Source organism: Daphnia pulicaria, chromosome 3 (genome assembly GCF_021234035.1).
Source record: "Daphnia pulicaria isolate SC F1-1A chromosome 3, SC_F0-13Bv2, whole genome shotgun sequence".
Taxonomy (NCBI): domain Eukaryota; kingdom Metazoa; phylum Arthropoda; class Branchiopoda; order Diplostraca; family Daphniidae; genus Daphnia; species Daphnia pulicaria.
The window spans coordinates 6,564,441-6,697,089 of record NC_060915.1 but is presented as its reverse complement, the minus strand read 5'-3'; the positions used below and the strand labels follow the sequence as shown (position 1 = coordinate 6,697,089).

Sequence of the window (132,649 nt, the reverse complement as noted above, 5' to 3'; positions counted from 1 at the left end):
ACATTGCTAAAATTTGTACGGAGGCAACCAAAACCTTCAATACTATCAAAAGATGCTTCCGGCTATCCTGGGGCCTCTCACGCTCCAAACTTCTCCTCCTCTACAATGCGGTAATCATTCCAAAAATCTCGTATTGCTGTCCGTGTTGGGTTTCCGCAACCAAATTCTCCTGGTGCAGGAAGAAGTTGCGCAGTTTTCAGCGACCAATTGCTACGAGCATCTGTCGAGCCTTCAAAAGCACGTCTGGTCAGGCGGGCTTCGTTCTGGCTTCGACAACTCCATTAGACCTTAAACTTATTGAAATCACTTGTAATAGGTTCTTGGCGGGTGCTCCAATTCCAGTCTCTTCATCGTCGGTGATCGCAATCCTAGTGGAAAAAGCGAGATCGGCAATGGTCATCGCTAGTCGTCCAGATCCTCCCTCCCTTTCAACAATAAAAGCCACCACAAGAAGATTAATCTTAAATCAATGGAACGAAGAATGGTCCATCTGTACTTCCGGCTGTCTCACTAGAGAATTCTTCCCATCTATCCAATCCGCTCTTACATTGAACAAACTCAACCCCTCTTTTGAAGTTATGCAAGTGCTATCTGGACACTCCTTTCTTTATAAATTTCTACACCAGATCAAAGTTCAATCTTCTCCACTCTGCTCTTGTAACCAGGACGATGAAACAACTCAACATTTCCTTTTCTCATGCATTAAATTCTCACAGCAGCGCGCTGCTCTGATCAAGGCCGTCAACATAACTTCCTTACACTGGCCACCCAATCTAAAGGAATTTGTATGCAACACCATACTTTGGAAGGCCTTCGTGACCTTTATCACCCAAACTAAAAGATTGGTCAAGCCATCCAGATAAAAAACTCAGTTCTTTTATCCCATTTGCAAATTCTTTTCGGCCGTGTCTACTCGTCACAATCTCTGGTACCTCGACCGGGGCTTGCTACTTTGCAGTACCCAGCCTCAGGACGAGAGGTACCAGTAAGATGTTACAGTTCTTAGTCGTTTGAGGCCTTTATTTTTTTTCCACTTTTTGCTAATTCTTTTTCTTTTTTTCGGCCGTGTCTACTCCACATAATCTCTGGTGCCTCGACCGGGGCTAGACGTACGTTACAGTACTCAGCCTCAGGACGAGAGGTACCAGTCAGATGTTTTTTAGTCGCTCGAGGCCTTTCTACATCTTTATACCCCCTTTCATAGCATTCTATCTTCTCTCTCTTCCTTTATCTTCATAAATCGCCATACATTACCACCCGTCAATTTCGTGCGTTTATTTCATATTCCCTTTCCCATATCTAGTCCAGTGTTGTATTCGTTATTTTTATATTTTTGACTGTAATATACGGGTAACACTCGCCTTAAGACGAGTAACACACCCTCTAATAATAATAATACCTCTCCAGGTCTGAAAAAAATGTAAAGAATCTATGCTTAGTGTGTTAGTCCGATCAAAAGATGCCTATCTGTTTTCAAGATAAAGCAGATTGTTCTTTGGCCTATACGCAATGGTTGCCGCAAATAGTAAAAAAAGATTTAAAATGATGTGTCCTACCTTCGAAGATGCTTTACTGAACTAACTACCGGTTGTTTTCAGTACTCAGAAACTAGGAGAACGGAATCTCGATTCAACACGAAAACACATCCCTTATTATTGGATGAAGAGGTAAGCACCATATATACAGTCATTTCTTATCTATTTGAGAAAACATATTTACTCACTTTTGGTATTGTATAGCCATGAAGCTTTGTTTCTTTGACGGCGGAAACAAACGGTGCAATAATGCTGTACCTTTCAGCTTCCATAAAAACAGCTTCAGCATAGGTAGGCTTAAGCTAAACTGACAGATGTCAAGTGTTGGCACATTTTCTCCACAAACGTGATGCAAATCGGTCGATTCACCCCTTCACCGCAGAAATCTGCGAACGTCACAACGAGTTGGTTGACTGCAACAATTTGATTAAATTAAGGGTTGTAAGTATTAGGCTTACGAGTAAAGGTCGTGTGAGATCTTTTTGCTTTTCATCTCGTTGGAGTAAAAGTCAATAAAAGCACTAGCTGCATCCACGGAATCGCACGGGAATCGTACCAAATTAAACCAAAATGATCAATCGATGCTTGCGTATACGGATACTCCATTGAGGCGCCGCTACAGACGGAGGCAGTATGGATTGTTGCTCCGTGGTTGCGAATTCAGGGTCGCTTGCTTTATAACCTGTCCTACCATCAGTTGAATCAATTCCGCCTCCTCTGCGGACGTCGCTGGAACCAAAAAGCGGAAGAAGCGCCTGATCCACCATAAAACGCTGCCGATCGCGAACTTTATGCGATACAAGTGGTATCGTCCGATCGCCACAATCACACCAACGCGGTCCCACCATTTTTTTTTTCGGGGTCTTGCACTCTTACTGATGCACCGAGGGATAGTGGAGGGGGTGGGGGATACGCTTCTAGGCATCATAACGAAATTGAACCGAAGCGTCAGCTGCCGCCTTGCTCTTCCGCACCGCTATAGCTTCTTTCCACTGACTCGCGTACGATGACCGGTGCGCTGGTATGATGGACTGAAGCTGATGACCGAACACTATCTGGGCCACTTTCACCGGCATATTGCGGAATTCCAATAATCCGGTGAGGAAGGCTACCGATTATAAGTCACCCGAATGTGCTAGCTTCGCCACCAACTCTTTTACCGCTTTCACCGCCTATTCCGCATGCCCGTTGATTTGGGGGTAATGCGGTGTCGAATTGCCCCATTCGACCCCCTACCGCCACAGCGTGTCCTGGAAAATTCCGGCGTTGAATTGGGGACCATCATCCGATCGGAAGCGCATCGGCACACCTAATTCGAAGAAATTGCTCACGGCGGCTTGTACCACTTCACGTGTAGTCGGTTCGCGCCGCCACTGATGTACCACCGACCAACCGGATAGTCTGTCTGCGTACACCAGCACATGTTGTGGAATACCACGGCCCTCGGCGATGAGGCTACGGATTGCCGGCCACATGTGGCACAGCCACGAGAGGTAACGATTGCCTCGGCATTTGACGGAGTAACTGGGAAATGTCCGGGCGACGGTGATAAAGCTACGAGTCGCCGGCCACATGGGGCACAGCCGCGAGAGACAACGAGTGCCTCGGGTGTGGACGGTGGAGATGCGAATCGTCCGTCAGATGTGGCACCGGCCACGGGAGCAAGACCACGACACGGTCCACCGAAGATGCCGGTGGTAAACGTACCGGCGTCGGCCGACCTCGAAAGGTCTAACCCGATAGAGTGGATAGATGACGAAGATCTAACACCCAAGCAGCTCAGAGCTGAAGTACGAAGACGCGACCGAGCGCAGGCAGCGTGGAAACCGAAGCCCGCTGCTCAGAATGCGACGGGGGTTGATCCGGACCAGCGCGAGGTGCTGGACGGATAAACCAGCTACAAACCCCGCCGAATAATGCATGTAAACACCGACACAAATCGACGGTCCTCGGAAACCGTCGGACGGCAGGTCAGGCCCATGTGCCCGACCTTTCTCTTAAAATGGGCCGTCAAACCAAGACATTATGCGGCGGAACATTAGCTACTTTCCTGTATAGGGAAGGCACCCCTGTTTATAAAAATTCTTAAAGTATGGACTTAGAAATATTTCGACGACTCTATCGAAATACTACCCCGGAGCAAGAGAGCAGACCGGGGTAGCAAATGACTATCAACTCGGTAAGATAGTCGGAGTAGTAAAGAGTCTGGTGTAGTACATCCAGCAAAATTGGATGGCCAGACTAGAGTAAAGTAGCCGGAGAGATAGAGAGCTCTCCGGCGGATGGCATCCGTAACCCCAGGATGGCCGGAAGATTGCAGCGTAGAAGAAGAAGCGCGTGCGGATTTTATCCATTGGGACTTAGAAGAAATTAGAGAGAATGGACTTAGAAGAAAATCCATTACTCGAGAAACCCAGAGGCTACCCACCCCAAATGGGCCAGCCGCGAAGACGATAAAGAGGCAAGACACGTGCCGCCCCGAGGCTACCCATTCTAAGTGGGCCCGCCGCGAAGAAGATAAAGGGCGAGACTCGCGCCTCCTATAGTCCGCATTAATTAAATGTTATAATTTGACAATGTTGTTATTACCATGCCTGTAATTGTAGTTTACTTCACAGCGCCAATGCGGGCTAATAAATCACTCATTCACAAGCACTCAAACAGTAAGCATCTCTTTATTGATCTTCTTACTCGAGTCTTAGAGTCACCCCCTCGGCCTCGAAGCGCCGTTGTATTGAACACTGTTCAGGTTGCCAGCCTCAGTCGAGAGGCCAGCCTTTGTAAAACAAACTTGTAAAGTTGGGACTTAGAATCGCTCTCGATTACGGGCATTCTAAGTGTCGGGACTCGGACACATCCGAAGGACTGACTGGAAGGAGCACACGCCTTGCTGTGCCTTCGAGTAGCACGGCACTCGCTCTCCTTCTCGGGCGCCTAGTACGACCAACCGTCGAACGGCCCCATCCCGGGACTAACCCACCTCTACTCCCGGCCAACTTGCAGTCGACTCTGCGAGCAGTTGGAACCGCTCGTCTATTCTGAGTTAGTGCCGAAGTAACTAACTTAGTCTGATTTGTCTTTGCAGGCCTGTACGAGAACTCACACATTCTTCAGCCGAAGCAAGACTTACTTCTCCCGATCGAGATTAGAAAGTAAGTACCGATTGAGCGATCGATAGCTCTAGGTCCGGCCGAACAAACTGGGAGAAATCCCAGCGAAGTATCGCCGAGCTCACCGATATTTCACACATGTAACGACCCGTGTTGAAATAAATCTGCAAAAACGTCTTGGAAAACGTACGTCAGTAACGGGTCGGACATCGTCGGCTCATGGCAGTGACATGTCAAACGCTCCTGGCATGAAGCGCATCGCTGAATAAGCATGGTCACGTCGTTCGTGATCCCAGGCCAGTAAATCGTCTGCTGAGCACACATTTTCGTCCTTACGATGCCCTGATGATGCCCCACATGCAGCTTTTTCAAAATGTCCTGGCAGAAAGCCATAGGCAGGAAAATTCGTGTGCCATATAGAACGATGCCGTTTTCCACCAAGAGATCATTCCGAATCGACCAGAATTGCCGAACGTGATCTGGGGTGCGTGCGCGGTCAACAGGAAATCCGGACTCGACGGCGGCTACAAGATCAACGAACTGGGGGGTCCACTGATCCACGCAAATTGTCGAGCAAGTTTTCCGTCAAATGGCTCGACGGATCCAACTCGTCGTCCAGGTTGCAGATGTTGCTGATGTTTTGAAGGGTGAGGTGGTGGACAGAAAACGCCAAGTCCATTCCAACGCAGTCATCATCAGTCGCCGGATCATTCACAGGTTCCCGTGATAATGCATCAAGGATGGCGTGGTTTATCCCCTTCGGTCATACGGTTGTGAAGGAGTACGAAGATAGTCGCTCCTTGAGACGCTGGATCTTGGGATTATCGATAGCGTCCATTGTACATCGATCTAAAATGGCCACTAACGCTTGATGGTCGACCATTAGTGTAAAATTGGGCAATCCGGACAAATAATAACGGCACTTCCGGATTTCCCACTCCACAGCCACCAAATCTAGCTCCACTACCGCATATCTCGACTCCGTATCCGAGCACCATCAAGAATTTGCGTCCACCAGCTTCCAAGAATCGCCATGGCGCTTTAAAAACGCATACCCCATACCATGTTTGCGCGATGCATCGACCTGGATGGTCGTCTATTGCATCGGGTCAAAATGCTCCAACACTGGTGGGGGATAAGGGCCAGCTTCACTGCCTCAAAGGCTTGGTTGTGATCCGTGGTCCATACGAAGGGATTGCGCGTGCTGAGAAGTGGGCGATGGGGACACTGGGCCGCTTCCACTTCAGTTGAAAAGCCCGAAAACTGCTCGACTAATTCCATGAAGGATCGAAGCTCCGACACATTGGTTGTCTTAGGGAAATGCGATAACGCTTTAAATGTTTCTTCCTCGATAGGTGATACCGCCGTTCCGGATATCATATCCTGAAATACGGGATTTGGCACGATATTTCGATATTTCTCCTTTCTAAAGGTGATCCCTGCCGTTCGCGCTGCCTGTAATACTGCGCAAACTCCCGCGACGTGAGCTGGAAACGTCCGTTGAAAGCGCAACAAGTCGTCGACTACCCTTTACGGTGTTAGATAGTGCCGCAAACGCAACATCCGCTCACCAATTGTACTCGTCCCTGGAACAACACAATCTCGTGTATGAGTCTCATGCGACTCCAGGAAGTCTTATTATTTACGTAGTCAGATGCTGACTTGAAGGATGGAGGGGTACCTGATAGTACCCGTTAGCCACATCAAAACTAGTAAAATATCGGCATTCACTGTTCACTTCCGCCACCGCGTAACAAGGTGTACGCGTTGGAAGAGTAGGTCATAGCACGAATTTGTTTAGTGGCGTATGATAGACGCAAAAACGGATTTTTCCACTTTCGCACTCTGAATAACGAATTAAGGGGCAGCCCACTCCTACGCTTCGTTGACTAGAACGATCACCTTTTTCTTCACTAAGTCATCCAACACACGTTTCACTACAGCGCGGTCCCCGAAAGCAATAGGTCTCGCATCATTAACATAAAATGGGATGGCGTCGTCGAGTAGCTAGATTATCATTTCCGGTCCTACCATTTGACGTAAACCGTTGTCCTGGCCAAAGACCCCTTAAACTCAGCGATAGTTGCCGCCTCTATGACCAAAATCTGTTCTACACTTCCGTGAAGCTGTGGATGGCCCTGAAGGTATTCTGAGAAACAAGCTGCGGACCATTGACCGTTTTAAGCCATTGGCTTAAAATGTTATAATAAGTTACTAGCTTCCCCTGGAATCCAGCTCTCTCCTTACAGTTCTGTAATGGAGGAAAACGCACGATTGCGACAGCAACTAGAGATGAGTACAGCTAATGAACGGATGGCTTTAGAGGAAAACGCACGATTGCGACAGCAACTAGAGATGAGTACAGATAATGAACGGATGGCTTTAGCTCGGTAGGCGTAATTAGTAATCTTATTGTACTTTTCATTACTAAGATAAGAACGTCCCTGTTTTGTGATAGAATTGAGCGGCTTGAAAGTCTTTTAGAGGAACATCGCGGAAGAGAGTCGGAAGAGTCGGAAGAGTCGGAAGAGACTTCATCTTTGGAGCGATCCAGTGATTCCAGTCACATGAAAGGAGTTGATAGGTACGTAATTTCTATATCTAACCACACGCGAAACCGCGATGTGAATTTTTGATTTGATGTTTTTTTCTATTTTAGTCACCTGGATTCAACCAGGAAAGAAGGCAAGAAAGAAAACTTAATTGCCACCGTAAGATGCTACTGTGGGAGAGGGAGAACATTGAAAAAAGACGTGTGTGGGTACGTAAATTTAAGTTAATTAAAATAATTTTTGATTTTATGTTTTGTCTCTTTTTCTCAGGAGCTGTTATTGTGTACAGAACCAACGTCTGTGTACATCGAAGTGTCAGTGTTCAAGGCCAACCAAAAACCAAAAGTGTTTAAACCGAGGTGTTCACGACGGAGTCGGGATTTGAAGTTTGATCGTCATTTGTTTATTTTTCGTTTACATGTTCTAGGTGGCGCTTTTCTCGCCCCTTCCCCCGCGCCCTTTTCTATTGTTTTTATGTCACCCTACCCCTAATTCGAGGCCCAAGGCAAAGTGGTTCATGTCGTAATCTTCAATTTTTGTCCTCGTTCGCGTCTTCCGTCGTTCGTTTTCTGCTGGAGCGTTTTGGCAAAGCTATCCAGCTTATCATCGTTCATCGACTTTTCGTTTTGCCTTGTTTGCTGTTTATTATTCGTCTCGTCTTTTCGTCGTTGGTTCGCCACCCAAAGATATTCAACTCGCTCAACGATCGTCTAGCTTTTCATTGCGTCTTTTTCTGCTGGATCGCTTCGGCAAAGCGGATCTAGTGCGTAATTTCTCAATTAAAATCGTCGATACCTTGTATGGCACGTCGATTTGAATCGTCATTCGTAATTTTCTTCCGTTTCAGCTTTTGCTTGATCCTTCGGCAAAGCCGTCCAGCATATCTTTTCGTTGGAAGCGAAAGTCGTTGGAGCGAATTGACTTGACAATGGAGCAAGAAACTAATTTGGAGAAACTCACTCCAGTTAATATGGATCTCAAATCCTTTGCTAATTGGGTCGCCTTTAATTTAGAAAAGAATGCCACATCGTGGGTATCGTTTAATCTCGCCACTCTGTATTACCGGATCATCGGAAATGCAGCTCAAGCGCTTGAATGTTGTCGAAGAGCGCTCCAGTTTAGCCCGAGGGAGATGCAAACCATTGCTTTGGTCAATATGGGTAACATTTTGACGCACAGTCATCAACAAGAAGACGGAATTATCGTGCTTCATGCTGCGGTCGATCACACTCCCAGTGATCCAATAGCACACTATACTCTAGCCAATAGTTATGCCCTGATCGGTGATTTAAATAGGTACCTTTTAATCTTAAAATCCTTAAATTCGATTAATTTTTTAAAACAGTTATTTTATTACTTCAACTGTTGTAATCATTCTTGATCTTTATAGGTCCGTTCTTTGCTACGAAAATGTTTTGAAACTGAAACCAGATCTCAAAATGGCTGTCCGAAAAATGCACGGGATTCAATGTTTGTCCAAATTGGAAAAGGCCCTAGAAACTCAACATAGGTTTGGCTCGCATACAATATGAGATGGTCGATATGTCACCGTCACCTGTTTCACTTTTAGTGTTTTACAGCACACATTAACGGAACTGAAGGAACAACAACGCAAGTTTGAAGAGTGGAATCATCCGCAGGAAAAGATAGTCAGTGCCCAGGCCACAGTTGGGCAGCGACTTCGCAGCCAATAAGAATATCAAGAATTTCGTTTCCTCACCACTAAATCCCCTCCACGTATAAAACGTTTTCTAATTTTCTCAATTTTTTAAATTTAATTATTGCTTCGTTTTCTACAGCCGTGCACGATTGCGAGCAATAGAGAAGCCAACATAGCCGTGAAGAGACCAGGAGTCTATAGCTCTGACCTAGTTTCAGCAAAATGGTTTCTGACTTTCTGAACCCATGTCGTGAAGTGAAAGACAGGAGAAACAACGACGTACTAAGAGTTTGATATCATGCTGAAGCCGGCTGGAACTAAACCGCTTGGCGGCGCTGAGCGGTGGTAGGGCAGTTTTACTTTTTGTGTTTACAACATTAGTAGAAGTTAGCTACTGTAGCAAAGTTTTATTGAATTTTCAACATAGCTTCAGTGAATTTATTTTATGAAGAAGTGAATTTATGTTCTCGAAATGCCTATTTGAATCTTTATTTCCCTTCCCAGTTCCCACTGCTTTGCAAAACTGCCCTACCACCGCACAGCGCCGCCAAGCGGTTTAGTTCCAGCCAGCCTTCAGCATGATATCAGATTTTGGTCTGTTAGCCTATTCCGTTGTTTCTCCTGTCATTCTTCTTCATGCCCATCAGCCCATGTTCTGCCGTGTTTCTCTAAGTTTTAAGTCGTCTGCTCAGTCTCGACCAACGGAGAAGTTTTCGTCTTTCTCCGAGTGTGTTTATAGGTACTTAATATATTTTTTGTTTTCCATTTTCATTATCATTCATCACTATGGAAGATTTAGATCTAAGCGACCATAGAGTTACTTCAGAAGTGCATGTATTTAGTGAAGGAGAATCTCTCAAGAATGAAGAAAATATTGGCAAGTTCTCTTTAAGCTTATTTTGATTCTTTAAGCCGACCTAATAAATGTAACATATTAAATTTATTTATAGTTATCTCGAGCTTCAATTTTAGTCTACCTCCAAAACTTGCCTTAAGTGCTACTCATAATGCAAATCAAGAAACAACTGCAGATGATGACGGAGATCTACTGGTTTGCAGAAAGGACTTCACACCTGACTTCACCCTTTCTATAAGTAAATAGTGCACTAAAAAATATTCTGAGTAAATCGTCGCCAATTAATGTCTTCAACAAATGGAAATGATAACTGAATAACATAATGATGGTTGACTAAATTACAGAACATCACATCAACACCTCACTGGACATGGTGGGATTACAAGTCTGGAGAGGCGCTTTTTTGTTAGCTGATTTTTTATTACACTCTGCAACAAATGAAGATAAAAACTTAAAAATTTTTCATGATGATATTGTGATTGAGCTTGGAGCTGGTACTGGTTTGACAAGTATTGTTGCTGGAATGGTTGCTGGCCATGTTGTGAGTACAGGTATTCTACCATCATTTAAATTTTACAGATTGAAAATAATAATAATAAATTTACTGTAATACTTTTATTTTTATTTAAATTTCCAGATATTTCGAAAGGAAATATTCTCTCTTTGATTGAAACAAATATTGAACAAAATTCAAAGTGGATTAGTGGCCAGGTGGAAGCAATAGAGCTGGACTTTTACAATTCAAACTATTCTGACAAGCTAGTTAGTCTTATTGAGAACTCTAACCTCCTAATAGCTGCAGATGGTAAATTAAATTAAACTTTACGAAAATATTAGATTAAGTTGACATCGCTTCTTTTTTTCAAGTTGTGTATCACGATGAATTGACGGATGCGTTTTTATCCACTTTGAAGAGACTGATGGTTACAGGTCGTCCAAAAACTGCCGTAATTGCTCTTGAAAAAAGGTAAAACTAATTCATTGTTTTTAAAAGATTTTTGTTGTTAACTATGGAAGTTTTCCTAGATTTGTGTTTACTTTGGCCGATTTGGATATAGAAGCACCGTGTTACGATTATTTTCATGAAAACCTTTTAAGGGAGTTGAATGCATACGACATTTTGCAGCTCGACACTAGTCAAATACCTCAATACTTTTGCTATGAACGAGTCAAAGAGCTGGTCTTGTTCAAAATTCAAAACAAAAGCTCGTTGCCTTAGTTGTTAAATGCTCAACAAATAGAATTTATTCTCCATCATCGAACTAATCATGTAAATAGATAGGGATGTTTTAAGCGTGTGAATATTAAGTCACTGGTTATGATTTGTTTTCGCTTTGCTTTGTCCGTGAATATTTAGCCTCCGCTTTTACATTTCAAGCAAGTGTTGATGGAGGAGAGGTGGAACGTGAAGGACGAGATGTGTAACAGGTTAACATCGAAAAATACAGACAAGATCATTTTTCCCCTTCAAAGTCGTCATGGATATACAGAATTGTGAGTGCTTTTTTGCCTGTTTTGTATTGACGAGGGCCATTGTGTGCTTGAACTTTCTAGTTGCCTATTCACCGTTTCACAGCGAATCCAAGGCGGCGTTACTCAACTGGGACGCATAGTAATTAACCGACTGAAGAAAGAAAAATTTCAACATGATTAATTTAATGTCTAAAGCGGAATTTGTCTTAACGATAATCTTACCTTGTAAACGAAAGCGTACTGCTCTCCAGTTTGTACACAGCCGGCCCTATCCTGTCTGAGGCGATGGACAGATCGAGGGATATCAATACTTCGGCTAGAATCAAGATGTCGCATACAGACATCAATGGCCAGGACAGCCCCTGTCCGTCCTGTTCCGGGACTGCAGTGCACGACCATAGGAGATTTGTGTTCCTTGGACTGACCTTTGCGAGCTTCCATAAGTAAAGAAACAATAGTTTTGCCGTCCTCTGGGACGCCAGTAGCTGGCCAAGAACTGTACCACAAGTGCGTTATGTCACGCACTAGATTGTCTTCCATTCGCTTCAGCTGGATGTGAGATGTGACGTAGTTATCGCGTAGTTCTCTCGACTTGAGAGTAACCTATTAAAATAGAAACAAGTTAGAAATGCTTCTTTCCTACTAACGAAAATTAACATATAACAGCAGACCTGATAGTCACCATAAAGTCTGTGGCAATCTAATACTTCCGAAGGAGGAAGATACTCGGCACAACGGGCTACTCCATTTTCAGACAGATCTGTCAATTGGATGATTATCTTGCACTGATTCTCCCAAATCATTTGCCAAAAATCTTGAACCGTATCTTCCATGGGTCCCTGGCACGCTATGTAAAAATGAGGCTCCTCTTTTGGACCCTATTCATTCCAAAAAAAAGGTTTAATTCTTTCTCTAGAAAATGGTTGCGAGATGTGCAAAGCCCGTACCTTGATGTAGTTGGCATTGATATATTGTTCAATGGTATCCATTGGCTGATTGTCTTGGACACGGATGTGTACTCGTGTTTCTGGAACGGGCAGGACATTGGCGTAACGATTCTTGGTCTCTACGCCTGCAGGTAGTTCATCGATACGTACAGTCGAAGTGGCTATATTACGAAATTCGGCTTCAATGCTGGTAATAGGTTTCTCCATGTACAAGGCCAACTGAGCCGCTGTTAAGGGGACCGAAAACACCGTCTAGGAAAATTAATAATGAAATTCAGTCAAAACCACCTTTTTGAAGTGTAAATAATAATAATAATTACAGAATCATCGAATGCCTGATTGCAATATGATCGTTTAGAGGCACGAAGACTATTGCGCACTTTGCCCCTTTGCCATGTGTTGGATTGGCTGACATTGTCCAAACTGTAGGCATCCATCCGGGCCGGCTGGCACGTTCCCTGGACTGCTCTTGCACGGCGTCGACGAAGCACCAACAGAAGAAGAATTGCAATGGCCAGACAGAGGATAACGGCAATGCTGACAGAAATGGCCACAATAGTAGTGGTGGAATCCGAATCGTCAGCTTGAGAGCCTTCCGTACTTGGCCATTCATTATCAGGGAAATATTCCGTCGAAGTTGGATGGTAAAAGTTGGGTGCCTCGTGGAATGTTGGATGTGGGTTATGAGTTGTTGTTGGCCACCCAGCTTGTGGGTTGACAAAGTGGGGGATGGAAGGTGGCGCTTGTTGTGGCGTGATTGTCCAACCGGACGACGGGAATACAATACTGGACGTTGTTGTCGTTTTGAGTGTTGTCGATGGAGGCGATGTTGTTGTTGTTCTTGTAGTCGTCGGCGTCGTCGTCGTCGTAATTGGTTGGGTGTTGATTTCTGTCGGTAAGGAGGTAGTACTGGGTGGACGTGTTAACGCGGGAAATAGAGTAGCTAATCCAGAAAGAGCCGAAAGGGTAGTCGAACGACCTGATTCTTCGCGATTTTGTTTCCCGTTACTGGTGTCTATTTCTTGGGCAGTAGTCGATTCGAATGTGTCGGGCTCGGAGGTCACGGTAGTGGTAATCGGAACACTTGTACTCACCGAGACTATGGCTGCCTTCAAGCTAGTCGATGGCACAGGGATTTCCGTTGTCAATAAGACAACATTAGTGACGTTAATAGGGAGAATTGTCGAAGAATTGGATAGGGAAATCTCTTCTTCAATTAAGGAGGAATTGGATAAGGGAATTCCCTCATCAATTCCAGAAGAATTGGAAAGAAAATCCATTGTAGATGAAGTCTCGTTATTGAAACCAAAGCCGGTTGACAGATCTGTCGTCATTGAACTTTGATCTTCAATTGGTGTCGTAAGGATTTCTTCTCCTTGCCCCGCCTCTTCGTCTATCGTCACCAGAACCGTCTCGTTATCAGACGGTTGTGTCACGAAACTACTATTAGCCATGGACTCATCATTTGATAGTGGCATAATATTTTCTTCCTCTGTGGTATTTGCAATGAAACTTGTGTTGACGGGTAATACAACAGTTTCGTTGAGGGTTGTCTCATTAACGGGAATAGAATCCTTGGTAATGTTTGCGATCGATTCTCCTTCTATTTGCACAGATTGGTTATTGGATTCTGTTACTATGCTTACAACAGTAACATTATCATCAGCTCGGACATCTTCCAAAACGGTCGTCGGAAGAGAGCTGTTTTCGGCTAAGGGTGGTTGACCAATGAGTTGTGCCGTTTGATTAGCCGTTTGATTAACGACAAGTGCAGTGGCGGGAACGGGAATGATGATGGAATCATTGGATGCTTGTGGATCGGCTACTATAGTAAAATTGGGGCCTGAGCTGGCATCTTCCAGATCAAAGTGAACAAGGGAAGGTTGAGATGAAATCGGAGGGAGTGAAACGGTTGGCGCTTCCGTGGATGGTCGGATGCTGCTAGAAATCATCCTTTCGGTACTGGGCGTTGCGATTCGTCCAGGAGTTGCCAAAATGGTTGGGAGAGGCCGCAGTAATGGTGTCGGCCGAATAACAAGTGTAGATGGTCCAGGAGCTGGTGGCCGGATGAAAACTGGAGACGGAAGGGGAGTCGCCTGAGGTAGAGTAGTGGACGGCAACCGTGTTGACGCCCATACAATTGGTGTCCAGTCATTATTATTGGTTGATCGCAGACTGTTATCTAATGTTGAGCCAGCAGCCGATGGGACGCCAGGCTGCGAAGCTGCCAACTGGGTGGGATCATCTTCAAATTCCGCGTTGAGAAGAATTCTGGCCCGTAAGTCATTTGGTGGGAGAGCCGTTGTTTCCCTATCCGCTGGGCGAATACTAGTCACATCCAAGGCCGACATCATCGTGACTGGAGCATCTGTTGTGAACCATTCCGTGGTGATCTCATCTGGCTGGATCTCCTGACCAGTAGCGACCGTCACCCAACAGACGAGGCCAAGGATCCCGACAATCAATTCGATCCGCATCATGAGGTCCGTCTTCATGGCAACTGGAAAAGCAAAAGGACATTTATTACCAAAACATTTCAAACCAGGACGAAATCGATAATCTAGTCACGCACGTTCGTATTTCTACCTGCGACCGAATGTTTATCATTTCAACCTCTTTTAATAAACATCCATCCCCTGGACACAATTAAGGACCCATTGACATTGACTTGCTCTAACTACTAATAATAAAGAAATTATACACATTGCCGAAATGTGAAACAGAAAAAATTACACAATGGGCGCTAGTGGTGTTAATAATTTTCAGTGACCAAACCTCGTTATTCTACCGGATCACGTCGCACACGGGCAAAAATCGGTTTTAAATAAGCGGAAAAAGAAAAACACTTGATTGTTTGGGTGGCACGTTTTTATCAAGTTTTTCTTTTTTCTTTTGCCAAATGACGCAATAGGCAACAATGAGTAAGGACAATAGAGCACAGCTCGGGTCGAGCACAGATCTGAAACTGAAACACGCCTACCATTCAAACGGCGTCGTATTGCACGGATTGGGAACGCAGGTTAGAATTTCTTCCTGCCAACCCAACCCCCCTCCTGGTAACCATAACAAAACGTGCAAACACACAACATATTGGGAAATGAAAGAAGAAAAAGAGAGAAAAAAGAGACAAGTTGAGTGTTGTTTATGTACGACCGTAACGGGCCGCCCCCCCCCCTTAACAATTTTTGGTCTATCAATAAAAGGTAAAAGCGGCACCATTGCGCAAATTCCAGTTCCCATAACGAACAAATAGACGGCAGTTGTACCCCATTTTGTAAATAATGGAATCGGAAAAAAAGGTACATAAAGGAAATTGGGGTGGAAATGAGGACCCGTCATGATACACTCCTGCCAAATTTGGACAGTAAAAAAAACAGAAACAGGAACACAAAAACGCGTAATACGTTGAGAAAAGAATGAAAATAATAAAAACAAGCCACTTCCGCTGGAAGCTTTTCTCCCCCCTCTGATGCTATAACCTAGATCAAAAGTTCACCGTCAACGACTTGCTACTCTTTTTTCTCTGCAAACAATTCTAATCTTCTGCTTTTATTCGTATTGTCTCCTTAGAAACACAACTTTTTATTTTTTTTCTGTTTTGGACGCCAGACGTTGACAGAGACGCGGGACCGTTATGGCGCCGTCCACTATAGGAAATGCGTCGTTGAAGGAAGTGAAACTCTTGCGAGTCTTGATTTTAATGGCCAAACTTTAGAGTCATTTCTTTTAGCGTATTCATCGGAAAAACAAGTTTTCTTTTAAAAAAAAAATATGGCAGACATGGAATCAATGGAGATGATATAAAACCCACGGGGGAGAGAACTGAATTCAAGGTTAAAGGAAATTCCTCGAGGCCGTGTCGTACCTGGTTGGATTTTTTAAAAAAGGAAAAAATGGACAAGAAACAAAAGAAGGATGTATATGTATGCTGGTTTTGTCTGACAAGACTCTTTGGGGCCTTCGATGGAAGGGTGTGTTCTGGCCTCCATAGTTCTCGCTCATTTTTGACCCGTTTTCTTTTCTAAAAATATGAATAATTCAAAATAGGCACACGGCTCATTCACAACCAAGTTTTTAATCTTTTGCTATCTAAACTGCTAAGCCCCCCACCTATTCAACACACACAAAAAAATCACCTCAAGGCGATGAAGCAACAAACCTGTGTCTGCTGTGTTTACCGTTTGTTATGTTTTTTCCTGGCGAGTTCACAATCGCCGTGGCATTCTCTACTGCTGATCAAAGCAACTGCGTGACTCACGCGGTTACACTGTCCAAATTCCAACGTAATTCTTCTTCGTTTCGTTAGTGAACCACTGACGAAATGGACGCACCAAAAAACTGCAAGCACTTTTCAAATTGGCACCACTCGATTTGGCTCTGTTTTCACGAGCCCAAATGGATGAAGAGAAACTGTGTGCGGTTATTTCTGTGTGTGGGTTTTCTCCGTTGCAGAGGAAGAAACACAACCTGTCGCTGAGCGATGCAGAACTAAGAATGCATTGGAGAGAGAGAGAGGAAACCATGGACTCATTCGGTTGCCCCAGGCTACCACCTTATCTTTTTTGTGTGCTCATACCTGCGGGTCGACTAGGGCGCCGTACAGCGGCCAACTCTCCAAACTATACCTTTCTTTCTTTCTTTCTTTCTAATAAAGCGGCGCAACATATAGTCTGACCGTTAAGATTTTTCTTCTACACAACTAAAACACTTAACGTTCTTTCGTCGTTAAAAGAAACCGTCGATTCCGTTGGACGGTCGTCATTTCCCATACATTCCGTCTGCAATCTCATCATCATCCGTTTCTTTTTCTCCATCCGAGTTAATTTAGAGACTCTAGAGAGATAACTGTATGCTGACAATACTTTCGCGTTAGCTCTCGGTTCACTGCACTTTGTCCACTTTCTCCGTTTCAAGTCCTCCCACGTCGTGACTCGTCATTCCTTCCCGCACACAAGTCGCCAACGAGCCTCCTGAAAATTTTCTAGAAACTCGATATCTTCTCTCGATTTCATTCACGTGGAAATGATGTGTGCACAAATGATGGTACTGCAAACAATCCGTGGGAATATAATAACAAAAAATAATAGAATTCTAAATTGTCCGGTTATTCTTTTATTTGACGACGAGTTTACTGGGCGCTCGATTTCTTTGGAAACTTTTCTTCTTTACAGGCGTCGGCGATGTTTGCCCGGAGGTACGCATTCTCCTGTTTAACTCTGTAACTGAAGCGAGTAAGCCTGGTAATTCAAAAAGAGAAGAATTTTTCAACTTCCGCAATATTCGGAACAAACTCGCCCATTGACGCCGTGTGGTGGTTCCGCGTGAGAGGGAAGCTCAACGACGCTCGAGTGGTTAGACCGCAAGAATGTCATCGCATGTATTTTTGCGTCGTTCATTATTTGGTTCATTCCAATATCCGTGAGAAAAAAAAATCTCCAAGGTTAGACGTCATACATCATATTTAGAATACATGAAACGTGATGATACTCCATCATTCTTTTTACATTTCAATCTGTTGACTAGGGGCTCACGCGCGCTCTTGTGCACTACTCGAGAGGAAAATCCCGTGCGAATTTCGTTCTTACCTTTCGGTTTTCATGCAGCGATTTCTTTTTCAGAGAAAATAAAAACACCCTCCTTCTCGTCGCGGTTGAGTGAATAAAGTTGTCGTTGTTGTCGAACAATGGAATTTTCCTCTTGAAATCTAAAAGGAAACTCGGGGGACAAACAAAAAATCACCGCTCAACTTTCTTTGCTTCTTCGAGTGTAAACTTGGCCAATGTCTAATAAATAAGCTCGGAGCTGAAGTTGTCGTACAGGTCGAACATTAATTCTGCACGCTTTTCTCTTCTCTGGGTGTGCTCCACAGAAAAACCGTGTTTGGGGAAACCTTACCACAACTATTTTGGTTAGGTTCTCATCTAATTAATTTAAAAAAAAATACCCCGCCATTGACATATCGATTGAGCGGATGCAATCGATCTGAAAAGTTTAGCAGACGAACATAATATCCAATCCAACCTGTCAAGAAATCCAATCGTCTATTTATTTTCACCATGGCCGAATTCGATGTTGAAGCAGTGTTTACCGTCGCATTAAAAGCAGTGAAAGATGCAGGAGAAGTACGATTCTATTCAACATGTAATTCTGATATCATATCTAATTATCTATTGTGTCGTCATCAATTTTAGATTATCAAAGAAGCATTTTACAAGAAGAAAGCTGTGCTCACTAAATCATGTGCTGTCGATCTCGTTACCGAAACTGATCAGGCAGTGGAGAAAATGTTGATTGGTAGAATCAAAGAAAATTTCCCTAACCACATGTAATGACTTCATTGTTTAATTGCTGTGGTGGTGTTTCAACCAGTGATAACATTCAATTCTGTGGTTTCCAGGTTTATAGGAGAGGAATCTGTGGCAGCAGGAGAAAAATGTGACCTAACGGATGAACCCACCTGGATTGTCGACCCAGTTGATGGAACAATGAACTTTGTGCACTCATTTCCTCATTCCTGCATATCACTAGCAGTGCTGTACCATAAAGACATCCACATTGGCATAATCTACAATCCAATTTTAGACCAAATGTTCACTGCCAAACTTGGCCAAGGAGCTTTTCTAAATGATAAACCCATTCGGGCCTCTGAAGAAACAGGTATCACAAGAAAAGGAAACTCTCCTCTACTTTCACATTCGAATTTTCTTTTAGTTTGATGTATTTTTTTTTCTCCCAAAGAGCTGGGGAAATCTCTAGTCATTGCCGAGTTTGGTACGAACCGGGATCTCCAAAAAATGGAAAGTGTACTTAAAAATATAACAGCGCTTATGAACAAAGTTCATGGGTAAATAATTTACGATACCGTATTTTGTTAAATAACTGTGCAAAGATTTTTTGAGGATAAAACTCTTCTTTCTGAGTCGTAAGACATCGAATTCAGCGGAAATCTGATTTAATTGGTAGATTAAGAGCTATGGGAAGTGCTGCATTGAACATGGCCTCGGTCGCTTCGGGTGGAGCAGACTGCTACTTTGAATACGGGATCCACGTGTGGGATATTGGTAAAATTCTCTCCTCATTTTTGAAACAGCAAATTTAAAAATGTGCTTAATTTATTCCAGCCGCTGGAACATTAATTGTAAGAGAAGCTGGAGGTGTTTGCATCGACACGGAAGGTAGGACTTCATAATGTGCTAGTAATTCGCCGTTTCCGTTTACAAATGATTCTATAGCAATTTTTTATTTTTGTTATGTAATAAAGGAGGACCATTGGATCTGATGTCTCGGCGGATGATTTGTGCGTCATCTGAAAAACTGGCCCTTCAAATCATTCCTCTTCTAACGCAATTGAAATTAGAAAGAGACTAACGATGGAACTAATTTCCCGGTTTATTCCGAAATCAAAACCAAAGATATTCTTGGTTAGAGACCGTCTAATTTAAGATTTCTTTATTACCGAAGAATCTTTGAAATTGTATGATGTAGGACTTAATTATTTTCTTAATTGTCCTCTTAATTCCCTGTCGTGTATTTGTTATCACAATACAAAATACAGCTGTTAGTAAATGAATAACGAGTTAATAATATTAAAATTCTACCTTATAGTTATAACTAGCGAACCCTGATGAAACAAGTTTTTTTGTGTTCTATCTGGTAATCGGTTTTATTTTTGTTTTTAAAATGGTAGCCAGAAGTTGTAGCATATTGGTAGCCACTAGTAGCAAATATCGCCCCCATCGGTAGCCAGTGGAAAATCCGAAAAGGTGTCCTATTGGCGATTCCTGTAATTTTGCAAACTCGTTTATAGGAAATCATTTGATTCAGACTTGAGAGTCAAAGCGTGTGAAGGAAAGCTACAATAAGTTGGGCTATCACTGTTGTCAGAAATAGTTGCTTAGTTAATAAGCTTCTGCTAAGATATAACCTGGCTTTCATTAAGAAAAATGGAGCAGTCAGAAACAGTTCTAGACAAAGATGCAAAAGTTGGGTAAGCTTAAAGATAACCTAAATTTGTTGAACTACTAGTGTATGCTAATATCTTACTAATTTTCTAAGGAGATTGCTTGAGGAAAGACGGGAGGAAAGAAAAGAGAAAATGCCGGTGAAAATAAGTCGTATTAAATTTATAAAGCCAAATGACGCTACAACAAGTACAGTAAAACACAAAATACCCAACACAAATAAAAAAATTTCAGCAGGGATAGGCTACACAATATGCACAATATGAAGTGAAAACAAATGGATCAAGACCATACCAACGAATTTTACCTTTTGTGCAAACTAAAACAAGTCTTAAAAGAGCCAACTTGGCTAAAGGAGTACGTGGCTTGGTAAGGAGAAGTGTGGCTTCAAGTAAAATGGCACCAGTTCCAAGTACCCAGGTCAATTCAAACTGTTTCCATCATCGTCACAGAAAGCTCTAGACACTGCAGGCACTATTCCTAAGTTAACTAAGCGTAAGTCTTAATGGATGATACAATTTACTCCAGAGAGAAAAACATCCCCTTCCAATAGTGGTGCGAATGTGTCAATTCAACCTGTTTTATCATCGTCAGAGAAAGACAAGCCCAAGCATGTTGCTAAAAGTAAAATGGCAACAGATCCAAGACTGAATCTCGCTTATTTGGATTTAATCTCGCTTTCCGTTGGAGTGTGGAAGTTGTCCGTCTCCTCTTCGATCGCGGAATTTTCTTTCAAAATCGGCGAAGCAGCGGGCAAATCTTGGTTCTCTTGATCGTCAAATACTTTTAAAACTGATGAATTGCGCGGCGAATGGGCTGGAGGGCTGCTGCTTCTTCTTGGTCGTTTTCGAAATCTGGTTGAGGTGGTGGTGTCAACACGCACTGTTCATCTTCATCTTCTTTTTCAAAATTGGTGTTCATCACCGAAGACTTGCGCTAGTAATTTCAAAATGATCCTTGTATAAGTCAAACCGATTGGTTTCTGAATAGCAATAGTTTTTAAATGTTAATACCTTGAGTAGTGTAGGGGAAGCACACACACTTCCTTCGACGGTTGAGGGGACATCAGATCGGCCGGTCTGGATGCTCTTGACGCTGGCAGATTTTTCCTCTGGCACTTTTAAGTCTTGCATCTGGTGACCTAAACTTCTCCAGTGGCGAAAACTGACAACGCTCCAGCCTCTCTTATCCAACAACTGCTGTACCCTTTCCCTATGTAAAGGAATGAAAGCGTTATAAATAAATTCCTTCTCCAGGGACGAAAAGAAATGGCTTACTTTTTATAAGGTTCCTTTGAGACATCCCAAACTGAACGACTACTGCTGTCGTTTCCTAGAAGGCTGGAAGTGACGCTCCAACGAGGAAGAGTTAAAGATGATGATCGAATCACCGAGAACAGAGCTGACGGAACGATTGATTTGAACCGAACCGTTTGAAGCAGTCTTCGACTCGCTAAACGACTTCTGGTTGAAAGGCTTGACGTTTGGTGTGTGCTGGGCATTTGCAACACTATTGGAAAGGGATGCTTTGCTCGCTGTAGAGTAAGTTGTATCATCCATGACGAAGACTTACGCTTAGTGAGCTCAGGAACAGTGCCTGCGGTGTCTAGAGCTTTCTCTGACGATGATGAAACAGGTTGAATTGACCTGGGTACTTGGACTGGTGCCATTTTACTTTCATCAACATGCTTGGTGCTTGAAGCCACACTTCTCCTTACCAAGCCACGTACTCCTTTAGATAAATTTGCTCTTTTAAGACTCGTTGCAGTTTGACCAAATGGTAAAATTTGTTTGTATGGTCTTGATCCTGATCTTAGGCAGCATTTTCTATTTTAACAGGAACATTTTCATTTGGAACTAAAACCGTCTTTCCTCAAGCAATCTCCTTAGAAAATTAGTAAGATATTAGCATACAATAGTAGTTCAACAAATTTAGGTTATCTTTAAGCTTACCCAACTTTTGCATCTTTGTCTAGAACTGTTTCTGACTGCTCCGTTTTTCTTAATGAAAGCCAGGTTATATCTTAGCAGAAGCTTATTAACTAAGCAACTATTTCTGACAAGAGTGATAGCCCAACTTATTGATGGGGGCGACAGTGGCGACACTTGCTACTAGTTGCAAACTTGCAACTTCTATTCACTATTTGGCAACCCAGACCGAGTCTAAACAATGAAAACTCAGTTCCACTGTCATGTCCTCTAGGTTTGTCAATCGAATTAAATAAAAACGGAATATAAATCTTTTTAAAAAAAGAATGAATATCGGCTGCAGTTCGCCTATTAAAAACGGATTAATTTACGCAGGATTTAATCAGGATCAAGGTATCATGTTGTTATTGTTTTTGTATTGGATACATTTTGAAGTGTTGACATGAATGTTTTTTTGCAGGATGTTTTGCTTGCGGAACAGAAACCGGGTTCCGAATATACAACTGCGATCCTTTAAGGGAGAAAGAGAGACAACATTTTGTTGATGGTGGTTACTTATAATTTTATGGTTTGTGTGATGTATTATTATTTAAGAAACTCCATACACAGGTGGAGTGGCACATGTCGAAATGCTTTTCAGGTGCAACTACTTGGCACTTGTAGGGGGAGGAAATCAACCAAAATATCCCATAAATAAAGGTAACTTTATTTTGGGTTTACATATTAAACTAAGTTATGATTACTGTGTATTTTGTTTTTCTTCAGTATTGATCTGGGATGACCTTCAAAAACGACCAGTGATAGAAATTGAACAGTCCAGTCCAATCAAATCAGTACGATTGAGGAGGGATAGGATTGTTGTTGTGCTGGATACCATGGTGAAGGTGTGTATTAACAGATGTTTTCAAAATAAAGATTGAAATTTTGATTTATTTTCTTATTTCATGCTTATTTCAGGTCTACACATTCACACTTATCCCACAACAGCTACATGTATTCGAAACCTGTGCAAATCCTTGTGGGTTGTGTACCCTCTGTCCCAGCAGCACTAACTCACTATTAGCACTTCCAGGTGATAATTGCTGAATGAAGTATTTGGTCTTGTAACTGACTGATTACATGTGATTGCAGGCCGTAAGCCAGGTCAAGTGCAACTCATAGACTTGGCTCGGACAGAAAAGGCTCCAGTTGAAATAGTAGCCCACCAAGCTGCCCTTTCCTGTTTGGCTCTCAATTCTCAAGGCACTCGGTTAGCAACAGCATCTGAAAAGGTAATCATGTGAATCTGATTAGTTCTAGTGAACTGAAGAACTTAAGTTTCTATTTTCTTTTTACTTAGGGCACACTTATTAGGATATTTGACACATCATCAGGTAATCTGATAAGCGAACTAAGACGAGGTGCTCAACCAGCCACAATCTATTGGTAAGAAAATGTTGGCCGAAAGAACTTAAAATAAATAGATCTGCATTATCTGTTATGTCTGCTAAATCTAGTTTGAATTTCAATTCTGATTCATCGCTGCTTTGTGCGGCAAGCGACCACGGAACAGTCCACATTTTCGCGGTCGAAGATTCCAAAAAGAATCGACACTCTTCGTAAGTACTTTATTCAACACTTATATTTATTAAAAGTAAACCGTTTTTTTTTTTACGTAAATTGCTAATAATATTTTAGTTCTGAAAAATGAGCTCTGCTGGTGTAACGGAAGTACGATAATTTCCAATGTTTTTCTCACAATTGTATTGCAGATTGTCGGTGAGTTTTCTTCCCAAATACTTTTCGTCGCAGTGGTCCTTCACAAAATTCGACATCCCAGGTAGCCATAAGTGTATCTGTGCCTTTGGAGCGGAACCCAACTCAGTGATAGGTAGCTGCAATCGATATTGTTGGTTGATTTTTATTTGTCGTGTAATGTGTGACATTGTTTTGTAGCTATTTGTGCTGATGGATCGTACTACCGCTTCGTATTCAACTCCAAGGGCGAATGCACTCGTGACAAATACGCCCAATTCTTGGAAACGGACGCCAACGATTGAGAAATGCTGGACGGAGAGAAGCGTCCATATTATTCCACCTTTTTTGTACAGTACTACGCGCGCCATGACGTTTATTTAGATGATGCATTCATAACTTGTATAAGAGATGCTAGATGGATACCAAACTATCTACTTTATAGTCTCTAGCCACATTTCAACGTCATACTCATTTCAGAGGTGATCATTTATTAAACAACAACAGCAGACGCAGCATTCAATATGTCAAATTGTACGCCCGAGTCATTCTCTCCCTTTTGATCCCACACTTGTGTCCGGCGAAATTTGTTGGTCACCCAGAAAAACCAAACAAATGATGGTCTTTTTTTTTCGTTTTTGCTATTAAAGAAAAGTGCGGGTATAAAATTTCTTGATAAGAGAACAAACATTTTCCTTTGACGGTTTTTGTTTATTCGATTTGGACGTTTTCCATTTCTTTTGTTGTTGCGCTTGAATCTATTAGTTTTTGCTCCCGTTATCATGTCCCTCTTTTTTTTTTTTTGGTCGATTTGAAACAAAAAATACACGTGAAATATATTTCAATGGATGGAACATTTTGGTTGGGGTTGAATCCAACGGGTGGTACGAGCCACCGGCAGTGGAGATTGGGATCATGCAGCGTTTAGTTGGAACGGGAAATGTGAAATACAAAATGCGGGATCACGTGATCACAGCAGCATTTTCTGGTATCTCTTATTCTGTCGATTCCTTTCTACTGCCTCTATCGTCGATAAAGTTCGTAGTAAAAGTCTGTCCCCGGTTTTACCAGCATCTGTCCGTCTCAGACACTTGTTCCCGTCCTTGGCATCGGCCCCAGCAAATTGCCATTTTCATCGACGGATAAAGGACTAAGTACTATACATTCCAACTGGGAGTGGCTGTAGTGGCACTCAAAACAAATAATCGGCCCCAAGTTGGTGGGCAAGATGTGGTACACAGATCACATGTGCGGATGAAAGGATCATCGTCCCATTGACCTACATGTGAGACGACCGACGACTCATAGGGGAACGTGCGCAAGGATCGATATGATCAATAACCGGCGACAGCATGCGGGCTGGTCGCATCCTATTGCGACCATTTTATTTTTCTTCAGGTGTAATGTGCTGGTAAAAAATGACGCTTTTGGCTTTGACCTCTCCGCAAGGAGGACACCAATGGACGACTTCATTCATGAAATTCTCCAGGCGTTCCGCCGAAGGAAAGTGAGAAAGAAATACATCATCAGCCTTCAACCTTTTCTTTCTTTCCGTAGATATATGTTTGGGCGTGTGTCAAAAGACGTATACAGGGGGCCGTGATTGCAATTCACGTGTAGTGTTTGCGACTTTGACGAGAGTGGCACACATACGAAGCGACGGAAGTGAACGAAATCCAGGGCGTACCACTGCTGTCGCTGGCATCCAGCAGTTCAGCGGCACGTAATTGGACAAGTCTGACGATTTCTACCCGATAACATCACCCAAGGCAAACTGTATTAAACGTGACTAGTAGGTATACTCGAGTTGGTGGTCTGTGTACGTACATTTGCTGGATGCAGCAGCAGCTGAATAGACGTAGAATAACTCAAAAGATGGGCGTATACGTATTTACTGCAAGTCCTATATATAGTAATTACTCGGCATCCAAGTTGGCGATGAATTGATGAGACTTTTCTTCTTCTTCTTCTTCTTCTTCTTCTTCTGCTTTTCCATTCCGACCGATTCCGACAGAGTGAGAAAGTTCCAGTCTGGCAGAGAAGAGCATCTTGATAGCCAGCCAGCCATCTGGATTGAATGATCCTCGCTCCATTGCGAAGGAATCTAAACGCGGATCGAAAAAGGGGGCCCGGGAAACTTGTGCTCTCTCCGACAGTTCCGGCCTCTTTCGGGGGCTATTCATCACTGTTAGTCGCTGACTGACGTCCTCCTCAAGTTCCGAGTAACCGGCCGGTAAATATACTATTTGGGCAGCAATAACTTTACCCGTGATAATGTTAAAGAATTCCAACTTAACCCGACGGCCAATCAGGAAGCATCCGTGCAGTGATGTGGCAATTCCGTTGAATGACTAATCTGATGGCAACTAAATATTTATGGAGCGTATTATCGGAATGGGATTTTCACCACTTGGAGATAATAGCATACAATGCGTAGTATGTGCTGATGCTATGCTATTTTTGGGAGGGGGATTTCCATCTTTGATAATCTTTGTATAGAGCATCTTCGGTCGTGTCGCACTTTCCGTTATTGATAGCCGCGGGGAACTAGATATAGAGGCCTATACTATGCACTAGGTGGGAGTGCGCGGGCGGCGTTCTATGCCATCAGAAAACTATCAGCAACCTGAAATAGATTTCCGTGGAATGAATGAACATAATATGCAGGTACCTTCTCCAGATGCGCGATTTCCTGCTGTCAGAGTGCGTTGTCGATCCTTCGCCGCGGCTTTCATTTTTTCGAGGGTATGTTAACAATACGATCCATCAGCGGTTGAATATTCATATAATATTATTGTCGGTTGAACAAGAAAGTGTTGAACGCACACAGCACACAGCACACAGACCTGAGATTTGAGGAGAGATGGGGTTGCCATGGCGACGCTGTGAGGTTATTTACCCGCCAAAGTCTCCTTCTCTCGCATTCAAAAAGGATTAGATATACAAAAGCGACGGGCTGCTGCTGCCGTTTAAATATTATTATTCTGCCTGTGCCCACTCGCCTGAGTGAATCCATAGTGGGCAAATCTCTCGGGTTATTCAACATACTCCGAAACTTGTGACTATACGTGTACAACACTTTTTTTTCCTTGTTATACCAAACGCCTAGTATAGATTGTATATGTATTGTGGTGGGTAAATGATCCTAAACGCATCTTATATAACACTCGGACTGATTGTGTGATGAACCAAAAAGAGAATGAACAACTATACGCGAAGAAAAAAGAAAAGTGCTGCCATCCATCACGTTGGCAGCAGCTAGCAGACGTACAGTACGTGAACCTTTCTTCGGGGCTTGTATATTTGTCTGGTTTCTCTTTTCTTCATTACACCGCGCTCACTGCTGCTGTGCACATGTCAAGTTGAATAGCCGTGTGGCAAACACTCAACCCGGACATCAAATGCTGATGGTTGCTCCTATGCATATGAAAATCTAATTGATCAAATAAGAAGACGGGAATGTCTTTGGGGAAGGTAGTCATTTGGAAAATTCACTTATAATTGACCGTGTGCTACTGCAATCATCAGTCGACCTTCCTGAGATCTGCTGTCGGCCATCACGCACTTAACTAGGCGAAAATACTTGACATTTTTTTTCTATTTTTCTTAATGTCAAAGATAATAACTGACGCGTGGCGTCCCACTTGTCTTTTTTCCACATTGCCAAATAATTAGATCGAGAGAAGAAGAAGAAGAAGAAGAAGAAGAATAACAATGAGAAGATTACTATAAATAAACTGCGAGCTTTTATGTATATATTTCTCCCGTTTCTGTCTGTCGAGACATTGATTGAAGGAAAAGAAAGAAGATTGGCCAACTGATGCTCGACGAGCCCCACACGGCCCAGTGAGTCGTCATGCAGTTCACGGCGGCTCATCTTTTCTTTCCGCAGTGTATAAATAAAGACTCGTCGGTCGCCGGTGGCTGCTAAAGGCAAAGTTTGGAGCAGCCAAGCCCAAACTTGTGTGCATAATTCAAAGTCCAAACATCAAGCGCAGCAGCAGCTTTTTGATCTATTAATGAAAGGGCCAGCGAAAATATATAGAGTAGAAGGTCCTCAGCCCTTTTTGATATTTATATTTTGATATCCGCCGCGCACCGAGATGATGACACAAAACGGAAGCATTGCTCAGACTATAACAAAAGCCGGCTCACGAAAAATAACTAACTGGTCGACTATAAAAGAGTCTTTTGAAACAAAAAATTAACAAATAGTTAATAGCTATAATAAAAGCCAAGAGAAGCCTTTGATAGTCGGGAGGGCGTGGCTATTACCTTCAACTTTCCAGCTGCGACAATTTCTCGCTCGCACACGGTCGCCCCTTTCTTTTATTTTTGTTTTGCTGGGAACGAAGGAGCTCGAGTTGATTGTTTTCCCTTAATGTTGTTGTTGCTGCTGCTGGGCAATTTCCTTGATCAAGTCAAGTGTATTTCTTGTTTTGGCTGCTGAATCCAATTGCAGACCGCGTCTATAGTATAGCGTGTGTCAACATGTTGACTTCTCAGCCACTCATACGGAAAAGACGAAACTTTTATTGTTGTTTGATATTCACGCCGGCGAATTGATTTTTCGTTCTTCCCCCCCATCTCCCGTTGTAGACATTGGTTCTATACAAAAAAGGCTTCCGGTCACGGGGTTCACTGCCTGCGTAATCCAGTTCCCGTATCTATAATATATCTAAATCTTACATTTGCAATTTCATTGGCCATTTTTCTTTGTTCTCCCTTTTTAGGATTATTTGTCACTTTCGGTCCAATACATGTCACACGTCAATGGCGACAAAAGGGGCCCTGCTGCTGTTGTTTCCTTACATTCACGTGCCGGATGTACAGTATTTTTATTGCTAGATATTTCCATCAGCAATGCCCCGATGTCGTGAAAATAGGGCGTGAAATGATTCACGCCGCCCTTATCACCGGGCTTGCTCTATCTGATCTCTCTGGTCTCCGCCATAAATAGACTTTCGGGTGCTCTGCATACACGTATAAATAGATCTTAAATCTAGTCGTCATTCCATCATACAACACTTTGATTCAGCCTACAGATATAAAACGTCACAGCATTCTTCAAAGTATATCGACCGATTGAAAGAGCCGAATAGAATTCCGCGTCTATAACAGCTAGTGTTGTGCGATGATATCGTGGTGCAGAGCAGCTAGAGAGGTAGATGACGTCTGGTCACGACGTGATGCGCTACGTGCCAAGAGCTTCGACAGATGGACGGATCTGCTGTTTTGTTGAAGAACTCTGCACTGATGCTGCAGCAGTGTAGAGTTCGGTACTATAGTTCTTGATTGGATGCGGGGGTCCCTCTTAATACATTTCATACTAGTACTAGTAGACTAGAAGTAGACTACGGTACGGGAGTAGTTCTTATTCGTTGGCTTCGTCGCGTCAGTTCTTTTTGAATAGCTGCGCCATCATCCAGGAACGGGATCGCGCTGCTGCTGAACTTTGCCCGTGAAGAGCATAGACGAGAGAAGGAGGACAACTTTATTTCTTTCTTTCTCTTTTTTCTTTCCTTGTTGATGATGATGTCGTCCTCTCTACCCCCCTGACGTCGCGACGTCGCCCAAGGATCGTCCTGGAGGTTGTTCGTCATCCAGCTTATAGTATACTGCGCGTTTTGGCTTGGCTTCAGCTGCATGTCACGATGCCAAACGATGATGATGATGATGAGGGCCGTGAATAATATATCGATTGATGACAGCAGCACAGCAGCAGCATCAGCGAGCTCGGCATATATCCACACCGGTGCTAGCTATACACACACATCGGAGCCGCCAGATGAAAGAGCTCCAGGTCGCTCCGTCAATAACTTTTTCCAGCTGAATGTGTAGACGGAGTTTTGCTTTTTACGTCATTAAAATATATATAAACTCGTCGCTGTACTTTTGGTTAACTACTGAACTGGTACACATATCGCATTTTTTCCTTATTCCGCCTTATTCAGTCATTGCTCGTGTTCATTCGCCGTCCAAACTGGTTTCTGTTGGCGAATTATTGACGTCAAAGCTGAATGAATAATATCTTTGATTACATGCCAGCAAAAGATATTTATTATATATGATGTACGTTGTATAGAAAATATTTACTTTTCAAATGAAATTTTGATTCGGTTTGACAGCAGGGGTCACGCCATTGTTGGGACTGGACTGGACTTGATTTTGGCACAAAATAAATATAATACGGCTGGGTGCTGTGCTGGGTGCCATTGCATTGACGTCACAGCCGTCCGAAAAAGAAGTTTGTATAGTTACAGCTATGTTCATTTCAGTACGAATGTCGACTGGTTTATTTTTTGATTTTCTTATATTTCCAATTTTCGGGTGTCGGTAATGTTATAGTAGGCGATAGCGCCGTATAGTTTAGTGCTTAGATAGATATAGTTATATCTATACTCTATCCGTTCAGCGTTTGGCATGGAACCCACGTCATATCGTCCGACGCAATTCCCTGATGGTGTCGTCGTGAGCCCCGGGATTCCGAAAACCTCTTCTCGGCGTGTGCGAGAATTACGGAAAGCGCCTGATTGGAGCCCACGCCTCATTATAATTAGGACGAGAGCGAATAGTCATCAAATTGAAAAGTTAGCCGTCTCAATATTCCATATAGAATCTCCAACAAAGTTACACATAAGTATATCCCGACGTGTTGCTGCTGCTGCTGTCCAGCATCACTGTTATTGGGCGCAATCGCCCGTCGGCCTTGTTTACCGTTTGGCACACATTATAAACTCACTGATGTATATAATCAAATCTATTTATGTCTATGTCTCTATCTATTTATACATTCGTCTGTCTGAGGCCGAACCCAATTTGTTAGATATGCAAAGTGGTGCGTATCATAGCCTATACGGCGGCGACGGGGGGCATATATATAGTTACGTAAAACGTTCCACCTCGTTGAACTTTGATTGCCATCCACTTTTTGCATAAGAGACGCGCGAGTCTACCTCATTCCTTCCTGCATTACTTTCGGCGTCGCATATTATCGTCTGGGAAATGCGATCAAAGGCAATTCTCCCTCATCCCTTGCCAGGTTTTATTATTCAAATAAAGAAGAAGACGTTATAATCTACTGTACATCTGCGCTGAAAGATTGCCGTGAATATATCAAAACGAAATGTGGAGAAGGAGAAGAACTGCGCCATCGATTGTGACGAGATCGATGCCGAGATATGTGTGTGAAATTCTACACTAATAATAAAGGAGACATATCATCTCTTCTTTTTCTTCTTTTTCTTCTTTTCGTCGAAGCTTTTGAGGTCGTCCACACATCACGTCGCGCTATAGACTTTCCAGTTGAAATCAATAGTTACAAAACACATTTCGGGGGACACATCATAAAAGATGCAAAAGATATTTTCTTTCCTTTTTTCGACTTTGGAGTTATATAGAAAGAGAGAAAGAAGAAAGGGATTTTAGGTCCCGATCCGATTGGGACCCACTTCTGAGAGTCTCAATGTATTCCACGTGGAATGATCCGTGATACATCTATCAACGTCTTGTGTATATACATTCACGGGATATATTATGCAATATAGTATCGCCATTCCTAGATTTATCTGTTAGTCGCATCGCAAATAAAACTCCTGTTTAATTTATTATACACATAGCGGGCGATGTTTATAGATGGACGAAATAGATTGATGAGTCCTATCAACCCTTTCCGTTTTGCCTCTTTAATTATTACGAGCCGATTTGATCAGCTCGAAATGTAGACTGTGCTCGAAACGACTGGGTCGTTACTATAAAAAAGCCTTACGTAATGGCTGGGCCGTCATCGACAATGACGTTACATATAGGGAATTTCTGAGTTGAATGTATTTTAGACGAGTATCATTTGTCGTCGTGTTATGTATACATGGTATAAGGCAGGACGACCATATCCTACCGCGCCATGTACCGTGAAAAGTCCCCGATGCCCCCTGCACTTGTTTTTTGGCAGGGGAATCCATAGCAAATAAATGTAACAGTCAACGGGCCAGCAGCAGGAAGGGGATTCCCTTTAATGTCAGCGTCGCCATCATACCAATATACATATTCAGCCATATATATTATAAACTGCGCATCTAAGTATATATACATCTATATAGCGTGTAGCGAGCACAACGGCATGTATAAGCATTTCTATATACGTAGATTGTCCGGTTTCGCTTGTAGGGCTCCTATATAAATCTGTCAGATAATGCCAACAGCAATCCGACATTTGTATATATATTCGATATCGAATATTTTCCCTTGCCAATTCTACGTCTATATATCCTCGAATAGATGCAAGGATTCAACTGACGTCGTTCAGGACGACTTTATCGGTAATTTTATATAGATTACATCACGCGCGCGTGAAAAGGTTATTATTAGATTGTCTGCTGGATATGTATTATATCGATCCCATTTTTTCCGCCGAATTCCGTTTAATTGGGTGGAAAGGATGAGACGGGATTCCGGTGAATCTGGAGAAATACGCCAATCATAGATGATGCTCACGTTTCTCACGCCATCGATAAAGAACGGTCACGTGGTGAAATGATGGAGTCGTGCGCCGCCTACCTGCACGGCGGCACATAAACAGGCGACGATATTTATTGTTTTCCCACGTCATAGCGTGAGTGATGACACGTTTCTCGGACGGCATAATAATACAGCTGCACGCAGGGACTTTTAATCGAACACTATATTCCCGGCCAACATATTTTTCTCTTCTCCCTTATATTCTCTCACCAACTCGCATCACCAACTGGCGAATGCACAAACGACGAACCAGGCGTCCACGCAGCCTGTTCGGCTCCCGTTCACGCAGCACTGAGGGCTGTGCACGGGGGCTGCTGGGGCTGCTGCTGTGTGTGTTTGGCTATATGAGGGCGGAACGGGGGCGAAACGTCGGTCAGTTGTCACGCAGCCAGTGAAGGTGAAACATACGACGACGAGCGGAAACATCATCATCAGCAGCATCTTTCACATGTACAGCAGCATCGCGGCGCATAAATAGAAACATTTGACGGACTGACTATTCTTGAATCGAACAAAACACAAATGAGCATCGGCCAGCAGAGACTCTAATACAAGTGGGTGCAGTCCGTTGAATGTTTTCAACCCGAGACAGGCCACAGCAACACATTTGACGTGAATCTGCTCATCATCGGCACAGCATTCGCCTCATCCGTGCGTGTGTTTACACATTAGTCGGTCCGGTTTCATTTCGGCCCGCTGCTCTCAACTTCCGTCGTCCCTGCTACCCGGATGTGCTAGTCCTACACAAAATTCAATACACCAGCAAACTCCAAATCTCTAGGTGAGTTATGATTACTACTACTACATGTCTCTTTCTCTGCAGCTGGCCGTTGGTTCGTTTTCAATTCACGTAAATATTCTGCTGGACAATGTCGATCGATGCTGGGCCGTGAACTGGATTCTTTTGTTATTTGTTTATCGCTTCATTTTGCCGTGTTTGTTTTAGAATTCAAATGCCCCGCGGATTATTCTCCTCCCTGCAAATGCAGATCTATAAATGTGGAGAGAGAGTCTTTTTAATATTAGTACATGGTTGGACATTGTTGGGTCGTATCAAAAAGGCCAGCACGCTTTGTATAACATATAAGAGAAGAGAGTTGTATTATATATTCTAAAACACTATGTAGCTATAAAGGTGAATGTATTACAAGATGGAGAGCCAAACTGATTGAATTTTTCGTATATCTCGCGCCGTATAGACATTAAGTGGATTGGATGGGATCTATCTAGTTTCCAGGAATAGCCCAGCAGGAGGGCGATCTCTCGTCTCCACATATACGTAGACTTATATACACAAGTGTGCACACATATTGAAAGTGTGTCAAGTCTATGCTGAGATTTCATTTATATTTTATTCTTTTTCCAGTGCGTAGGCCTATAACGTTAACGGACGGGAGTGTCCTCCCCTGGGAACTTTTACCTTTTTTTTTGCCAAATGACAAAATGTCGCCAGCCAATGTCACCCAAAAGCGACACTTTGGGTTTTAAAAAAATAAAAATAAAAGAAGAAAAGGTTACGCTGCCGACATCATTTTCAAGGGATATAATGCGATTCCCCCATATATACCAGCCGTTCTACTATATAGCTACTATACCTATAATACACACGTAGGAGATCACGTTCTTTTTTTGGATAAAAGAAATCTTTTGTTTCGCCGGGGTTAAAGAGATGGCGCAGTTCAGTCAGTGACCCCCTTTTTCTTCTTCTTTTCTTACCTTTTCATTAGAGCGAGGCTCTGAAATGAGCAGCAGCAAAGGCCAGCAGCAGCAGCACGTGCCATTATATTCGCTGCTGGGCTCGTCTCTTGTATTCCACAATTTTTGTCAACATATGAGAAAAAAGGGGCACAGCATCAGCAGAAATAGACGTCGCCTCCAATACAAAATGGAGCGAGAGAGAGAGTCTCTCTTTTGAAATGGCTACACTCTAGTTCTTCTTTATAATAGATGCTAGCTGCTTTATTGTCTCTTTCTCGATCTACTTTTGTTGCAGGAATGACGGCGACGACGATGACAGAGATATTATTGAAACCACAAAGTTTCGACCCCCCTTTTTTTCATATTTTTTCTTGTGTGCATAGCGCAAAATGTTTGCGGTCTTCTCTCCCATCTCCCATCTCTCTCTAGTTGATTGCTTCCCGTATAACATAAAAAGATGAGCGGAGAAAAGCATTTCATCAGTTTCATCGATTTCACATCCGAATCGATGCATCTCTCATCAAATGAAATGCCCTACAGGGAAATGTTGATAATTGCTCTGCAGGCCGCCGCCTGTTTCTTTTTTTATTTCTGCCCGATATTCTTTTGATTATAAACGCGTTCTCGATTTATTTTTTCCCTCACGATTTCAAAGGGAATACGGGGGTACGTATGTTATCCAGCGCAGTTTCACTTCAAAAGGCTTCCCGACCGGAAAGTTGATACGGTTCATTCCTGATGATCAAAACCAATTCGATCGATCGGGAAAATTCAAATGTGTGACAGTTGTTGCCATGGCATGTATCAATAAATATATATAGAGAGTTGGCACTATATACCGGCGCTACATATATTATGTAGTATGATGATGTCATTGTGGTTGGACGTTAGCCAATCGCCGGAACATGCGATCCTCGTGATGGCACGGAGGTCACGGAATAAATGACGAACGCCTTTGAATGTAATCAAACGTTTTAAATTGCTTCGATGCGAGAGTGAAATGCAAGAGGAAACCCGAGAGTCTAGCGCATAGTCATAGTTGCCGAAATCAACGTATCACATTTTTATAATGAACCCGTGAGCTTCCCAATTATTTCGTGCAAGACGCGGGATGCAAGAGAGCGCAGCACACAACATCCACCTGGCCTGGAAAACTTGAAAGAAAGAAAAAGTCAATAACAACGAAACGGGGTCGAGGACGCACATTATTATTATTATTCTCCTATTTCAAAATATAAAAGTGACGCAGGAGCCGGCAGGAGCGGAAGAAAAAAAGTTTGGATTGAAAACTCTGAGGATCTAACCAAAAAGTTGGAGGACCCTGCTGCCATCAAGAAAAAGAATTAAAAAAGGTCGATAGTATATTAGAGATATGCATGCTGTTTTCTTCCAGTGATTAAATTTTCAATTGGCTCTCCCTTGCGCGCGCCATTAAGAAGCTAAGGCATCGCCTATAAAATATTTGGCAGTTTCTTCGTCATTGCTTTAGAGCTGGTCTGCGGGTAACTTTTTGTGTAAACACATAAGAAGCTTTGAGCCGGAATACGGAATATAATGGCGCTGCTTTATTATTCAGCTGATAATAACGAGCAGTGCCTTGTGCAACACGATGGAGCCGAGTCCATTTGCCGGCTATATCACCGTGACTTAACATAATGACATGTGGCAAAATTCATTCCGCTAGAATATAAAAGATATTCGCCAAATGTGTGTATATGTATAATCGATTTGATTTCTTTTCCGTCGGCAGGAACAGCAGCTGAAAAAATCGGTTGCCAAGCAACGCGGGTATTGCTGCTGCCTCTTTTGATTTCACATCTATTCCATAACACACGCCTATATCATCTGTATAACAGTGTTATTGATTCGGAGCCGGCCGCATTGGATTCCCTATACGAAATGAAGGGAGGCCACTCACAAAGGCGTCGATTTTCACTGGTAATAATCAGTTTCCATTTTTCATTTGAAATTCAAAATTATGAGATCAAATTGGAAATGGAATTTTTGTTTTTGCCGGCTTTTGAAATCAGCAAGCGCTGTGCGTGGTGCAGTCGCCAACCAGCGAGGAGGAGCCGCTGGGCAGCAATGGCCAGCAACCCAATTGCCACCACCACCAGCAGCAGCAGCAGTCGGTTGACGGTACGTCGTCGTCGTTGGAAGAAGCGGCCGGTCGATGCGGGACGCCGTCCCATCGGCAAAGCCGACGGCGCCGTCCCCTTTCCACCGAGCCGGCCTTGTCCGGCAGCAGCAGCAGCGCAGCAGTCAAGCCAGCATCCGGCAGGAATCTAGCGCCACCGGCTCCCACAACTCCTGTCAAATCTCATTACAAGGTACTGTACTGTATAGGCTACTATAACCGCAGCACTCACCATAGTTTCACATCAATTGCATTCGCTTCTTTGATATTTGCCCGGCTGCCGCCTTCCGGCAAATGGAAATCATTTTTCCTTCCAGGAAAGACAATCATATTAAGGGAACCCGGTGAAATGCCAACTGGTCACATATCAAGATTGAACCCGAAATGAAAAAATTTGATACCGATACAAATTTGGTAATAAAAAGAGCTGGCCGGGGGGAAAAGTCGACAAAGCATCCAGCAGCGGATGAAATGAGAAGATTCCGTTACTGTTGGTTACCCTCTAGCAGCAGCAGCAGCAGTCGATATACTAGTAGTGTGAAGATATAACCAGCAGCAGCAGCTAGTCTCATCTAATAGCTATATAGTAGACGCCGACGTTTATCTTTGTCGCTGGATCATTTCGATATTGAAAACGTCACTGCCCATCCAAGCGGAATAAAGAGATCCAGATTTACATCCGACAAGGTCGAAATGGAGGGGAACTGGGCCATAGACGACTGTGAGGGATATTGGATCATTCATCTTTGATTGCCGAGTGCGGCGGCGCAGTTTCTTCTTCCAAATCTCATCAAAGTTGTGCCCTGGATCATTTCCCGCGCATATCAACGAGAGTCGATAACCGCCAAACATGATGTGTGTGTGTGTTGATGCATTTGGCAATCAAAACCGTCGACATCCAACCGCATGTTTCAATTCCATTCCCATCAAAGTGGTTGACACAACACTTTGCTATGATTACGTGACATCGTATTTCGCCTGCAGCAGCGTGTAATAGCCAATAAGTGAATTCTGTTGTTGAAGTTTTTCTCAAGAACTACTATACCGGCATTCCCGGAACTCATTAAATCGCGCTGCATTCATTATTATTATTATTACGTGACGTAACGTGGATAAAACAAAAAGATGAGAGGCAAATAATCAGGCCCTGCAACTGTTTGGTCGTTTCCATCATTAATTCCGCATCGTAATAATATACTGGTGTAGTCTGTATATGTGTATAACAACGTTAGACCTGATTATAGTTTGGAGATAATAGAATCAGGGAAACTGATTATATGTAGACGGGCGGCCTATAGTCGCTAGAGACCGCGGGTGAGAAATCAGCAACAACAGCAGGCCCGTCTCCATGGATGTCTACTTTTGTTGTTGTTGTTGTTGTCGGTGTTGTTGTTGGCCCATCATCAGTTCCGTCGATACAATCAGTCCCAAGGTTTTTTTTATTGTGTGCGGCCCAGTGCAGCCCAGCCCACAAACAGCCGGTCAGCAGAGAGAATTGCCAAATTGGCAATTGCGGACCTTGTTGCCCGGGCAATACAACTATTGGCCGTTAAATATATAATAGGCTATAATCGGAAATATATAACTTCCTAGTCATCGTATATGTACACGTCCTGGGTCAAACTTAGCCGGATATATACTTGAGCCCATTTTGTCTGATGAGAATAATAAGGAATCGACTAGTTGTATTGACATTTCTCGACGCCCACGTCAATTATTAAAAAAGAATCCCGGCCGTCTATGGTCGCCTGCGGCTTTCCAAGGTATTAGTGACACGTGCGTGAATCCATTGGCACATGTCCACCTCATGCTGCAGAGCAGCGTCTCCATACATACGCGTATATAGGATATCCAGCTAGATGGACGGATGGATGTGCGGACGTGAGTTGGTTGTTTGATTTATTATTTGCCGCTTCGTTTCAAGTTTGTGGGGGTTGACTCCGTCATGCAGACGACGTCAACTTGTCCATTTGAACGACGACGACGTCGCCGGGTGAGAGTCAACACCTTGCAGTTATATGTACACGGTGAATAAACGCGCACCTTATAGAAAAGTCGACGAAAAGAAAAAGCATAAAAGAAAAAGTCGTTGGAATCAATGAGCTGCTGCTGGAAGCTTTTCCGTGTCGACAAAAAAAGGAGCGGATCCAGGAAAGCGATCCTGATTGGGAGGACGAGATACTACATACTGTACATTTGGATTGTGTGTGCAATAAGGGGAACGACGTGACGTCGTCACGCATCGATTCAAAATAAGTTCACCATCAGCATCACGTGTCTCTCTGGTATAACTCTGTCCGTCAGGAGGCTGGGGCTGATGCCGTGATGCTGATGGCGAAACGAGATGCTTCCGGTTGCCGTGGCAACGGGTTATATTACGTTACCGGCACTCTTCTCTTTGCTGGCCGGCTTCCATCACGTGTCGATAAATTTTATGCTCTGCTCGGCTATACGTCCTGTACTATATCTCGCAGCATCACAACAACATACTGGCTATGGCATATTGGTTTTGGGTTGATTCCATTTGCTCAAAATCCATCATCAAATCTTCTTCTTGTTACGTTATTATATCCAATACCTTCTGTAGATCTACTCCCGTTATGGTCATGGCTTCGTTATGACCAGTGACGTCATAACGACTGATGGGAGAGGGAATCGAAAGTGGACAACCGCAAATATGTTGGAAGTGGTTGGCCCGGCGCCCATATCTCTAAGCACAAGGGGAAAGCAATTAACTAGATCCACATCTTATTGATGGAGGCGGGGAATAAGAAACAGACCCCAATTTGATATGTTGATGATCTGATTTGATCTCGTCGGAAATAGCCGAATAAAACATTATTACAAGTAAAAGGCCAAAAGTAAGGACACACGGAATGACAGAGAGTCGATATAGTACAACAACCAACAACAACAATAGTTTATTTTTGAACGCCACGAGACAATAAATTCAGGCGATGGAAATTGGTGGTGAGAAAATTGGATGAGCGACAACGTACTACACTTTTATTGCGTGTGTCCTCATACATTGTAGTGGGGTGGATTTGACGTGCTATACTTTTATGTCTTTTCTTTTATTTAACCCCTCCCGTTCTGCTGCTGTGTTACATGTAGGTGGTGGTAATGGGTTCGGCGCGGGCGGGCAAAACTTCGTTAGTCGGCCAGTTCCTCTACGCGGCTTACAGCCCTCGCTACCGGCCCACCGTCGAGGACATGCACACCGTCGAGCTCGACTGTCAAGGTATACATATTGCTGGCTGGCCCATTATTTATATCGCTACTTGCTGGACAGCTGCCATTGGCTGCCGACCAATAAATATATAGGCCTCCGCAATATCGTCCACCCTCCCCACACAGCCTATACTATACCCTATACTATACTATGTAGGCTACTATATATTGTATAACCGTAATTTATTCCTAATCGTTTTCCTATATTTTTCTGCCCCCTCTTTTCTTATTTTTTTATTTTTTGTTTGATGTTTGACACCATTGTCCCGGATGCATGCACCACCGTACCACACAGGCCTGGATCTCCGTTTGGACATTCTGGACACGGGCGGCAGTTACGTTTTCCCGGCCATGCGAACGCTGGCCATCAAATCGGCTGATGGTTTCGTCCTGGTCTGCGCTTCCGACGATCCTTCGTCTCTCGAGGTCTCGTTACATTCGCTTCTTTATTCCCTCTTCCTTTTTGACATCCGACCACGCCGGATTAACCGACGATTTCCATAGAAAATATTAAATCGCAAGTTGATCAATCAGGCCAGCAGCTCTGGCTGGATGTACTACTCTATTTAGCTCTCTTTTGTTTTGTTGTTTTATTTTTTGGCATTCATCTCCTCCTCCTCCGCACAGATATCGTTTTTCTTTCGTCTTTTTTTGTTCCCTCCTCCTCCCCCGGACGGTGTTTCTACTCGGCAGACGAGATGAAAATCGATGCCGGGCGAAGCTTCACGCTCCAGTTCACGTTGGACGGCAGCGTCCACGACACATGCAGCAGCCTCGTCTCTCTTTCCTATTGATTCTTCCAGCAGCAGAAAACAAATATATATAAAAGCATCCCGGCTGGTCGTCTCTATCTATAAACACACACAAAGCCCCTCCGACTCATCATCAACCGGCGTGTGTCCCATTTCTACCGTAGGAGGTGGAGGAGGTGGGTGGGTTCCGATCTTCGTTTCCTTCCTCTCATCAACAATTCATCGATGCTCCGGTGGAATAAGCAAAATAGACATCCACATTTTATTAGACTCCACGTCCGTCGCTCAGGGAATTGTATGTGTGCGGGGATTAGATATGCTGGACATTGTGGTAGTAGTATTAGGGCCAGCGCGCGGGTAGTTTGTTTTCTCTATAGTTATATACTTACCGTCCATTCCCGCTGTCCGATACGACCTGCATTTCTAATGATGGCTCTTATTATTCGTCACGTTTATAATCCGCCAACCAGATCCGGATCATATACATTTACATTCCCTTGTCTATGTGAAACACGAAAAAATTATAATTATGGCGGCATTTGAATATGAATTGCAATTCAGGAAGCGGAGCATTGTCGATCGCAAATTTTGGAAGTCAAAGGGCCGTCCTGTCCGGTTGTTGTCGTCCTCAACAAGACGGACCTGATCCGCTCCGGATCCGTTTCATCCGAACCGCAGACCGACGACGACAAGAGCGAAAATCATCAACGGGCCAGCGGCAGCGGCAGCGGTAGTGCACCTGACAGCCGGGCCGCCAGCGACGGAGGCAATTTCCTCTGCCAAGAAATGGTCGAGTCGCTCGTCACCTGCGATTGGGGACACGGATTCGTTCCAGCCTCGGCCAAAAACAACATCAATGTCGTCCAGGTGCGCGCCCATCCATCCGCACTACCCCCTTCGCTTTGACTGGGCGATTAAATAATAATTGTTTCTCGATTGATTCTTGGTATCTTAGGTGTTCCAGGAGTTGTTTGTTCAGGCCAAATCGCGGATCGCACTCAGCCCGGCGGTCCGCAAACGACGTCAGTCGCTGCCGGCCCGGACCCTCATCCCGCCGGGGACCAGCAGCGGCAACCACCCACATCCCCAATTGGGACACCATTTGTCCCTTCACGGATCGAACGTGGCCGCGGCAGCAGCGGCAGCCGCCGCCGCCGTCGCCGCCACTTCCGCCGCTAATAATTCCTCCGTCAGCTCATCACCTACTGGCACCAGCAGCTTTGCCAAGCGCAATTCCTGTACCGTTTCATAAAAACGCTGCAAACGACCCCAATTCCTCATTTTGAAAAACAACAAGCGCCAAAACCCCAAACCCAATGTCGATGCCACACAAAAAAGTCCAACTCTTTTGTGTGTCGCATTTTCATTTCTCTCTCTCCAATTCATTACAGTACGCGCGCACACGCAGACGGTTTTTGATCGACGAGACTCCCGTTATTACCCTCCCCCTCCTCATCCGCACTTGGCAGACGATGGCGACGTCGATTTGGTTTGAATGTTATATATTCTATACAGACTTAATTATTTCCCCTCGGTAATCTCTTCATCATTCCTTCCCCCCCCCACTGGGATATGCCACCGGTATACTATATACTCTCCCCACGTCGTTATCCCCTACTTATATCAACCACCGATATGTACCCCAGCATGTCGTTTTACTCTATTCTAATCCACGAAAAGCCAAACAGCTTTTTTCTTTAAAAAAAAAAAAACAGCAGAATTCAAATTGAAATAGCCAAAGGAAATGCTTTCAAGCTTAGACGGAAGAAAATTGTTTCCATCTTCTTTGTTCTCGATGATTCGCGTATATTAAACAACCAAAGAAAAAAGACAATTACGATTATTGCATGCTGTTGTGTATCATGTGTATATGCAGTAAGGTATTTATATATATTATTATTGATTATTGCGCATATCACTGTATTCCTGTATACACCGCATTTCGTTCCGGCAGCTTCTTTTATAAATTGGTTTCAAACCTAATTTTTATTTCATTTTCAAAATTTTCAATCAAGACAGACACATATTTTAGATTCGTTAACTTAACAATCCGACTCCAACTAATGTTGATTGACGCGAACCACATCATCTCTCAAGGTCCTTTTCCTCTTGACGAGGGTGGCGCCAAAAAAGATATCAAAATTTTCATTGTAGCCAACACAGCAGACGCTTCACTTGACGCTTTATTTTCGATGATGAAAGTCGTTCGCTTCTTATAATGAAGAAATCGTCTTCTCCTTTGATGAAATGGAAAATAAGGACAACTTCAGAGATGCATAGTCTAGCAGTTTGGCGTTCTCTCTCTCTCTCTCAATTATTCGGAAAAGGAAGGAAGAAAACCAATTTTTGAAGAAAATCCTTTTCAAGAAAAAAGACAATACATTTGCAGAGAACAATGAATTTGCAGAGAACCTGATACTGAACTGTGAATCCGTAATCCGAAGGTCACATTATTATAATACGGCTTCACATAGTAAAATTTTTAATAACTTTTGACGTTCTAACCAAATGATAGAGCTAATTAACAAACGAAAAACGAGTGAAACGTCAATGGATCACTTCGCCCTAATTTTAAGGATGAATTGAAAAACCTTTTTAATTCACACATTAAAACCATGTTAAAAACAAACAAAAAAAAAATAAGTGTAGACTGTAGAAAATTAGAAATTCATCCGCACCAGTTTATTACACACATGGCAACAGCGTAACGCAGATAGAGCGGGACTTCTTCTGTTGATTTTTTCCTTGGGCCATTGTTCCTTGTGCGAGCCTTGTTAAACTTTATCGTAGCACTTTTTTTTTTATTGTTTTCTCCATCATGAAATCCTGCCCTTAACTTGTGGCCCAATCGATTTTCCATTTCAGTACGCCATGTCTAATCGTAATTTGATGCACTATTTCAGTCCCAATGTCACAATTAAGCCGCCAGACGAACTGACAAGTTCTCTTGCTGCCGACGACGTCCCGAGAGACGGAGTCGAAACTGCCGTTCAAAGTGTTACTAAACGTCCCCGGACTGCGAAAATTAGCTCCGTTGCTGTCGACGACGACGACGACGACTTTGAGAATGATACCATTTTGCCACCTCAGTATGGCAACTCCATCACAAAGTACTTTTCTCCTGTTGACAGGCAAGCTGTCACAAGAAAGCACAAAAAGCCTTGCGTAATGACAGTGCAAGTCCAAGTTCATGGATCCCCCCAAAAGAAGGGCTGTAAAGCTCCTGCTGCTGTCAAGAAGGTGCAGAGAAAGAAGAAACGAAAGATTGGCATTCCAAGTGCCCTGGCTGACACAATAGAGCTTGTTTCGTCTGAAGAGCTTATGACGGAATCCAGTCCAAGTCCTGAAGTGATGGTTGACGTCAAGGATCCAGATCCAGTACAGCCCCAAACACGAAATTCACAGTGGAAGATGAAAATTTGCCTTTCAGGCAATGTCAAGGTCTCCGATGGTAATGATGATAGTCTAGTTGTCAATGTTTTACATGTAATCAAGATTTGTAGTGATGAGAGTGAAGCACTGAGAGGCCTTCCTAGAGAAGTAGACTGTAATGAAGTTTAATACTTTGATCTCTGAAATGGTGGTAGAACATGCAGCTGAATCGTCTCAAGTTTCTTGTAACTCCATTTAACTTCATCACGAATTTTTGTTTTCAGACGACCAGGAGAGCGACTCCAAAGAAGGACCGAGACGCAGCACAAGAATACGCGTCAAACCGGTTGCTCTGCGAGACGAGCCTGAAGAGGAGCTGGTTGAACCTAAACAAATCTCAAAGAAAAAACGTAAAAAAGGAGAAATGAAGGGAAAAGCCAACAGTGAGGATGAATTGGTGATCCTTTCTGAAGATATCGCTCCGATTTTCCTCAAGAAAAAGTGGGAAGAGGAAGCGCGAGCTGTGAAAAAAGCAAAGCAAGAGTTCCTGTTTAGTGGCGTTCCAGAGGTGCTGAAGCAGCAAACCGCTGCATTGGCAGCCCTTGAGCAGCGCCCAGTTGAGATTTTCCCCAAAATTAGTCACGTAACACAGGCCGGCTCTCAGCCGTGGCGACTTCCCTATCCCGAATCGCTTGTGTTGCGGAAAAGCCTTCCACATTCGAAGAAGATCAATCGACCCACAACTTTTGCATCCAGCTTGAACTCGAATGCTGGTAGTATCAACTCGGCTTGCAATCGATCGATATCCCCCAAACAAGCATCTTATCTCGAGTGGCGTTTTTGTAAAGAGTGGATCACTCGGATGAAAGAAGACCATTCTCTATCCTTTCCTTTCTTCCGAACTCTCCGAACTTTGCTTCCCAGAGCTAACATGGAAAGGGATGGCGACAGAGACTTGCCGTGGACAGATGCCTACGCTCCCAAGCAATCGGCTGACATCTTAGCCAATAACCGCATGTCCTCCCAACAGTTGAAGAATTGGTTAAATCAGTGGAAACTAAGAGCAGGCGAGGAAGTCGCTGCTCCGCCCAAGAAAGTCTCGAAAAAGGTTGGAAAGAGGAAAAGGATAGCGTCGGACTGCACAGACTCGGAGGATGCCGTCGTTGATGAAAAATCGAATTCAAGTTGGAACCCAGAAGAAGAGGAAGTAATCAATTGTTTTTATTTATTGTTTATTGTTTCGCCATTTCTGACGGCTTTCTTTTATTTCCACAGCTCTGTAATTGTGTTCTCTTGGTGGGACCTGCCGGTTGCGGGAAGACGGCCACCGTTTACGCCTTGGCTGAAGAGTTGGGGTACAACGTTTTGGAAGTCAATGCATCCTCGAGGAGAAATGGCAAGACTCTTCTTTCACACCTTCACGAGGCTACCCAGTCACACTCGCTTAACAATAACGGCAATGCCGTCAGTAGCAGTATGGGCAAAATGTTTTTCGGTGGCGCTAAAGCTGCACCCAAACCTGCCCGCACAGAAATTAAAACGGCCTTATCTCTCGTACTTTTCGAAGATGTAATTGCGAAATATTTCTAGGGTTTCATGTTGTTATCTACTCAACTCTTGGTTGTTATTTCAGGTTGATATTGTTTTCGAAATGGAAGATGAATCTTTCTACAACGCTTTGACTACATTGATCCAGACCAGCAAGCGGCCCATTGTCCTGACACTAGGCTCGACCGAGGAACGAGCTTTGACACAAATTCAGGACAAAATTAAAAGCTATTTTGATATTTTCTATTTCTTGAGTCCAGATCAGTCGACTGCCTGTAAGTTTTCTATCTTGAAAAGGTTTAGAAACGGATTTTTATATTTGATTCTCGTTTTCCAAAAATCAATGATAGGTGGTTATTTGTGGAGCGTGTGTCTAGCTGAAGGCTATCCCCTGGAATGGAAAGCACTGGCCGATTGGGTGGGAAGCCGAGGTGAATTAGACCTCGATCTTCGCTCCCTTTTGCTGAATTTACAGTTCCTCTTGCAGTCTCATCCGTTGCGGTTAAAGTTGAACTTTAATCAATTGCAGCTTAAGAATGACGAAGAAGACAGCAATAATGGAAGTAGGATTTGGAAACCATCCAGCAATTCCTCAGACTCCAGCCCAATTCAGCTTATTGAACTTCCTATTTTCGGGAAACTCTGCGAGTGGCCCTACGCTTCTGCCCCGAGGTCTTCGAGGTTCACTTATGATGCGGATTCCGATTCTGTTCTCATTGTCAAGAGGAAGACGAAGAAAAAGTTCTCACGAATTCTCTCGAACGATAGCCTTGTTGATCCCGACAGTGCCGAAGAAACAATACAAGTCGATGAGACATCATCATCAAAGAAGGAAGGAGCGAATGGAGATTTGACGCGCCTCGCTCGATGCCTGGAATTCCGCTCTGGCAAGGAACTGTTCAGTTCTTGTCTCGCCAGGGATGATTTATCTTGGAACGACGAGAGTTTGTTGTATGAAATCCAGCAGTTTATGTCTGATCGATGCAGTCAGCTAATGGAGAAAGATTTGAGTCACATGACACAAACGTCTCCTCAAGACTTCTTAGTGGAATTACAGTATGGATTAACATTTTGGATTTCTTGCTGGCCAACTATAAATGTTTGTTTATTTTGGGATGCAGGTACGACAAAGTGACAAAGAGTGCAAATCAAGTTGTACTTCAGTGCTCAATACCAAGAAGTGTTTTACTAAATCGTCGCAGTCATTCAGCCGACGTCCTGCCTTACCTCCGGTCGTTCGTGCGCTCCGATTTAGAACGTTCCGTAGTTAAACGACGTCGCAAACAGCGTTCACGAATGGAAGCTCCAACAATTCGATTGCCTACACTCGACTTGGTTCTTTCCACCACATCTGCCATTCGTCTGGCCAATAACTTTTTTTAAGCTGACGGTCATGTGTTTTCCTTTGTATAAACTTCAAGCGTAATAGATTTTACTAATAATTTTCTATTTGGTTTCGAGGTTGATTAGAACTTAATTGCAATTTGCACGATAGAAGAAGGTTCGCACTCTAATCTTTTTCGCTGGCACATACTACTGTCGTTTTTTAGAAATCAGCACAAAAAACATAGGTGTTAAATGATCATTCTCTACGCAATAAGTTTATTATTTAAGTCCAAGGTAGGTGATTTACAAACATGACAGTTCCAATAACCACGTATGACAAACAATAGAAACGTACACATTTTCCTGCAGTGGAAAGATTTTTCTGTCGAAGCGGGTTCCATTGTTCCATTAAGTTCCGTTTGCTAGCCAATTTTCCATCCATCATCCAAGTCATCATCCTACGTGGTTAATGATCGTGTAATTGAATTTATTAATCTTTTTAAAATTATTAACTGACCAGTAGACTGCTGGACATGACGACCCAATCAAACGAGTGGAGATCTAAATAAATGTTGAGATAATGAATTATTTGTTTCCAGTTTCTGAAATTCGGAATTTGCTTTTGTTTAAGGTTATACCTGAACATGAGCGAAGAAAAAAGTGAAAAGGCCCAGAAATATGGAATGAGCGGCAAACACACAGGCAGCAGGACGGAAAATGGGATGACTTATTTGTGATCGGCCACTTGTGAATGAATTGTAATGCGACACAATGTGAAAGTTTTGTTTGACATACATCAGTGAATAAAGAAAGACCAGACATAGAATGGGCGCAGCCAGGAGAAAATTTGGTAGTTGTTTCCACTCAAAATAGCGTAAGAATCCTACATTCCAATATTGGGATTGGATAACCGAATATGAAAAAGGAATGCTCTGTTCGCACCACTGTGGGATTCTTTCTCCACGAACAGTAAAATTTCTGTCCACCAAGTAATTGTGAATAACCGTTGGAAGACGATGAGGTTTGTGGAAACAAAAAAGTGTAAAAGCATAGTACTGATAACAGAGAAATGGAAAAACAGTTATTATGACTGAAATTACTATTTTGGCAACTAAAGTTGGCACACCTTTCCATTTGGTACTGAAGGTTTTCTTTACAGCAAAATAAAGCAAAAATCCAATGTTTACAAGACCATTAGATCTAGTGAGACCTGAACCAGCAAAGAAAATGCTAGCTGTAAGAAACTTGTACTCAATGCAGTTGTAAATACCACCAAAAGTAAGGGCACTAAAGAGGGATTCAGAATAGGGCGCCAAGAAAAATATGGTTGCAGGTGAAATGCAAAATAGTTTCCATGTTTGAAGGGCAAAATTTGAGTTATTAAACAACTTATCCGTAATCAAGAATAAAAAATATGCAGCAATTATAAAACAAACAGTATTTATAATAATACTGCCAAGTAATGTGGAATTCCAGTAAGTTAGTGTGTGGCAACTAAGGAATGAAAGACAAACTGATGTGAAACGTAAAAGAAGGGGATAAGCAGGGAAGAATGCAAGGCAATTTTCATGGGTGTAACCTAGAGTTGAAATATGGAGAAAATATTGCCCGTCCCAGCGTGCAAATCCACCCAATGTGTAGTCTACAATTGTATCTAACAATGTAGAGTTGGTAGGAAAAAGCTTGTAAGGGGATTGAAATCCATCTGATTGATGGTCAGGTATGAGATGGTTGAAAATAACCTACAAGAAGAATTAATAATTTATAGAATGCAAATAAAAAAGAGAATACTAAATCACCTGTAGAAACACCAATAGCAAACGAATGTACAGCATAAGTTTAATAAATGGAATATCGTGGAGTACATTTTTGTTTACTTTTGAACCAAGCGCTGACATCTTTATATTGAAGATTGCCAATTTGCGATGTGACATGGAATAAATTAGACATTTTTTTAAATTACTAATTGTACAAAAAGAGAATGCAAATTTTTATTAAAAAATTCTTAATTGTTAAAAATTGTTATAGTTGACGTTTGAAATGTTTTTATAAAAATTAATTGTTTGGAAGGTGTTGCAGTTGGGCCTTGGGTGCGTAGCGCTATGACGGAATCGCATTAGTAAAAAGTTGGTATTGAATATGTTTTGGTGGTGAATATTGTTTTTTAAAAAAGCAAAACCCCAGTCAAATTTTTCACATAAAAAACTGTATTATCATAAGTATTCTGTTCCACAAGTATATTCAATTTGTTTGCAATTTTACACGCTAGATGACTCAAGGTGTATGGTACAATTCGGTACAATTTTCTGAAATTCGGTAGCGTTGCAGCTTAGCGGCAGAATTTAAATTCGTTTCTTCAAATAGGAGTCCTTAATCAAAATAAATTATTTTGATGGATGACTATGTCTCACGAGTTACACAAAATTAGTCACGATCTCTAACAGGCCTGTGATTCAGATCAAAGACCGAGACGACGTCTCTATCTTAGTTAGAGTGTCGAGAACTGCCAGAAAAGAATTAAGGCGGTTTTTCATCTAATCTAGTTTTTCCTTTTTTTCCTTTCTTTCTTTCTTTCTTTCTTTCTTCTGTGGGTGGGTGGGTTGTGACTCGATGCCTTTTATCGATCCTCCCATTTTGGTGACGTAACAATGACGCACGCACGTAGCTGGAACGTCTGGAGCTGGCAGCGGCAGCGGCGGCGGCAGTAATCGTCTCAGCCGACTGACGGAGCAGGAAGAAGTCGACTACGATGACGATTACGTCTACGAGGATGACTACATCGACTCGGAAGAAGAAGAAGATGTCCATCACAACAAACCGGTGCCCATCTGATTGAGCATTTTACTGGTGGTCGGTTACATCTTTGGCGGCCTCTTCAGCGGATGGGAGCAGTGGTCCTTCCTGGACTCGGCTTATTTCTGTTTCATCACTCTGACCACAATCGGTTTTGGCGACTTTGTTCCAGCGCAAAACGTCAAAGAAAACGTCGAGATCAGCATTGCCCTCTGCTCACTTTACCTGCTCTTCGGTATCGCTCTGCTGGCCATGTCCTTTAATCTGGTCCAGGAAGAAGTTACCAATTCGGTTAAATCCGTTGCAAACGATTGGGAATTATCGAAGATGACGATGATGAGGATGACCGATAAGAAAAGCCAGGCTGACCACAATATTAAGAAAACAAAAAAACAAAAAAAAATACAGTCCACACACACACATACAAACTTCTTATATACGATTAGTTTCACTCATTTTTCTCTATATTTCTTTTGTTGGTTACATTTTTCCTTTCCTCTTTTTGCTATCTCGTTTTGGTGAGTGATTAATAATCTGCTGTGCGATGTGCGTAACGTGGTGAAATAGATCATCATGCTAATATTAAAATCGGTTCTATAATTTCGATTGCACATTTAATTTTCTCAGAATTATATTAGGCTTTTTTTCTAAAAGGGGGGCGTAATGATTTTGAACATTTAAATTTCCCTATGTCCACGTCCCGCCATATAGTAACTTCACGAAAGGGGGCGGTTCCAATATCAAATTCACGCGCAAGATAGATCCAGAATAAAAGTCGCAATGCGTTAAATTTTATTGAAAATATCGGAATTGGAAACAATTTTATGAATTAACTAGTCATTTAACGCATATTTATAAGTATCTATTTGTACTTAAATGCACATTTTGAAAATTATTTTTGGAAAAGATGGCGGCGGTGGCAGCTGACTAGCGGATGAATACACAAAATTCTGACTTGCGTTGGCATTTGGCATTTGGGATGAACATGGCGTTTGGGCATTTGGCATGAAGGAATGCAACTTGTGTGACAGCTGTCTATCAGTTCGGTTTCTCAGGAGGGAGGCTATTTGGAAAAAAGTCCCGATCTAGAAGAGTTTGTACCTTAGATTAGACCATCAGACCGTCATAATGGCTCAGATGTTACCCATCAAGTTTCAAGAGCATCTACAGGTATTTTTACCTCAATTTTGATCATTGTTTAAGTAAAAACGTTTATGGGTTTGACAGCCTGAATGTGGCCGGCCAATGACTCACACCGACAATTCATTTTTTTAACGGATTGTACGGTTTTTCCGGTCCTATAAGATGGTTTAAATGACGCACCTGCTTTTTTGGTTTCGTTTCAAGTATGAAACAAGTATATCGTTTAATAACTGTTGCAATGGGTATCAAGTGACATATACTTGCCAAGTCATACTCACACCTTTCCCAATCAATAGTTTTCAGCCATGATAAACGAGAACATGATTTCACAAAAAATTTTCCAATTTATTATGTGTGGCTTGAAGAATGACCACTTGCATTTTAAAGCTGTAATTAAGGTTGTCTGCATATGTAAGGTTTCCATAATTAATACTTGTTATTTGCAAGGAAGTGTTTTGTTTCCCGATCCCACATTTATCAGTGCTTCTTTTTTCTCAATTTACACAGCTCACAAGTATAAGGATCAATGCTGCCAACATCGGATTCAGCACTCTCACCATGGAGTCGGACAAATTCATCTGTGTCCGAGAGAAGGTGGGAGAAACAGCACAGGTGGTCATCATTAACTTGCATGATCCAACAAACCCCATCAGAAGGCCATTCACTGCAGATTCAGCCATCATGAATCCAGCCTGCAAAGTGATTGCTCTAAAGGGTAAGTGTTCTTGATTATGTAATAGCATGATGGGTATGTGATCGTTTTTATATGTTGACTTTTATTAGCTGGAAGAACCCTCCAGATTTTCTGTATTGGAACTGAGTCAATGATGAGGTTTCACACCATGACGGAAGATGTGGTGTTTTGGAAATGGATTTCTGTAAATACCATTGTCTTAGTCACCGAGGGTGCCGTCTACCATTGGTCCATGGAGTGGCTTTCTCTTCCGCTGAAAATGTTTGACCGCCACTCCAGTTTGACAGGCTGTCAAATTATCAACTATAGAACGGACGCCAAGCAAACGTGGCTACTTCTTATTGGCCAATCCACCCACCAAAATCGCGTCGTTGGAGCAATGCAACTTTACTCTGTCGAAAGAAAAGTCAGCGAACCTATCGAAGGTCACGCTGCTGCCTTCTCACAGTTCAAAATGGAGGGAAATCCTGAACTTTCTACCCTGTTTTGCTACGCAGTCAGAAGTGCTCAGGGCGGAAAGGTAAACATTTAACCATTGTCGTCATTTCGATTAGTTTCAATCTTTAAATTTCCTCGCAGTTGCATATCAGTGAAGTAGGAACGCCGCCAACCGGAAATCAGCCTTTTGCGAAGAAAAATGTCGGATGTTTTCTTCCCACCCGAAGCCCAGAACGACTTTCCCGTAGCTATGCAGGTAAACTCTTATTTCCTTTCATTTTAAAAATGAATAATTTTGTGCGCCGCAATAGAAACGTTTGTGAAAAACGATCGAATGTACTTTGACAGTGTGTTTATTGTTAAATGTTGTTGTTTTTAGGTCAGCCCGAAACACGACGTACTGTATTTGATTACAAAGTATGGCTACATTCATTTGTATTACATGGAGACTGGTATATCTACATGAACCGAATTTCGGCAGAAACTGTATTCGTCACCGCCCCACACGAGCCCTCTTCGGGTATCATTTGGGTCAATCGCAAAGGCCAAGTATATTTTGGTTTTCTTAAATGTATTTTCCAGTGTTTTGAAAGTGTTGAAATGTAATGCTAACTTTTTTAAATTAGGTTTTATCTGTCAGCGTTGACGAGGATACCATCATCCAATACATCACGACAGCCATGCAAAATCCGGATCTTGCGTTGCGGATTGCTACGCGCAACAATCTTGCTGGGGCTGAGGAACTTTTTGTCCGAAAATTCAACACACTCTTCCAGGGTGAGCAGTATGCCGAGGCCGCTAAAGTACATCACCTTGCTTAACGTATGCTTTGTTTGGTTTTAATGTTAGATTTATTTGTGCATAGGTTGCCGCCAATGCACCGAAGGCCATTCTGAGAACACCAGCCACAATCCAGCGCTTCCAAGCAGTGGCCGCTCAGCCAGGCCAAACTTTCCCGCTATTGCATTATTTTGAAATCTTGTTGGATCAGGGACAGTTAAACAAATTTGAGTCCTTGGAACTATGTCGTCCCGTTCTGCAGCAAGGTCGCAAGCAGCTGCTAGAAAAGTGGTTGAAAGAGGATAAACTTGAATGCTCTGAAGAGCTCGGTGACTTGTTGGAACAGGCCGGTCCTACTTTCGGTTCTCTGGCCCTATCGGTTTACTTGCGAGCGAACGTGCCTAACAAAGTTATTCAGTGGTTTGCTGAAACTGGACAGTTCTCCAAAATTGTTCTGTATGCAAAGATAGTGGGTTACACGCCCGATTATGTGTTCCTGCTACGTAGTGTCATGCGCATCAGTCCCGATCAAGGAGCAATGTTCGCTCAGATGCTGGTGCAAGACGATGAACCGTTAGCCGACATTGCCCAAATTGTTGACATTTTCCTTGAGGAAAACATGGTCCAACCGTGCACGGCGTTCCTTTTGGATGCATTGAAGAACAACCGTCCAGCCGAAGGGCCATTACAGACCAGATTGCTGGAGATGAATCTCCTTTCTGCTCCTCAGGTCAGTAAAAAATAAAGATAATAATAATAATAATAATAATTTTTAAAAAATTCAAATTTACTAAAAACATTTCAATTTTTCTTCTTAGGTGGCCGACGCTATTTTGGGTGATCAAATGTTTACCCACTATGACAGCTCACGTTGCACAGCTATGCGAAAAGGCCGGTCTTCTTCAAAGAGCTTTAGAGCATTACACCGATTTGTACGATATCAAGCGTGCTGTGGTCCACACTCACCTTCTAAACCCGGAATGGTTGGTGAACTACTTCGGTTCATTGTCTGTCGAGGATTCTTTGGAGTGTCTTCGTGCTATGCTGCAGGCTAACATTCGTCAGAACCTCCAGATTGGCGTTCAGATCGCCACCAAGTACCACGAACAACTTTCAACGAATTCGCTGATCGAGTTGTTTGAATCCTTCAAGGTTCGTGATTAAATATATAATTTTTGTAATCAAAGCGGGTTCTTAATTTGATTACCTGATGTTAGAGCTTTGAGGGACTTTTCTACTTCTTGGGATCTATTGTGAACTTCAGCCAAGATCCAGAAGTACATTTCAAGTACATTCAGGCCGCCTGCAAGACTGGACAGATCAAAGAAGTGGAGCGAATTTGTAGGGAGTCAAATTGCTACAATGCTGAAAGAGTCAAGAACTTCCTTAAGGTGGGTGTAATTGTGCACAATAGCTTGATAAGTGATTAGATCGATATCCTAACGGGCTTCATTTCTTTGTTCATTTTAGGAGGCAAAACTAACTGATCAGTTGCCGTTAATTATCGTGTGCGATCGTTTTGATTTCGTCCATGATTTGGTGCTCTATCTATACCGAAATAGCCTTCAAAAGTACATTGAAATCTATGTGCAGAAGGTGAATCCTTCTCGTTTGCCCGTAGTTATCGGCGGTCTGCTAGACGTTGACTGCTCGGAAGATGTCATCAAGTCCCTAATCTTGGTCGTGCGTGGCCAGTTCTCAACCGATGAGCTTGTAGAAGAGGTAGAGAAGAGGAATCGTCTTAAATTGCTCTTGCCCTGGTTGGGGTCACGAATCCATGGTGGATCGGTCGAACCTGCCACTCACAACGCCTTGGCTAAAATTTATATCGACAGCAATAATAATCCTGAGCGCTTCCTTAAGGAAAATGGATACTACGACAGTCGCGTCGTTGGAAAATACTGTGAGAAGCGTGATCCACACTTGGCTTGCGTTGCCTACGAACGTGGCCAATGTGATCGTGAGCTTATTAAAGTTTGCAATGAGAATTCGCTCTTCAAGTCGGAGGCTTGTTACTTGGTTAGACGTCGCGATCCCGATCTTTGGGTGGAAGTGTTAAACGAAAGCAACCAATTCAGACGTCATCTCATTGACCAAGTGGCCCAGACAGCCTTGTCAGAAACACAGGATCCAGAAGACATTTCCGTCACGGTCAAGGCCTTCATGACGGCTGATTTGCCCAACGAGTTGATTGAGTTATTGGAGAAAATTGTTTTGGACAGCTCTGTGTTCAGCGATCATCGTAACTTGCAGAATCTCCTCATCTTGACAGCTATCAAAGCCGATCATACTCGGGTTATGGAATACATTACCCGTTTGGACAACTACGACGCGCCAGACATCGCAAATATTGCCATCTCCAACCAGCTCTACGAAGAGGCCTTTGCCATCTTCAAGAAATTTGATGTCAATGCTTCCGCTATCCAAGTACGTAGTGATGAAGATAAATGTTTTTTACTATTTTTAAACATTCCTTATTTTGGTCAAATAGGTATTGATAGAAAACGTCAACAATTTGGATCGTGCTTACGAGTTTGCCGAACGCTGTAACGAACCAGCCGTATGGTCACAGTTGGCCAAAGCGCAACTTCAGCAAGGTTTGGTCAAGGAGGCTATTGATTCGTTTATTAAAGCCGATGATCCTTCGGCCTTTTTGGACCTGGTCTCGACTTCGCATCGTACCGGCAGCTGGGAGGATTTAGTTCGCTACCTGCAGATGGCTCGCAAGAAGGCGCGTGAATCGTTCATTGAATCTGAATTGATTTACGCCTATGCCCGCACCAACCGGCTTGCTGACTTGGAAGAGTTTATCGCCGGCCCGAAACATGCCGACATTCAACGAATTGGTGACCGTTGCTATGATGACGGAATGTATGAGCCAGCTAAACTACTGTACAATAATGTTTCGAATTTTGCTCGATTGGCCATTACTTTGGTACACTTGAAAGGTATTTGGCAGATCTTTTGATGGCTATTTATTTGCAATCTTCTGACATATTTTATTCACAGAGTTCCAGGGAGCTGTTGATTCGTCCCGTAAAGCCAACAGCACACGTACATGGAAGGAAGTCTGCTTTGAATGCGTTGATAACAAAGAATTTCGTTTGGCACAGATGTGCGGTCTTCACATTGTTGTTCACGCCGATGAATTAGAAGATTTGATAAACTACTATGAGGATCGTGGATATTTTGAGGAGTTGATCAATTTGCTTGAAGCAGCTCTTGGATTGGAACGCGCTCACATGGGTATGTTCACTGAATTGGGTATCCTCTACTCGAAGTACAAACCGGAGAAAATGCGCGAGCATCTCGAACTCTTCTGGTCAGGTGTCAACATTCCTCAAGTTCTACGCGCTGCTGAACAGGTGAGATACCACGAGTTTTTTCTGTCAAATTAGCTTAATCAAATGTCAATATTGTTCTGCGAAAAAGGAACATTGGTGGGCTGATTTAGTCTTCCTCTACGACAAATACGAAGAATACGATAATGCTGTCTTGACAGTGATGCAACACCCAACTCAAGCAAGACGTTATTACCAAAGTGGCCAATATTGAACTCTACTACAAGTAATTTTTAGTTTTTCCTCTTGTTTTGTTTTTTTCTTTAAATACTTACAGGAGCCACCGACTACCGCGGCAGATGGACGGCGGTAGGTGTAGCTCATGCGGTCGGCTGGACCATCGTACAGGAGAAACATGTCCGGCCATCGGAAAAAAGTGTCATAACTGCGGCGCCAATAACCATTTCTCCCCATGCTGCCCGAAGAAACCGACGCGACGTATGCAAGAAGAAGAAGAGAGCCAGCAAGCTGTAGAAGAGCAAGAAAGGAATACGTGCCGCATCCAGTTGTACTGTCATCATCCAAAACGCGGTCGCGTTGATTTACCTTTCAAACTTCACAAAGAAGTGACTCTACGTCAGGCCGTTTCAATGGCATATGAGCAGATTGGCGATCTATCCGATATTGGTGTGCCACTCAGCCGGCGTTGGCTAGTCAAGTATAACGAGGTTTACGACAGTGTAAAATGTAGCTGGGATCATCGAATGGGTGAAACCGTCAATTATATATTTGACGGTGTCAAATCTTCCTACAAGTTTGACTTGCTCTTGGAAATTATTCCTGAAGGCCAAACTTTCCAAGTTTATTCCAGTCTGAATGCCAAGATTTTTATGGTGGATGTGGATGCAAGAGAGTATCACTCACCTGTGTCCATTCGTATGCCTTTCAGTAGCTCTGTCCAAGATCTGAAGCTCAGCATGAAATGTAAGTTTATACTGTATGACCTTACTTGTTTTTACTGTTTCTTAGCATAACTGGAAACTTTTTTGTTTTCAGCTACGATGAACATTGCCGAAGATCCAGATCATATCCACCTGGTCACCATACGTAACTCTAATGAGCTACATAGATTGACCCAAAAAGAACGTAGTTTAAGGAGCGAAGGCTTCCAAAGGGCAGAAAAAGTCTACGCCACCGTGTTTGCCTCCAGTGATGAAAACAAATTCCTATCGTTGTGCAAACCACGCCTGTATGATCTGATCGACCTGATTGAAAAGTATGCCTTTTTTATATTTTATTAATTTTATTATCTACACAACAATTAATTCTTCTTTCGCGGATTCAGTTTGGATAAAGCTAAGCAAATTGTGAAACAGCGCAAATTACAGAGTAGTTCGCTTTATGCTAAATCGAAAACTGTCGAGGGATCTTTGGTAAGTCGTATAGTTTATTTGTTTTCCTGTTTTTAAGATATGGTCTAACAATGTTTTTGCAATTTTACAGAAAGCAAGATTGCTTAGTCAAAAATGGAAATAATGTTTGGAATTTCACCTTTGCCATGTGCTGTAAAGCAATTTTCCTTTCTTAACCTCTTCCCCTGCTCTTTTTCGCTTCGCTCTCATCAAACAAAAAACTTTCTTCTCAAACAATCAGCCTTACGTGGAAAAGTAATAATAAACCAAATTATTTGTCACGATAAATTTTGTTTACTTTGTTTTCGTTTTATAATCCTGATAAAATCAGGAGTTAATCACTTAACTACTAACGATTAACTCTCTATAACATATCTATTTTTAAGACAAGCTACTTTTGTCGAAATTCCGCATATAATTTTTGTCCTGAACCACTAAACGTAAAAGTCAAAAGTAGAGATTCTTATTTTCCCCTTAATTTTGATTTATTGATTTATTTATGTATCGTCGGGACAAATTTTTAGATGATGCAATCATGTGGATTACATCATTTCTGAACATACAACCAATCGACAAGATCACAAGAATTACCATGGGCTAATGCAGTAATGGGCTCATTAATGGGGAACATAAATGGGGATTTTAAAACAATAGCCACCTAGGAATAGTTTATCGAACTTAAACCACTCCAGCTTCCATTTTCTTGACTGATACCGATCCCGCTAGCTTCAGGTAAAGCGATCAATTGGTAGGTGAAATTCAACTGGGATTGGAGTAAGTTGATAATTTTTAACACTTTTACGGTTTGATCATTGCTCCATAATAATAAGGATCAGTCAGCTGTATTTCAATTAAAGGTTGACAGAATATCGCAACTAATAATTTTCTATTTGTTTTCGAGGTTGATTAGAACTAATTGCGATTGGCACGGTAGAAGAAGGTTCGCATTCTAATCTTTTTCGCTGGCACATACTGTCGTTTTTTAGAAATCAGCACAAAAAACATAGGTGTTAAATGATCATTCTCTACGCAATAAGTTTATTATTTAAGTCCAAGGAAGGTGATTTACAAACATGACAGTTCCAATAACCACGTATGACAAACAATAGAAACGTACACATTTTCCTGCAGTGGAAAGATTTTTCTGTCGAAGCGGGTTCCATTGTTCCATTAAGTTCCGTTTGCTAGCCAATTTTCCATCCATCATCCAAGTCATCATCCTACGTGGTTAATGATCGTGTAATTGAATTTATTAATCTTTTTAAAATTATTAACTGACCAGTAGACTGCTGGACATGACGACCCAATCAAACGAGTGGAGATCTAAATAAATGTTGAGATAATGAATTATTTGTTTCCAGTTTCTGAAATTCGGAATTTGCTTTTGTTTAAGGTTATACCTGAACATGAGCGAAGAAAAAAGTGAAAAGGCCCAGAAATATGGAATGAGCGGCAAACACACCGGCAGCAGGACGGAAAATGGGATGACTTATTTGTGATCGGCCACTTGTGAATGAATTGTAACGCGACACAATGTGAAAGTTTTGTTTGACATACATCAGTGAATAAAGAAAGACCAGACATAGAATGGGCGCAGCCAGGAGAAAATTTGGTAGTTGTTTCCACTCAAAATAGCGTAAGAATCCTACATTCCAATATTGGGATTGGATAACCGAATATGAAAAAGGAATGCTCTGTTCGCACCACTGTGGGATTCTTTCTCCACGAACAGTAAAATTTCTGTCCACCAAGTAATTGTGAATAACCGTTGGAAGACGATGAGGTTTGTGGAAACAAAAAAGTGTAAAAGCATAGTACTGATAACAGAGAAATGGAAAAACAGTTATTATGACTGAAATTACTATTTTGGCAACTAAAGTTGGCACACCTTTCCATTTGGTACTGAAGGTTTTCTTTACAGCAAAATAAAGCAAAAATCCAATGTTTACAAGACCATTAGATCTAGTGAGACCTGAACCAGCAAAGAAAATGCTAGCTGTAAGAAACTTGTACTCAATGCAGTTGTAAATACCACCAAAAGTAAGGGCACTAAAGAGGGATTCAGAATAGGGCGCCAAGAAAAATATGGTTGCAGGTGAAATGCAAAATAGTTTCCATGTTTGAAGGGCAAAATTTGAGTTATTAAACAACTTATCCGTAATCAAGAATAAAAAATATGCAGCAATTATAAAACAAACAGTATTTATAATAATACTGCCAAGTAATGTGGAATTCCAGTAAGTTAGTGTGTGGCAACTAAGGAATGAAAGACAAACTGATGTGAAACGTAAAAGAAGGGGATAAGCAGGGAAGAATGCAAGGCAATTTTCATGGGTGTAACCTAGAGTTGAAATATGGAGAAAATATTGCCCGTCCCAGCGTGCAAATCCACCCAATGTGTAGTCTACAATTGTATCTAACAATGTAGAGTTGGTAGGAAGAAGCTTGTAAGGGGATTGAAATCCATCTGATTGATGGTCAGGTATGAGATGGTTGAAAATAACCTACAAGAAGAATTAATAATTTATAGAATGCAAATAAAAAAGAGAATACTAAATCACCTGTAGAAACACCAATAGCAAACGAATGTACAGCATAAGTTTAATAAATGGAATATCGTGGAGTACATTTTTGTTTACTTTTGAACCAAGCGCTGACATCTTTATATTGAAGATTGCCAATTTGCGATGTGACATGGAATAAATTAGACATTTTTTTAAATTACTAATTGTACAAAAAGAGAATGCAAATTTTTATTAAAAAATTCTTAATTGTTAAAAATTGTTATAGTTGACGTTTGAAATGTTTTTATAAAAATTAATTGTTTGGAAGGTGTTGCAGTTCTTTGACGTCACACGTGGACACCGAACAGACGAAAAGCGATCTGAAGGTCTGAAGTAGAACAGTGAAATTGTTTTCGAAAGTGTAATTTGATACACCATGGTTACATTTATTGTTCAATAAAGTAAGTTTCAAATTTATTTGTCAATATTTTAACTCAGGTGGGCTAAGTAATAATATCAGTTGCATTTGCGTTCTTAAATTTGTTTACTTGAAACTAGATCATTACACTGCCGTCGTTAACTCCTGTCTAGACGTTCTGATTATTGATCAAGGAATATATTTTGCTTTTTGGTATGTATTACTGAATTTGTTATAAGACATGATTGAATAGTGAATTAATTGTGTATGTATTTTTAGGTGGGAAAAGCTCCAATTGGCAGAGAAACCCCTTATATGAAAATAAATTATTTTGTTTTCACAGCTATTCATCAAATTTTAAGCCAGCCAATAAAATACTTCTGCATGTCTGCTAGTTCAGGCAAAAGGAAAGTGAAGAATCTAAGGATTTCTAAAGTATCACTTCCATCCGCTCCATCATTAGCTAGGAAAAGAAAGTTTTCTAACTTAACACAAACCCCAGTTCAAATGGATAAATTGGAAACAGAGAAAAAATTGTGTATCGGCAAAGTTATTTACTTGCCTAACCCTGTGAAATCACAAAATGACAAAAAGGAATATAGGTCAGTATAATGTCATATTTTTTACTACATCAAAATGTGAATTTCCCATGCCTTCAAGAAATAACGCAATATCATTTTCTTAGAGTGCTTCAGCTGACCAATGGAATGAGAGTATTATTGATTTCTGATCCCAACATTAGTGAAACTGAGCCAGATATTGAATCATCAAAGGGAGTTGATAACATGGCTTACAGTTCAGCTGGAGAAGAAGATTCCGAAGACGAGGGTGAAGAAGAAGAGGTTGACGAAGAATGCGAAGAAGAAGAAGGAGGGAGTGAAAGCGAAACAGACGAAGAATCTGAAATGGACCCAGACTCGACAGAATCGAATGGTGTCGATAGTGGTTCAACACGGAAGTCGAAACAAATCAAAGAAGGAGAACGTATGGCAGCTGCTGCATTATGCGTTAACATTGGCAGTTTCTCTGATCCTCCAGATTTACCTGGATTGGCACATTTCCTCGAACACATGGTTTTCATGGGTAGCAGTAAATATCCAGAGGAGAATGCTTTTGATGAATTTCTGAAGGTATTAAAATTTTTATTAATAAATTAAATTAAATGCCATTGGATAACAAAATTCCCGTTTGACATGGTAGACATATGGTGGAGGTTCCAATGCTTCAACGGATTACGAGACTACTACTTTTGAATTCGAAATTCACCAGCGTTATTTCCACCAGGCTTTAGAGATATTTGCTGAATTTTTTGCTTCACCTTTACTGTTACCAAACAGCATGAAACGCGAAAAAGAGGCGATTGACAGCGGTACTTTATTGTGTTTTATTTCACTTGTGCAGTTCTCCCTCATATTTTTATGTTAATAGAGTTTCAGATGGCTTTACCCTCAGACTCATGTCGAAAGCAGCAGCTATTCGCTAGTCTAGCAAAAGACGGACATCCCATGTCCAACTTCACTTGGGGAAACTCATCTACACTTAACTTAGCTGGGGATCCGGATGGCACGGAACTAAATCGTCGTCTTCGCTTGTTCTGGCAAGAACATTATACAGCAAATCGAATGACTTTGGTCTTACAATCAAAACACGAATTAAATCAGTTAGAGGAATGGGCGGTATCCATCTTTCAAGGAATCCCTTCTACAAATAGCCAGCCTGCCTGTCCACCAAACTTTAAGGATTTAGGTTTCCCTTTTGATACTCCACGTTTTAAACGCGTATTGAAGGTAGTCCCAGTGAAAGATGTACATCAGGTTTGTAGCAGTTAATTTATCAATTAAATTTGATTTAAAATAAGTGGCTGTATTCACTTTTCTCAGGTTTGTTTGTCGTGGGCATTACCTTCTCAATTGGAAAATTATCGGATCAAACCACTGGGCTATTTATCGTGGCTTATTGGACATGAAGGTCGAGGCAGCTTGTTGGCATATTTACGACGCAAGTAAGAATTTAAAAAATCACGGTAAAATTAATTAATTAATCCATGCTGAACTGAAATTTGAAATCGACAGGGTTTGGGCCTTAGACCTGGCTAGTGGAAATGATGAAAGCGGTTCTGACCACAACTCGACCTACGCATTGTTTAGCATCAATATTAGTTTGACAGAACGAGGCATGGCAGAAATCGAGCAGGTTATAGCTGCAGTTTTTCAGTATATACACATGTTGAGGAACCAAGGACCTGAAGAACGGATCTGGCGGGAAATTCAAACTATCGAAGATCTTAGTTTCCGTTACGCAGAGGACAGCCCCCCAGTTGAAAATGTGGAAACGTTAAGCGAACACATGCACAAATATGCTCCTATCGATTATATTACTGGAGACGCACTCATATTCGATTACAAAAGTGATGTATGTTAGTATAGAAGTATTTTAGCATAATTTTTAATTCCATTGCGGTGCACATTTTCAATTACGATTAAATTTTATTAGGTAATTTCTGAATGTATGAACGCTCTACGAATGGATAATGTCAATATCATGATATTATCTAAAGATTTCGAAAACGCGGATGTTTGCTGCGACATTGAACCTTGGTTTCAAACCCGCTACGAAGCAAAAGGTAACCAATTTAACTAATTTACATATTCTAATGATGTCTAAGTAATCTAATTTTCACAAAATAATCTATTCTTACAGACATTCCTGATGACTGGAAGCAAATTTGGTCTCGAGCATTGGAGGGCGAGTTGCCGTTCGCTATTCCAGAACCAAATCCATTCTTGGCTTCTGATTTTTCACTTTTTGAACCTTCTTCCATTGCTGCATCAATTTCCGTTCCTACCAAGATTCACTGCACAGAAGAAGGGTTCTCCTTGTGGTACCGCCCAGACAGTAAATTCCGCATACCAAAAGCAGTTTTGAACTTTTATCTCGTGACGCCCTTATCTACTGATTGTGTTCGAAAGTACGAAATGATAAAAACTAACATTTTACTCTATATTAATTTATTACTTCTTAATTTATAGCGCTGTTCTTTTAGAGATATTAGCCAAAATACTCAAGCATCAATTAATGGAAAAAGTGTATGATGCATTAGTAGCTCAGTTGGAACTAGCTATTCATCACTATGACAGAGGTCTAGTCATAAAAGTTTCCGGATTCAATCACAAACTTCATGTGAGAATAATAGCAAGCTATGAAAACACTGTAATTGTTGCTCTTATTAATTCTTCTTTTTTTTTTAGTTGCTGATCAGTGCAATTGTAGAACAGTTTGTTAGATTTGAACAAGACGTTGTAGATGAGGTTTTCGAAGCCTTACGAGAACAGCAAGAAAAGGCATACAAAAATTTTTGTATCAAGCCTTCTAAGCTCATTACGTAAACACTTTGTTCTTTCTTTAGAAAATTACCTACCATTTCTAATTCTTTTTTTTTACAGGGATGCACGCTTAACTTTGCTGCACACCTCTCATTGGTCGGTGTTAGAAAAGTCAGAAGAAGTGAAGGATTTGACTTTAGATGATCTGAAGCTCTTTTCAACTCGGCTTAAAGCGAGTTTCAATTTAGAGTGTCTTGTTCAGGGAAATTATTCGAATGAACAAGCTTTGGAAGTGGCTCTCAGTTTCAAAAGAAATCTACAGGCGAATGGACGATTAAGCGATGGCGCTTTATCACCGATTAGAATATGTCAAGTACCGTTGGGCAATAAATGCTGTCGACTGGCTAGTTTCCATCCCACAGATTCTAATTCCGTGGTTGTTAACTACTATCAAGTAGGACCCACGAATATGCATCAGACCGCGATCATGGAAATCATCGTCGTATGTCACCATATAAGACTATTTTGTTGTAACACATTTTTTATTTGTGTTTATTTATTTGTTGTATGAAACAGAATCTCATGGAGGAGCCAGTGTTTGACATTCTTCGGACCCGCGAACAACTAGGATACAACGTATATGCCACTCTTCGGAATACTTTCGGTGTTTTAGGGTTTTCTGTTACCGTCGATTTTCAGGCTGACAAGTTCAGGTACAGTACTATAAATTTAATGAACTACCGCAGTACCTTTATTTCGTTATATTATCATTTTCTATTTTAACGAGGGATCGTCTCGTGAATTTCGAAATGTCATATTTTATATTCCATTCCCATCGCAAAGAAATTGTATCAAGTTACGTGTCATTATCGTTTGGGAGACGGGACTACGAGGCCAACGCGTTGCGTGCGTGTAGGCCGGTTAGGGGACTAGAGCGACATGCTCGGTGGGAGGTTGAATCAATTCAAGGACATTATTTGGCCGCCAAACTCTCTTGCCAAGGGGTAGCGAGGAGTCGAGCTGATATGGAGGTCAGACCAGCTCCACTTGAAGGCCAGTCGTCGACGGCTAGGTTTGCAGAGAGACTGAGAGTCATTGAACAACGGGGGAAGTTCCGTATGCAGGTCACTACACGGAGAGTCCTACTTACTGGGTCGACAGAAACTAGTCCAACCACCCTAGAATCTAGCACACATAAAATAGTTTGAAGGCTAAGGCCGAGAGAAGCCTCTCTTATCCGCCTTATCGATCCGTCATTGACTATCTGCTCTTGCAAAACGTACTGTTGTTGCATTTAACTGTGATTATATTTTAGGCATACAAATTTATTTGGACGATTCATATTAATAGGAATGTGTATTTGTATAATTATCTCTCTTCACAGTGCCTCACATGTGGATGCCAGGATAGAAGCATTTTTAAACCAATTCAACCTCAACTTGGAAGCTATGACCGAAACCGAATTACAAACCCGTGTGCAATCCCTAATAAAATTAAAGCAGGTTCCAGATGTGTCACTTGACGAGGAGGTTTCACGTAACTGGAACGAAATCCTTAACGAAGAATATCTCTTTGATCGTTTACAGCAAGAGGTTCATTAGTTATAAAGTCAAAATATAACTGTTATACACATTTTTGGTTATTTCACATTAGATTGAACATTTGCCGCTAGTCAGCTTAGATGAAATCCGATCTTTCTTCCAGCTGTGCGGTTTACCGTTGAAAGATTCTCAGCGAAGAAAATTATCGATGCAGGTAAATCCTTAGAAAGCGAATAATTCCTCTTCTTATTTACGACTTATGTGTTTGTATATTGGTTCACAGGTCATTGGTAACGATAAGAAAAATGTCAGTCAGAATCCAAAAGACGAGAAGATTAAATTACGTTTCCTGGCTGAGAATGACTTGAATTGTAGCTTTATTGAAGATTTAAATGAGCTAAGGCAAACTGCGATGATTTTCCCACCATTGAAGACTTTTAATGGTCTACCAACTACCGCCAAGTAAACGCGTGATTCAACAATTTTAAGCCAATAAATGGGTACTAAAACCTTGAATCATGATTTTTGTTGTAAATTTTTTTGATAATTTTACTGTTACATTTATTTGCCTTACATGCTGACGGTTCCCATTAGTTAATAAGATGACCGTTACCTATTGAACTTTACGTATGTTCAATGTTTGCTTGTGTGTTTTGGAACTCCTAGACGATTAGAAATGCTAAGGTGAAATCTGCGGACGATTTGTAAATTTTCGCTAGGATTAGGTCCATAGGAAGATATTTAACTTAAAGAAAATTTTAATGTAAGGGAAGACATACATGATTTTTACGGTGACACTACTCGGACCAAGCAACGCATTCAGGTTAGTAGATTTAAGATTTTTTCATAATCTTCTTATATTATGACGACAGTCATGAGTAAATTAATCAGTTTTAGGTTTTTATTTAACAATAGTAATATCGACTACCAATACTAATATCGACTGGTAAACTCTTATGCAAAAGACAGCGTCAGGACAATCGCGGTTCATCAACTTAATTTGTTTTTATTGATTTGATCATGATCAGCATGTCCATAAGAAGTTTATTTAGTTTTTTTTAAAAACCTCACATCTCTATCTCAGCTCAGGAGAGAATCCGCTGGCGAAAGGGAAAATAGTTCAAGTATAAATGGATAGATGGCTGTCTATTTTAATGTTGGTCAATGACTCCATGTGTTGTGTCCTGTCAAGCTTGGATTTTGTGCAAAACGGAAAACAATCGTAGACAAGCAATTCTATATTTAACAAATAATAATAAAAAATAGCTGGTACATTTCATCCTACCGTATTTCAAATTTTTTATTCCAAACAACATTTTAGATGTCGAAAGGTACATTTGATAGTTTTCAGCGAATCGTCTGTAACTTGTGTTACGAAATTAAAATATTGATATGAACACCAAAGAAAAGGCAGTGGTCTAGTATGGCATTGAAAGAACTGATAAAACAAGCAATATGTATTTGGTCTTGTTATCTGTAGTTAATATCATGAGCTTGAAAGAAACTAGCATTGCACAAGATTAAGTATTTAATTTCTTTTTTTCTTACAGATTCAAATCTTACGACCAAAGATAAGACAGTCAAAGGGAAAGGATGTACTAATGATAACCACCAGAGACTATCTGCTGGAGTAGAAGACAAAGAAATGGATAACTTACGTAAATGGTTCTCTGACAAACTGGCTCTAGGACTTGGAAACAAGGATTTAATGGAAAAACCGAAGGTAAAAAAAAAAAATGAACAAATATTTAAAGTGGAGATTAAACAGGGAAAAAACTGTTTTTTAGGTTCTCCGTACTTTGGACTTAGATGGAATTGTTGACTATATCAAAAGTGGAAATGTAAAAAATATCATTACAATGGCAGGGGCAGGCATTTCAACTTGTAATATAATGGCTATTCATTTTTTAACTTACACTAAAAATTATTTATAATGAAATGTGTTTGCAGCTGCTGGCATTCCTGACTTCCGTAGCCCAACAAGTGGCCTTTACAGCAAGCTGTGTGGATTTGATTTACCCTATCCTGAAGCTATATTTGAAATTGAATATTTCAGAAAACATCCAGAGCCTTTTTTTGCTATGGCAAAAGAACTCTACCCCAAAACATTTGAACCTACTCCATGCCATTATTTTCTTAGATTACTTAACAAAAAAGGTTGTAAAAAGAAATGGTTTGTTTTTCAGATTATATTTTACCATATTAACATTTTAAATTTATTCATTTTTAGGACTCCTATTGAGACATTATACTCAAAATGTGTAAGGACTCTTGTAATTATTTTAATCGCGCATGTTTTGCATTTAAATAATCACAACGCACGTGTATATTTTCAGTGATGCCTTAGAAAGAGTTGCTGGGATTCCTGCAGAAAAATTAGTTGAAGCTCACGGTACGCTCCACACATCACGCTGTATCAATCCTGAATGTCGTAAGGAATACGACCGAAAATGGATGACAGGTAAACAAAATGTCATGTATTTCGAAGGCTTTATTTCCATATAATTTTTCATGAAAACTCACAAATCAATTTTCGTTTTGGTAGAAAAAATTCTTTCTGATGTTGTGCCTCGCTGTGAACAATGTAAAGCTGTTGTAAAGCCAGATGCAGTGTTTTTTGGCGAACCGCTTCCTGAACGCTTTCGATTGGTGGAAGAAGATTTTCCGAATTGTGATCTACTGATTATATTAGGAACTTCACTAGTTGTTCAGCCCTTTGCATCTCTTGTCGATCGGTATAAACAAACGTCGCACGTGTTCTATGGTCAGTATTGATTCTAACTTAATGTTTGAATTATTTTTAGTGTTCCGCCTAGATGCCCGCGTCTTCTGATAAATTTCGAGGAAGCGGGAAATGAAGACCCTGTTATGGTTGTTCTTGGTTTCAGTTGTGGGTTGCAGTTTCATGGTGAGTCAATTGATTGATTGGTTATCATTATCATGCAAGATATTTTATTCTTTATTATGATAAATTTTAGGAGCTGACAATTTCCGTGACGTTGCTTGGCTTGGTGATTGTGACGAAGGATGCTTTCTATTTGCAGAAAAACTTGGTTGGAAGGTATTTAAGTGATAACTTTTTTTTTTACTTTATCCTAAATCAAATTTTTTTTTTCTCGAAGGATGAACTAAATTCATTGATTGAAAATGGATGTGAAAGCGAAGATTCGGTAGAAACAGGTGCTACTGAAAGTACCTAATAATAGACGCGGCATTAATAGTCTCGCAACAAAAGACTTATAAACGTCTCGTGAAAGTATCAAATTTGTTTTGTGTTGAATATGCTTACGACTTACTTGCGAGAATCTCACGCCCTTAAAATGAGTAGTTAAAATTGAAAATTCCAATGCTTTACAGAGTGTTCAATCCTATATATCCGATTAAAGAATAGTTGATCTTAAAGTGTTTTCTGCTATCATTTATAAGTTAAAACTTTTCATTTGCTACATTTCCAGTTTTCCAATCATTCCATTCATATACAAACAAATCGATAGGAAACACTTAAATGATTTTATCAATTATTTTAATCAACAGTGTAAAAATTACATTTTATCGATTGACGATAGAAAGAAATTCGGCGAGAAAAGAAAACCAACGATCTCTTCCAGGACCCAGATCCCAGTGTCTCCCTTTCCCCCCCTGCGCCCTGGCCAGAGCTATAGAATACTATAGCTATGGTATTCTATAGCTATATTCTATATGATATTATATTGATATTATGTTGATATGATATTCTGATATTATTCTATGTTATTCCATTCTTAGCTAGTATTCTATAGCTCTGGCCCTGGCCCCTCAATGGTGGGCTAGGGCCAAAATTAAAACGCAAATATTTTATAAGTTACAAATTTTATTAAAGGGTGCTTAGAAGACTTAAAACATTTGATCAAGTTGGATTGATTAATTTCTTTATAAAACTGTTAAAAAAGGCGCTAAAAATAGCTTGAGCTTGAGTAATGAGTAGTCCATGATAGCGGTAGGCTGGCAGCACTGTAAAGAGCTACAGAGTACAGACGAACAAAACCAAAATAGAGAAACGAAAACACAAGTTTCTACGCTTCCCACATAAGCTTAGCTGTTTACATGTTATATACAGTAGTATTCTTTTATTACGATTTTTAATGGGACACTTGTTTGGGAAAATTGTTTTACGGTATGGGCAAGGAAAAGAATTCGAAGGAAGGTAATCCACCGAAAATCAAGGATAAATCAATCGTTCAGAAGAAGAAAAAGTTGAAAACTACGGCTACGTTATTGAATAATAACGGATCTAATTCGGATGGCCTTAGAAGTCTCATCTCTTCAGAAAGGCCATCACCCTCCAAACAGCAGAAATGTGTAACTTCTTCTCAACACAAATCAAGATCTCCTAAGTTCCACCACAATAGTGAACCACAGAAAACTCCTGAAAATCTAAATGAGAAGCCTTCTACTTCCAGCACCGGCGAAGATGTAATGGATTGGGAACCTATAACAGAGAAAGAAGTAATTGATACTCTCCATGAAATTCGAAGGGATTTTACTACTAGAACCACTTTTCATCCTATTGCCAGCCCATCTGAAAAATTCTCGTCAATTACTAGTGCTAGTGCTGCTCTTCATGTTGTTATTGATACAAATATTTTCCTGTTACATTTGCCTATTGTGCAAATGTTGGTAGAAAAGGAAGAGTTTTGTTCAAAAGTTCAGATCTTGGTGCCATGGATGGTTTTGCAAGAACTAGATTTCATGAAAACCAACAGAGAGAATAAAGTGAAACTGGAAATTATGGCCAGGAAAGCCGGAACATTCATCTTTGAGCAAATCAGCAAAAAGAATGCTTTCTTTAGAACTCAAACTCTCGAAGAGTTCAAAAGTTGCATAAATCTACTGCCAGATGAGAATGCTGATGACAAAATCCTTCAATGGTGTTTGTACCTTAAAAAAGAAATTGGGTCAGATATCACTCTTTTGTCAAATGACATACTATTTTGTGCCAAAGCATCTGCCAATGGAATTCAACCATTCCAATCAGATAATTTTATCCAACAGCTACCTCTACACATTGTTCAGAAACCACCTTGTGTGTCACCCCTAATCCCAAATAATTGTGTGAGTGTGACAGATTTAAAGCCTATTCCTGAAGTCTCTTCAAGCCAAACACCTTCGACACCAAACCATCAGGCTTATCAGGAGTGTTTCAAAGAAAAGGAATTGATCTGTGCCACCACATTTTTGCAGCAGTTTGAAAAATCTATTGTTGATTCTTTTAGTCAGGTAAAAAAAAATATTTTGGCGTGTTTTTTTTATGATTATGAGACATCACTTGAATATTTTATATTTTATAGATAATTGAGTTTGAGATGAAACACGTCTACGAAGACATTTGGCTCCAGGTTATTATTGTGAAACCTCCATGGAAACTTGCAGATATTTTTCGCTGCGTGGAAAAACATTGGATAGCTGTTTTTGGATACGTCTATCCTAGAGACATGCGCGAGAAAATGGAACATCTCTCTAACTTGTGGAAACGGTTCAGAGCACAAAATGTTTTAGAGAAGAAGGACCGTGAAACTATTGCACAATCGGGCATTTGTATATTGCAATTGATCCAAAGAACAAGAAAGCAGTTTTACTATTCTCTGGAGAAGGCTATTGAAGGAATTAAGGTAAGAACCTTAATTTTTTCAAGACTAGTTGTAGAAATGTAATCTTTTTTCCACCTTTGCCGCCGTAGAATTTATCAAATCACAACGCAGACCTTGACGATGTTTTCATTTTGGATCTGTTTACTCGCCTGTGGGATCGATTCAACTTTATTTGGTAAACAAAGAAATTCGTTACCTGTTTCGTAACAAATAGGGAATTACTTGACTGTTTTTCTCTCTTCGTTTGTTTAAAAGCGGAACTTTGGCTGATGCGGTTGGCCTACCTCATCATGGTCTGCAATATATACCCGGCGCATGTACCCCTTCACTCCAAGAAGCAACAAATGGATTTCGGATGTTAATGCCCTTACTATGTAGTATGGAGAGCGCCATGTTAAGGTCAGGTTCTCTTTTTTTAATAAGCCTTTTTTTCTCCTTCTTTAACTCAGAGGTTCTTACATGCAGGTTTTTCCAAAATAGCAACGGTTCTTCTGTCGCAAAAGAAAACAGTTCGCTAGAGATATCAAATTGCCTTATTTTATCCACGAGTGAGCTAGGATTAGAACTAAAGAAAACAACTACGCCAACTTACTTGAGTCGCGCCTTGACGCGTTTTGCATCAAATGCACAGCACAGGTGAAACGTTGTAAAGCATTTTTTTTTTAAATAAAAACATTAAATTTTATTTTATGTTTGTTTGCAGGGAGAAGATGGAAATAGGATTGGATCAACTACGAGTTTATATTCAAGTTTTGCATTCCATTTCTTTCAAATTTCAATAAGCGCCTTAAATTTATATAGAAAATTCAAGTCAATATTCTTGTACATTTCTCTTTTATGTTTATTCTCAATCCAGCGAGCAGATTACACGAAGTCAAAATCTGATGTTAGTGCTCAATTTTTACAAGTTTTCATTTGCCAGTTTCGCTGCAACGCTAGGATTGTTGATGACTTCTCCTAGACTGTCGAGTAATTCCCTTCGGTAATCGTCAAATCCACCTTCAATTTCGTTAATCGTCTGGTCTTCAATGACCCAGAGTTGACAATTCGTTTCACGAATCAACCGTTCGTCGTGAGAGACGATGATGACGCCACCTTTGTAGTCGTTCATGGCTTCGGCCAGAGCGTCGATAGATTCGATGTCCAAATTATTTGTCGGTTCATCCAAAATCAACACATCCGGAGCATTCAAGCAGAGCTCCGCTAGGGCGACACGGGCCTTTTGACCTCCAGAGAGATCCATGTTTTTAATGGTGTGAGCATGAGAGGCCAATCCAAAGGAACCCAATTGCTTTCGGGCTTTTTCATAAGGCAAATTGAATAATCGCATCAAATACTCGGCTGGGGTTTCCTCGGCAGTCAAGTGTTCTCCGGAATGCTGGTCAAATCTGTGAAAATATTTCCGATCAATAATGCATTTCTTAAATAAACAAGCGTGCAGCTAATTACCTTCCGATTCGCAATCGATGATTTTTCCTTTGCTCTCCTTGTTGAGGTGACAACTCGCCGACCAAGAGTTTCAAGAATGTAGATTTTCCAACACCATTAGGACCAACAATAGCTACTCGAGACTCCATGTCGATACCAAAATCACAAGTTTTAAACAGTGGCCTATGTGCATCATAGCCAAAAGTGACGTTATGAATTCCCAAAACAGGTGGCTGCAATGGCGGAGGTTCAGGGAAACGAAATTTGACAACATATTCCCTAGGTCTCTGCATCAGCTCAACGGGGCCAGTGGAGTCATCTTCATTCTTCTGTAGCTTGGCTCTATTTTTCTCTTGCTTTTTCGTTAAAGCCTCTTTTTGTTTCTTCTCGGCGGCCTTCTTCGACTGACCCTGGGATTTCAGTTCCTTCAGCCTCTTCTCTTGCTTTTCATAATCTTTGATTTGCTCCTTTCGTTTCTGCAAGTGCATTTTCTTAAACATGGAATAGTTTCCTTTATAGTAGAAGAGTTTTTCCATGTCCAAGTGAATAATATCTGTACAGACATTATCTAAGAAAGACTGGTCGTGAGATACGATGAGCAAGGTTTTCTTCCAACCTGTTCAAAATCGAATGATGAATTACTGATGGCCTTGTTGCATGATAGCTAACTGACTATTACCTTGAAGATAATTGTCTAACCAAATAACAGCATTCAAATCCAAATGATTGGTAGGTTCATCCAACATGAGAAGAGTAGGCTCCAAATATAGTGCTCGTCCAAGGGAAACACGCATCCGCCAACCACCGCTGAAGTTTTTGGTGGGCCGGTTCTGCATCTCAGCAGTGAACCCAAGACCTGCCAAAATTCGTCGAGCTTTGGGTTCAGCTGCATCAGCACCAATGGCCCTTAATTCTTCATACACTTGATTTAATCGTTCAGTGACCTATAAAAAGTTTAAATGTGGGTTAGAAAAACTGTAATAGCGAACTATTTAATGAAAAAAAAGTACCTTCAGATTTCCCTTGCGTTGTTCTTTTTCAAGCTTTTCAGCTTCTTCAAGTAATGTTGTTCTCTTGATATCAGCTTTTAGAATAGCCTGTACTGCAGGAGTGTCATCTGCAACTACTTCTTGCTCACATAACAGAACATCAATAGAAGGAGGAATCTGCAGAGCTCTAGAAACTATATGACGCAACAGGGTCGTTTTTCCATGACTGTAAAACAAACATTAGTTATTTATGGCAAAGAAAATTTATAAATAAATGACTTACCCATTAGGCCCAACAAGTCCGTATCTTCTGCCCTGAGCAATGAGCAGGCTAGCATTTGAAAATAAACTCTTTCCTTTGGCTGATATGCTAAAGTTTTCAACTTTGATGTCAACAGCATTCTCCAACTGGGCCAACTTCTTGTCAGATTGTTGAACTTGAGAGATGGTGAAATTGTCTCCCAACTCACTGTGCCCCAGACCTCCTTTACGGGTGATGACATCCATTTGTTTGTCATATTCCATCTGTTTCTTTAGTTTCTTCTTATCTTTGTGAGATAGTTTCACTTTTTCTTCTTGCTTCTTTTCAGGTTGTTTTTCATTATCACTGTTTTCATCAGAATTACTTATGTTGTCTTGATCTTCTTTCACTGCTAGTTCTTCCATCTTCAGTTCTAGCTGTTTTTCTTCAACATCTTCTGTTTTAGCAGATTTCTTCTGTTTGGATTTACTCTTAGATTTTTTTTTAGAATCTTCGACAATAGAAATTTCTTCTTCCATTTTCACTTCTACTTGACTTGCTTGGGGTTGCTCACTGGAAGAATCTTCATCATTGTTACTACTTTCTTTTTCTGCTGTTTTTTTCTTAGATTTTTTATTTTTGCTTTTAGATTTTGGACCCAGATCTTCAACATCACTAGCATTATCTTCACTTTTTTGTTGAATTTCCATAAATTTGTTGTTAGAAGACTCTTCATCATCACTGTCTTCTTTTGCATTCTTTTTCTTATTACTCTTTTTATTTTTTTCTTGAGTTTTGGGTTTTACTTCTTCCTCATCTTCATCGTCATCTTCTGGAACTTTCTTCTGTTCATTGGAAGAGTCCTCACCTTCGCTGTTCTCAAAATTTGCCTTCTTTTTCTTTGCTTTAACTTTGCTTTTAGTTTTGGGCTTGACATCTTCATAATCATCAGCTTTGATATTTTTTAGATCAATAACAGCTTGTGCATCTTGATCACTGTTCCAGCCATCATCATCTTTTTTGCCTTTACCTTTTTTTTTGCCAGCAGCTTTGGCAGGCTGAACAGGAGCTTCTGTTTTAGATGGCTTAGGCAGTGTTGGACCCTCATCATCACTTGGTTCAAGATCAGCTTTTAGGCTTCTCATTTTCTTACTTTTGGATTTTGCTGGCACCTTGGTTTCTTCTTGGTCAGTCCCAGTTTTTTTCCCACTTTTCGCAGCCTTAATCGGGTCAACCACGTCGTCATCACTGGGCCAGTCGTCAGTTTTCTTACCTTTTCCTTTCTTAGGAGGCATTTTAATTTATAAAGTTTTATCTAACTTGATGATTAACAGGAAAATTTTTAATTTTAATACAAATTAAATAAAAACCGCAACAACTTCTTTTTTAACAAGTCACTTTCTACTTCTGTCGGCAAGGGTATGCTGCTGAGCATATGGTCTAACTTCAGAGTGCAGACTAGTTTCGGACAACTTGATCGTTGTGCCGATCTTGTCTCTTACCGCTTCATAATAGAGCACCTTCTGACCCGGGAAAAGAAGAGTCAGAAACGCAGTTTTTGAAAATTCAACAAGTCAAAGTCACATACAATTACAATTGTTTTATTTTATAAAAAAACAATCATTTCATTACCTAAGTTTCTTTTTAAACCCATTTAATCAACATTTCAAGTTTTCAACATAGAAATTAGAAAACATTAGGAAAAGAAAGATTCCCTTTTTGTCATTCCCTGGTGGCTGATAGCCGCAACAATTTATTTCGTTAGTTTTATAAAGAAATGATATTCTAAATTTATGTTTTTTACTTAAATATTCATTCAATTCATGTTAAATGCTAATCCTATACGAGGGAAGAAACTACAAACTAGAATAGTAGCAAATTTTAAAAATGTTGTACCACACTGTAGGTGGCGTAGTTTTCAAAATAAATCAGTGTCGTAATCTAGACTTGCCCATTGATGGTACCTCTATTAGGTGTTAAATGTAAAATTCAAGGCCGCAAGTCTCAAGGAGGCCTTTCCTTTGTGAATCATCGAGCTCAAGAAAAGTGTTGTCGAAATCATTGTTCTTCTCTTATTTCATTGAGGCTTAAAGTAACTGGCTAGAATGAAGGAACTTTATAATACCCTACCTTTACCAGATGACCGTCCAGTGACGGCACTTTGTGTTGTCGAAGATCCGTCAAAATGTCCTCTTGGCTACACAGTTGTAGCCAAATCGCACGATCAAGATTTGGATGCAGATTTATGGAAAGATGGTTTTTTTGGTAAAAGGATCACACGTTATCTATGCTTGTCAAAGACAGAAGGTCCTTCTGGATTTGTTATTGATTCATTGTGTGTAATCAATGACAAAGATGCTCCCCCCAATGGGTATGTCTTGTTGTCGAAAACTTATGGGGCTGGTAAGAAACTAAGAACTAGAAATTAGAAATTCTTTGATGGTTTTCTAACAACATATTTGTTTGCAGAGCAAAGAGCTTGGAGGAAGCGGCAATTAACCTACAGACTGAGCGAGAAAAATTCAGTCTTTCTTGCCATTACTGACATCATCATACTAAGTAAATCAAAGAAAGCTCCTGAAGGTTTTACCATGGGTGGAGAAATCAATGGATTGGTGCTGTGTTACAAATCTGCTCCCCTACCTTCAAATTCAAATCCAATGTTGAATCGAGTTCTTCCATCCCTACCAGCAGTCAACCTTAAACCCACAACAAATTCAGGTTTCACTTCATCTACACCAGTTGTTTCTCCTACACCCTACACAAAAAATTCTTCCAATGCCAATCCCCAAATCAAATCTCCAGTAAGACCTGCTCCATTACCTCCTCTCAACAATGATAAGCCCTCACCAGATGACAACCCAGCCACAAAGAATCATCTTATTGTCATATCATCGTCTACACTATCAGGTTTCACAGGTCAGAAATAAATTTTTTTAAATTATTTTATTGAATCAAACAGTTGCTTGACATAATCACATTTTATCTTTTATTCAGGCCTGGAAGGAGTTCCTTTCTCGCTAGGACCCCGAGTGCAATGCGGATCAAATTTATCAAGGATGAACGGCGGTATGAAACCCCACAAAACAGCTCAAGAGCTCAATGCTGAGTACCAATATTCTTTCGCCACAGAGAGGGAAGCAATGCTGCGATTGTGACAAGCGTCTGTTAGCAGTATCTGTTATGACCTCTTCCTGGCTCTCTTTGCGTGTTCCTTGGTTCTATTCAGTGATAACTCACCACATATTATTTTCTGTTTCCAACAATTATTCGCATAGAAATAACCAATCGTGAAAAGGCTCTATAGCGTGAATACCTCTTTTTCAGGTAGTTTGTTTTCTGAAGTAAGCTCGCAAGTAGATCCTGTGCTTATCTTTCTTTCATATGTTTATGAAGATCTTTTTCTCTCTCCAAAATACTACTTATCCTTTAAATTTGCTTCTACTTTCCCACCAGAAACAAAAAAGTCCCAACAACGTATGTTTCTTAGAACGAGTCAACGAATTATTCGAGATGTTCTAGGATTACGGTTCAATTCTGTATTTGCCAAATCTTTCTTGCCTCGTATGGCAGAGATACGCACATTTACTTTAGGACGCCTAACGCAGTGTCCCAAAAGTGTTGATCTTTTCGTTCGAATTTCTAACGCACTTCTGTTTGCTCTGTTGTGTTTAACATATCACAATTGTGCAACCTCAATACAACCCTTATTCGATTGTTTACTCCCATTTAGCCTCCTAACGCCTTGTTTCTTTAGAAACTTTGTACGACACTGAATTGAACATACTATGTATACAAGATCCTGAAAACCAATAGCATATGGTTGAGGTACGATAAACATCACAGATTGAAGAGTATGGGCTATAGTATTGTAGGAAATTTTTTTTTAAATTGGTCGATTCTGTCTTGTCTCGACAATTGCACCAGCGAAATAATCGATTAGGCCAATTTTTGCAGTGACCGAAAACGACGAGCGAGTTCACTTTGCCAAACGTTTACAACCCACGAAGATGATGACTTGGCGAGAGATTCCAGGAAGTAGTTGAATGTCCACCTCCTTTTTAATGTTCGAAGGATCGATTGAGGGCGGAGCTGCAGTCATAAATAAGACGTAACGATAATCGTTATTGCAGGAATATAATGGGAGTTGGGATGTAGGATTATTTATTTAGTCTCATGGACAGCCACTGATGAATGGTTTTCCATTAAACTGTGTCCCATCTGCTATCGACTATACGGCACCGATTGGTTTTTCATTATTTCTATCATAAAGGGTCAACCGATAAGGTCACCACAGCTGAATGTCTGGCAACCCTCAATGCTTTTTTTTTTTCTTTACCAAAATGGACCGTAGAAGTGATTATAGCCGGACCAATGCTTCCCTTTAGAATCCTTCCTGTCGTAAGCAAGTGTTTGGCATTTTTCTTCTACCTACCGATAGACAAAGGAGACGAGTGTTCTTGAATCACAGCCAAAAAGTCGGCCCGTCTACTGTCGCCAAAGTACAGAAATCAAGTACCGGTACAACGTATACCGTCCGGTTTCCTGTTTTTTTTTTTCCCATTTCTTTTCGACGAATTCGTATAAGGATCACAAGAATTGTAGCGAACAAAAAAATTTTAAATGAGAACAAATTCGAATAAAGTTTTGAGATTTAAAATTTAAAAAAAAATCACTTCATCATAAGAAGCAATCGTGATTGTTAATGGAACCATCCAGCTTTCGCTATGTATGGCATATTGCTGGCGTGCAGGGGAACGAATTGTTGCCTAGATTTTCATCAGAATTCAAACGAAATAGAAATAAATCGCCCTTTACTTGAATAGTAACAACCTTCAAACTGACAATGCGTGTTTGAAACCTTTCTCTGTATGGGTCTTCGTTAATCATTGGTGATTTCTTCCTTTTGCCACGAACCACACCCATTATTCAGCCTCGTTTGACCATATTTCGTTGTACAATTTTATAGGTTCGTTAATCCTTGTGCACCTGAATTCTAGATTTTTCCGGATTCAAACAAAATTCTTAAGTCAAGTAGTGAGCTTAATAGAAATAGGTGTGGTCCAATACAAGACGAAACATGCACGAAACGAGAGGATTTGGTTTTTGTGTAACTAGTCAAACGAGATTTGAAGGTTATTTCGATCCTCTAGTGAAAAGATTAGTTGTTTCAGTTGACCATGAAATGTATACAGCAAAAAATACGCGGAAGTTTTCCTTCAAATGTGATCCAGAAGGGAGTTGTCCAATTGCCCACCGGCTAATTTTGAACGATATAAAAGAAGGAACCAACTCCTAACTCTTCACTTGTTCACTACAACGTCTGTCCAGTACAAGCATTATCCCACAACATGAAATTCTTGGTAAGTTCTTCTTTTGTCTCTATTCAAATCTTGTCAACACTCCCATATTCTGAAAATCAATTTAACTGATCCATTTCAATTTGATTGACAGATCATCAGCTTCTTCTTGGCTTGCGCCTCCGCCCAATACGTTAGCCCAGGGTCGTCTCTATACCATTCTCAATTTCTGAGTGACTTGTACTCGAAGAGCGTTGATTTGAACCAGGACGGCCAACCTGATGTCCCAGTCTACCCCACAGCTCCCGCTCTGTTGCCCAACTACTACCCCTACGCCGGTTTGAACTACCGCACTGGATTCCCCTACTCTTACGGCGCTCCGTTCACTTACCCATTTGCCCAGGCTCCGTTCACCTACCCATTCGCCCAGGCTGCGACCGCCGTCGTCGCCAACGCCGCTCCCGCCAAGACCACCCGCGCTAAACGCCAAGTTGCCGTCCACAAACCCTCCGAGTTCCTCAACGATTTCGCTTACAGTAGCGTTGACTTGAACCAGGACGGCCAGCCCGATAACGCCGTTTACCCTGCCCCATTTCCTACCTACACTACCCCAGTTGCTCCCTTCACTGGTTCCCGATTCGTCACTCCTTACACCGCTCCTTTCACCGGATACCCTGGATACTTTGGTCAAGCTTACCCTTTTGCCAACGGATTTTTGGGTTAAATTGATCTGAATCTCGCGATCCTCACATTAAAATGTTGAAATTGTTGCATATTCTCTTTCGAAATTCTTTTGTCAAATAAAAAATTCACGTTGTATTTGGATGGATTGCCGCTCTACTTGTTTGCTATTCCGACCGAAAAAATAAGTTTGGCATTTGTAATTACACTGAAGCAGCCGATGAATAAGCAAATCTTTGGCGCATGAGAAACTGCATTCGTAGTTCGTTAAAACCTATATTTTAGTACAGAAGTAATTACACAGTCATAGGATACATTATCTGTCATTCCAAAATAATATAGATTATTCATACCAGGAACTCTGTCAAAATATTCTGTGGATATGAAAATAGAAACGATGTCTCTCGTCGTAATACTCGTATACATAATTTTAGTTATCCATCATGTTATTCCACCATGCAGGATTTAGCTAATGCCACTTCCGCAGTGTACGGAGAGTATTAAGAATCCAGCATCTAGGACGAGCACGACACTGACGATATAACAGTATTTAGCCAGAATATGTTATAAGCGTATACGGCGATTAAGTAAGTTCTAAGTAAACTACAGTCATATGGCTTTGTGTTACAGGTAAAATCCTTGGGAAAACCACGAATCACGGCATATACGGCGTATCAGACGAGACGTATATTTGGCTTGCAACATAGAAAAGCTCTTACTCACCTTTGTGTATATCAAAAACATGCGCTGGACGGTGACGTGTCCTATTGTGTAGACTGTGTCGTCTATTCTGGTTGGTGAATCTAACCTGCTAGCTGCTCTTATCGCCTCCATATAGGAGACTGACGAAGAGAGATGATCGGGATCTGTCAACGGGCATCAGCTGCCCAGCAGCGGTGCTTGTTATTTGTCCTTAGTAATTCTCAAGTAATTCTCAGTCGATGTCGACGGGCTTTCGTCGCGTCACGTGGACCTGCAGTTTCGAGTCTATACATTTCCCCGCTCCGTTTGTTTGCGTTGCACGTTGGCTTCACAAGCCATCGCTCGATGGGAAAGGCAACACAAATGTTTTTTAATAATAATAGTCCAAGACTATTTTGGCTGGGCCAGGACGCCCGGCTGGGGCTTCTCTCGTTTGAAAGGCGACGGGTTCCCGCTTCGTTTCGTTTACTCGCAGAATGTCACATCCGTCAGCGAATGGTTATTGTTTGATGCTGTTGCTCCCGGTTCCTTATTAATAGGTACGTACACACCTACTCGCCCAGCTGTACAGGTTTGTACAATGTTTGGCTGGATATGATCCAGCAGCAGCATGCGTACGGAGAAGAAAGAGCTGCGCGGTGGTTGTTGACTCACGGCAGCCACTTTTCTTTGCGCTCGCTTGTTGCCAGTGCAGTTGCGGCTGCATGGAACATCCAATGAGATATAAACACACATAGAAATATCACATCTCGGCAACAAGAGCCTCAAGCCTTTGTTTATATATATCAAAAGTATTCTAGTTGGATTGCAGTGTATAGTTGTATATATCTAATTGAACTTTGGTTTGCCGTATTTGTGTGTGTTTCGCTTTACTTCCAGACAAATAAACGCCGTCGGAAAGAGAAGAAAAAAAAGAGGGGGGCCGGTATTGTTTCCCTTTTGCCAGGAGCGAAGAGGAGAGAACCTGGAGCTTATTGCAAAGTCTTCTCTGCGCTGCAGCAGCATCCAGCGGCGCAGCAACATCAGCAGAGGCAACAACATATATAGTAAGAAGACTTTGTTTTGTTTGTATCGACTATACAGCACCCGGGGTGGATATTTCCAACTGCGCTCCTCCTCCCTTAGAGCTTCTTCTTTCCTCCTTTCGACCATAAACACTCAAACGAGTGATGCCAGACTTGTTGTGACTCTTTCGTTCTTCTTTGCTGAGCCCTTTGTGTCTCTCCGTCTTTTCTTTTGCGCCACGGCGCAATTTCATTGCCCGCAGAGACTGCGCCTTAGGACGGACCTATTAGCCACCACCACCAGCACCACCACCAGCAGCTCGTCTAAGAAGAGAGACAATATACCTGATGCGAAGCCATCAACAGCCGTTGGGCTTGGCGTTGTTCAAGGCAAAGAGCTTTAGAGCGGCGGGGACGAAATACCGCACAGATGGCGTGAATCCATCGATTCGTGCCACAAGAAATCTATTGTTGCCTCCCCTTAATGTCCTCACCCCCCTTTTTTTTTGTTCGTCTACTCCACATAAACAATGAGGACATGGCTGCTGCTGGCTGCGTGTATAACTCACACACAGACTGTGACTGCCATCCGCTCGTTGGGAAAGAGAAGAAGCTAGGCGCTATACAGCACATGCCGGCCTGTGGGATTGAAGATTTGAAAAAGGTGTGCACGGGCGGCACTAGGGGCGTTATCCTTGTTTGCGAGACCTATAACGTACAGATACTACGTACGATGTGTGTGTGGCGGTGGAGGAGAATCGGCTGCTGCTGCTTCTTTCGCCATTACATATACATGCTGCTGCGTGCAGATGCAACGTGCTGATATTGGGAATAGAAACAGGAGCAGCAGCGCAGTTAGTCAGGGAAACCCAGGAGCCAGTTGGCGCTCCACGGCACCACCGGCAGTAATCCTCAGGACTTGATCTGCTTCTGACCTATTCAGCTCCTCGCGGCCGCTGTTCTTGTGTTGTTTCTTGTGTGTGTTGCATCACGAGTCACGCTCATCCTTCTCTCACCACCCACGTCGGTCAATTTGATAGCTGAGTGCGCTTAATTCTCTCTCACGTGGCCACAATGAAATCATCCGCCGTTGCTCAACAGACCGACTCATCGCCGGCACTTGGCGAGGCTAACGGACGTCAGGAGCTCAAGATTGACGCTGTTGCTGCTTCTCCTGTTGTTGCCGTGACGGGACAACAACATCCGCCACGTCGTCGGCGGTCGGCATCAACTGGATCGACACTCGGCAGCGGCACGACGGCAGGAGGCAAACGTCCGTCGACGAAATCAACAACACCGTCGGTGGCGTCGGCCGGCTCGGTTCAAGCCGTGCGTCGCTCATCGTCGTCTGCCGCCCAGTCAAATAATTCGAATCGCAAGAAAAGTGCGGCTGGTAGTAGCAGCAGCAGTTCGCTGGCCACCAACGGTGACACTTCGGCTGGAGGTTTATTGCGCAATAAACTGAAGCAGCAAGAGAGAAGATCATCAAAAGCGTCTGTGCAATCGCAGCTAGGCAACGTCGGGCAACAACCAATCAAGAAGAAGACAAATCAGGCCGGCATACCGTTGGAGAAACCAGCAGCACTGTCCAAACAACTCAGGTAACCTACCATTCGATTTTCGGGCGCATATATTATACTACTATCGATTTTGATCATTTCAAATCAGGAGGATCAGCCGTGTATGTAAGCTCTAGCATTATTTATAGGTTAATGATACTCTGAATGAGCACTCACAGTTATACGTCATGAAAAGTCACGTCTCCCTGACAACAATGCCGTCTCGCATCGTAGGACATTGCTTTGGCATGCAACCACCAGATGTTGTCTCCCAACAGCATTCAACGGTATAACATAGCGCAATCATATGGATTGATCATCTTTGGAATGCCATCATCCAGGGCGCAGCATAGTCAATTGCGTATTGATATTCTAATAATCATCTCAATGTCTCATGTATTGATTCCAGAGCATAATCGTCCCAATCGTCAAAATTTAATTACGCTGGCGGCTGTGTAGCGCTTGAAAAATAATTCGTTGACGGTACATCGAATGACAATAATAACTTATACCTGGCATTAAAAAAGCGGATCGGAATCTGACGAATTCAATCTAGAATTGAGTCTTTGGGCCAGGTGGGCGGGGTGGGCCAGGTATATAATCAGACAGAAGTCTTATTGGGAAGTCTTAATAAAACATCAGCAGCAAGCTTCCAAGTATTACTGTCAATATTCAAGATATGCTTGCTGGCGGAGAAAATGATCTACGATGAAATATTCAGCACCAGTTTAATTGAACAAAAGGGATTCGATGGAACAATTGAACTGAAAAGGGAAAGGAGAACGGTCTATGGTTCTTTGTGTTGTGTTCTTTAATAATGGAAAATTTTCTTTAATGATGCGTTTTCGACGGGCGATTTTTCCGCTTCCGAACGGAATGAGAAAATCATCAAAGGCTCTTATTCGAGATAAGTTATTCACTTCGCTGATTTTTTTGAGGAAATTCTCCGAGTTGAGATGAAAGGGCAGATCAAAGTTTCTCCACATCACTAATTGAATGTAGCATATCAATTGAAGAAGTTGAACAGGAGCGTCAGTTTAAAGTAGAGATGGTCACGACGACCGTGGGATACTTAATTGATATGGGGTGAATAGGTATAAGAGCGTGAGAGAATGGCTTCAATCGAATTTTTCGCTCCTGCCGTTTGGTCAAAAACTTATCACCGTCAAGCTTGGTCGTTGTTTTGCTTTCTCCGCTTCCGGGAGGAACTAAGTTTTTAACCGTTACGCTCATTTCCTATTGTTCGTGATTTATGCGTGAATCTCACATCCGAAATTCAACACAAAAGTTGAATTGCTAAATGATTGCTGGTGTGGATTAAACTTTGTTGAGCCACTGTTGCATATGTCATGGCTCGCTGAGATGCCTGGGAAAAGTACAGTGCGGTTATGAATCAAATAGAATTAGCCGCATTTGACTGTTCTCATTGGTGAATAACTGGATTCTGCATTGATTCGTATGTGACAGTTTCGGAGAAGACGGAGGGACCGAGTCCGATGAAGAAGACGACGAGCGCAAGAGACGGCTGACGTTTATCTTCGGGATCGTCGGGGCGACGCTGTTCGTCCTTGCCGTTTTGATGGTCGGCATCGGACTCAAGATGAGCTCCAACGCTGACAGCATCAGTAAGTAGCCAATCAATTTCACGATTATATTATTCATTTCGTTGTCGCAGCAGCATCAGCATTACTTAACTGTTGGGCGGTATACTGTTTCAGCGGATAGAGTTCTTTTTTAAAAATAGTAATACACAGCCAGAGACATCTAGCTACGGTCAGATCGATCATACATGGAACTGAAGGCGTCTAGCGTAGGGTGAATACGGTCTTCACTTGATATCGACTCGTCTCCTACAATGTGTGCTATTCTTAAAGAAGAGGACCCTCTATATGGGAGAGATCAACGAGTACAAAGGCAAAAAGTTCTTTTCACTTGGTATTGGTCGCTATTGGTGATGAGAGAAAGACGTCGACGTCTGGCCGCGTCTAAATCCGAGTCAAGTCACGTTTTGCTTTAGATGGACAAGTCCTTCACACTATAATTGATCGTCTCTAGATCATCGCCGGAGCCTACAGGTAGAGAACGTGATTGTACAATGTGCAGGGTGTACCAATATTTGCGCATGTACGTATGAAATCTTGATGGGGAAAATAAAAGGGGACTTTTTGCGCCTTAAAAAGTGGAAAAAAAGAAAGAAAGAAAAGGAGTGACTGCTCCCAATTCTTTGCTCAATTGAATTGGAATATAATAAAAACAAGCATTAGTCATTTTATTGGATGGTCGCCAATTTGGAGCCCGTTCAAAAGGAATATAGCCTATACGTACAGATCGAATACGGACAGGATTTGGGCGGGTACTGGATGACAAGATCGAATGTCTTCTATTCTCCTGCCCAGATTAAATTAGGTCGGGTGAAAAAAGAACCCAGCATGCACGTAAATGCGCATATTAATAGCATACAGTTCAATTTCACACCTGTATAGTATCCATATATAATAGGGCCTATGCCTGCGTTAGTTTACGCAAGCAAAATATTTTTGATTGTTATCATTTTCTCTACTGTTCAACTCTTCCGGTACAAAATAATGTTATTCCGTCGCCCTAGCACATATACCAACATCCTCGTCCATTTCCATTGAGAGGTATATCGGCTCCGTTTGGGTCCGTTTGCGGGTGTATCGATTTCATTCATTGATTTGTGTTTCACTGCATCCTCTCTCTCCTTTTGAATGGACATACGGCCGCGATTGGTCGGATCGCTTATCATCTTTTATCAGAAGATTATACTGCGGTTATACAATTATGGCAATTGAAATGTCGTCAAAAGTATTTGTTCCACATGGCAGAATTCCAATTGACATTCTTCGCATTATCCAAATAATTATTAATGGTTAAATGAATTTCGGTGAAGTGTAGAGTGTACCCTGCACGAGCCTTCCGTCGGTTGGCTGGGGTGTCATGTCAGTGGCAAACTAAATCAAATAAAAGGCGAACCATTACTGCACATGCAAAGAAGTTGCTATGTGAATCTAACATTTAGTATACTCACGAGGGCATTATTGGTTTGAGTCGTAGAGTCGATATGTTTTCACATTATTGATTTCCATTTTGCCATTTTGTTATCTCCATGAATCGAAATTAAGTTAATCTTACATTGGATAATTTCATAATTAATGGTTCCTGAGGTCGCGGGAATGTCCTACTCGAAAGTTCCGTTGGTGCCTACTACATTTGAAAAAGGTTCTAACCTACTGGACAACCTGTTGATAATGAAGTCGAATAAATCAAAGTCATTTCATTTCTACAATTAAAAATCGCCGGAAAAGGCGGGAAAAGGAATCGAAATCATTGCCCGTATGTAAGAGATAACCGTTCATTAGAATGCCATGCTTGTATTCTCCTACCTTTGGTTACTTTTCAAATGACGGACAAGTGACAGGGTCCACAATGGGTGGCATCTCGGGGCTACCAAACCTGCTATTGAGATAATAACTGGGAGATGTTGCTATGAGCAGCTATGAGCTCGCTGACCTCTATAACATAGAGGCAAGAATATTTTATACGAAGCCAAATTTATTCAAGTGTCGGTTCCATATAGTTTCTTTTGATTTGCATAGGATTTTAAAATGTATATTATAGGCTACAACAAACATCGTATTTTCTTGTAAATAAATACATTTTGAATGAATCTTATGCGATTCCATCTGTCTAAAATAATTAGCAAAAGGCCAAAAGTAGACTTGAAGTTGGCTGAACTTGCATGTGGGTTTGTCCGGTCATGATCCACGTTCGTCCTTCGGTCTTTTTCCTGGTGTAAAAACACGTTTGTTTTAGATGGTTGTCTCCAGGAGTTGGATGACCGAAGGTTATATTTTTAAGAAAACGAGTTCTTCCATCAGGTCAATGTTTACCTTTATATCCATATGTTATAAGTTGGTTATAAATGTGAAGTGGCAATTATGCGTTTACAATTTCCGATTTATCCCTTAATAATTTTCCATCTCCGTTCGTACCTACTATACATATATAGTGTATATATTATTGAATTGCTTTACTAAACTTCTATCCCAGCTGAGATTTTCTTATCTTCAGCCCAAGCAGAATTGTCGTTGTGGCTGCAATCCTGCTATATGGCAACGAAAGAAATTCAAAATTCGCCCCATTTTGTTCAATCTTTCGCGATTCCATCAAATGTAAGCATACAAAATGTCTATAGTATAAACATTTTAAGGAATATTATAGCCAATTGTCTGATTTGTTTGACTAATGGTAAAAGGGGGCAAGCTATTATCAAGTGTGTTTATGCCGGCCTCCTCTTTGTGTAATGAACGATAGGCATCCTGACGAATTTACACAAACGTGATTGTGTCACGCATAACAGACCCAAAAAAATCTTGGACCGATTAAGGTGATGCTGCAAAATATTGTAGATTGTTATTATTTCTCTATAGCTACTGCTCAACTCTCCCGGTACATAATTTTAGATATTCTGTGGCACCACCGCACCAGCACATGCATCCGAGAGCACGTCATCCTCGTCCATTTCCCTTGAGAGTTGAGAGGTATATCGGCTCCGTTTGCGGGTGTATCGATTTCCTTCATTGATTTGTGTTTCGCTATAGCCCCCCTCTCTCCTTTTGAATGGGTTTGCGGCTGCCATTGGTCCGATCGCTTATATCATCTTTCCAGAAGGTTATACCAATGGCATGCACAAACATGCCAGTAACGGATATAGCCTGCCTATATGTATAAGCATATCATCCGCCTTCATGACGGTTTGAATTATATTGAGTGGCTCTGCTTTTGTGATTTGAATGTTTTCATTGGAAATGTCGTCTACTGTTATTCCATTGTGTTTCTTTCGGTTTCTTTATTTCATTCCTATATAGCAAGAAGGAGGATGACTTGTTCGCCTCCCGGACTATGCAATTTATGATTTTAGAGTCGAGTTTCATTGAAACCAAAGCAAAGTCTATAGAAAGAAATAAAAAAAATATTGAAAAAAAATCTGTGGATGGAATGCACATACATAACAACTAGCGTTTAAAGGAGTTTGATGACGTGGTTTCTAAATGAATTATAGCGAAGGTCGAAATCCGGATTCAGGATTCAGTTGGAAATCCAGTTTTATTAGGGGAGTATAAAAACTTGATTAGCTAGTTTTAGAATTCGAACATTTCTTATTCTTGTTCGTGTTGCCTAAAACACCATAAATAGCAGTTCGGTGAGCAGTGAGCTGCTCTTTATGACCCAAGGCCAGAGCATAGATGCCGTTGGCCCGGTACAACAGGACGATTTCTCGTACTCGACGACGGAAACGTCGTGAAACGTAAAAACTAGTTCCACCTTATTACGCCCTTGAATGGACGGAACGTCATATACCTTTCGTTTACCTGTCGTAACAGACTAGTTCTAAGAATATATAGTGTTCCGGTGTTCCCAAAACGTGTCTGTAACACCTGTCGAAAAAACTGAATCTGTTTATTGAGAAAGTTTCAAATGAATTCGGAAATTTATATATCTCAGCTCAATTTTTCTATTCAGAAACAGTGAATCTATGTATAGATATTCAAAAACCTCAGATAGATTCAATCCCTGATAAATCTTATTTAAAAAAACCTCGTTAAACTTTGCTCTAATAATAAGTTATTTATTTATTTTAAAAGAATTCATTTTCCATCAAATTTCGTGGCCCAGATAAATATTTCAATGTTTATATTCATTAGGAGACGAAAGAAAAAATTATCTCCAAAAATAATGAAAATGCATTTGAATAAGTCGACAAACAAAAAGTCGGAACAACACGCTGCTGAGGCTGCTGAGGACGGATGCTGAGGAGCGTTATTTTTATCTGCATTACTTATTAATTATGGTTTGATTGATTTCCATGTGCATGCGAGTTTGAGATTCTTTGTATCATCCAAAACATTATTAATGGATAAATCAACTTCTCCTGCTGGCGAAGTGTAGAGTGTATCCTGCACGAGCCTTCCATTGGTTGGCGCTGGTGTCATGTTACTAGTTGTAAACTAAATCAAACAAATGGCGAATCATTACACCATTATACTATAAAAGCCTACATACCAAAGAGTTGATACTATGTGAATATAATAAAGTATACTCACAAGCATATTGGTTTGAGCCGGTATGTCTGAGCATTTGAATTCAATTTTGTTATCGTTATAAATCGAAATGAATGTAAGCAAACATTGCAGAATGGTTTTTGGGGTCGCGGGAATGTCCAACTCGAAAGTTCCGTTGCTGCCTACTACATTTGTAAAAGGCGTTACTGGACAATCTGTTGATAATAAAAAAATCATAATTAGAGTCAGTTTCATTTACAATAAAAAAAATCGTCGGAAAATGAATCGAAATCATTAAGTCCGCATATACTATACAGTAATGTTAGATAATAGTTGTAATTAGAGTGTGGCACATGCTTGCGCTCAAGGATATTCATACAGGCCGTACCTTTTGTTATTATTTCAAATGAAGGACAAGTGACAGGTTCCACAATGGGCGCTGGGCTGGTTGTTGGTGGCATCTCGGTAGTTGCGCATTCAGCACAGGCTGGACACGGCTGTGTCAACAAATTAGGGAAATAACCGAAAAACGGGCCGAGACCATTTTGGGCTACTCCAACAACAAATCAAATAACCGTAATTGCGCATTATAATAACAAATTGGTTCAAAATTAACAGTTAATAACCGCAAATTATAATACAAAATCGGAATAAAATGCGCAGATATCTGCCCAAATTCAAACGCCAAACATGACATATAAGTGGATTTAGTTTGATTACCGATGGAAGGATTGATTGGCGAATTGGTCTGACGACTTCCGTATCCATAGCGAGATTCGAGACCATACGCGTGGGGCAGAATCGGTCGGAATGGAAAGAACAACACATTTTTAGCTTCTCTGTCACCTGCGAGGGGAACCGAATGGGTCTCGATCGTTGACGCAATACAACAAACGATCTGGTTCATTAGAAAGAAAAATATGACAGCATTTTCATGTACATTATTAACATAATACAATAACTATTTATACAAAATAAATGCGTGAAAAGATTGGAAATATCACAAACCAGCAACAGCGAAACAAAGTTTAAAGTGGCCATGTTGAATGAATTCTCAATTCTATACAACCAAGAGCAATCAGGAGCGCAACTTCAAATCAGCCGAGGTGAAACTGAATGTCTACCAAAATTTGTAAAAGCGATCGGTATTTATACGCTGCCCGAATAGCTTGGCACAGACAAGGAACCAGTATTATTTGAAGATGTTGCTATGTGAGCTCGCTGAGATAGCCCTCACTGACCTCTAACATGAGGCATGATTAATTCACAAAACAATGAACCTGAAATAGCTACCAAGTGTTCGTCCTTCTCTTGTTTATATTCTTCCATTTTACCAAGAGTGTTGCTGCCTTCTAGCTGCCGCCAATCAAGGTCACTCCAAAATGCGTTGATGTTGCCATCAACGAATCGGTCATTGCCAATTAGAACGACGCAAAATGAGTCCAGCAGCACGGAATGTCGAAAGCAGCGAACTTCACGTTCATTATCTGCTTGTCGGTTGTATATACAGTATAGGGCGCTATTTTATTTTCGTACACGAGTTTGAAATATATTTTCAAATAAGGAAATAAGTTTTGAATTTTAAACCTTGCATTCCATCTGTCTCGAATGATTAACAAGTAGACTTGAACTTCGCTGATGGGTTTGTTGCTGGGTCCTGATCCACGTTCGTCCTTCGCTCTATAAAAGATGTAAAAACGCGTTTGTTAATGGATGGTGATCTGGAGTTGGATGACCGAAGGTTGTATTTTTAAGAAAACGAGTTCTTCCATCAGGTCGATGTACCCAAGTTCTAGAATAATAAGTGACATTGCATTGACAAACTTTGCCGTTTTTATTTCCTCAATTGTAAGAATCCGTAAATCCTATTAAATCCAGCAGCAGTTTCGAATCAGGCACGCTTCAATATGAACAACACAACGTAACGAAATTCGAAAAAATAAAATAAATGTCCAGTATGTGTTTGTTATTTATTGATACTAGGCTACTATAGGATTGCGCCAAACAATCACAGCAGTATAGAAGAAGTCAATCACCACACCACGCACGCATTAGCCATTAGCTATATTATATTGAGAGAAAATGTAAATATTTACGAAACGGAATTGTGCAAGGTCAAGTTTTTCACTATAATTAGTTCGAATTAGTTGAATAGTATATTTCATATTACATGTGATGATTGATTGCTAACCTTGTTGCTCATTATAGCCTACAGTCCGCTGATGGTTGCCACGTTTTTTTTTTTTTTTTGGTTTTAACTGAGAACGGAGTTGGATGACCAAAGGTTATTATATTTTTAAGAAAACGAGTTCTTCCATCAGGGAAGAGATTACTGGGCGCAAGATCGTATTAAAAGTTTCCGCGTTTCGTCTGATGTGATATGATTTGCCATAATATTCACAAGGACATTCATTGCGATTTCCAGTTCCAATCATCGTGCCTTTGAAGACTATTTTAAAATTGTTGCTAGGCGCCAATCTGTGGACGAAATGAACATCATGGGATGGTCCCGGTCCCTATATAGCATCTACATAGAACTTTCGACGCAATGTTAGTGACCAACGATGACCAAGAAGAATCGATTTTTATCAGGTCAGAAGCTCCTCCTCCCCTCCTCCCCTCCCCCCCTCCCAACTCCACCCTCCAAATCATTCCGGCAGTAGTTCTTATCCAGGGCCATCTTGAAGAAAAATCTGAAATCTTATTTGGCGTGTTTCGAAAATAGTGTTGCAACTCTTAGATTTTCAACGCAGGAGAGTGATGGTTTGGGTTGGCGTCGTGCCCGGCAGACCATCATTCCAACTGAAAAGTTGAATGTGTCCGCGTATTCGTCGTCGTCACCACATATATATCTTTTGTACTTGCACCGGGGTACTATCAGCACACAACATGAACATAATACACCGCAGTCTAGCTTACATCAGGGATATTTATCATCGCCGACACTAATAAGACTTGGCAGCATGTTTGATCGGCCAATGTCACGCCCGTCCAGTCTGATTCTCCGTACACACACGGACACAAATATATCTTTATGCCTACTGTGTAATAAGTATAAACTCTCAAATATGCCAGCGAAAACAGAACATTAACAATAATACTACAAAGATTGGTCGTAAAGACGAAATCTATTTCACATTTATGAGGAACGTTGTTTTCTTATTTGCTTGAGGCCAAGGCAGAAAATTAGAGAAGAAAAGCGGGATGCATTCTTGTTTGCTATCATCTAAACGTGTATAATAAATCCGCAACTCATGTATAGACTATATGCGGGCTTGTTATAAAATGATCGATCAAATTAAATAGTTCACTGCCGTTGGCCTATTACATGTACAGTGTTCTTTTCTACAGATGGTTAAGTTTGGGAATCAAACAATATCTATCGACAAGCACTTAGCGGATTTAAAATACAAAATTCGTTTGTTCGTTGTAGACGGGGGCTGTGTGTCTAGTTTCCTGTGCTGATTCGATCGTTTCCGAGAAAAGACTCGTGTCGAACGCTGTTGCCGTGGCAAATAGTTGTGTGCCACTCTGTAATGCAGCCTACGCTCATACGCTGTGTCGAATTCGGGCCAAACAGGGACTCGACGATGTCGACTTGGTTTTATCGTGAACTATATGCGCATGTCGTCAATCGAGCGATGTTTGCGGCTGGCAAATATTCAATAAATAAATAGAGTTTACCCGCTAATAATGGATCTCAATTCTCAATGCTGGCCAATATCGGCCCGAGATTCTAAACCCTTGGGAACTATATAATCCGGAATATAAAGAACTCCCCGCAAACTTATATCTTAATGTGTACGCAAGTAAAAGTCCATGTCAAATGCATAGATGATGACTCAACAGGGATGCTAACGTCAACCCGCTGCTGCCTCATTTCCCATTCTGGTCGGCGGAGTTTTTATTCCATTAGTATATCGAAAAAATGAGATGATAGTGATGCACTTCCATTGTCAGGGTCTCTAACACGTTGGCGCTAATTACAAAGTCACACCAGAAACTTTTTATGGTAATCTTCGTATGTAGCAAGTTACATATCGCACCGCTTCTCGTAATGCATATTTTAAATTGCGTGTACCGTATACGTCCGTTTAGCTATGGCTACATGTGAGGTCAAAGTTGGACTGAATTGGTTTTCTCACGTTAATATATTCATGCAGCAGCCTCGCTCGGTTCCTATTCCTTCGCTTTTCCTGTTATTCCCGTATCCCATTGTCAAAGGACAGAGCGCAAGCCATTATGCATATGCAACGAACGAAATCTAAATAGCCTTACCCCGTGAGTCTTTAATATGTTTCTCTCTATTTGGTGATGACTGTGCTTCTCACTAGGGTTCTCCGTTGTCCATTGACTATATACTCTCCCTGTCCTGACCGATCATTACGTGTCGGAGAAACACACCGGACAACTTGTTCACGCGTGATTGGTTGATCTGTGTTGATAGCAGACACAGCGTGACTAAGTTAGATCGTAAGAGTTGGACTGAGTCTGAGATTAATCCCAACAACTCTTATTCCATACAGGATAATGGGATGACCCCTATAGGCTATATGGTCGCGCTGAAAAATACATCAAACGGATGCAATAACATTATTAGGCTGGGATACAATTCCAGGCGAAAACATATGGCTAAGATCTATGTCATTTTGTTTATAATATATTGCCTATAGTGTATTGATTTTTCTCTGACCAGCAAATCAAATTTCAAAGCCGATAAAGAGGCGGCCAGCTCGCCATGGGGAGTAATTGGGCAACATAATATCATGATGAAGCCGACCTCTAGCAAAAAGAGCGGTCCGTATATGTATGAGCGTTGTTGTTATTTAGTAGCCGGTACGAAGCCGAGCTGCCGGGCACAGCAGCCCATCCTAATGGCATAAAAAAAGACAGAGGCTGGAAAGAGACAATCTTTAATGATTGATGATAAGAGATATTAGAGTACTATATACGGCGCGGCCGATGTCCTACCTATAAGTACCAGCATGAGCCCATTATGTTGCCGCCGGCTTATTTATGGCTCCGTAATCATTGTGGATTACATCTTTATCATCAAGTCTCATCTTCTTGTCAACATGAAACAAAAGACCGGCCGAGTCGACGATGCCAAACTCGTCTCCCTCCTTTAATTGAATTCCTCCCGTCATCTTTAGATCATTTTCTGAATTTGGCGGCCTCTTCGAATGGCCACTAGTGTTGCATATTGAGAAAGCCGAATCAAAATGCCGCCTTCTCCCTATAGCACGACGGGGTGTAGTAAGAAGCTTGGCGCCGATCCTCACAGGCCCCTGTGCCCCAAACGAACTGTATGACGTCTAATAATCAAAAGTGACGCACAGCCATCGTCCGCCGCTCCAACCTACACGAGGCTTTCCACTTGAATGCCCGGCAGATCCCCAAATCCGGAGAAGAATCGTCTATTTAAGACTCTGCTGCTGCGCGGACTTATAGCTGGGCGCCACCATCAAAAGAAAAGTAGACCCGGAAAGTGTTGGCCATTTACTGTGGCGCTGCTGGCCTAAGACAAAAAAAGGGGAGGAGAAAAGAAAAGCGACACGAAAGATGTTTTCATATCGCAACATTCCAGCGGGGTGTATAGAGAAAAGTTAAGGATCTTGATCCAAATAGATCCGCGTGCGCAAAAAAGGAAAAAAAAAGAAAAAAGGGTCCGCCCTCCAATAGCAATATGACGCAGAATAAATAATAGCACACAACATTAGCTATGTCGAATCATTGCGGGCAACATATCTCGTTGGTGTGTGTGGCGTCAGGCCATTGATGAGAATTTGTGTGTGATACATTGGATCGTGTCGTGATGGTTTGATGAGGACGACGACCTGCTGGGGAATTGCCACTGTGCGAGCTAGCTAGGATAATGATATACGACGACGACGACACTGGCTGACTTTATACGTCTAACCGCACGCTATAGAGTATACACGGCGGCTAGGCGGCGTTCGTCTCTCCGCGAAAATTAGAGATGCATATGAGCCAATATATATTCCACCGCATAGACCATGACTGCTGCATGTCATGTCATCCGCCAACTTGCATTTAGGTCTCGACCTATAACACACACACACACACTATATAGGATAGTAGACACGGTGTGTACCAATTGCTCTTCTTTGGCGACTTGGCCACGACAAGATCCTGCGCTAAAGCTCCTGCGCCGCACGGCCTTTTGATTCCTCCCCATCTCCTTGATATTTCCACGCTCTCGATGCGATGGTAAAGAGAAAAATCGTCAAATAGACTTGAAGAAGAAGAATGAAGAATATATAGACACGGGCGTATTATCGGATAGCCCATATCAGGCCTCTTCCGGTTCCATTCCGCGCCAAAGGGGGGGTGAGTTGGTAAAAAACACGAGATGAAGGAGAGGGGGGGGGGGGGGTTTGGCTCCCGAATATTTACTTTGTCTTGTTCTCTTTACTGCAGCAGTGCATAGTCTCTCTCTTTCTTCAAAATATAAGGCCATCGCTCTCTGTCACTCTGCGCCACCGTGTAGATCTTTCTACTGACTCTCTTTTCTGCTGGCCGCCCGTCTGTCCGTCAGCCGGGAATCTCCTTTTCAACGCCGTGATAGAATCGGCGACTATCTTCTCTCTCTCTTTCTCTTTCTCTCTCCCGATAAAAACGAACAAGAAAAGAAAGAGACTCTCTTTCCTTGAACGATTTCTCCCTTTTTTCCCCTCTCGACTACAAATATGCTGTACGGGCGATGGATGTGATCGACTACTGCAACCCTGTAAAGGCTCTCTCTGTCTATGTGTGTGTGGGGCTGATGCTGATATAAAACGTAGGCCACTATACGATTGGCACTGACTGGTTGCCAGAAAAGAAAAAAAGACCAAAAAAGAAAAACTTCTATATTTTTCTCCCTCCTTTTCTTCTTCTTCTTGCTCCTTCTTCCCTCCTTCCCTCTAACTTTCCTACCCATCAGCGGCGTCCTCTACCCTATTGGTTCCACAACCGGCAGTCGTTGCTCTGAGACGGTGGTCTCCAGTTTGAATTCTCCATCGCTGCTCGGCCGAACAGACCAGACCCGCCGAGCGTGTGCCAAACAAACTTTCATCGTTGCCTATCAAAAGACCTGCGACCGTGTACTTTCTATACACCACGGCCATCACGGCGATTATTAGACGACGGTTGACCTTTTCACTGCTGCTGCTGCTGCTGGCTGTCCATTGCACTGTTGCCCCTCCTTTCGTCATCGTCAGCTGCCGAGTGCTTCGTGAATAACAAACTCTAACTAACTAATTGGTGGATATTCCCAACAAGGCAGTGATCGGCTGCTTGATCTCCTAGGCTGCGGATATAAGACGAGCAAAATCCAATTGCCGTTTGGCCGTCGTCAGGACATCAGTGGTTGGCAATAATAATCATTTGACTGATGTGATGAAACAACTAATTGACGCTGATTGAATCGTGGCGAAAGAAGCAGAAGGAGTCAAAAGGATTGGCCGATGGAAATTGAGACTTTGCAACTAAACATGGACGATCGGGATTCGAATGAGGCAGCAGCTGCAATCCACGCCCAGGTGACAAGTGGGCAACCGACAATGACGAACGATGACGTCAACATTGTCGTCGAGGGCAAAGGCACGGCCGGGTCTTCGACGTGTTTGGCTCCGAATAGCGACGACGTGAGGTTGTTGCCAGACAACAACAAAGAGGGCGACAATGCCGACGAAGAACGTGAACTTGAGCTGCACCAGCAGCAACCGTCTCTCATCTTTGTGGGACAAAGTCACAGGCACTCGATCGACGACGGGCGGACGGTCCAACTTTTGCCGCTGGGCGAACAGCAACAACAGCCACCGCCGCCCGAGATCCTGGTGGCGTACTTATCCGGAGAGCCGGAAGCCGTTGCGGCCATCGAACTCTTGAGGGAAGCGCAGCGGATCTGGGACCAGCGGAAGCGGCCGAGCATGACGCCGTCCAGCATTTCCAGCAGCGGGCTCCAACTCCAACTGCTGGATGAGAACCAGGAGTCGCTTTCGCCTTCGATAGCGGACGACGACGGCCAGTCGGCCAAGGGCAAGGCCACAACCACCAGACGCTACAGCCACGAAGACCTGAGAATCGCCTACACCAACATTTCTGCCCAGCTGGTCGCCTCCGAGCGGATGACGGAACAAGCGGCCGAATGTTCCGACAATCATCCGGCTCCTCTTCCTCTCAAATCGCCGGCCCAACAACAACAACAGCAACAGCAGAGGAAACTGCAACAACATTATCGGCGGAGAGCGTCTGCTCAGGCCGAATCGCTGACTGGACAGGCCGTTGCTCGTTACCAGAACAAACAGTCACAGCAGCAGCTGCCCAGCAACAAGAAGAATTCCATTTCAGGGCCGGCCGTGGCCACCAGTGGGCGGAATAATAACATCAAGCGAATCAACGGGACTCCGCGGGGATCGACGGCGGGTCAGCAACTGGAATTGGAGCATCCGCAACGGGCTCGTTCCAGCCGAGGCTCAGTGGACGCCGTCAGCCAAGCCATGAACACGGCCGGCATGGCGGCCGTGAGCGGCCCGTCCTCGCGACGCAATTCGTCGCTGACGGATTCGGCGTATTTGAAAGTGATGATGGCCGATTCCGGCGGACGACGTCCCTCCAGCCACCGACTCGCCGGCGCCGCGGTAGACGCCGACACTCTGCTGCCGCTGGGCTCGGACGCCGTCAGTTTCCACCGGGAACAGCGTCGTCGGGCGTCGACGTCCAAAGCCTCGGCCATTTTCCTGCTGTCGCCGAGCGGCAAAGAAGGGGGCGGGCAACTGGTGCCGGAACCGGAGGATGAAGACGACAATTCACCAGAAGGGCGTCGTCGACGTCGTACCATTTCCGTCATCGCCACGGTGGGCGCCTTTCTGCTCGTCCTCTCCATCCTGATGGTCACCGTCACACTCCGACTGGCCACTCACATTGACGATCTCGGTAAGATTTTCACCATTGACCTGCTGCTGCTGCTGCTGCTGGTCGTCTCTCTCTCTTGTATTATGTTCGATTATGTTTCAGCGGCAGCAGTTGTACGACACACGAATCCGCATAGGAAACACGAATCAGTGGCGCGTCATTTGAATTGATTTGAATAATCTCATCTGCCTCGCCAGCCGAATAACAAATCTCGAGAGTCGAGAGTCGGGAGGAGGATGGAAACGGCTATTTTCGCCACTTTGTTGTTGGCAAAGATGTTGGGACGTCGAAGCCAAGTCAGCCCACTTTGGCGTCAAGTGTTTGGTCGCCATCGACCATCGCCGTCGCTTCTCATGCTATATAGCCTATATCGGTCGATCGCTTCTCCGCTCCTTATATTCTTCTCTCTCCCGTGCGCGATGGGGGGAGCTGGCTGTGGCCAAACACAATGGCCGGCATTTCTCTTTTTATTTTTATTTTTTTTTTTATTTTTTGTTTGGCAGTCGACACAGAACAGGAGAGCATCTTTCATTCCTTGGGCTCTTTTGGGCAGCTGCTGAGCAAATGCCGAATCGACCGGCAATTGCCCAAGCGGCCAATCTTCTCTTGCCGCGCCTCTTTTCTCTTTTTTTCCATCTCCATCGTGTAATCCGTCGTGTCTTGTTCTTTTCTCTGCCGTGACCTGGTGCCGGCCGGGGCGTCGGTGTGCGCGCTATATCTCAAATAGAATAAGCGCCGCTCCCGTTTCCCTGGCTGTGGTAGTAGTACATTCTCGTCTTATAGTCTATAGGCGCCCATCTCTCTGTGTGGCCGCCCGTCTCCTGTGCCGGCCCTGATGCGGATGTTTAAACGAATGAGAGCGCAGGGCCGGGCCGGGGAGTACACACGGAAAAGGAAAAGAATATTTTCGAAAAAGAAATCAAAAGAAAAAGAAAAATAGATTCGGGGCGGGAATACACGCGCGGAATAGAAAAGCGCCGATAACAACAGCATTCAACTGTATATAGGCAACGGTCGCCAGCCTCTACTGTACACACACACAGAGCACAGACAGACACAACAGACACTACTAGCATGGACATTTAGAAATCGTATATCTATTATTTGCCACAGCTCATTCTCTTCTGCTTCTCCGGATAACCGACGACGACGTTGTTGTTGCATAGACGTCTCCTCGGTATACAAGCTCGGATGTGTAATGCCTTTAGACAGCAGCCCATCTACTCACACGTATATAACAAACTCCGCCGGGTCCAACTCGTGTATGCTGCTATACGTAACCTATTTTTATCAATTTTATCTCTTGTTCGAGCAACTGATGCAATCACATCTAAAAAAGGACTGCTGCGAATACATACTAGATCCAAATTCGATTCCGTCTACATATCTAATGAATGCCGATTGTAATTGAAGTCGAGTAGTGCTGGCCCGCTTCAAGTGGAGAACATAATAGGAAATAGGAGGGGCCCGTGTGTACAGCAGCAGTCCGTTTTGATGGCTAGAAGAAGTTTTCGTTTGAACGGCGAGGAGAGAGATGAGACGACGAGAGTCGATCGACTGGAGCGTCGACCGGATCGAGCGCGGTAAATTGGATGAGCGACGAGCCTGAGAGACGTGGGTTGACAGGTGATTCGATTCGATCGTCGATCGAACTTGTGTCGTCCCGCATGAACGAAACTCTTTTTATTCCGTCCTCGTCATATTTATTTGGCTGGAAACAAGATAGGCCCGGCCGGAAGGATATAGCCAAGACGAAAGAAGACGTGGAAGACGAGAGAATGAAAAGGAATAAGGAAGAGGAGAGAAAAACGGGACGACGACTCGGGCGGGATAATCAATACACGCCACACACACACGCACATACACATACTACACACTCACAGGCACGGGTGTGAGCGCATATAATACGTATCCTACCGTATTGCCGGCGCTCCTTAATCAAACTACTCTAGACGTCGATGCATTTGTGTGTAGGGCATGGTCGACCCTCCCGACCGCATAGAATCACGTAATGAATTGCGGCCAAATCCTCTCAATCACAAAGCAGCGCACACCTCACTCGTCTTGAGACTTGATTGATTGTTAATTGCTCTGGAGAACAAGTCAATGCACATGGTCCCTGCATTGGATCTGACATTTGAACATGCCGCCGCCGCTGTTGAAAAAGGGGCGACCGAGCGTGAAAAGTTTGGCGGAAAAAGAAAAAAAGTGTGTGTGTCGCGCGGAACCGGAAGGAAGGAAGTCTGCCCGGTTTATCTGCTGGTGTCGAAACGTTGGCCAGACATGCAGCACGCGCTTCGTCTCTCTTTAGTCCATACCAAAAGGGATGACAGTGTCTCGGCTGTCGTCGAGTATGTGGCGGCAGCAGCACCCAGCCTATCGCGCATTCTCGCTCGTTTTATATCATCGCTCGCCTTTTTTATTTTTTTGACTCGGTCCTTTGTCGCATTTTCGCGTGAAAGGAAAAGAAAAGCCAACGAGGAATAAAAAAACAAACTAAATGTAATCCTTGCTATTCCTACTCCCGCATGCCCTGTTGGCTATACATAATCACCGCCTGTCAAAAAGCGTTACACACACACACACACACACAAAAAAGCCGATGAAAGAGAGACCGTGGCACAGCATCGGAGAGAAAAAGGCAATCTCTTATCCGAAATGGCGTGCAGAACAAACCAAAACGAAAAGAAAAGAAGCAAATCTAAAAAAAAAACATTATTTTGTGGGCTGGTATATTTATGTATACGCTCTTGCGGCGCTGTCTAGAACGAAATATGGAAAGCCGCCCTTGATATATACATGTCGGATTTACCAACAAACCCATGTGTATACCGGCATACGGCGACGTCTGCTCCCCGGTGGTAATACATCCCTCTCGATAATTCCACTTTTACCTCTCACGCACGCACTAGCAATTGCTGCCGCCGCCTTTGTTCTGATATTTATTTCGAGACACGCGGAGAGCATCAATTCTTTTCCTTTTCCTCGTTATCAGCAGTTTCAGTATGGAACGAATTTTGCAAGCATTTACTATTTTCCGCATGTCTATTATTTTTCGCGTTCATCTCATACCAGCCCGGTGAGCGATGGAGTCGAGGACCCTGGCTTTTTTATCATCATTCATCCCACGCGCTGTCTCTATCCGCTCAATAATTTCAGAGTAGTTGCGTAATGATGTTGGGTTTATTGCCGAATGCTCCTGGGGAATCCCGGGTGATGAATGACGGTTGGCCGCTTAATATAGACGGGGCAATTGACTCGTCTATCTCTTCCCCCTTTTGCTTGATTTATATTGATGGAACTTGTATATATCTAGTTCATGAGGCTATAACATTTTAATGGTTCTTGGGCGCATCCATCTGGCGAATCGTGGCGATGATTTCGTTCGTCAACCAACTATTAGCGCTTGTGCTATATATATAAGACCGTGTGCGCATACTACCGTCGTAGGAGATGATGATCTCTTACTACAGTCGTTTGACATTGGGCCATACATCAAAGTGTATTGGGCCGTCGGATGGGGGCGGATCGGCACTATGTATAATTAACCTCTTAAACTTGCTTGGAAACGTCTAGCGCGTTGGAGGCGCATAGGTTTCAGGGGGTGCGGCGTTCATCCATAACGACGAAAGCACGAGAGAGTCCATATATTATTATAAATGACCGTCGGATGATGTCTTTGACACTCGAAAGGTCTGGCTCTTAAACATGTTCACAAAGGAGATGGTGGATGGCATGTCGGGGAAAAAAGAAAAGTCGGAAATGGATGAGCACTGCTCAAGTGCGCATTTCACCGAGTACCATCTATTGTAGCTAGATTATTCCATCCTGGACATATAATAATAACCAAATCAAGTACTAAGTAATAGGAAGCGAAGGGTGAAGGATGCTTCTGCTGCATCACCTCCAGCGAGACATTCCACGTGAATGAAACATCAGCGTCATCTCTTTCGTCTTGGACGAAGCTCGTCCCTCATCATCATCTCGATCCTCGATCGCCAGGCGACGTCGTTCTCCTTACATCATCCGCGCATCTCTTTTGATCTCTCAATGGAGGCCCGAGAATTCTCGTATTGAACAGCTACAGTCGATCGGATTTCAGGATCGGCATTCCGTCTACGCACCGTTGCCGTGGAGCGTTAACAAAGAGACTCGACGAATTACCCGTCAGTAATTTGAACACTTGGAACGTGATCCACTCATCTGCCGTTGGGTCTAAAATTCTTCAATCAGACCGCGCTGCCTTATTAGAAACTTTGATTAATTTTGGTGGCGTTTGATGTTCAACGACGCATCCCTGATACGCCGATATATCGTATACGTATATTTATAGTAGACCTCCCTGCGAAATAATGAACAAGTTCGAAAGTTGTTCCCTGTCCGTGACCAAGCGAAACTCTCGGACGTCTTGGAGTCGTCGTCGTTCTTTATAGGAAACGTAAATAAGTCGACGACATCCAACGGTCTCACGCACAAGAGCGCCCCGGCCAAATCAAATCCCGTCCATTTCTAGCTCTTTTGATGTTCCGTGGCCCGTCTTGTGCCGCTCGACGTGATGGTGAAATTCGGGTCGTCGTCGTCGTCGTCGTTTGTCAACATTCGTTGCGCTGAAATAGAAAGGCGACCTGGCCGTGATTCATCCGACATCAACTGCATCACGTGATTGCAGCAACTTTGATGATGACAAACAGCCGAGCGCAGTGGCTTTTGATTATATTTTCTACATGGCGGGCGACGACAGAAACACTTGACGAAGTAACTACCTAGAAATAAGACCGTCGACGTGCACAGCAGCATGTCCCTCGGTGTTTATTGAAGGGCAGGGCGCGGCGGCCAGTCGATGTACCGTAAGAGTCCAAGTGAGAAATATGCGCCATACTATACTATATATTTCTTTTTTTCTTTTTTCGACCACACAATACAGTGTGTGCAGTTGCCGATGTGTACGTGCCGGCAAAGATCTGGGAGGAAGATGGATAGGGACCGCTTCTTTTTCTATCCGCCAACATGTTTCTCTCTCTCTCTGTGCTCTGTGCTCTCGTCGTGCCCGTTTCAATTCCCACATGAGCTATAGGCTCAGCACGCAGTAGCACTTACACATGCAGCCAGCGCAGTGTGTTTCCCAGTAGTAGCACTTATACATCTTTCTCTATCTCTCTCTCTCCGTGTGCGTTTGGGGTTGGCAGCAACGCGCAAACGGGCCACACAGCAGACAACAGCCCGCGTTAGATGTATTGTAGTCTTACAGTGTAGTAGTACATCCAGCAGGCAGGATGTCTGCTGCTGGGTTTTCCTCCTGCTGCTGCGTCACACACACACACACACACTGTCAAAGCGCTAGAGGGAAAGGAGAGGAAAAGGGGGATTCGGAGAAAAGGATAAGAAAGAGCGGAGAGCAGCAGAGTGGTGATGGTAGTGATGGTTGGTGGTTGCCCAGGTGAGCTCGCTCCACGAGCGTTCAGTCGCTCTACCAGACTCGTAGGCAGTGGTCGTGTGTTTCCCTTCTTCCTTAACTGATGCATATTGACATATTCCACCCGACTCGAAGGAAACGTGCCATATCTATCGCCAATCTCGCCCGAGTCTGCTCTTGTCTCATTTGCGTGTGTGCAGTGCACAACTTCCATTGTTCGCCGTTTGTTCACCGACGGACACGTTGCTCTTGTGTAACGAAAGGGAACTGCTGTGCTTTCAATAGAGTTGACATTGTCCCTTTTCATTCTCAATCCATCCGCTCGATTTACTGATGAAGCTGCCCCCCCTGCTGTCTACTCCCTGCTGTGACTTGTTGTTGTACAAAACGAAATTACAAGAGTGGAAATAGAAGAAAGAAGACGGACAGAGTGCTGCGAGTGTGTGTGCCACCGACTATCTAGCAGCGCAACAGTTGCATTTTTATTTGTTTTCTCCATTAAGATTGGCCGGCAACACATATAGAGCAGCCGAGCCTCCAGGGGGGGTTAGGCATCAGCAAATGGGGGAGGAAAAGCCGAGCGGAAAAGTGTCGGGAGATGATTTGATTTGGTATTTGGCTTAGAGTTGCTCTTATTCTTCTCTCCTCTGTTCCGGCCTGCAATGTTGATGGCGGTAATGTTGTGTGGCTGTCTACCGGAATTACTTGTCTGTGCACACTCTGGCACTGGCAGTGAGATAACAAGAAGTGCAGGAAGAATAAAGGGGTGAGAGTCTGCGGATCTTCGTTCGACTGCTGGCTGGCTGGCTGGGTGTCGGGACGGACGACGCAAGCGCGGGACAGACGAGAAATCAATGGCCACGACTGTTGATTGGATCAGCATCAGCTCGCCCGGAATGTAATCTCCTGTTATGTGTGACCATCTTTTCTTTTTTCTGGTCCCAGTGAGTTATCGATGAGGACGAAAACAGCCGATTAAACAGGCCAACCGGAATAGCAGCAGCAGCACAAAAATATATAGTCGATCCCGCCGAGCCCAACAGGTGATTAGTGTAATCCTGATGGATGGATGAGAGAGAAAAAGATAAATGAATTGCTGTGTCATCATCATCAGCCTGCTGGAGAATGTGTGAATCAGAGCGGAATAATAAAGAGGAGATGACGGAAGTGCTGAGCTACCGGGCCAGCGGGGCCTCGGCCCACTCCATCGCCACGAGAGCTTCGGGAGCGGAGCTCATCCGGCAACTTTCTTATCACAAATTGAACCATTACTATTATCAGTCGGACGAGACGCTGAATCAGTTTGGCGGCACGACGGCCACCAAACGCAAATCGGCGACGTCAGGAGGAGGAGGAGGGGGCGCATCATCCGCCATTGTCAAACGATTTTCAGACAATCAATACGACTACCAATACCAAAAGGGCCAACATCGACCTGCAGCAGCAGGAGCGGCGGCGGGAGCAACACGGCCGCGTTTACTCCGCCAATCGACGACGACCAATTCCGAGTCGGTGACGGGCACGACGGCGACGTCGTCGTCGTCGATGGCTGCTGTCGGCGGCCAGCAAAGCGCTCACAATCGACGACGCCAATTAGCCGAAACCCGAGAGCAGCGCAGTTGGCGCTCCTGTGACGTCAATCATCACGTCGACGTCGCCGTCCCGGCATTAGGTGGAATTCATCGGCTCGGAGGATCGGGCGGCGTCCGGGCTCGCAACGACTCGGTGGGCAGGAGTGACGACATAACCACCACCTCAATCACGCCATCCTTCCTCGACCTGTCCTCCTCGGTCAATTCGATGAATCAACAGTCGGCCAAACCGTCGCCGGTCGGTAGCCACCAGGGCCAGCTGCACGTCAACAACGAAGAAGACGACGAATGCGACAATGACGACGACGACGACGCTTTTTTGGACGGGTCGACTCCCGTCCGCCAGCAGCAGCAGCAACAGGATCATCAGCAAGTGCGATACACCAAAGGAGGCGAAGCAGCAGCAACAAACGGGCAGCAGAATGATGAAGAGTACCGGGTTGTGCTGCCACCTCTAGGAGGAACCGGCACGCGATCGTTGACGGCCCGCAAGAACAACGCGGCAACATCTCCGCAAAATCTCGTCCAGCTGTCGCCGCAGCTGGCCAATGTAGCCGGACCCAAACCGATGACGGCCAAGAAGAAGAAGGTCGTCGACGATCCGGTTTCCACTGGGTCAGCCGCAGCCAACAAGAAGAAGAAGAAGAAAACAGCGAGTCAATCCAGCGCATCACCTGGAGGAGCGAAACCTCCGACATCCGTCAAAATGGCGGCCGTGTCGGCCATCACGGCTGTGGCCGTCGTGGCAGTCGGAGTGGCCGACAAATCTTCTTACCCGTCTTCCGATGAGAGCAATAATCCTCGCCGCCGTGCCCGCGGCATTGTCATCCTCACCTCCGTCTTCCTTCTCTTCACTTGTCTCTTCATGGTCGGCATTACCTTGCGATTAGCTCCTCTCATTGACGACCTCGGTAAGACATTAAATCAATCAAATTGAACACAAACTGCTAAGATGCCAACTCAAAGATTAGATTTCCAAAACAGCGTCATAGGTTATTTCATTACAATTACGTGGATGATTCGATACTTGAATAGAATTAAGAAAGTGGGAAAATGTCTTCTTCCAGGAGCCATCCGGTAAAGTGAAAACTGCCACCGCCGCGTAGATATACACCTGGTCCCTGTTCCACAATCTTTAACGAAATTGTGTCTCCCTTTCTTAAATCAAGCGTTGATTCAAGTGAAAATGTTTCAAATTGAGACGCACTGATTTCATCCGAAAAACAAAAACCGACATATTCACTGTTTTTATACAAATTGATTCGGAGGAAAATCCAAGTCGAAGATGCTGGAAAACCAGCCTTTCCCGAGACGGAGAAGAAGTATTTCCCTGGTTTAGGTGCCGTGAAAATTCCTGTTTGTAAATTCATGGCTCCACCGGCGTTAAGTTTTTCGACGTCGTATGGAATTGAAGTCCCAGTTTGATTGTAATTGGCGTATCTTTGAACATAGAAGTAAACAGACGACGATTTAACATCTTCGAACCCAATCCAAGTCTGGAAACCTAGACAGTATTTGGAATCAAATAAAGTATAGTCATCTAAAAAAACAGATTCACGATTTACCTGCGTCGTTAGGCAATTTCGTAAAGTCGCAGTAAACGCTTTCGACCATTTTTGCGCCCATAATCGAATACAATCCACTCAAGGTGTGCCCGATGCGCCACAAGTCCTCGCACGATTTTGGCATTCCAGTGACGGCTACACGTCCCGAACATTCCAATTTGCCAAGCGTGTGAACACCGGATGAAGTGTTCAGTTGAGTGCGGCCGAAATTCAGCCGCGTCATGGGAACAACACTTTTATCAGTGATAATTCCTGCACATTAAAAAAGTCTAAAAGATTTCTTCGAGCGATTGTAAACTTAATTTAAACTTACCACTGTCAAATAATTGTAATGGCGCAGCAGAATCACAGTTGCATTTGTCAGTAGATTCAACGCAATTTTGATCGATGCCGCATTGGCAAGTGTGAATGTTTGTGTTGTCACCCGACCAGAAATATTTTGCATTCCCATCCTTGTCATTCCACCAGCCATAGGCGATGCCGCTGTGCTCAAACGGAGCAAAGTTGCAATCGTACTGGGTTCAAGTTAAAAGAATTAATTTAAAAAATGCTTGTGAAATGTAGCCATATATACTCTGATGGACTGGTGGCATTCATAAGACAATTCGGCCAACGCTGTCATTTGTCTTGCGGTTGCGTTGTAATTGATTGGTCTGGAATAGCATCCAGGATCGGCACAATGTCCCACATCCATCGGCGATTCACTATCGTGTGGAATGGATGTGGAACCTGGCAAAAATCACATGATTAAAATAAAACTTTAAGCAATCAAACTCGATTGAAAAACAATTTTTTAATGCCTTACCTGAAGTCATGTCGCAGTAAACATAGATGGCACCATCGCCAACGCCTATTCCGTCCGGATCAATCCAGTACATTCCGGAATTCAGTGAAGGATCCGTTTCGTGGATTTCCAGGCACGTTCTCAGAATGGCATTCTTTAAAGCTGATCGATCGTCAGCGTCAACATTAGTCGTTTCCAATCTGGAAGCCGATTTCCATATTTCGAGTTCTAGGCGACCAACTTTTTCTGATAACATTTTCTATTCAGGAAAAAATAATCAAACAGTTGCGCAACGCATTCATCAATTTTTAAAAAGGCAAAGAAACGTACGTGCTCCGCATCTCTTTTCAACAATAAGGCCTCCATTCGAGCATATTTGGCTTCCAAATCCACCTTCATTTCATTCTTTCGCAGAATTCTAATTAATTATACTAAACTTGCTTCTGAAGTATGATTAAGTAGAATGAAAGGAAATGAGACTTACATGCTTTTCAGCTTGGATTTCCAGTTGAGTAACTTTTCCCTCCATACGCTGAAGTTTCTCCTTGAACTGAATCTTTCCAATTTTAAGAATAAAATATTAGAATAAGTTTAGCTACTTTACTACATAGATGAAACTTTGCTTTTACATAGTTGACAGTCAAATGTTCCAATCGATCCTCCAAAGAAATGGTAGTACCAGTCGAACAAGTCGACCATGGCAAAAGTGAAATACAGCAAATATGGATGAATATGGCCGAGAGGCAAATCATTTTACCTTTGACTCGCTTTGAAGTGGATCCCGTTTTCCAACTGGCCGGTTTCTACAGAGCATCCATAAATTTATAGTGAAATTCATATTTAGGTTACCAAAAATATGACGCTATTACAGGTGTTGAGGTTATCTATTTCAAAAGGTATTTCGTGTGGGAATATCTTGTGGTTTCTTGGGTTTTTATTCATTCTCTTTTTAGATTTCAACACCCTTTACATGTTTGAGCAGATGCGCAAATAGTATTTGTAAAAAAAATAAGACCGATGGTGGTTTCAGTTTTTAGTGCATCGCCATCAATTGACGCGTCTCTTTGTTTGGTCATGTGAGCGAAATAGGGATAAAAGTTATTATACGTTGGTACTAACTTCTCATTGCAGCGACGAGATAACCTGATGTTGCCAAGTCAGTAATCCCCCCCAATACGCTCCTCGCGTTCACATCGTCGATGCTTTTACACGAGAAAAAAGTTTCTAATTGAACTATCCGACGGGGAGTTCTCGTCCGACAGAGTAGTTCTAATAAAATTCGTAAAATAGAAATTGAGTGCAAATGAACAAACGGTACGGGAATGAAGTAAACCACTCCAGAATTACAAGCCATGCACAAAGAAAAAGTTTATTTTATTTTATTTTTTTAACCCAACGCACGTGCTGGGCCTGTTAGGACCGTAAATTTCCCTGGCGTTCTGTCGTTCAACGTCGATTGTCACGGGAATAGTTTCTTGATCGAAAGTCGAGTTCTCTGTCTGACGCGTGACGATTAAACTTGACATTTTCAAATGCAATTCACGTTTGATGGGGACCTTGGGAATGAATTGAGTGGCAGATCATTAATTGCGCAAGCGTTGCAGGAACCTATAAAATGCTAACTCGTTTCGGGTTTACCAGGCTTAGAAGAATCACAAGTCACATCAAGGTGTTCGCTGCTGAAATTCCAGTTGCGCAATTTGAACAGTTTTGTAGCACCAATGACTTAAAGGAATCGTCGTGAATTGTAATACTGACTGCGCCTAACTTGACAGCAGTTTAGTTCGTAATTCGGTCTCGTTCGGTTTCATTTTACACTGGTGGCACGAATAGCCTTTTTTGTGACGCATGGACAGTGTCTTTCTTCCATGTCATAAGCCATGTAGGTAATGGATACACCATACACGTCTAGTTCTTGTTTATGGACGGCAGTTGTTTTTGTATACCACCTCAGGCGGCAGACATTTGAAAAAGTTGCCGAAAAAGAGGATATAAAGTTTGGTTGTCTACAGACTTCCCTTTTTTGTTCCCCAGAAAAAGAATGTCCCAACTCCGTAATAACTCTCCCGTCCCTTTTACTGTTTTTTGAAAATGCGCCGTATAATTTTCAGACTTTTGAAAATGCTGTTTTCATCATAAGCTGTCTCTTATATGCACGGCATTCGAACGACAACTTGCCAATATCTCATATAAAGTGATTCGCATCCTTATGTGAAAAAAAAGAAGACGACATCTAAATGTAGTGAAAGGAAATTCCCGTCCACATTTATTGATCGCCAGCCATAAAATCGTCGAGTGCAGTGAACGTACTTTGAGTATCATGCATTCTTTCTTGTCACCGAGTTACTTCCAGTTGTGATTTAACCACTGTTCTTATACAAAAGAATAGGGAAAAGCCGAGGGATTTCAAGGAGAATAGGCGTGCTATTTCATAGAAATCGATTGTCAATTTGTTATACTATACGTTCAGCACTTCAATTTCATACGAAATTGAGACAATGCACAAGACAATGATGTCCACGGCTCCCATCCGTGTATGTAAACCCATAGTTTCTAATTCAATTTGCACTAAGTGCCTAGATCCTTTCACCCGCTGTGTAGTCGCAGCTTTGCTTCATTTTGGCCGTTTTGATAATTTATAATCGAATACCTAGTCCGTTGACGGTGTCTCCATTCTGTTTGCTAACGTCGGATACGGGTTGGCATTTTCTAATCGTTTCTTAATGACAGCAGAGAAGTTAACTACCTGCCAATTTGTCCTGCAGTACGGCAGTTCTAATCATATCTTGGTTGCAGTTTTGACGACAAAATTGAATTAGATTTTGATGGAAATGCATGCATAAGTCTGAAGAGATTGCAGTCGATACATATGAAAAGAACACGCAAACTGGTCTCCTTGAGTCCTTTGCTCATTAGCGACGACAGCTGCACAAATGGAATCGATTTGATCATTTCAACACGTACATGACAGATACAAATTTCATCGCCGTTTGCAGATTAGTCGGGAAGTTATTCGCTCTCGACTGCGAGCACAATTTATGCAGGACCTGTCAACATTTTATGCATAAAAAATGATTTTCCTCCGTGACCTTCCCTTCGTAATCCGCACGAAAGAACTTCCTGCTATTGACACAAGGGAAAGGTCGAGGATATCAAGCGCATTTCTTTTTGGGATTCGGTTCCTTTCGTTTCCTTGAGAGGGCAAATATTTGTACGTCAAAGTCCCTAAATTGCTAAAAGGGTTGACCTTTTGTATGATATGTTGATGGTTTTATTCAAATGCTCCCGTCATCACCGCAAATTCCCCACGGAATGTCATCGCGTGCAGCAAGTAATGCGCGTTTGATCTCAAGTCACAAATGGACTGGCAAAAGCCCAGCAGCAGGTGTGTCTGATATAAATTCCCCTAAATGCTCGGCTGCTTGATTGAACAGGCATTTCTCATCAAGTCAATAACTATCATAACTATATTCCATCTGCGGGCGTCCACAGTCAATAACAGGAATACGTGCCCGTGTCTATCTCGCAGAATTCTCTCCGTCACTCCCGCGTGCACCTTCAACATTTGGAAAGGGCAAAATCGACAAAAGGGACTAAAGATTTGGATATTGACGAAAAAGATGACGTCGATACCATCCAACGAGAGAGAGAGAGAGAAAATGGAAGACTTGCATGCTTGCACGCGGGAGCGTAATCACGACGCCAATTTCCAGTCTTATCCTGCAGAGTATACTGAAGAATGGTGGGTATATGTTGACGTCGTCGTCGTCGTCGACTCGAGTTGCGAGTTTTATATGCACGTCTTCTATTATAGTCGAGACTAGACAAAGACACGGGACTATACCGACGGAGAGACAAAAGAATAGAAAGGAAAGAAGAAGAAGAAGAAAAAAAAGGATTCGATGCAGCGTGATGCAGCGGGAACTATTGAGACTATAGAGCGAAACATCCGCTATCTGCTGCGGCGCACAAACGTCGCCACTGCGCTGCTGTGTATCCTCGTGCCATCATTCGGTAAAGAGCGACGAAGGGAAAAGAAGAGGACAGCACAGACGAAGAGGGTCGATACCATTCACGAACGTCAGAAGACTCTACGAGTACACACAGGAGCAGCCACTCGTCTCCATGGCAACGACTCGGCTTATTCTTGGAAGAAAAACAATTTTGAGTTTTGCAACAAAGAAGAGATGGAAATAATGAATTGCATTGAAAAGTAGAGAATATATTATATCCGCAGCCCTGCTCGTATTTCCTCGCATTTTCGTCTCACGAACCATCTGATATTGATTCAGCTCTCGTATCTGGATCCCGTGATGAACGCGCCCGGGCTCACAGCGAATAAAGATTGGCAACAGCCATTGTTATTGTAGAAAAGGAGACTCATTAGTTTGGGTCCTACATGAAACTCTATACTCCTTGACGTCTCCCCCCCCAAAAAATAAATAAAAACTAAATAAGAGTCGCAAAGGTGCAAACTATTCGGTGTTGGCTCATGTGATTGTATTGCGACGACGTGATGTCCATCACTTCTCTAATTCGGACCTGAAGGACAACGGCCGAGTGGACGAGTCACGTGAGACGTACAGTATAGCTTCTAAATTTAAAAAAAGATTCGGGAGAAGACGCCCGCCTGCATTCTTGTCGGAATAATCTATTACTGTTGGTATAATAATAATAGGTTGCGGGATGGAAACGATGACAGAGACAAGTCAAACGTGAGATAAAACGATAAAAAAAGCTTTTATGGCGGGTATAATATGACAATCTCGTACGTATCTGAGAGACCCACTCCAGCAGCGGCCTCGGGTACGCCCGTCTCCGCAGGTTAGTTACCGGATGATGATATTATATGCCGTTGTACACAGCAGTGCTTTGCGAGTGCATCTACGTGACGGGAACAAGTCATCCGTGGTCGTGACTCGTGCCGACGTGATCTAATACAAGAGAGCTGAAACTGTGATGGCAGCCATCAGCAAATCGAACGGAGCTGCTGTGCTGCTCCTTCGCCATTTTTTCTCCATTCAACTCAAAGGGATGAAGGGGAGATGGCAAATTCACACGGGGAATAAAAGCAAAAAGGATAAAAGAAAAAGTTCCCGGATTTTTATTTTTTTTTCCACTTCTCGGGGATTTATCGATTTGATCGTTGAATTCGTCGCGGCCATGGCAGGCGACAGCGGCAACCAATCGGAGCGGGTTTACATGCTTGATCGATGTGTCACATCGGCGATAGTTGCAGAACATCTCGCACAGCTCTTCCGCTGATGACAAACGATGGACACTAAAAATACAATTGTATGCACCTTGTCCTCGGATGATGGCAGTAATGATGGTGGTTTTCTTGTCCCTTGGTATTTTCTCTCCAGTAGTATAGTTCCATCATCCGACGTGTCACAAAAGGAGGAATAACTCAAAAGCCATCACAGACATCCATCAGCAACTGATGAAAGTCATGCGACACGATGATGGAAATCCTATAGCTCAGCAGCAGGTGCTGCCAGCATTAGCATCGAGAAAACAAAGCGGAATAGACAATTTCGCCAACGGATAATAAAAGGCGAATCTGAATTGCAAAACGCAGTTCTCAGCTCGTCTTTGAAGATGAAATTTACTCTTCGCACAAAAGTTTGGTACTATATTTCCCGGGTCGTAAGACTTAAAATCGCATATTCAGTAGATACAGTGTTGTTGTTGTGTCTAAAGACGCTCTACATTATTCATCGCTCGGCAACGTAAGTTATTCCCGGCGCATGGAACACATTATAATGGACTCTTCGCTTACAACCTGATTGGCTACATTCCATTGCAATATAAAAAGAATAAGTGTGGACCGGTCCCACATGGAATTGTCTCCTCATCTTATTCGCCGATTCTTTTTTGGGTGAAAACAAGTCCGAGGGAAGAGTACTAGGACACTCAGCGCACGCCAGCTGATATTATAAGAATAGACCATGTGTGCTGCTGTTGCTGCCTGCCATCATCACTGTAATACAAGAAAGAAGAAGCGAAGAAGAAAAATAAAAAAGAATGGAAACAGAGAGGAACATCCCAGTGGGCGGTTATGTTGTTTCCGCGCGCAGCCATGGCAGGAAGCCGGTATATAGCAGAGTACAAACGTGGACAGAATGGAGAGAAGTAAGAGAGCTGGATACCAGCAAGAGCTGGATGGATAGAAAATGGATACAGGGATGGAGTAAGAGAGAGAGAAGAGAGAAAGTGGGAGGAAATAACAAGGCCTCCACATGTGTATATACTTGGTCCAGGGCGGTCCAGGGCCCCCTTTTTATAGATGAGACTTCTCGTCTGCGTGTGCTGCTGACTCTACATTGCCAACGGGGGGAGGTGGTGGTGAAGGAAAGAGGAGGATAGAAGGAAGGAGGAGTCGCTCAGTTGAGCGGCGGCTTCCGATGAGTACGCACGCAGATTTCGTTACTCCTCTGTGCACCTCGTCACTTGTTCTATTCGATTCGCCTTTGTTCTTCGTGTCGGGCGGCTGGAATTAAAAACAATTCCGTTTGACACAATTTATCGCGCGGGAGCCATTCGTATTGATGTCCGGCCGTTATTTGATCCGCTTGACTCCTCCTTCCCCGCCGCCGCCGCCGCCGTCTACGAGCGTCCACCAGTACAACATCCAACAGCAACAGCGGCCGAGTGATTTGTTATCGTCATTGCAATCGCTGCGGACTGGCTTCGCGGCTGGCCAACACGTCGACCAGACAGCGGCAATAACTTGTAACAGCGCTGCTGCTGCTGCTGGTAGTGCTGTCCTTTCTTCTTCATCCGGCCCGGCTCAAGACTCGTGGACTCTGCGACTCGATTGTTGTCAAGAGCCTGGGATCAGCTGGGATGCAGGTGCTGGTTCTGCTCACGCCACGACACCTTCAGGTGCTGTTGCCAATGCTGCTGCCCTGCCTCTGGCGAGATCGTCGTTTTACTTGCCGACCGATCGGCTTCTTATCCAGTCGGTCAAGTGGTTCACGTTGGGCCGTTGCCTCTTGGGATTGATGCAAGGAGCCACCCATAGTCTCATTCTCGGCTCCTTTTTCTCGTCGTCGGCCCAGACCGGACGCAACTTATTGGCCTACCCGAGCGACGCTCACAGTCAGACGCGCTTGATGGTGGCCGCTTGCGTCACCGTTCGAGTCTTATCATCGCTGGATTGGTCCTCCCTGCCCGTCAGTTTGGCGTTGACCCCAACTCCTCGAGTGGAATTGCAGTGCTGCGACGAATGACTTTATCGCTCCTCCTCTAAATAACTTAGTGATAGTAGACGGACGGAGGAGGGGGGGGGGACTTCTTTTTTGTTTGTTTGTTAGCTGTTGGTTATCGTCGAAAAGTTGTAGTGTGCTATCTACAGTATAGAGGAGACAGACAGGTATTCCGGCAATGGATGCAAGTGCATCGGCTGCTGCACTGATGACAAATGGACAAGCGCATCAGCAGGACTCATCGTCACGTCAGAATATTAACAGCAGGGAGATGAACGATTTGGCTTCCGATTGTAACCAATGGGGTCGTTACAACGTCCATTACCTGGAGCCGGAAGGTGAGCGGATGACGAGTGGGGGTGGCAGTGGCAACAGCATCAACCATGCCGGTGCGGCCCCTCCATCTCCTTGCCCCGGTGGCATCAGCCTCAGTGATAATAATAAACGTCATCATTCGGCGGGGCTGCGACCCAAAGTGTCGACGTCGAACGAGGCCCAGGGCGGAAATGGGGCCACAACGCGCAGCATCAAACGGCACGGAAGCGACGCCGGAACGCGGAACAAGGGCATGAAAAACCGGAACCGCGTCAGTCGGCGACAATCGGAAGGACCCAACGGTTCGGTCGCTGCGGCTCGATCCAAAATGCAACAACCTCAGTGTCAGCTAAACTCAGCAGCATCGTCTGGCCAACATTCCGGCAGTGGTTCCAGCGGAGGCGGAATCATTCGACTGGGCTCGAGCACAAGTTGCCTGGAGCCTTGTTTGCGTCTCTCCATCATCCACAGACACGAAAGCGATTTGCGCAAGAAACGGGTGGCCTTCAGTGACGCTCCGGTCGTCGTGTGGAACGATCCGCCAGTGATCCTCTTCTCACCTCCGCCCACCACCAACCGACAATCTGTAACGTCGTCGTCGTCTGCCGGGCAGCTGGCCTCCTATCATCGAAGACACTCGTACCCCAGCAACAGCTTATTGGCTGGCGGATCCGATGGCGATTCCGGCGGATTCAAAGACAGTGCTGGCGCTGGCGACGAGTATCAACACCAGGGCGGAAGCGGCGGAGGAGGAGACGAAGTGTTGACGCCCAAAGAACGTCGCCGGAGGAAAGTGGTCATGGCCGTTGTTTGCACCACGTTCATCCTGTTAACAGCCTCCGCACTCTTTGTCCTCATCACGCTCTTCAATGCCTCCGCCATTGACGAAGCCGGTATATAGCCTACTAGGAGACGGACGCGATTATCTTCTTTTTTTCCGATTTGATTATTAGCATTATTTGGCAACATTCGGGTACAGAATTTCGTGGTGAGCGAGGAAATAACAAGTTTCTAAATATATATATACGTCGGTCGTTGCAAGGGGATTCGGTCATGGCCAACTTGGCAATCGATTGAATTTGCGAGACCCTGCAGGATAGAATTTGGGCCAAGCTCCAGCAGAGAGTGATGAGAATGATGTGGCCGAGCCGGCGGCGGCCTCCTCTTTGCCATTTAATGTTGTCTGCTGCTGATGAGAGATCAAAGAAACTGGCACTCGGGAACAAAACCGTTTGTCCCCATTTACCTTGATACTGTATGCTACTATTTAGGGAATTTAGTCAGATAACCCGCCTGGCAGTAGTAGTAGTTTCGACTATAATAATAAGTTGCTGCATTTATCATCAGCCGCGCAATTGCCGACAAGTTGAATAACGTTAATTGAACATTTCAAAGTTCCAAGCCTTTTATCTAATGTCGTGACGCGTTAGACGGGCCATCATCGTGTACTACCAACTAGTACTTGGCATCTCGAACGGTGAAAACTTGTCAGTCCTTGAAAAGAGGGTGAGGAGCGCAGCAGACTGTGCTCATCTGTGATGATGACGTCATCCTCTTGTATTATACACAAAAGTCGTTGGGGGAATAAAGTCTAAAGCGCCAAGAGGCAGAGAGCTCTGCGGGCAAATGCAGTCTGAACACAAGTACTCCTACTCCTCTCAGCTCCTGAGTCCTGCGATGCTCTTGAAGAGAAACGAAACAATAAATTGTTTATTTGTTCTGCAAAGTCTTGACCGGCTCTCTCTTTCCACTAGAGCGCAAACGTCGAAAATACTTTTTACTCCGTTCCCGTCTCCGCCGTGTAGACTAAAAATAAAACGCCCGCCAAAGTTGCCCGCGTCCTATATTCATCATATAGCCCTGCACTATATTACCAGCACACTCTGCCTGCTGCTGCTGCTATACACTGCACCACTACCGCCACTTGTATTTTTAAGGTACCTACCTATACACTACACTATACACAGTGTGTGTAGTACGTACTATATTCAAACAAATATAACTGTCGACCGCACAGCGTGCAGCAGCTCTCTATTCGCTGAAGTAATAATGTTGTTGCCGTTATTTCGGGCTGCGCGCCCATAACTCGCCTAAAGTTTCTTTTTTCGCCCCACTTTACATGATTACAAATCCATCGGCTCTCCCCCCCACACGTAGCGGAAGAGTTGTCATCATTCATGTCCGTGTTGGTTAAATTTAGTTGGCGGAGGACTTTAAGTGGACGAAAGCGCCTTGAGGATGTCGCGGAGTTTGGAAAGTTGAGCGCAATATTGATTGCCCCTTTTTGATCCCCGGCTACATAATCAAATAACTGGGCGTCCCGTCTTTTTGTCGTCGCTTTGATCAGAACTTGTTTGATTCCCCTAAACTTGCCCAATTGGTGACAAATCCAATATCAACTCTCTCTCTCTCTGTGTGTGTGTGTGTGTGTGTACAAGAATAGACGAACAAGTTTCCAGGACGAGAGATATGTATAGAATTCCTTTTTTAGACTTTTTGCTCGTATATTATTACGACTTCCGTAGAAATCCGAGCGTATTATTCTGTTAGAAAGTATTACTCTGCTCATCTATTGGTGCTGTACTGGGATGGATGAGAGGGCACCACGGAGCACCCAGTGACCGTCATCTTTTATTTGTTTGGCCGACTACCAACTTCAATTTTCTTTTCTTTTGCCGTCCCTTTTTGAGGGTTTCCGCGAACAAGATTTGACGTTGAGTCATTGATTGCACTTGACGGAAATCGAATAGAGAGGCTGCTAGTCCTGCTGCGAAACTCGACCTTTTTTCCCGCCGAGATTGCAGAAATGCGGCCACACTCGACGGCGGCCAAAGAAATGGCCAGGCTATAACGTAGCGTGAGCCTTTTTTTCTCGTCCGTGATTGGAAAATCGGAAGATGGACGCGGATGTGTCGTCTCGTTCTTTTTTCCTGGATTTTCCCGACCTGCACGACGACGGATATGATGTTCGATCGAATTGAATTGAATGTTATATGTGTACCACGGCTTCTTTTCTTGATCAAGAATATCGATCCAAGCTGGAAAAAAAATAAAATAATGATTTCCAGTTATTTCTTTATAACGAAGACGTGATGACTTTCAATCGACCGGATCTAATAATTGTAGTGCGGCGACTCTGCCAGTCCCGCTCGATGATGTATTTCAATCAGCGGGAATCCGAATCGCATCATTACCCGAAGAAGAAAATAAAAATCGACGCCGCCGCCGCCCCCGGAGCGTCGGCAACTTGCGTGCGTGCTGTCAGCTGCTGGCGGATTCGGTTTCACCTTCTCATAGCAGACACATCCCACTCGCGTCTAAACCCATCGGCATATTTACGGAGACTGATGGAAGACATATGCGGCACACGTGCCCAGCACACGACGCCGGCCAAACTCTTTCAACGGCTGACAATGATTCGATCCCGTTCATCTTTCTTTCGTGCTGATTTTTCGGCTTTCTTTTTCTCACGCTTCATTCAGAGATGATAAACTTGCGTCACGTATAGAATCAGGGCCATATTTTTAGCATTTCTCAGCGACGTCAATGCTGGCATTTTGCGTATGAAATATCTTTGCAGCGAAGCCAAGTGACGACGACGACCTACACAATTTCGGTCGTCCTTCACGCGGACCCGTGACCGGGTCATGATGAATGGCGTCCAGTAACTAAGGAGATTCCTGGAATCGGAAATTCCTCCGCATTTCCATTGCTAGGCACTCAATTAGGAAAGCCAGTACACTGTGTATATCCATCATCCAATGAAAAATGGCATTCTGGGATCGTCCACGGCTGAGATTCTTTTCCAATCCTGTGGGTTTCGCGCGTGACACAAGTCGTGCGGAATGATATAGACTCGGCTGGATCGGATCAGACGCACTGGACCGAACCGGACCGTACATGTGTGTTCAAACGGTGCGGCCCGATCCCAGAATAGAGCAGCTGTTTGTTCTCAACCGAGGACACACTATATATGCAGTCGAGTCTCGATGTGGAACCGACACAGGCGAAATGCACCGGACGAGATGCTGGTGAACCTTGAATTATATACACATGTTCCTCTGCTGTTTAGTTTAGGAATTGCTCTGCCGAGAATTACTGCCCCCCGAGCGATATTATGACAATAAAACAATGTAAGATTCAACAATGCCGTTCATCAATGACAAAGCTTTGATTCGATTATTTCTATTGAATGTTCGTCATCAGTCATTTACGGCTGGCATCGTCCACAAGTTTCTTTCGTATGTAGCCCACGTATATCGACGGTCATTGCCGTAGCGAATGCTTTCTCTCTTATCATGCTGGCGACTACCGTCTTCCATCTGATGTGTGGAATGGAGTGTTGTACATGGGATTATTGTACACAAACAGTTGCCATGTGGAATTGCCTGGTACGGAGACTGTCTGGTCGTGGCGTATATACATCTATCGGTCATCGACTTCTGCTTGTAGTCCTTCCGTCCTTCCTTCCCAGCGGAAATGTATGTAGCACCGGGCCAACTGCCAAATTCAAAGGAGGAGACTATGTTGACTGTTAGTTATATGAATAGACGGCGTAAATATTTTGCAATTGCTGACTCTGAATCATTAATTTCCTATTTTCTATTTTATTTTTTCTCTCTCTTTTCTCCTTTTTGTAGTGCGCAAGGAAAATGAACTGCAGACGATCACTTCCATTTCCAGCAACGGGGACATGAACAGCACAACCGGCAGCACCGGTTTATTGTCTCAACAGTCGACCAGCCAATTGGGGACGATTCTAAATGCAACAACGACGGCGATACCCGGCATCATCATCGGCACCCTCACAGCAGCAGCAGCCAACAGTTCGACGATGAATTCGATATAATTCCGTCTAGCTATCCGCCTGCCATAGATTCGAAAAATAAAAAAAGGAAGAAATGAATTCGTCCATCGCCGCCAACAACCTCTTCTCCTCCCACCAAGAAAATTAAAAAAAGAGAAAAGTCCACCACTGTTACCAGTTGTCGTCGTCTCGTCAAACTGATTTACAAATAATTGAATTATCAAAACAAACAATGAACTGAAACCAATTGTAGCTATGATTAATTATGACTGTTACTTGATTACGTAAAAGATAAAATTTGAACGCGAGTGAGAACAACAGCAGCTTACACCGTATATATTCTTCGTCTCAATTTGTTCTCTTCCAATATAATATGCTGTTCATTAAAAAAAAAAGGAAAATTGGAAATTGTATTTGTCGTCTAATGGATCCCAGCTCCCCGAAAATTCCTTTCCCTTTATCTCTTCTCTGTCTTCTTCTCGTTCCCCTTTCCATCATCCATCGTACACCCATCCACCGCTGACTATTTACATGTTTTTGTTTCAAAAAATGAGTAAGAGCGAAAGAAGAAGAGGGATATCATTCGGTGCTGCCCACAGGAATAAACGGGGCGCCTGCGATGATTGCAGCTCGAGCATTCAGAGATTTCTGGGTAGAAGAAAAGAATGAAAAGATTCGATGAAGAAACAACATCGTTATTCGTTTGTCGCAGACCTTGTTTGTATAACCTAGTCGTTGCTGACGTTGTTTATTTGTAAAATATAAACCATTTTACCCCCAGTCCATGTTAAAAGAACTGAAGCGAAAAAGAGAATGGAGCAAAGAAGGAAAGAAAGAAAAAGTTACAAGGCAAAAAGAAAAAAAAAAACTACGAACTCTTTTTTTCCCCTTTTTGGTCTCTTTTATTGTTTGTAATCAGTTGGTGGCCGCGTGTGCTGGTGATAATGTCGGGGACGGATTGTGTCTGTCGTTATTCCGGCTCAGCATGCAGCTTCAAGAAACGGAACAACAATATGATATACAGACCATCCATGTGCAGGGCTCGCTCTGTTGGCTGCTGTTGCCATAACAAAACAGCATGTACTAACAATTCAACCAAAATGCCGTTTGGAAAGAAAACACGCTGTAACTTTTATATCCACGTGGAAACTATAACGAACGGGGGGGGGGGGAAGAATTGAGTTAACAATATCAAACATTTCAGCCGGACAGAATAAATGGTCCTCGACCCCAACAAATCACGTCGAACCATACGCCGACTTAAACAGACTGACTGGGCTGGCTGTCGACGATATCGGGAAATAAATGACCCAATGTTTTCCTTCTTGCTCCCGACGGCAGTTCTTCCAAGGTTCGAGCCATTTGTATCGATCGAGCAACGTATATCTGTGTTTGCCCAGCACCTAAATAATATACTACGGCGGTATTGAGATCCGCCGAAGGAAATGAGGCTTTGACGCCAAGTTTTCTCATTTCGTACAGCGTAATCCATCCACCCGGAAACTCATCAACCTGTGATAAATCACACATACCTTTTCGATAAACTTTTCTCTATAGGCGAGTTGGGAAGAAGAACGTAGAAACAACTATTTATTTCATATCAAACGACTTATTTTGCTACATGTCCAAGGTAACTCGTGTAGTCTCATCATGAACTCATTTGGTCGCTTGGGGGAACGGAGAACGGGACCAACATTTTTTTGGTTGTCAAAAAGTCGCCCAAACGGCGTAAAAAGCCGGAATCAGGAACTAGGTCGCCTTCTTCTTGCATCAAAGTCCAGACGTTGGTAGCTCTTTTCGGATCGTCGACTTTGATGCATGCCGCTAATAAATGATTGTACAACATGTGGCGGTCCACGTTGAAAACGTTCTTGGTGATTTTCACCAAATTCTCGAGTTCGTCAATTTTTTTCCTCCGCACGTAGAAGGCGCAGACATTGTCCAGCCGACTGTTGACGATGCGCAGTCCAGGAGTCTACAAGAAATGTCGCCCCCAAGAGAAAAATTCAAAGATTAAATTAGAATAGACTGTTCTCGTGGTAGGTGTACTTGAGAGACTACAACTATTTCTGGAACTTATTTATAGACTATCTAAATATAAATATAGGCACATTTATATATACCTCGAGGACGTTTTTTGCATCTCTGACTCGTTGACAGCTTAAAAAAGCCAGCGAGAGATCAAAGAGACTATTCTTCTCCCCGTGGACTGCAGTGTTCATTCTCATAAGTCGGTCAAGTCTTGTCGTGTCGTCTTTTTCAATCAAATTGGCGGCTAATTGCGTGTTCCAGGGCGTGGTGCGTCGCTCTTTCGTCCAACGATCAAACTCATCCAGAGCGCTGTCCAAATCATCTCTAACATAAAGTTTAATTAGTTTGGACGCTGAAATGAAATGTAAACAGTTTCAGGCTATACACGTACCGAACGACATGAACTTTGACCAGTGAACCTAATAAGGCTCTGCTCATTTTCAAGGCTTTCGATTGTTCCAGACAGTCGAATATTTTCTGTATAGTTTCGACATTCCCGTTTTCAGCAGCGGCGTCCATCAGTCGTATGGCACTTGCATTGACTAATCTCGTCAACTCTATATTTTCAGTCACCCGTGGATCAATTTTCAATTTTTCCAGGACACGAATGGCATCGTCTATGCGGCCTACTTTCAATAGACGGGCAGAAAGAATCATGATTTTAGAAGGCAGGACGATCAAATCGGGATTCATATGCATTCGGGAGAATACGTCGAGGGCCTCGTCCAAACGTCCATGATGGCCGTACAAATCGATTAGCAAGAGATTCAATCCGTTCGAAAAAGGAACATTATGGGCATCCAGCTCCTGTGTCATCAATGCACATTCATAAGATGAATCACGAATTGATTCAGGAAAAAAAGTTGAAAAAAAAAAAAAAAAACCTTTCTGACTGCTAATGCTTCATCTAATTTACGCTCTCGTGCGAATGTTCGGAATTTGGCGATGTTTTTCTCGACCTGGCTAATGGTCGCCAACTGAAGGCGCCTTGGCGTGGGATTCAACGGTACAGGAATTAACTTTCCCGAGGTGAGCTCTGCCAAGAGATCAACGGCAGCCGAAGTCATCTTGCCTTCCGATGCCTTGTCACGTACAAATTGGGCCACGCTCAGAGAGATAGTCAATCCCTGATCTTTTAGAGCTTTTAAAAGAGGCTCAATTACTTCCAGCTGTCCGGACCTTGAAAGACAGAAATAGTTGAGATGGGATTCAAAAAACAAACAAAAATACATCTTACGGTGTTTGATCGCAAATCTCTTTCAGAACGGACCCAATTATTTGGCTGGATAATTCCATCGCTTCGTTTTTCGTCTCATCTTCTTCCCCGTCTGGCAGTAGAGAATTCATCAGTCTGGCAAGTCCCGTAGCATTTTGAGATTTAACATAGGCAGTGGCGATATCTTCGTACAACCTCAAGTTCATACTGATGCTATAACGGGAAAGGGTTATAGCATGCTTTTCTACAACACTTTGTAAAAACTTACTAAAATGTTGATGTGATCCGAATGGCTTCATTAAAATCTAGGGAAGCCAAACTCTTTTGCAAAAGTGCAACTGAAATGACTGGGAAAGACAACCTGGCTGAACGCAATTTTTGCAACAAAGTCTGACTATCTCCTGCCAAGTGAGGCAAAATATGTTTGTTGATCGTTTGCACGTTGGGGTATAGACGGATGGCGGCCATTTTACGAAGTGTATCTATTAGTTTCTTTTCTCCTCCGCTCAGCATACCCGAAGCCTAATATTAAACCAAAAAAGTTGCAATTTTAGAAATTAATTAAATCTAGATAATTTTTTTTTAGTTGACTTGCCAGAATAGCTCCTAAAGAGTTTGCAAAGCTACCGCCATCCCTGATCTCGTTTAAGAGCGGATCGACAAGTTCGATCCTTTCAAAAATGTTTGCTGCTTCAAGTGCTATAAAAAATGCGCGACTGTTCTTCTCAGTTTGAACCAACTTACGACAAAATTCCACTATTTTATCTGATGAGCAATTCGTTTTGACTATGTGCCGGATAAAAAATCGGCCGGACCCTGGCACTTTACCATCGATTGTTCTTTTTGGTTTCATACTCAGCAAGATTTTGAAAGCTTCGTTCTCTTTGCGTTGTGTCACTAATTGCAAGATAATGTTCACACATGATCGGTTGTAGTCACGATCCTTTCTCATTCGGTTCAACAGAATATCCACCGCTTCAGAGTGCCCGTGTACAGCAGCTTTATACAGAGCAGCAAGGAGATCTCCATCACTGAATGATATATTCATCTTCTTCCAATTTTCTATTGTAAAAATTATTACGAAGATGAATACAAACATAACACTAATGAGGTTACCCACCAAGGGAGGAAGAAATAGCAAAGCATATTCCAAATTTGGCGTAACCTTTTAACAATTCTCTATAGGTTTCCGTGTCGGGCGTCAAGCCTTTCGCCGACATGGAACTGATTATGCTTTTGGCACCTTCCCAATCTCTGAAATGTTAAAAAATAATCGCATCACGACACCCTGTTTGAATAAAAGATGTAATCCATACCCCATCATAGAATGACCCGTCACGATGGCGTTGTAAGTTCGATAATCTATCACCAATTCTTTGTGCTTCAAGATATTAAGAATTTTTTTTGCTCCTTCCAGATCTCCTTTTTGAGTGTAAGCAATCAAAAGTCTTTGATATGTTACCTATGTTTTACACATTATTATACGATAATACGAGGAAATAAATCAGACCTATGAATATACTCGATCGGGTTGAATTTCACGTTCAATCATAGTTGACAGAAACCTCAGAGGATTGAATGAATGCTCATTTTCTAAATATATCCTTAGCAAAGAATTGAAGTGGTTAATGTCCAGTGGGACTTCAAAATTCAACAATAATTCCCATATTTTCTGGACAAGATTGTTTCTTTCCTCCAAGAGTTCTTCTGGGAGGAGGTTGCCACAGCATCGAATGAGATAAAGACCTTGGCTACTTGTAATTGTCTCTAAAATAAAAACCAAAACCAAAAACACATATTAATCTGAAATAAAAAATATTGATACTTAAAAAAAAATCATCACTGACTGTTTTTTTGGATTTCTGTTACAATAGATTCTAAATCTTCTTTGTTTAAAAGTCCACGCTTGTTCAAATCAAGATCTAGTCTAGAAAGAGCCAGTGCAATTTCCTTTTCACTGGAATGTGAAATATGACTATCTTGTATTCGAATGTTTCTTTCTGAAGAGCTGGGTAAATATGGTAATGAAGATATTGTCATCCTTCATTCAATTTGGTAAAAAAAAGTAAAAAACTATTACAATATAAATTTGTCACTTAATAATTAAAAACATCAACCTTTGAATTCCCATAATACTTTTTCTTGCAGTTGAAAAATAGCGATAACAAGTAACTTGGAATTTTCCATTGATTAATAATCTTGTTAAATTTCGTGTGTATAATATTTTTGAAGACATGACTATTCTTGCACCATGAGTAAGTTTAATTTAAAAATTCACAAACTGAGATATAATAATTATGTATGACCGTGGTATGACGAATCGAAATTATTGAAAACAAATCATCCTAACATCACATTGGTGCAGGAACCGTACAGCCATAGCTATGGCACAGCTGCAGCGCTAAAGAAGAGAGCAGACGACAAATGTATCGGCTGGCAATGCTGTTAGTAGCCGTTAGCAGACTTCATTAGTATTACTACATCTATAAACAAAACAAACTGAGGGTCTCATACGTAGTAACCATAGACTACGAAGTAAAGACGGCGATCGGCTCCATAAGCATGAGAGGAATCGTCTAAAGCGATGCTCCTGCATGTCGGTAGAGGTCAGGTGTTACGGTTTCCAGTGGATATCAGTCGTTTCCATTTTCCCTACTGATTACGTGCTTCACACACACGCATTTTAGGGTATATGTTATTCATATGGATTTTTAGATTTTATACTATAATTTTATATAACCCTCCCCCGTGTCCCTTGAATTTTTACTTAATTTTGCTTTCAAATTTGGGTGTAGAAAAAAAAAAGTTTTATGTGACACCCTCTTCCTTATGAATAAAGCCCCCACTACAGTGTTGCACGATTGAATTAAACAAATTGCACAACACTGTTGTGAGGGCTCTATTCATAGGGAAAAGGGTGTCACTTAAAACTTTTTTTTCCCATCTGGGGAAGAGGTAAGGTAGCGAAGGCCGAAAGGTTAGGTTAGTTACGGTACATAGACAGTGAAGTTACGGGAGGTAGCAGAATCAATTTGACCATCAGGCGCCAAACTTCGAGGAATATGTACTAGAGTGAAAGCCGTCAAAAATATTTTAGCCGCTTGCATCGGCACAGTTAGTGATGGCAGTTTTGTTATACCAATTGCCTAGCCGTCGCCAGATGGGGGTTTTAGCACAGACAGGGCCAACAGGGTAACTATAATCATGTGGCATCGTTGTGTCCGATTTTGTAGCAGACGACAATTACTGTTGAGTCGCTGTCATTTCACCACCGCATTAGGTACAGAGAGGATCTGATTGAAGATTCTCAGGGGCATTATTAAATCAGCGTAATCAGCGTTACTTAATGAAAATACGTTTCGGCAAATGCTCTTAAGAAACAATAAATATTTCAAGGGAGCCAATTGAAATAGAGTATCTGCAAGTTTTCACTTTGCTGCAGGGTCTTTTAGAGATTGCCTGAAAAAAAAAACATAATTAGTAAAACATTTATAGCTTACTTGCAAATAATTGAAAAAATTACCCAAGATAAATTTCTCTGGCTAATTCCAACACTTTTCAAGCTTGATCAGCCATGGAATATCCAAGGGACAGCCAAGGGCCAAAGGCCAATCGAAAAAATAATCAACTGTGTCTTCTAAATGCTTTCCCTCCTCACTTTCATCTTCACCCTCAGACTTTTCTTTTTCCCCTTCTACAGTGATAACACCCCCTTGCGCACTTTCCAGCAATGGCGATTTCTGACTAATTCTGTTCTTTAATTTTGTGTTTCTTCCGGAAGAGGAGCAGCAGTTAGAAGAATCGTTGCACGAGGTACGGGCAGCCGAGATCGAAAAGAAAGCTGAGCAGCTTGCTGAACTGGCCCCGCAACATGTACAATCGCTTGCCCAACATGCCCAACAGACGCTAAAGACAAATAAGGGCGATGAATCACAAGGGGAATGACCAAGTAAACTAAAAACCATACCTGAACGGCGACGTCCAAGCGTATCGTGTTGGGGGGTGGGATTGTTTTCCAATTCCATGAAGGCTTCAATTTCTTGGCGATTTCTGACTAATTCTGTTCTTAAATTTTGTGTTTCTTCCGGAAGAGGAGCAGCAGTTAGACGAATCGTTGCACGAGGTACGGGCAGCCGAGATCGAAAAGAAAGCTGAGCAGCTTGCTGAACTGGCCCCGCAACATGTGCAATCGCTTGCCCAACATGCCCAACAGACGCTAAAGACCAATAAGGGCGTGAAATCACAAGGGGAATGACAAAGTAAACTAAAAACCATACCTGAACGGCGACGTCTAAGCGTATCGTGTTGGGGGGTGGGGTTGTTTTCCAATTCCATGAAGGCTTCAATTTCTTGGCGATTTCTGACTAATTCTGTTCTTAAATTTTGTGTTTCTTCCGGAAGAGGAGCAGCAGTTAGACGAATCGTTGCACGAGGTACGAGCAGCCGAGATCGAAAAGAAAGCTGAGCAGCTTGCTGAACTGGCCCCGCAACATGTGCAATCGCTTGCCCAACATGCCCAACAGACGCTAAAGACCAATAAGCGCGTGAAATCACAAGGGGAATGACAAAGTAAACTAAAAACCATACCTGAACGGCGACGTCTAAGCGTATCGTGTTGGGGGGTGGGGTTGTTTTCCAATTCCATGAAGGCTTCAATTTCTTGGCGATTTCTGACTAATTCTGTTCTTAAATTTTGTGTTTCTTCCGGAAGAGGAGCAGCAGTTTGACGAATCGTTGAACGAGGTACGAGCAGCCGAGATCGAAAAGAAAGCTGAGCAGCTTGCTGAACTGGCCCCGCAACATGTGCAATCGCTTGCCCAACATGCCCAACAGACGCTAAAGACCAATAAGGGCGTGAAATCACAAGGGGAATGACAAAGTAAACTAAAAACCATACCTGAACGGCGACGTCTAAGCGTATCGTGTTGGGGGGTGGGGTTGTTTTCCAATTCCATGAAGGCTTCAATTTCTTGGCGATTTCTGACTAATTCTGTTCTTAAATTTTGTGTTTCTTCCGGAAGAGGAGCAGCAGTTAGAAGAATCGTTGCACGAGGTACGAGCAGCCGAGATCGAAAAGAAAGCTGAGCAGCTTGCTGAACTGGCCCCGCAACATGTGCAATCGCTTGCCCAACATGCCCAACAGACGCTAAAGACCAATAAGGGCGTGAAATCACAAGGGGAATGACAAAGTAAACTAAAAACCATACCTGAACGGCGACGTCTAAGCGTATCGTGTTGGGGGGTGGGGTTGTTTTCCAATTCCATGAAGGCTTCAATTTCTTGGCGATTTCTGACTAATTCTGTTCTTAAATTTTGTGTTTCTTCCGGAAGAGGAGATGGGTATAAGAACGAGTATGCGACTACCATGAAGGTCACAGTGTATTCATATGGCGGCGGTAGCGGTAAAAACTCTATCTATGAATACAACTTCAGCGGCGTGTGTCCCGTAAACGTCGGTAACGTTGCCGAAGACTGGGAAAGCCACTCTGACGTTATGGTGCTACCCGTGGGCTTCACGTATGACACAATGAAAGTCACTGGCGCTAAAACGCCTGTTGTTCAGGGCTTGGGAGGACTAGGAGCGAATGGACTATTATCATGGTTCTCTTCGGTCAATACTGTTGCACAAGCTATCAAGGGCATCAGTCGCCCAAGAAACATCCAAGATGCAATTAACCAAGTAACTAATGCATCGACAATCGTAAATTCATTTAAATGATTTTTTTAAATATAGGAAAATGAAATGGCACTGCAAAAAATTGAATTGCCCTTATTTGAGACTACTCTGTTCTCAACAGGAAAGAAAGAAAAGTTTAGACCCTTTACCGCGAAAGAAGAGAAGATTCTTCTTATTGCACAAGAGGCAAATGATATTGACCAAACACTTTTAGCTATTCGTCAGATCATTACAAACTGTGTATATGATGTAGACGTAGAAACACTACCGATGTTTGATATGGAATACCTAATGCTTCAGCTTCGTGCTAAGTCCGTGAATAACATGATTACGTGTAATATTACTAATCCAGATACTGAGAAGACAGTAGAGATTGAGTTAAATATTGACGATATTAAATTGACTTCTGACGAGAGGCACTCAAAAGAGATTAACGTAAGTGAAGATATGCGTTTGATTATGCGGTATCCTACACTAGATGAAGTATCTATATTTAAAAACTATAAGGGCAATGAGGTCAATACTCTATTTGATATTATGATTGCCTGTATCGATTGTGTGGTAGATGGAGGTACTGTAAATAGATTTGAAGACTCCACTAAGGAAGATATTAAGGCATTTATCGAATCTTTTCCAGGCAAAGTCATTCAAGACCTCAAGACATTCTTCGAGACTATTCCAGTCCTTAGATACGAAGTTAAGTATGGCAATGCAGATGGAAATGAAAATACCATGATTCTGGAGGGCATGGAAACTTTTTTTATCTGACGTTGAGTCATAATAGCTTAGGAGTATACTATAAAACTATATTATCTTTGGCTCAACATCATAAATACTCAGTGAATGAAAAGTCTTATACCATACGAACGTGATGTGTATGTTGATATGTTAATAGAATATTTAAATAATCAAAAAGCAAATCAATAAAGGACCTAAAATGGCAAAAACACTAGAAGCTAACAGCAAGTATGCGAAGTATGATAATAATGGTGACGGAATAGTAACCGATGAGGAATTTGATATGGACCGGAAGCTAGTTCGATTAGAGAATGAAGATGAGAAGTCAGATGCACAGCGTAACATGGCATGGTTTGCCCTGTTACTGTATCCTGTTAATGTATCCGTTTGCAGTAGTACTAGCAACATGGCTAGGCTTGGCATCAGCGGCTGAAATCTTAGGTAATATGGCACCAACATACTTTGTATCTGTTGCCGCTATCGTTGCTGCCTTCTATGCTAAAGAAGCTTTCACTAATAACAACGGTTAATAAGGTAGAATAAAATGGCAGAGAATATCGCTACAGTTAATGCAGAGGAAGCACTAGTTGACAATCCTAAACTGGAGCAGGTATTCTTGTCCATTGAGAAACAACTTATTGCACAGACTGGATACCTTAAGTGTATGCAATCGCTTCAGGCTAATCAATTTCAGTTCACTAAGGAGATGGCAAAGAAGACTGAAGCCCGCAGACAGAGTGATATTGTCGCTAACGAAGATGTGCCCACTACTCCAAAAGAAACAGAAACGTCTAGTAAGAAAGAGAAAAAGAAAAAGGAAGTGGAGATTTCGATATTGCCTCTCTACTAGCGGCTGTACTAGGCACAGGAGGACTGACGGCATTAACAGCTGGACTTATGAAAGCGGCACTACCTGCAATTCTAGCTCCCATCATAGGATCGTTCGTTAAGGGTGCAATAGAAGAATCACTCAAGCGAATGGGCGCAGACGAAAAGACGGCAGAACAAATTGCAGAAGTCACAAAGACCGGTGTAACATGGGGTATTTGGAATCGACTACTATTCGGTAAATGGGGAGGCCTCGCAGGTCTATTAGCCGGGGTGGGTTCTCATTTAGGCAAGGTGATGGATGCGAACCAGAATAACATTATCGGCGGTATGATGAAGAGTATCGACGATGATCCTGAATTCTGGAATAACTGAGAAGCCGTCATCGGCACAGGAGTAAGATTTTTACTAATGGCCTTTGGTAAAAAACTTAGTGTCGTGATCGCTACCATGGGGGCCGCAGCCCTTGCCGCGGCCCTGGTAAAACTGATAGGCGGACCAACAACACCAACAACACCAGGAGCACCAGCACCAGGAGCACCAGCACCAGGAGCACCAGGCGGACCAGCACCAGGCGGACCACAACAGCCGGGAACAAAGACGACCCCTCCCACTTATAAGCCTGGTCAGTTTACACCTCCAGGAGGATTGCAACCTGGTGCCGCACCATCCAGCCCTTTACCTTCTGGAGTAAAAGTACCTTCTGACGGTAAGGCGGGCTCTCTCACTGGTCCTCAGAGCATCGCTGATATCGTAGAAGACCTTACGCAACGTGATGCCGGCAAATTTGCAAAGTATGCTAGGTTTCTTAGGTTTGCCGGACCGGCGGCCGCGGCGATTCCTGCACTGATTAAGCCAGTTATGATGATTGCCAATGGTGAACCAGAGGACGAGATTAAGAGAGAGATTGGTGTAGCCCTCGGAACAGTCAGTGGTGCCGTACCCACTCTGATCTCGGCCCACCTGGATCTTGGCCCACTCGGTTCTTTTAAGAGCCAAAAAAAGAGAAAGGCTTCTTCTTGTACACAATGGGAGTTGCCATTTGACCATAGTAGAAGATTTTCTAGTAACGAAAAATTAATCGAGGAAATAATTGCATCATGCCAAGGGGTTGTTGGGAACAAATAAATTCAAATGGTTAGAACGAATTGCAGCCCGACTTATTGGAAGGGTTTCTTTTAGAACCACCCGAAGTCTATCACCATCCGCGTCGTCCACCCAATAGTTCCAAATCTGAAACTGAATTGAACTAGCGATAAATTTTGTGGATAAAACACATTTAGAATTCCAAAAAGAACTGCTGCTGAGCAGCCCTCTTTAACCACGAGCAGCCGCTGCTCGCAAAAAAAGAGTGGTAAGGAAACAAATATCAATCTGGAACTGGAGTTGGTGTAATTGCCCAACGCCTGTCGCTACATAGCCTGCAGATATCTTGATAAATTTGAGAGTTTGGATCCTTGATGGCAAATGCATCATCCAAAATTATCAGGGGAAATTTTGTTTGAAACAGTTTAGATCATGGTCTAGACAGAGCAGCTTCTTCTCAAACCCTCTTTTAGTAAGTAAATATAAAATGTTAATTCAGAAAGAAAGACACATATAGGAAATTATTAACTTATACGTTGCGATTACGACATCGTAATTAGGCAAATGAAATCCCGCACAAATGGGACCGTCGAAGCGTAACAACTTAAGTGATCTTATCTTGCAAACTTGTTTGATCATGTTCTTCATTTTCCCTGGAAAATAAAACACATACGTGATAGATGACGAAATTCTTTCAGGCTTAAAAATTGTTTAGGTTAAACGGCCCTAAAAAGACCCCTCCCCCCCCCCAAAAAAAAAACACACACACAAAAGAAAGGCACTCATGATATATACTTTTTGGGGGGAAACAGAAACAGTGCGAACCACTTACCGGATTTTCCAGAGCAAACAGTTAAGGTCGCCGAAGTAAAAAATTCTTCCCATGGATAGGTTGGAATACATAAATGCTTGTGATGTAGTATGAGGGATGCGATGCATTCCTCTTTGTTTAAACATTGGTAGGCAAATAATCCGCCTACAAACAAAAACAGATTTAATGAAACTTTTTGTTAAACAAGAAACAAAACAAACTCACTGGCAGGATCCTCTGACTCACGCCATAATAATAAAGACCTTAAACACCACCTCTTATGTGGTAAGAGAGGATTGGCCAGATTGGGTGGAGTTGCTTCAATTTCGGTGACCAATGGTGATCGAGCTAAAACATTTATGAATGCCTCCACGTGAAATCCATAATCTTCTTCATAGAAATCCTCGTTGGACGGATGAAGAGGCAGAGGATGAGGACGAAGACGAACTGGACGACGAAGACGAACTGGACGAGGACGACGAAGATGAACTGGACAAGGACTACGAAGACAATGAGGCAATCTCTCCATAAGGAGCTTCGGAACCTACTAACTGGAAGTTGTTCGACTCTTCGAATCCTAGCTAGTAAAGAAAATGACGATGAAAGTAATGAAACAGACCCCAAAACGTAGATGATGTTTACCGTTATGACCCCTTCTGTATTTAACTCCAACAATAAAACATCCGGGTTTTGGGACGTAACCATCCCATCAGCCAGATCACAGGCACCAATGTTAGACTCGACAGAATAATCTTCTTCACTGGTTGTTTTATTTCAATATTCCTCACAGCAAAATTCTTCGAAAGAACTCCTACTTTCCAAATCAACATATTCCTCACTAACGCCCTCCGACAACAGTTCCTTGTGGACACATTCACCACAATCACCAGAAGTGGTGAATTAAAAAAAAAACAATGAATCAACGAGAAAACTCAAACTTATACGCAATAATGCGAAAAAACGAAAAAGATTGAATAGAGAAACATTCGTGAGCGAAGCTCGGATTAAATTTAACGACCCAGAAACGAAAGCGATATCCATAACCATAATTCATCTGAGGGAATTCGTTTGTATCCAAATTAAAAAAAAAAAAAACTAATTAAATTAATTAAACCATAATATTTTTGTTTACTTCATTTACCTTCAGTGCGGGAAAAATATATCTAGAAACGAAGGGGAAGTTGTTCTACATCGAATGGAATTCCATGCAGGATTACTTGAGTACAAAGGCAACAAAGAGGAAACACAACATTGGCCAGTGATTTAAAATATGGGTGAGCAATGCATCTGCTCTTTAAGACATTCAGGACTGTGTCGCCGTTGCCATCTGCAATGTGAAGATTACTGCCTGCTTTCAGCAGATACTTGAATAAATGGA

The 132,649-nt window shown here is 42.6% G+C and overlaps 22 protein-coding genes and 2 long non-coding RNA genes across 40 annotated transcripts; 16 read left to right on the top strand and 8 right to left on the bottom strand.

Moving 5' to 3' along the window:
• The first annotated feature begins 6,901 nt into the window (after positions 1–6,901).
• LOC124328816 (tetratricopeptide repeat protein 17-like) lies at positions 6,902–8,891 on the top strand. The gene is made up of 6 exons (XM_046787632.1): positions 6,902–7,035; positions 7,104–7,229; positions 7,305–7,356; positions 8,045–8,493; positions 8,588–8,707; positions 8,768–8,891. Exons 1-6 carry the CDS (start codon positions 6,902–6,904, stop codon positions 8,889–8,891), a joined length of 1,005 nt encoding a protein of 334 aa, XP_046643588.1.
• Positions 8,892–9,467: 576 nt separating this feature from the next.
• Positions 9,468–11,185, top strand: LOC124328896 (methyltransferase-like protein 22). The gene is made up of 6 exons (XM_046787741.1): positions 9,468–9,734; positions 9,808–9,951; positions 10,058–10,264; positions 10,351–10,518; positions 10,581–10,680; positions 10,740–11,185. The coding sequence occupies exons 1-6, from the start codon at positions 9,644–9,646 to the stop codon at positions 10,930–10,932; spliced, it is 903 nt and encodes a 300-aa protein (XP_046643697.1). The 5' UTR covers positions 9,468–9,643; the 3' UTR covers positions 10,933–11,185.
• LOC124328862 (mucin-5AC-like) lies at positions 10,936–16,648 on the bottom strand. 3 transcript variants are annotated; one of them, XM_046787681.1, is made up of 6 exons: positions 16,293–16,648; positions 12,454–14,633; positions 12,134–12,385; positions 11,858–12,064; positions 11,409–11,789; positions 10,936–11,337 (listed from the first exon to the last, which is right to left on the bottom strand). In XM_046787681.1, exons 2-6 carry the CDS (start codon positions 14,626–14,628, stop codon positions 11,284–11,286), a joined length of 3,069 nt encoding a protein of 1,022 aa, XP_046643637.1. In that variant the 5' UTR covers positions 14,629–14,633; positions 16,293–16,648; the 3' UTR covers positions 10,936–11,283. The 3 variants fall into 3 exon arrangements, with proteins under 3 accessions (XP_046643637.1, XP_046643636.1, XP_046643635.1); XM_046787680.1 differs by having other exon boundaries at positions 12,454–14,636; positions 16,294–16,648; XM_046787679.1 differs by having other exon boundaries at positions 16,312–16,648.
• Positions 16,649–18,106: 1,458 nt separating this feature from the next.
• On the top strand, positions 18,107–19,703 carry LOC124328897 (inositol monophosphatase 1-like). Its single transcript, XM_046787742.1, has 7 exons — positions 18,107–18,255; positions 18,325–18,458; positions 18,531–18,790; positions 18,872–18,977; positions 19,097–19,194; positions 19,255–19,308; positions 19,395–19,703. The coding sequence occupies exons 1-7, from the start codon at positions 18,190–18,192 to the stop codon at positions 19,499–19,501; spliced, it is 825 nt and encodes a 274-aa protein (XP_046643698.1). The 5' UTR covers positions 18,107–18,189; the 3' UTR covers positions 19,502–19,703.
• A 164-nt stretch (positions 19,704–19,867) lies between these two features.
• LOC124328916 lies at positions 19,868–20,368 on the top strand. The gene is made up of 2 exons (XR_006916548.1): positions 19,868–20,120; positions 20,189–20,368. It is a non-coding gene; the product is annotated as an uncharacterized LOC124328916 (long non-coding RNA).
• LOC124328899 lies at positions 20,230–22,197 on the bottom strand. Of its 2 annotated transcripts, none has more exons than XM_046787745.1 (4): positions 22,047–22,197; positions 21,372–21,978; positions 21,108–21,306; positions 20,230–21,050 (listed from the first exon to the last, which is right to left on the bottom strand). In XM_046787745.1, exons 2-4 carry the CDS (start codon positions 21,761–21,763, stop codon positions 21,015–21,017), a joined length of 627 nt encoding a protein of 208 aa, XP_046643701.1. In that variant the 5' UTR covers positions 21,764–21,978; positions 22,047–22,197; the 3' UTR covers positions 20,230–21,014. The 2 variants fall into 2 exon arrangements, with proteins under 2 accessions (XP_046643701.1, XP_046643700.1); XM_046787744.1 differs by having other exon boundaries at positions 20,230–21,030; positions 22,047–22,195.
• A 28-nt stretch (positions 22,198–22,225) lies between these two features.
• On the top strand, positions 22,226–24,601 carry LOC124328891 (WD repeat domain phosphoinositide-interacting protein 3-like). 2 transcript variants are annotated; one of them, XM_046787733.1, is made up of 10 exons: positions 22,226–22,415; positions 22,483–22,569; positions 22,632–22,721; positions 22,788–22,906; positions 22,980–23,094; positions 23,154–23,293; positions 23,362–23,447; positions 23,519–23,620; positions 23,774–23,892; positions 23,958–24,601. In XM_046787733.1, exons 1-10 carry the CDS (start codon positions 22,349–22,351, stop codon positions 24,059–24,061), a joined length of 1,029 nt encoding a protein of 342 aa, XP_046643689.1. In that variant the 5' UTR covers positions 22,226–22,348; the 3' UTR covers positions 24,062–24,601. The 2 variants fall into 2 exon arrangements, with proteins under 2 accessions (XP_046643689.1, XP_046643688.1); XM_046787732.1 differs by having other exon boundaries at positions 22,483–22,572.
• Positions 24,602–32,635: 8,034 nt separating this feature from the next.
• Positions 32,636–42,044, top strand: LOC124328884. Its single transcript, XM_046787720.1, has 7 exons — positions 32,636–33,054; positions 35,722–35,909; positions 36,002–36,301; positions 39,223–39,349; positions 39,635–39,765; positions 40,653–40,958; positions 41,047–42,044. The coding sequence occupies exons 2-7, from the start codon at positions 35,871–35,873 to the stop codon at positions 41,341–41,343; spliced, it is 1,200 nt and encodes a 399-aa protein (XP_046643676.1). The 5' UTR covers positions 32,636–33,054; positions 35,722–35,870; the 3' UTR covers positions 41,344–42,044.
• A 746-nt stretch (positions 42,045–42,790) lies between these two features.
• LOC124328865 lies at positions 42,791–46,460 on the top strand. Its single transcript, XM_046787685.1, has 6 exons — positions 42,791–43,542; positions 43,748–44,670; positions 44,739–45,032; positions 45,097–45,286; positions 45,362–46,067; positions 46,133–46,460. The coding sequence occupies exons 1-6, from the start codon at positions 42,963–42,965 to the stop codon at positions 46,392–46,394; spliced, it is 2,955 nt and encodes a 984-aa protein (XP_046643641.1). The 5' UTR covers positions 42,791–42,962; the 3' UTR covers positions 46,395–46,460.
• Positions 46,461–46,596: 136 nt separating this feature from the next.
• LOC124328878 (GPI mannosyltransferase 2-like) lies at positions 46,597–48,474 on the bottom strand. Of its 2 annotated transcripts, none has more exons than XM_046787712.1 (5): positions 48,336–48,474; positions 48,147–48,235; positions 46,976–48,078; positions 46,855–46,898; positions 46,597–46,795 (listed from the first exon to the last, which is right to left on the bottom strand). In XM_046787712.1, exons 2-5 carry the CDS (start codon positions 48,202–48,204, stop codon positions 46,621–46,623), a joined length of 1,380 nt encoding a protein of 459 aa, XP_046643668.1. In that variant the 5' UTR covers positions 48,205–48,235; positions 48,336–48,474; the 3' UTR covers positions 46,597–46,620. The 2 variants fall into 2 exon arrangements, with proteins under 2 accessions (XP_046643668.1, XP_046643667.1); XM_046787711.1 differs by having other exon boundaries at positions 46,976–48,079; positions 48,137–48,235; positions 48,336–48,470.
• Positions 48,475–50,152: 1,678 nt separating this feature from the next.
• LOC124328859 (clathrin heavy chain 1-like) lies at positions 50,153–55,771 on the top strand. Its single transcript, XM_046787674.1, is given in 17 exon segments — positions 50,153–50,300; positions 50,781–50,988; positions 51,057–51,487; positions 51,547–51,609; positions 51,611–51,661; positions 51,785–51,857; positions 51,860–51,954; positions 52,032–52,208; positions 52,271–52,915; positions 53,004–53,047; positions 53,049–53,337; positions 53,403–53,576; positions 53,656–54,612; positions 54,677–55,133; positions 55,195–55,550; positions 55,618–55,706; positions 55,708–55,771. Coding segments are annotated over 17 exon segments (4,200 nt in total). The 5' UTR covers positions 50,153–50,258; the 3' UTR covers positions 55,757–55,771.
• Positions 55,772–55,896: 125 nt separating this feature from the next.
• LOC124328894 (ubiquitin carboxyl-terminal hydrolase 47-like) lies at positions 55,897–57,162 on the top strand. The gene is made up of 4 exons (XM_046787738.1): positions 55,897–56,450; positions 56,523–56,742; positions 56,812–56,899; positions 56,970–57,162. The coding sequence occupies exons 1-4, from the start codon at positions 55,967–55,969 to the stop codon at positions 57,000–57,002; spliced, it is 825 nt and encodes a 274-aa protein (XP_046643694.1). The 5' UTR covers positions 55,897–55,966; the 3' UTR covers positions 57,003–57,162.
• Positions 57,163–57,850: 688 nt separating this feature from the next.
• Positions 57,851–59,678, bottom strand: LOC124328877 (GPI mannosyltransferase 2-like). Of its 2 annotated transcripts, XM_046787710.1 has the most exons (5): positions 59,639–59,678; positions 59,450–59,538; positions 58,279–59,381; positions 58,158–58,201; positions 57,851–58,098 (listed from the first exon to the last, which is right to left on the bottom strand). In XM_046787710.1, the coding sequence occupies exons 2-5, from the start codon at positions 59,505–59,507 to the stop codon at positions 57,924–57,926; spliced, it is 1,380 nt and encodes a 459-aa protein (XP_046643666.1). In that variant the 5' UTR covers positions 59,508–59,538; positions 59,639–59,678; the 3' UTR covers positions 57,851–57,923. The 2 variants fall into 2 exon arrangements, with proteins under 2 accessions (XP_046643666.1, XP_046643665.1); XM_046787709.1 differs by lacking the exon at positions 59,639–59,678 and having other exon boundaries at positions 58,279–59,382; positions 59,440–59,538.
• A 66-nt stretch (positions 59,679–59,744) lies between these two features.
• On the top strand, positions 59,745–65,180 carry LOC124328861 (nardilysin-like). 3 transcript variants are annotated; one of them, XM_046787678.1, is made up of 17 exons: positions 59,745–59,843; positions 59,941–60,013; positions 60,144–60,402; positions 60,486–60,930; positions 61,001–61,169; positions 61,229–61,614; positions 61,681–61,802; positions 61,873–62,212; positions 62,294–62,423; positions 62,501–62,768; positions 62,830–62,980; positions 63,049–63,182; positions 63,244–63,625; positions 63,700–63,836; positions 64,508–64,715; positions 64,777–64,878; positions 64,948–65,180. In XM_046787678.1, the coding sequence occupies exons 3-17, from the start codon at positions 60,185–60,187 to the stop codon at positions 65,128–65,130; spliced, it is 3,375 nt and encodes a 1,124-aa protein (XP_046643634.1). In that variant the 5' UTR covers positions 59,745–59,843; positions 59,941–60,013; positions 60,144–60,184; the 3' UTR covers positions 65,131–65,180. The 3 variants fall into 3 exon arrangements, with proteins under 3 accessions (XP_046643634.1, XP_046643632.1, XP_046643633.1); XM_046787676.1 differs by having other exon boundaries at positions 60,080–60,402; XM_046787677.1 differs by having other exon boundaries at positions 59,752–59,843; positions 59,903–60,013; positions 60,080–60,402.
• A 170-nt stretch (positions 65,181–65,350) lies between these two features.
• Positions 65,351–68,066, top strand: LOC124328885 (NAD-dependent protein deacetylase sirtuin-2-like). Of its 5 annotated transcripts, none has more exons than XM_046787723.1 (10): positions 65,351–65,487; positions 66,215–66,387; positions 66,452–66,548; positions 66,615–66,821; positions 66,895–66,925; positions 67,001–67,125; positions 67,210–67,399; positions 67,469–67,572; positions 67,643–67,725; positions 67,787–68,066. In XM_046787723.1, exons 2-10 carry the CDS (start codon positions 66,310–66,312, stop codon positions 67,862–67,864), a joined length of 993 nt encoding a protein of 330 aa, XP_046643679.1. In that variant the 5' UTR covers positions 65,351–65,487; positions 66,215–66,309; the 3' UTR covers positions 67,865–68,066. The 5 variants fall into 5 exon arrangements, with proteins under 5 accessions (XP_046643679.1, XP_046643681.1, XP_046643678.1 ...); XM_046787725.1 differs by lacking the exon at positions 65,351–65,487 and adding an exon at positions 65,708–65,788; XM_046787722.1 differs by lacking the exon at positions 65,351–65,487 and adding an exon at positions 65,821–65,995.
• A 597-nt stretch (positions 68,067–68,663) lies between these two features.
• Positions 68,664–71,176, top strand: LOC124328869 (transcriptional protein SWT1-like). The gene is made up of 6 exons (XM_046787695.1): positions 68,664–69,920; positions 69,992–70,312; positions 70,381–70,466; positions 70,547–70,690; positions 70,757–70,927; positions 70,995–71,176. Exons 1-6 carry the CDS (start codon positions 68,820–68,822, stop codon positions 71,071–71,073), a joined length of 1,902 nt encoding a protein of 633 aa, XP_046643651.1. The 5' UTR covers positions 68,664–68,819; the 3' UTR covers positions 71,074–71,176.
• LOC124328866 (ATP-binding cassette sub-family F member 1-like) lies at positions 71,115–74,432 on the bottom strand. Its single transcript, XM_046787687.1, has 5 exons — positions 72,992–74,432; positions 72,730–72,934; positions 72,399–72,663; positions 71,741–72,335; positions 71,115–71,679 (listed from the first exon to the last, which is right to left on the bottom strand). Exons 1-5 carry the CDS (start codon positions 74,242–74,244, stop codon positions 71,193–71,195), a joined length of 2,805 nt encoding a protein of 934 aa, XP_046643643.1. The 5' UTR covers positions 74,245–74,432; the 3' UTR covers positions 71,115–71,192.
• A 456-nt stretch (positions 74,433–74,888) lies between these two features.
• LOC124328895 (multivesicular body subunit 12B-like) lies at positions 74,889–76,677 on the top strand. Its single transcript, XM_046787739.1, has 3 exons — positions 74,889–75,352; positions 75,419–75,868; positions 75,947–76,677. The coding sequence occupies exons 1-3, from the start codon at positions 75,055–75,057 to the stop codon at positions 76,105–76,107; spliced, it is 909 nt and encodes a 302-aa protein (XP_046643695.1). The 5' UTR covers positions 74,889–75,054; the 3' UTR covers positions 76,108–76,677.
• Positions 76,678–78,190: 1,513 nt separating this feature from the next.
• Positions 78,191–79,068, top strand: LOC124328902. Its single transcript, XM_046787749.1, has 2 exons — positions 78,191–78,312; positions 78,404–79,068. The coding sequence occupies exons 1-2, from the start codon at positions 78,301–78,303 to the stop codon at positions 78,971–78,973; spliced, it is 582 nt and encodes a 193-aa protein (XP_046643705.1). The 5' UTR covers positions 78,191–78,300; the 3' UTR covers positions 78,974–79,068.
• Positions 79,069–87,831: 8,763 nt separating this feature from the next.
• Positions 87,832–89,395, bottom strand: LOC124328901. The gene is made up of 5 exons (XM_046787748.1): positions 89,287–89,395; positions 88,999–89,176; positions 88,667–88,828; positions 88,321–88,493; positions 87,832–88,224 (listed from the first exon to the last, which is right to left on the bottom strand). The coding sequence occupies exons 1-5, from the start codon at positions 89,317–89,319 to the stop codon at positions 88,063–88,065; spliced, it is 708 nt and encodes a 235-aa protein (XP_046643704.1). The 5' UTR covers positions 89,320–89,395; the 3' UTR covers positions 87,832–88,062.
• Positions 89,396–94,827: 5,432 nt separating this feature from the next.
• Positions 94,828–119,664, top strand: LOC124328872. Of its 2 annotated transcripts, none has more exons than XM_046787700.1 (2): positions 94,828–97,218; positions 118,718–119,664. In XM_046787700.1, the coding sequence occupies exons 1-2, from the start codon at positions 95,748–95,750 to the stop codon at positions 118,924–118,926; spliced, it is 1,680 nt and encodes a 559-aa protein (XP_046643656.1). In that variant the 5' UTR covers positions 94,828–95,747; the 3' UTR covers positions 118,927–119,664. The 2 variants fall into 2 exon arrangements, 1 of the variants encoding a protein (XP_046643656.1); XR_006916526.1 differs by lacking the exon at positions 94,828–97,218 and adding an exon at positions 104,956–105,113 and having other exon boundaries at positions 118,718–118,803.
• LOC124328913 lies at positions 105,109–105,375 on the top strand. Its single transcript, XR_006916542.1, has 2 exons — positions 105,109–105,194; positions 105,238–105,375. It is a non-coding gene; the product is annotated as an uncharacterized LOC124328913 (long non-coding RNA).
• LOC124328873 lies at positions 105,240–107,364 on the bottom strand. Of its 2 annotated transcripts, none has more exons than XM_046787701.1 (8): positions 107,181–107,364; positions 107,036–107,107; positions 106,882–106,956; positions 106,573–106,810; positions 106,342–106,496; positions 106,081–106,282; positions 105,768–106,019; positions 105,240–105,706 (listed from the first exon to the last, which is right to left on the bottom strand). In XM_046787701.1, the coding sequence occupies exons 1-8, from the start codon at positions 107,301–107,303 to the stop codon at positions 105,240–105,242; spliced, it is 1,584 nt and encodes a 527-aa protein (XP_046643657.1). In that variant the 5' UTR covers positions 107,304–107,364. The 2 variants fall into 2 exon arrangements, with proteins under 2 accessions (XP_046643657.1, XP_046643658.1); XM_046787702.1 differs by having other exon boundaries at positions 106,882–106,944.
• Positions 119,665–120,457: 793 nt separating the features above from the next.
• LOC124328863 (leucine-rich PPR motif-containing protein, mitochondrial-like) lies at positions 120,458–124,570 on the bottom strand. 3 transcript variants are annotated; one of them, XM_046787683.1, is made up of 13 exons: positions 124,438–124,570; positions 124,249–124,369; positions 123,979–124,172; positions 123,654–123,898; positions 123,448–123,593; positions 123,252–123,385; positions 122,727–123,193; positions 122,400–122,653; positions 122,153–122,344; positions 121,800–122,094; positions 121,307–121,722; positions 121,008–121,239; positions 120,458–120,859 (listed from the first exon to the last, which is right to left on the bottom strand). In XM_046787683.1, exons 2-13 carry the CDS (start codon positions 124,365–124,367, stop codon positions 120,533–120,535), a joined length of 3,021 nt encoding a protein of 1,006 aa, XP_046643639.1. In that variant the 5' UTR covers positions 124,368–124,369; positions 124,438–124,570; the 3' UTR covers positions 120,458–120,532. The 3 variants fall into 3 exon arrangements, with proteins under 3 accessions (XP_046643639.1, XP_046643638.1, XP_046643640.1); XM_046787682.1 differs by having other exon boundaries at positions 124,249–124,570; XM_046787684.1 differs by lacking the exons at positions 123,979–124,172; positions 124,249–124,369; positions 124,438–124,570 and having other exon boundaries at positions 123,448–123,553; positions 123,642–123,780.
• Between the last annotated feature and the right edge of the window lie 8,079 nt (positions 124,571–132,649).

What these genes read in the sequence shown, in the direction of transcription:
- LOC124328872 (XM_046787700.1), top strand. Translation starts at nt 95,748, where the DNA reads ATGGAAATTGAGACTTTGCAACTAAACATGGACGATCGGGATTCGAAT. An exon ending in CACTCACATTGACGATCTCG is followed by an intron (nt 97,219 to 118,717) that starts GTAAGATTTTCA and finishes TCCTTTTTGTAG; the next exon opens with TGCGCAAGGAAAATGAACTG.
- LOC124328894 (XM_046787738.1), top strand. Translation starts at nt 55,967, where the DNA reads ATGCAAGAAGAAGAAGAGAGCCAGCAAGCTGTAGAAGAGCAAGAAAGG. An exon ending in CTGATCGACCTGATTGAAAA is followed by an intron (nt 56,743 to 56,811) that starts GTATGCCTTTTT and finishes TCGCGGATTCAG; the next exon opens with TTTGGATAAAGCTAAGCAAA. An exon ending in AAACTGTCGAGGGATCTTTG is followed by an intron (nt 56,900 to 56,969) that starts GTAAGTCGTATA and finishes GCAATTTTACAG; the next exon opens with AAAGCAAGATTGCTTAGTCA.
- LOC124328895 (XM_046787739.1), top strand. Translation starts at nt 75,055, where the DNA reads ATGAAGGAACTTTATAATACCCTACCTTTACCAGATGACCGTCCAGTG. An exon ending in GTCGAAAACTTATGGGGCTG is followed by an intron (nt 75,353 to 75,418) that starts GTAAGAAACTAA and finishes ATTTGTTTGCAG; the next exon opens with AGCAAAGAGCTTGGAGGAAG. An exon ending in TACACTATCAGGTTTCACAG is followed by an intron (nt 75,869 to 75,946) that starts GTCAGAAATAAA and finishes TCTTTTATTCAG; the next exon opens with GCCTGGAAGGAGTTCCTTTC.
- LOC124328869 (XM_046787695.1), top strand. Translation starts at nt 68,820, where the DNA reads ATGGGCAAGGAAAAGAATTCGAAGGAAGGTAATCCACCGAAAATCAAG. An exon ending in ATGGAGAGCGCCATGTTAAG is followed by an intron (nt 70,691 to 70,756) that starts GTCAGGTTCTCT and finishes TCTTACATGCAG; the next exon opens with GTTTTTCCAAAATAGCAACG. An exon ending in GCATCAAATGCACAGCACAG is followed by an intron (nt 70,928 to 70,994) that starts GTGAAACGTTGT and finishes GTTTGTTTGCAG; the next exon opens with GGAGAAGATGGAAATAGGAT.
- LOC124328863 (XM_046787682.1), bottom strand. Translation starts at nt 124,367, where the DNA reads ATGTCTTCAAAAATATTATACACACGAAATTTAACAAGATTATTAATC. An exon ending in ACGGGTCATTCTATGATGGG is followed by an intron (nt 123,386 to 123,447) that starts GTATGGATTACA and finishes TTAACATTTCAG; the next exon opens with AGATTGGGAAGGTGCCAAAA. An exon ending in TGCTATTTCTTCCTCCCTTG is followed by an intron (nt 123,194 to 123,251) that starts GTGGGTAACCTC and finishes TTTTTACAATAG; the next exon opens with AAAATTGGAAGAAGATGAAT.
- LOC124328896 (XM_046787741.1), top strand. Translation starts at nt 9,644, where the DNA reads ATGGAAGATTTAGATCTAAGCGACCATAGAGTTACTTCAGAAGTGCAT. An exon ending in CCTCCTAATAGCTGCAGATG is followed by an intron (nt 10,519 to 10,580) that starts GTAAATTAAATT and finishes CTTTTTTTCAAG; the next exon opens with TTGTGTATCACGATGAATTG. An exon ending in GTAATTGCTCTTGAAAAAAG is followed by an intron (nt 10,681 to 10,739) that starts GTAAAACTAATT and finishes AAGTTTTCCTAG; the next exon opens with ATTTGTGTTTACTTTGGCCG.
- LOC124328885 (XM_046787721.1), top strand. Translation starts at nt 66,088, where the DNA reads ATGGCATTGAAAGAACTGATAAAACAAGCAATAT. An exon ending in ACTGATAAAACAAGCAATAT is followed by an intron (nt 66,122 to 66,214) that starts GTATTTGGTCTT and finishes TTTTTCTTACAG; the next exon opens with ATTCAAATCTTACGACCAAA. An exon ending in CGACCGAAAATGGATGACAG is followed by an intron (nt 67,126 to 67,209) that starts GTAAACAAAATG and finishes TCGTTTTGGTAG; the next exon opens with AAAAAATTCTTTCTGATGTT.
- LOC124328884 (XM_046787720.1), top strand. Translation starts at nt 35,871, where the DNA reads ATGAAGGGAGGCCACTCACAAAGGCGTCGATTTTCACTG. An exon ending in ACGATCCTTCGTCTCTCGAG is followed by an intron (nt 39,766 to 40,652) that starts GTCTCGTTACAT and finishes ATTGCAATTCAG; the next exon opens with GAAGCGGAGCATTGTCGATC. An exon ending in ACAACATCAATGTCGTCCAG is followed by an intron (nt 40,959 to 41,046) that starts GTGCGCGCCCAT and finishes TTGGTATCTTAG; the next exon opens with GTGTTCCAGGAGTTGTTTGT.
- LOC124328816 (XM_046787632.1), top strand. Translation starts at nt 6,902, where the DNA reads ATGGAGGAAAACGCACGATTGCGACAGCAACTAGAGATGAGTACAGCT. An exon ending in GAACGGATGGCTTTAGCTCG is followed by an intron (nt 7,036 to 7,103) that starts GTAGGCGTAATT and finishes GTTTTGTGATAG; the next exon opens with AATTGAGCGGCTTGAAAGTC. An exon ending in GCCCTAGAAACTCAACATAG is followed by an intron (nt 8,708 to 8,767) that starts GTTTGGCTCGCA and finishes TTTCACTTTTAG; the next exon opens with TGTTTTACAGCACACATTAA.
- LOC124328901 (XM_046787748.1), bottom strand. Translation starts at nt 89,319, where the DNA reads ATGGCCACTTTAAACTTTGTTTCGCTGTTGCTG. An exon ending in ACTTTGTTTCGCTGTTGCTG is followed by an intron (nt 89,177 to 89,286) that starts GTTTGTGATATT and finishes CTAATGAACCAG; the next exon opens with ATCGTTTGTTGTATTGCGTC. An exon ending in ATTTGAAATAATAACAAAAG is followed by an intron (nt 88,494 to 88,666) that starts GTACGGCCTGTA and finishes TATTATCAACAG; the next exon opens with ATTGTCCAGTAACGCCTTTT.
- LOC124328899 (XM_046787744.1), bottom strand. Translation starts at nt 21,763, where the DNA reads ATGGCACCAGTCCAAGTACCCAGGTCAATTCAACCTGTTTCATCATCG. An exon ending in TCAAAGGAACCTTATAAAAA is followed by an intron (nt 21,307 to 21,371) that starts GTAAGCCATTTC and finishes TCCTTTACATAG; the next exon opens with GGAAAGGGTACAGCAGTTGT. An exon ending in CTTCCCCTACACTACTCAAG is followed by an intron (nt 21,031 to 21,107) that starts GTATTAACATTT and finishes TGAAATTACTAG; the next exon opens with CGCAAGTCTTCGGTGATGAA.
- LOC124328878 (XM_046787711.1), bottom strand. Translation starts at nt 48,235, where the DNA reads ATGTCAGCGCTTGGTTCAAAAGTAAACAAAAATGTACTCCACGATATT. An exon ending in TTTTCTTCGCTCATGTTCAG is followed by an intron (nt 46,899 to 46,975) that starts GTATAACCTTAA and finishes ACATTTATTTAG; the next exon opens with ATCTCCACTCGTTTGATTGG. An exon ending in TCATGTCCAGCAGTCTACTG is followed by an intron (nt 46,796 to 46,854) that starts GTCAGTTAATAA and finishes TTAACCACGTAG; the next exon opens with GATGATGACTTGGATGATGG.
- LOC124328873 (XM_046787701.1), bottom strand. Translation starts at nt 107,303, where the DNA reads ATGATTTGCCTCTCGGCCATATTCATCCATATTTGCTGTATTTCACTT. An exon ending in ATTACAATTATTTGACAGTG is followed by an intron (nt 106,020 to 106,080) that starts GTAAGTTTAAAT and finishes TTTAATGTGCAG; the next exon opens with GAATTATCACTGATAAAAGT. An exon ending in GAAATTGCCTAACGACGCAG is followed by an intron (nt 105,707 to 105,767) that starts GTAAATCGTGAA and finishes AATACTGTCTAG; the next exon opens with GTTTCCAGACTTGGATTGGG.
- LOC124328897 (XM_046787742.1), top strand. Translation starts at nt 18,190, where the DNA reads ATGGCCGAATTCGATGTTGAAGCAGTGTTTACCGTCGCATTAAAAGCA. An exon ending in TCGGGCCTCTGAAGAAACAG is followed by an intron (nt 18,791 to 18,871) that starts GTATCACAAGAA and finishes TTTCTCCCAAAG; the next exon opens with AGCTGGGGAAATCTCTAGTC. An exon ending in CTTATGAACAAAGTTCATGG is followed by an intron (nt 18,978 to 19,096) that starts GTAAATAATTTA and finishes TTTAATTGGTAG; the next exon opens with ATTAAGAGCTATGGGAAGTG.
- LOC124328877 (XM_046787709.1), bottom strand. Translation starts at nt 59,538, where the DNA reads ATGTCAGCGCTTGGTTCAAAAGTAAACAAAAATGTACTCCACGATATT. An exon ending in TGCTATTGGTGTTTCTACAG is followed by an intron (nt 59,383 to 59,439) that starts GTGATTTAGTAT and finishes TTCTTCTTGTAG; the next exon opens with GTTATTTTCAACCATCTCAT. An exon ending in TTTTCTTCGCTCATGTTCAG is followed by an intron (nt 58,202 to 58,278) that starts GTATAACCTTAA and finishes ACATTTATTTAG; the next exon opens with ATCTCCACTCGTTTGATTGG.
- LOC124328861 (XM_046787676.1), top strand. Translation starts at nt 60,116, where the DNA reads ATGAAAATAAATTATTTTGTTTTCACAGCTATTCATCAAATTTTAAGC. An exon ending in AAGCCTTCTAAGCTCATTAC is followed by an intron (nt 63,183 to 63,243) that starts GTAAACACTTTG and finishes TTTTTTTTACAG; the next exon opens with GGATGCACGCTTAACTTTGC. An exon ending in CGATCATGGAAATCATCGTC is followed by an intron (nt 63,626 to 63,699) that starts GTATGTCACCAT and finishes TGTATGAAACAG; the next exon opens with AATCTCATGGAGGAGCCAGT.
- LOC124328862 (XM_046787681.1), bottom strand. Translation starts at nt 14,628, where the DNA reads ATGAAGACGGACCTCATGATGCGGATCGAATTGATTGTCGGGATCCTT. An exon ending in TCAATGCCAACTACATCAAG is followed by an intron (nt 12,065 to 12,133) that starts GTACGGGCTTTG and finishes TGGAATGAATAG; the next exon opens with GGTCCAAAAGAGGAGCCTCA. An exon ending in AGTACGCTTTCGTTTACAAG is followed by an intron (nt 11,338 to 11,408) that starts GTAAGATTATCG and finishes TTCTTTCTTCAG; the next exon opens with TCGGTTAATTACTATGCGTC.
- LOC124328866 (XM_046787687.1), bottom strand. Translation starts at nt 74,244, where the DNA reads ATGCCTCCTAAGAAAGGAAAAGGTAAGAAAACTGACGACTGGCCCAGT. An exon ending in GTTAGACAATTATCTTCAAG is followed by an intron (nt 72,336 to 72,398) that starts GTAATAGTCAGT and finishes GATTTTGAACAG; the next exon opens with GTTGGAAGAAAACCTTGCTC. An exon ending in CATCGATTGCGAATCGGAAG is followed by an intron (nt 71,680 to 71,740) that starts GTAATTAGCTGC and finishes ATATTTTCACAG; the next exon opens with ATTTGACCAGCATTCCGGAG.
- LOC124328865 (XM_046787685.1), top strand. Translation starts at nt 42,963, where the DNA reads ATGTCTAATCGTAATTTGATGCACTATTTCAGTCCCAATGTCACAATT. An exon ending in CAATGTCAAGGTCTCCGATG is followed by an intron (nt 43,543 to 43,747) that starts GTAATGATGATA and finishes TTTTGTTTTCAG; the next exon opens with ACGACCAGGAGAGCGACTCC. An exon ending in CTCTCGTACTTTTCGAAGAT is followed by an intron (nt 45,033 to 45,096) that starts GTAATTGCGAAA and finishes TTGTTATTTCAG; the next exon opens with GTTGATATTGTTTTCGAAAT.
- LOC124328891 (XM_046787732.1), top strand. Translation starts at nt 22,349, where the DNA reads ATGAATATCGGCTGCAGTTCGCCTATTAAAAACGGATTAATTTACGCA. An exon ending in AAAAAGAATCGACACTCTTC is followed by an intron (nt 23,621 to 23,773) that starts GTAAGTACTTTA and finishes ATTGTATTGCAG; the next exon opens with ATTGTCGGTGAGTTTTCTTC. An exon ending in GGAACCCAACTCAGTGATAG is followed by an intron (nt 23,893 to 23,957) that starts GTAGCTGCAATC and finishes ATTGTTTTGTAG; the next exon opens with CTATTTGTGCTGATGGATCG.